The sequence below is a fragment of the Tachypleus tridentatus genome, chromosome 11 (assembly GCF_004210375.1).
Source record: "Tachypleus tridentatus isolate NWPU-2018 chromosome 11, ASM421037v1, whole genome shotgun sequence".
NCBI classification, from domain to species: Eukaryota; Metazoa; Arthropoda; class Merostomata; order Xiphosura; family Limulidae; genus Tachypleus; species Tachypleus tridentatus.
In genome coordinates this window covers 43,159,855-43,304,033 of record NC_134835.1, presented here as the reverse complement: position 1 = coordinate 43,304,033, position 144,179 = coordinate 43,159,855, and the positions used below count along the sequence as shown (strand labels likewise).

The window sequence follows — 144,179 nt, the reverse complement described above, 5'->3', positions numbered from 1 at the left end:
TAGAACATTCGTCTTTAGATAAATTTGGAAAAATCACAGGTAAGGTGTTTATAAAATCAGAAAACTGGAATTGCTATTGTTGGTGCTTTCATCACTACTATATTGTCCAAATGCCTTTTAGTCATTGAAGTATGCCCCTAGTTAATGCTCTAGTGATAAATTATTAAAGCAAAGACTGCAAGTTTCTGTTTGCTTTTGACACGAGTGTTATGAATATAATAATGGTTATATTACAGACATCCAATATTTTGGAGTCGTGTGCTTGCGGCTTATACTGAAAACGTTTACTGCGAAACGAAAAAAGCACTAGCCATTTTTCACTTCATCGAGCACTGTTCATATTGTTGAGAATTCGTCAACAGAAGTCATTTCAAATAAATATAGGTCATGAGTATGTCGCATCATGACTCGAAAAAAGTACATCACAACCTCTTGATAGGCTGCATGATAACGTGGATGAGTTTTCATGGCATATTTGGGGAAATATATTCATTTTCTCAATGTCATAATCCTGGCCACAGTTTGGTGTGACAGCAGATTCAACAGACACATTGAAATTGATTAATAATTGAAATAAGAATATTAAAGTAATTAACTATCAATGTTATTTTAGTGATAACTATGGAAATTTAATTTTATATACTACTTTTTTGGAAATAGGATTGTTCAAGAGACATCATGGTGCAGTGAAAGGGCGGTGTTGTAGGTTATGTTTTCCAGCTAAGACACTTGTATTTTATCCTTTTTTACCATAGGGAATGTTGATGTCAAATGTGAGCACTAAAATTAATGTCCCATATTTTCTGAATTAGGTGAGTATATGTTGTTGAGATTGTTAATTGATTATTATTTCATTTAATTGCAAAGTTCAGTGTTTTGAAATTTAAATCATGCTTTCAACAATGTACTACGGATAAAGAAGTGTCGTATGTAGAAAACATTAATACTTCTCTTTTGAGGCATTACATAACCGTGACATTGTATGTACTAAACATTAATAATTCTCTATTGAGGCATTACATAGCTGTGACATTAGACCTATCATCGCCCAAACAGTAAGTATATGTTACACAAATTTTGAGTCAACAGTTTATTATTTATTTATTTATTGCTCGTCAACCTTACATTGACTAAACGATTATAGCCAACATGATGCTAACAATATTTCAGCTTCTAATAATAATTAGATAATAGAGCAATGTTACTCCAACACAAGCAATTTTTTTTAAATGTTGGTCCATTATCTGATCGTTTAGATGGCTATACAGAAGAACAATATGAGTTCTGATGCAGACATTAAAAACGATGAGAATGGATAAAAAAGAATCAGAAGTTAGGAACACACAAAGGTTTATGTTAGACCTTAGAAACTGGCTAAAAAAATCTGTCAGCTCTCGAGAGAGAGCTTGTATGCGGCTTGAGTCTACTCTATGCATTGAGAGACCATCAAGGAGACTGCAAATATTGGTTCAGATTGTGAGAGTAGATTTTGTGGATGAACTGAAAACAGGCTGTGTATATATTATATATATAAAAGATTTAATTTTTTTCTAAGAGGGGCTTGTTGTGAGATATACGCACTGTTTTGTTTTAATTTTAATACGAAAGTATTTTTTATTTTATACTGTGCGAGCATTAAAGTAAGTTATTTTTAGAAGCGATAGTTATGGTTTGCTTATGAAACTGTTTACGAGTTATTTATTGCAATGTTCAATTGTTGTAAATTTATGTCATGTTACAAAAACTTCTGAATTTTTCTCGTTACTTTAAGTGAGTATTGCCACATCATAATGTCTCGTAGTTTGTAGAAAGTTCTAGGTCTTAGCCAACCAATATACACTGCTGGCCAAAATTGTAAGGCCAATGAACATAAAGAAAAAATATGGATTTTGCGTTATTAGACTCAACCACTTATTTGAGTAGAGCTTCGAAAGATGAAAATAAAAAAGGCAAAATAAAAATCAAAAACGTTTTTTGCATTTAATAGGAAAAATGTGAACACTATGAAATTAGCCGAAATACTAACTGGTCAAAAAGTTTAAGACCATACCAAAGAAAGTCCTAAACAGGGTAGGAAATGCCCAACAAGAGGTCTCAACAGTGAGTTGCACGGCCGTCATAGTGAATACCTTGAAACATTCGCTTTGGCATGGTCGATATAAGCGTTTGCAGAAGGTTCACTGGAATGTTATTCCAAGTGGTGAAGATGGCTTCACGAAGATTTTGCACTGTTTGAAGTTGACGTCCATTTCTATAGAGTTTCCTTGTCATCCATCCACAATAATTTTCAATGGGGTTCATTTCGAGAGAACACACTGGATGGTCTAAAAGAATCACGTTATTCGACACAAAAAAAGTCCTTTGTCCTGCGGGCATTGTGGATTGCAGCGTTCTCCTGCTGAAAGATCCAGTCATTTCCACACAAGCGAGGGCCTTCAGTCAACAAAGATGCTCTCTCCAACATGCCAATGTAGCAAGCTGCTGTTTGACGCCCCAATATAACCTGAAGCTCCATTGTTCCATGGGAGGATAAAACACCCCAATTTATGATGGAACCTCCTCCACTGTGTCGTGTAGAAAATGTCTCTGGTGGGATATCCTTATCGTGTCAGTAACGTTGGAATACTAATTTCATAGTATTCACATTTTCCCTATTAATCCTAAAAAAGTTTTTTATTTTTATTTTCCCTTTTCTTATTTACGTCTTTCGAAGCTCAACTCAAATAAGTGGTTGAGTCTAGCAACGCAAAATGCACATTTTTCTCTTTATGTTCATTGGCCTTAAAATTTTGGCCAGTAGTATATGTGCTAATTTTTCTGGCCAGCAGTGTATATTTATGCAACCAAATTAATAGAGAGAAGTAAGTTAGTGAAAGTTATATACGTTAATAAGAGATGTAATTAAACAGGTCCAGACTGTGTTTGTATATGTAGCCATAAAAAATATATAGTGGCAACTTTTAAAGTATAATAATCACATATCATATTGTAATAACAGAGTAGAGATAAATTATACATTTTGCCAGTTGGTTTATAAAGTAACTGAACCAGCCCGTGTGGACTCATGATGAAAAGAGACGTATATTTAAATCTCTGGATATAACATTGGTGATTAATTGTGTAATGAGCATGTGATATAAGTTTGAATTGCTTTTGATATATTATTTTAAAATAATCGGATTATTTCTGCTGTTCATCACGGACACCTACTGTAAAGAATCGCGTGGCCCTATAAAATCCTGATACCCTGTAATCCAGGGCTCTACTGTAGGGCCAACTAATATTCACTGTAATTCGAAAATGTCAAATGATCAAGATCTTAAACTTGTACATTATCTGTTGTTAATGACCTAGTCGATATGTTTAGTTACGTAATTGCATATGTATTTATGGTCAGGAGGTGACTGATGTTCGGAACATCGCTAACACTCTAGGTGAAAGCATTTGCCGGGTATCTAGCACTTCTGCTTGTTCCTCCACCTTCCTCGCCATCAAGACTCGGGCAGAGCGATCACCTCTTTCCTTTCGAACTGACTGTTTCTTTGACTATAATTGTCCCTTTACCCTGGAGGAACAAAAAATGGCCCTTCATCGGTCTGCCAGTACGTCTGTTGGACCTGATGATATTCATTATGACATGCTGCACCATCTATCTCCTGCTTCTCTTGATGTCCTTCTGATTGTTTTCAACCGGATCTGGCAGGACAATGTTTTTCCTGATGCCTGGCGCCAGGCTATTATTTTACCTTTCTCTAAGCCAGGGAAAGATCCCAAGATTCCTTCAAACTACCGTCCAATTGCTTTGACGAGCTGTCTCTGTAAAACATTAGAAAGGATGGTTAATGCTCGTCTTGTTTGGTTCCTTGAATCAAACAACCTCCTCTCGCCCACCCAGTGTGGGTTCCGCCGACAGCACTCCACCACAGACCACCTAATTCGTCTTGAAACATCCATCAGAGAAGCCTTTCTCAACCGCCAACACCTTGTATCAATATTCTTTGACATAGAGAAGGCTTACGACACAACATGGAGGTATGGCGTTTTGCGAGACCTCCATACATATGGGTTACGTGGCCATCTACCCATGTTTATTAAAATTTTTTATGGACAGGAGATTCCAAGTCGTGTGGGTTCGACACTTTCCCGTTCTTTTGTACAGGAACTTGGAGTCCCTCAAGGCTGTGTATTGAGTGTTACACTCTTCAGTATAAAGATAAATGCCATCACTGAACAACTCCCTCTCACTGTTGCGAATGGGCTGTATGTCGACGACTTTCACATCTCATGTCAGTCGTGAAACATGAGATATATTGAGCGGCAACTACAAACCGCCCTCAATTGTGTACGGAAGTGGACTATGGCGAACGGCTTTAATTTCTCTCTTTCCAAAACTGTATGCATGCACTTTTGCCGTCGACGGGGTATTCACCCTGATCCTGAACTTCATATCGGTGAAGTTTTGCTGCCAGTGGTCCCGAAGACCAAGTTCTTGGGGCTTGTCTTTGATCGTAAACTGACCTTTATACCACACTTAAAGCAGCTTCGGGTCAAATGCACAAGAGCACTGAACATCCTCCGTGTTCTCTCTTCTACCAGTTGGGGGGCAGATCGCTGTTCAATGTTAAAGGTATATCGTGCTCTTATTAGATCGAAACTCGATTATGGATCAATGGTCTATGGCTCTGCCAGACCCTCGGCCTTAAAGATGCTGGACCCCGTTCATCACCAAGGACTTCGACTCTGCACTGGGGCTTTCCGTACCTCTCCAGTTCAAAGTATATACATTGAATCTCACGAACCTTCTCTACACCTTCGCCGTTTGCAACTATCTTTACAATATTCTTCGAAACTTCATTCCTTACCAAAGCATCCCACCTGGAAATGTGTTTTCCTTCCTCGGTGGGCAGTACTTTTTCAGAACAGACGATCTGTCATTGCTCCGTTTGGCCTTCGCATCCGGGAGCAATTGGATGAATTGGGTCTGTCCTTGGATAACATTGCAGATTCCATAGGTCGGCCCATCCCACCATGGCTTATTACAGCCCCCAAATGTGACCTTTCTTTCAGTCACCTAAAAAAGGCAGATACTCCAGATTGGAAGTACCGTCTTTTATTCAATGAATATCTTTCAAACAATCATTCAGTTCCTATTTATACAGATGGTTCCAAATCAGGTAATTCAGTGGGCTCTGCTATGGTTTGCTATGGGTCAGTAGTTGCGCACAGAATCCCTTCTACAGCTTCTGTGTTCACTGCTGAACTGTATGCCATATCTCTTGCCCTGGATCATATTGCAGCTGAGCAGTACTCCAACTGCACTATTTATACCAGGGGTGTGCAACATTTTTCGTCGGTGGGCCATATAACCAACTTCATCAATCAAGCGGGGCCACTTAAAAAACAAGCTTATACGTGTACATGCACAATAAATTAAAAAAAATTCTCAAAATGCAAGCAATAATATTTTATATTTTTGCAGGAGTGATCATTTTAGTGCGACACTTGAAATTTAGAGTCCTTGCAGAGCTTGTCAATATCAGCTTTGACAGAAGTGGTTGCCACTCTTAACTGACTGGTCCAATGTTCATCAGTCAGCTGACTTCTACATTTGGTTTTGATGAGCTTCATTTTGGAGAAAAATTGCTCACAGCAGTAGGTGCTACCAAAAAGGGAGGCAATTCTTTGTGCATGACGGGACAAATTGGGAAACTTTTCACGTACACAGAGTTTGTAAAAGTCTAGCAAACTGTTTTCAGAGAATTTCCTTTTAGTGTCCATGTCAGCCTGCAGTTCAATGAGTTCCATTTGGCAATCATCAGGACTGTCTTCCACTGCCAAATCAAAAGGTTGAGCGAACAATTTCAATCTAATTTCAGTTTGTCTGAAATCTGGAAATCTGTTTGCAAACTCATCACGCAGCTTTTGTACACTGGTTCCATATTTGGTGCAATCCAGATTAGGAAATTCCAGTTTCCTGGTTACAAGACATGTAAAATGGGTCAATATGGCTCTTCTCAACTGAACCTGGAAAAGTTCCAATTTCTTCTCAAAAGCACAAATATGCTCAAACAACTTATTCACAAGTTGACTTTTCCCTTGTAGTTTTAAGTTTAAATCAGACAGATGCTGTATAATGTCTGTGAGGAATGCTAAGTCATTCAGCCAGTTCTCATTGCTCAAGAAGTCCACATTCTGACGTTTGCTCTCCATGAAGAACTTAATCTCCTCTCGCAGATTCCAGAATCTCTTCAAAGTAGCAGCTCTACTAAGCCAACGTACAGCAGAGAAGTACAAAACATCTGAATACTCACTGTCCAGCTCATCTAAAAAGTTTTAAATTGTCGATGATTTAATCCTCGTGTTCGAATATAATTTACGCATTGGACGACATTTTTCATGACTTCTGCAAAATCCAGAACTTTGGTGCACAAGCTCTCTTGGTGAATAATGCAATGGCTTACAACTACGTCTTGTGCTCCAATTGCAGTTAGAAATTTCTTGGTGAATCCATTTGTCCTGCCTGTCATGGAAGGAGCACCATCTGTTGTAACACCACATAATTTATAAGGATTCAGTTCAAACTTTTCTACAACCTTAAGCACTTGTTCACAAATATCCTGTCCTGTGGTTGTGGAGGAAAGGCTTGCCATATCTAAAACTCTTCGAAAACATCAAAGCCTGCAGTAACAGCTCTGATGAAAATGACAAGTTGGGATGTGTCTTTGATATCAGTGCTTTCATCCAAAGCCAGACTGAAAGCTTCACACGAATTCAATCTCTCTTTCAAAGTTTCTTTGATGTCCTCTGAAAGATCTTTTGTCCTGCGTGAGACAGTAAAGCGGGAAAGGCTAGTTTGCTCCACCAAATATTTTTTCTCTGGACATGCATATTCTGTGAATATTGTTAAACAATTTTAATAAATTCTCCATCACTGAAAGGCTTTCCCTTTTCTGCCATACATTCACAAAGCTTAAAACTCAGTTTTGTCACCAGTTTTGAATTTTTCTTGAAAGTGGTAAAACACCTTGTTGCTTTTCAATGGATGTTTTAAATGTTCAATTTTGTCCTTTCGTGCCTGACCAACAATTTCATCAAACTGGGAGGAGTGCTTAGTTGCGTAATGTCGCTTAATATTGTACTCTTTCATGACTGCAATTGTAGTTTGACAGACGAGGCAGACAACACCTTGATTATGTGGGACAACAAGATATTTTGTGCACCATTCACTGTTGAATAACCTTCCTCATCATCAATTTTTCGTTTCTTAACTGCTGACATTTTACTAGCCCTGAAATCAAAACAAAAATTATTCTCACGAAAATAGCAAAGTAGAAAAAAACATAGAATTTATTTACACATGGAACCTCTTATGGACAGAAACACATGTTTCTAAATTGGCATCCCGATCATAGCCTTCCGGTACTTAAATTAATTGAGAATAGCAAAATACAGTGTGACCTCGCCTATTCGCGGTTCGCCATTCGCGGCCCCGCATATTCGCGGGTTATGCGCAAACTGCGTTTTGTAGGTCACAGAGACTGAAAGGGCTTTTCGAGGAGATTTCTGTTGTATTTACTCAATCAAGCCGTTTTATCAATTGTCGTCTTCACCAAACAAGATTGGACTGCTATTGGGTGACTGCCTCAGCTTCCCCAACAACGCAAACGGCAAAGCACAGCCCGGTAACGCACGGTACAATTTAGTGAAATACATAACAGTATGCAATATTGCTACATTATTACTGCATCAATGAGTATAAGTATCATTAGTGTTTGGGAAGCATTTCATATAGTATATAATCGCATACATATACGTTTTAAAACTGCATCCAATATTCGCGGTTTTCGCTATTCGCGGGAGGGTAAAGAACGTAACCCCCGCGAATAACGAGGTCACACTGTACATAGAATCAGATGCATCTGAAAGCAAAAATTTTAATAAATTCAGTAAAGTCACAACAATATGCTAAATAATAATCAATTTACCTTCAATATCTTGTAGTAACTGTAAAAGGTAATAAAATTTTCACCAATAATGAATGACGGACAGCAGAGGTTAGGGAAAATTGTCGCCAGCGGGCGAAGGCGAGGTTCAGGACATGACGTTGAGTCGTAGACAATAGTGCTAGTGCACGTCACCTATTCATGCCCTAAGGAGGCCGACCAATCGAATTCGGCCTGCTCCTCTCTAGCAAAGATAATTTTAGAAGTTTGTCGAGTCGAAGCCTGGGAATCCCGTAGGATCGATGCTTTTAAAAATATTCCATTTGCGTTGGATTACAGATCAGGCCACATGGTTAGATTACAACAACTAGGGCCACACTAAATGGCTTGGCGGGCCGGGTTGTGGCCCGCGGGCCGCCTGTTGCACACCCCTGATTTATACTGATTCGCTTAGTTCTATACTTGCCTTGGAATCGCTACACGTTAGCTCACATCCTATTCTCGCTGATATTCGAAACCGACTGGCCCATTTCTCATTAGCAGCTACTTCAATCCAGTTTTTCTGGATATCAGGCCATGTTGGTATTCGCGGGAACGAGCTTGCAGACATGGCAGCTAAATATGTCTGCTTCAGCACCATCACTCCTATGCCTATTCCGTACATGGACTATGGTGTTGTCTTTAAGGCTCGGCTCCGTGCCAGCTGGCAGTCCACTTGGAATGAGCAACGTGACAACAAACTTTTTCAAATCAAACCCAAAATTGGACTTTGGCCATCTAGCTTCCGTAAAGTTCGGAAGGAGGAAGTTGTTCTCACTAGGCTACGCATTGGTCACAGTTTTTTAACTCATCATTTTCTTTTATCTGGAACTGATGCACCAATGTGTAGTTTGTGTAACACTCAAATCACTATCAGCCACGTTTTACTTTCTTTACATCATTACAATTCTCAACGACGGCAATATTTTAAACATATTTTTTCCCAGGGTCAATCTGTAACATTGGACAGAGTTATTGGTGATGGTGACTCTGTCCACCTTGATAATGTTTTTAATTTTTTAATGGCCATTAACCTTTTTAATCTCATTTAAGTGTTGCATATTTATTCATTACACCTTTTTAATTGTGGTTCCTTTTTTACAGTTTTAATCTCTCTCCTTCAACTTGACATTGGACAATGGCCAGAACATTAAATAACTCGACACCAGGACTGGAAAGGCCAACTTCAGGTGACTAACGCTCCTGTTTGAACTATCCGTTTGAACTACTCGTTAGTCATCCTGGCGAGTTGTTATTATACTTTTGCTGCATATCATTTCACACCTTTACTACTTAACTTTTTAGTACAGGCCATATTGACTCATAACCCGGAACCAGGACTGGAAAGACCAACTTCAGATGACTGACGGTGGTTTTTATACTTACCTGTTAGTCTTCCTGGCGGGTTATGATCATTACCATTCTGCTACAGGTAGTTCTTTACAACTTTGTTGACTGGATGTCAACATTGGTTTTTACGCCATTTTCTGTTTTAATTGCCGTTTTGCTTTTATCTTCAATTACTTTTACAAATTTTACTCCATTTACTTGACTTTTATCTTTTTACTGGACATTTGGCTACTCATTATTACGATTTTGCGGAGTGTCTTTTAAAACTTTTATTCTTTTACATTTTGATAATAGCTGCTATGACACATAACCCGGAACCAGGACTGGAAAGGCCAACTTCAGGTGATTTACGGTGGTTCTTGAACTTACCTGTTAGTCTTCCTGGCGGGTTATGATCATTAACATTTTGCTAGAGTAAATATTTTACAACTTTGAAGACTGGATGTCACCATTGGTTTTTACACCATTTTCTGTTTTAATTGCTGTTTTGTTTTTACCTTCATTTACTTTTACAAATTTTACTCCATTTACTTGACTTTATCTTTTTACTGGACATTTGGCTACTCATTATTACGATTTTGCGGAGTGTCTTTTAAAACTTTTATTCTTTTACATTTTGATAATAGCTGCTATGACACATAACCCAGAACCAGGACTGGAAAGGCCAACTTCAGGTGATTGACGGTGGTTCTTGAACTTACCTGTTAATCTTCCTGGCGGGTTATGATCATTACCTTTTTGCTAGAGTAAATACCTTACAACTTCTTATACTCTGCCTTCTATCTTAACATTGTAGACTAGGTGTCAACATTGGTTTTATACTTTTTTGTTTTACCTTCATTTCCATTTATGTCTATTACTACATTTATTTATTTATTTATTTATTTTACATTTTTACCGAATGTCTGGCGCAGATAGCCTCGCTGCTATGTGCCATAAAACACTAAATCAATCAATCAATCAATCAATCAAAGCATATGTATTTATATATATAAATATACACCTAAATAAAGGTGTTGAAGTATTTGCACTGAACAGTGGCTTCTACAAAAACTAATAAATACTTATTAATTGTATTCTAAATGATGCTCTAGAACAGCTGGGCGATTTAAATTAACGACCTTATTACTTCTCACATCTCAAAATCTGACAGTCATTTTCTAAGTACCTATTATATTGTTTTACTAACGTACTTCGTTTGGTAAAATGAAAGGATTTTAAAAATAAAGAGAAGAATAATTTTGATTGTTTGTAGTTATGCACAAAGTTACAAAAGGGGCTGTCTCTGTTGTGCTGACCATGAGTATCTAAACCTGATTTTTATCATTACAATCCTTCAGATTTACCGTTCTGCTTCTGCTACTGATAAAAGAAGACTTACAAGGAGAGGAAGAAGAAAACATTATATATAGAAAATCCTTAACTTATGTTAATTAATATGCTGTACTTTGATTATAAGCATCGCCTTCTTAACTTGGGCCAACGATTAATCAACATCTCAGGAGAAACGTACAAATTGCCTTTGGCCAACATTAGCCCTATCTTTATTACTGTCTATGCTGTAAGTTACGCAGTATTCATTTACTCGATAATGAGCCGACTTTGGGTCATCATAGCTTCATCAAAGCCAGTGATGTACCGACAAATCACTCATCAACCAACGTAGTCGCAATCTTGGTCTGATATCTAGGGTACTTGCGTAATAACGCTGTAGAACTTGTAATTGGGGAAATTAAACGTTTTTATATAATATATCTTTTGAAATTTTTTAAACAGAATAATCCGAGACCTGCTTAACAATAAAAGCCGTTACAACAAGATATTATTCGATAGTTAAAGCATATTTTCAAGTATTGCCTTATAGGGTTATTAGAACATTGCTTGTTTGCTCGATTTCGGTGAAAAGTTTAATTTATTACTTATTTTTTATTTCCTCTTTTATTTTCCGCTGTAATAGCGGCAAGTCTTCGGATCTACAACGCTAAAATCAGGGACTCGATTCCCTTCGGTGGGCTCAGCAGATAGCCCGATATGGCTTTGCTATAAGAAAAACACACAGACACACACACACACTTCCCCTTTTACTATAATGTTGCCTTCGTTGAGGAGAATAAATCGTTGTTATTAAGCTGAGTTTTAATTACTTAGTGTATTCTTGTTTATTGTAAATAATTATTAAATTTGCATATTAAGTATGTAACGACTAAAAAGTTTATAGGTTTTGATGTAATGTCCTTTGCTTACTTACAAATGACCTAATATGCTAACTTTCTTTTTTCGCTTCCGGTGGCGCAATCAACGGTAAATCTATAAACTTATAAGCTAAAAATTGGGTTTCGATACTACTGATGGGCACAATACAGATTGTGTATCTTTTCGATTTATCACAAACAATCTTTTATTTTTTCATTTCACCGAAATTACTGGTTTTGATGAAGAAAAGAAAAATCCACAAATAGATTAAAACTTATTATCATTATGTTGACTTTTTAAAGTACCCATTTTGCGATAAAATAAGATTCGGTTTGGTGAATCGTTTTAATAACTGTCACCAATAGTGAAATAATTTTGTAAAATTATTTTATTAGTTAATAGCAATACGAACCCAAAACCTATTATTTCATATATGAACAGAGATTGCAGTTGTCCTACTCTGAAATGATAACCTATAATTCCCATGGATCATTGCGCGAGGGAGTAGTTTATGTAATTTCTATGTTGACAGAATACACTTTACTGTAGTAATTAGTATGTTTGTGAATTGAAATAGAGGAATGTATGCGTTGTCTAAAGGGTCAAGTAAACTCTTAGGAAAGACGAGGCGGGGTAAGTTAGACAACTGTGATCTAGCTTTCGAATGAGATTCTAAAGTGTTTGAAACACGTATGTATATTATTTATTATTTGTTAATTAATCATCAAATTCATTAACATTAACAGGAGAAACGAAACCGATTACGTCACATCCAGTCGATAAAAAAACATCTACAGATAATACAGCAGCATTTACCCGACACCCCTATACTGATGGTGATCATGTATTTAAGAATACACGTGAGAAAAGTGGCGTCACTACTCTGAAAACGAAATTTTTTTCTGCATCATCAGTTCGCCAAAATTCTTTTCAATGCTACAGATGGTTTAAGTCAAAAATCTCCTTTTGTCACATTGTCTGTAGACAAGGCTTTAAATACAATAGTAAAGAATGGAAAACGATTCTTTTCTTGTTACCTTACAGGTAGCAGTAGAAAGGGATGTATCATAAGTACATTTTGGTTTAAGGTGCGTAGCATGGTGCTTACGAAATGTTGTTACTTTTTAAAAGGGACATGTAATAAACGTTTTAGAGGCAAATTATTCGGACACTCCATTTATAAACACGCTCAGAATAATGATTTAAAATTTATATTGGAAAACAAAGAAATATGGATCACTTATAATTCAATTTGCGAATTATAATCATGTATTTAATATATAAAAAACACCTACCATTTATTAGCGCAACTCAATAAATGATATAAATCCTTTTATAAAGCAGCAGCATCCTTTTTGCAATCAGCAACAACCAAGACATTAATATCATCTGCAAATTTAAATATTTATTGACTATTCCTTCACCTATATCATTGATGTAGATCAAAAAAGATCAAAGGTCCTAAGAGTGAGCCCTGAAGTACCCCACTTGTGACATTAGTCTAGTTTGACTGAACTCCATTTGTAACAACCCTCTGCCTTTTTTATCCAGCCACTCTTCTACCCAATTTGCTAACTTATTTCCCACATCTTTCGAGACTTTTCACAAGCCTTCTATGTATCACATTGTTAAATGCTTTCGAAAAACTCAAACATACCAAAACTACATTACCATTACCCTCACCTACATAAGCAGTAACATTTTTCTATGTTTGTATTTTATCCTATTTTACGTCTTAAATACCGTACATATGTTTTGAAATCAGAATGTAATGAAAAGAGGCAACTTCAAATTATATGGAATAGGTTTGTTTATATACACAGCAATATGTATATAGTATGGAGTTCATTGTTAACTATAATTGATACATATTTAGCTCCTATTAATACCCATATTGACGGAATTATCCAAGTTATTTTCCTCTTAAAACACACCACAATTCTGTATTACAGTTAAAATGAGTGAGGTTTGATAAAGTTACTTTTGTGTTTATTTAATACTTAAGTACTGGCCATACATAGGGGTAGAATGAATGAAGATAATTTGTCTTGATTAATTATCAAATCGCTTTCTCGTTCTCGCGACGACTTTAACTAAGGTCACTGTGCCCTATATTTTTACATATAAGGACATTGTATACTTGCAGCCACATGACCGCAGATACTTGAGCATTTTTAACAAGAATGTGACACAGAAATTAAACCTCACGCTGTTTCTCAAACATTGACAGCCTTTAAAATTTCCTATAACACGAATTTTAGGTGGAAACTCACATATCCAGAAATCTGCACTGAGCCTGCCATCCACAGGGGAAAGAGCAACAAACTTATAGTGTTAAAATCCCTCAGTTTACTGCTGAGCCACTGAAAGGCTCGGTCTGATTAAAGAATAATTTACATACGTTGAAGGTGTATATGTAAATAAAGGTTTTTGAAGTATTGAGTTTAGAGATTCAGGGCCTCATATATTCAAATTATTTCTTTTTTTAACATTCATTATATTTAAGTTTCTTTATATTCTTTACTTTTGAAACTATCGCAATTTTCGTCCATCGTGTCGACGTTAGTACCTCCTATTTCTTCTACTGGCCATCTGTTTACGTTTTTTCTCATTTTATACGTGTTAGAATATTAATGTACATCAGAACGTTACAGGTAAAATGTATATACATTTTTAGAAGAATATTATCTCTGACGTTTTACACATCGACAAGTAAAATGTAGCATGAAAAAATAACAATTTAAGGTGCCACAGAATATACAAATAACAATAATGATGATTATGGAACTATGCTTTGATCTAATTGTTATTAAGACACCTTGTAGAGCAAGTTCCATATGCCAGTTCGTTGTTTGGTTTGGTAAAAATGAGTCAGTTTTCATATATTTATTCTTTTGAAATAATACTTGTACTTTTAAAAATTCAAAATGTGTACAGAAGGCTTTCAAATTTCATTCCCTTGTTAAATGATGCTTCAAAATTAAACGACTTCATTTATGTTTTGTTTTGTTTTTTTGCATATCCAGAGATTTTACCCAAAAAAATTAATGTAGTCTTGACCTGTCAATGATGTAAAATAAAATCTCAAGAAGGATTTAATTTAAAAGTACAATTTAAAAATAAAATATCCTTGAATGTTAGCATTCTTCTTTAATTACACCACTGCACATTACTCTTGGTTACCTGAACAATGTAAACAAATCAGAATGTGTTTCTTTGTAAGGTTACCACAGCTGATATCAAAGTAATTATGACAAGAAAAATGGTTGGTCTGACATAATTTCAGTGCATGGTATCCTTGAAATAACTTATAATGCCATTCATTTTTTCCAAAAAGGCGTTTACTTTTGTAAAGACAAAAGTATCTTTCAAACTACACACTTAGTCATTTTTACTGATAAAATACATTTTGAAAGATAACCACAACCATAACACACCGACAGAAAATGTTTTAAATTATATGCACACAAAAAATATCCTCCACTGAATGTTCATATTATTTACAAAACAGAATGGACATCTGCAGATTTAGACATCTAAACAATTACCTTCATAACTTAGGCTTCAAAAAAATACTACTAAACACAAATAGAACCTGTTATTTCTTTCCCATAACCAAAAGACTGAAATAACTTACTTTCATTAAATGTTTCTCAAACCAAGACATCTTTTGAAATTTTCTACTTCAAATAAAAAAATTGCAGAAAGAAGTATAATAATAATAATAATAATAAACACTAATAAGATGAAGAAAAATATTCTCATATTGTGTCAAGTGTGATGATATTAACCAAGATCAACAAATATAAACATTAATTGGAGAAAGTCAGTGTCAAAATACAAAGAACAAAGGCAACATCATGTCACAGGGTACAGCAAGGATAAGATCAAGTAATGTACACTTTTTTTTTTCTGCACGTGATGACCATTCTGATAGGTTGGCTATCCTTGCTTCCTCGGCTGGTTTAGTAAGTCTTCATTGAAATTCGCCCTTTTCCTCCTAAGTAATAAATAAACAAAAATGCCAAAAATGTATTTTTTTTTTACAAAATTCCTACATCGATGAAAATTATTACAAAGAATTGATATTTTAAATATCTAACACAGGAACAGTCCATGAAGACATGATAAATAAAAAACCTTGACAGTAAACAAATTGTTAATACTACATTACCTACAAGGAAAAATAAAAAAGAGGAAGATTGTATGTGATTCTACAGTACTTTAGATTAGTGGGAAACTTCTTACACGTGAAAACAAAGAATAGGACTGTGTTAAAAAGGCAAACTATTTTAAGAAAAGAAAAAGGACTGAGTTTACCATAGGCATTTAATGAAGCTTTGTGGAACAGGTATCCCTAATTAAATCATTTGTTTGTTAAAGATGAAAAATGTCAAATATCAATGCTAAATCAGATAAATTAAATTTATTAGTTTTAACATTTGTTAGTACACGTCAAAATATCCACCTTACACCTGGGGCCATACGGACCCCTCGTATATTTAATGATCATAATGTTGAAGCTATGATTTAGATGTTGAAAAGTTAGCCTACTGTAGAAACCTTCAACAAATCGCATACAAGCCGTTGTAAGCAAAATGAGGTGTTTTATAACAGATGAAAATCTACGGGCAGTAAAATAAACAGTAATAAAATAAATACTCCCGATGAAAGAAAGTCCACTTTCCAAAAGCGTCTGGATTATTGATTTTTCTATTCTTTTAAACGTTAGGTTTAAAAAAAAACACAATTAGTCTACCTAGTCTGCAATCGTAAACCTAAACCAGAGAATTTCCTTTGTGCTCACAACTAATTATCTAAACATAGTGTATATGATACGTCTATAAAGTACCTGTTTAAAGTTTTAAACTTGTCATGCAGCTAAATATTTAACATACACGTACATTGGGCAGAAAATCATACTTACTTCAATGGTGTAACAGTAGTAGGAATCTCGGTTGATGTGCTTCTTGTATGTTTAATACCAGTAACGCTTCGCTCTTTAGCCATTTCATTAATTAAACCTTTCGTAATATAATTAAGAGTTTCTTTCAGTACAATATCATGCATAAATTTCTTTCTTGAGCGAAAGGAAAATTGTGAATTGTTTTTAGTGTGCTCTTCTGTGCTTCTTGTATGATTGATACCAGTAACGCTTCGCTCTTTAGCCATTTCATTAATTAAACGTTTCATAATATAATTAAGAGTTTCTTTCAGTATAATTTCATGCAGAAATTTCTTTCTTGAGCGAAAGGAAAATTGTGAATTGTTTTTAGTGTGCTCTTCTTTGTTGGCGTCTCCGTAATTAAACTTTTTGTAATGTTTATTATGAGTTGTGTTTAGAAATTTGTATATACTTTGATCTTTCACGGGGTATATCAATTTTCTTTAATTCAGGACTACTTCCGTACGAAGGCCGCTGGTCTAGTCTGTAATCGTGGTTATACTTTTCAGGATTATTACGATTAGATCGAATGAAATCACGATATTTTTTTGAAGCATTCATTATCCAATTGGCTAAATATTGATACATTTGTTTATTTTTATGCGTTACTGGAGGGATGCCATTCTGTTTATTGTACCCTTGATTTGCTCTTTTCAGTAGTTCGATTTTATCCCAAAAGTTTCTGGATTGTTCCATTATATCTGAAATTGTTTTTAGTGTGCTCTTCTTTGTCGGCGTCTCCGTAATTAAACTTTTTGTAATGTTTATTATGAGTTTTGTTTAGAAATTTGTATATACTTTGATCTTTCATGGGTATATCAATTTTCTTTAATTCAGAACTACTTCCGTAGGATGGCCGCTGATCTAGTCTGTAATCGTGGTTATACTGTTCAGGATTATTACGATTAGATCCAACGAAATCAAGATATTTTTTGAAGTATTCATTATCCAATTGCCTAAATATTGATACATTAGTTTATTTTTATGCGTTACTGCAGGGATGTCATTCTGCTTATTGTACCCTTGATTTGGTATTTTCGGTAGTTCGTTTTTATCAGTGGAAGAAGACTTGTCAGGATAAAGATTGTCATATATCTTCTGTCCTTCCACCACTGTGGCAACCAAAACCAGGCAAGCAAATCTAAGAATACGTTGCCAAAACATGGGTTTGTAATTCTGAAAATAAAGTGAACAAATAGATAAATATTAGTGATGATAATCACCTTTCTTTTCATAATAGTAATAAAAGATTTAATAAAAGGACAATGATGAGTGGAGTGTAATACGACAATAATATTCGAGTTTTTGTTTCTTATAATATAACACGAACCTTAAAGACTTGAGTGTATAATGTAGCACGTTGCAGAAGCTGGTGGTCGCTAGCACAGTGTTTAATAGATCACTAAATACATTACACTAACGTAAAGTGGCCTGAGTGTGGCATTGTCGTTACCATAGCAGATTATGGAATCGAGGATCTCGAGTTCGAGATATGATGCTGACAAACACGATCTGCGTTTTATGTTGTGGTGTGTTATAAAAGTATCAGCGAATAGTGCTATATATTTAAGGATAGCCACCCCAAGAATTCATATCCATTGGGACCATGAGATAAAGAAGCCAAAAACACGTTACTTCGTGCCACCCCATACGTGTAAGAGAAAACTAAATGTTTGTCAAAAGACTTGTTTAAACTAAGATTAAACCTGATGTAAGACATTAAAATGATATATATAACGGAGAGAAAATGAAACGTATCGATTATTTAAGAAAACACTGACAAGGTGTTGGAAGTGTTAAAACTTGTGTATAAATAAGGGAACAATTAATAATATATTACTCAAAGCTGTCCTCGTATGTTTGCTAACTAAAGTATTAGGTTTCGCGTGGATTATTAGGTTGATAACTATGTCGGCATTTAGTTTGATAGTTTGTTTTTGAATTTCGCACAAAGCTACTCGAGGGCTATCTGTGCTAGCTGCCCCTAATTTAGTAGTGTAAGACTAGAGGGAAGGCAGCTAGTCATCACCACCAACCGCCAACTCTTGGGCTACTCTTTTACCAACGAAAAGTGGGATTGACCGTCACATTATAACGCCCCCACAGCTGGGAGGGCGAGCATGTTTGGCGCGACTCGGGCGCGAACCCGCGACCCTCAGATTACGAAGCGCACGCCTTAACGCGCTAGGCCATGCCGGGCCCCGTCGGCATTTAGTAAACAGATTTTAACATAAAAGGAAAAACTATACACTTTTGTTGCTCATTCATGGGATGTGATACGTTTATAAAGGTAACCTTCACTCTGACTTGTCCTACAATTTTAAACTTAAAAACCAAAAACAAATAATAAAAACAAACCTCTTTAATTGATGGACTCTCTGTAGTAGCAAACAGCAAATATTTGATCAACTTCATGGCTCAAGTTTTAATTCGATACTTTCAGCCTCTTTCTTAACAACAGCATTAGGTTAATAATAATTACTAGGCAACATGACGTATAGACTATTGTTGGAAGGCATTGTTACTAAAACGCGCTCTCTCGCTTATGTATGCATTGTTATATTGGGAACACTTTGTTTTCTCTTTACACAGACTCTTTTATTAAAAACATGCGCGATCTTGCACATGCGTGTCTGTCTGTCGATTTGCTAGTACGATAACACTGAAGTTTTACAGTATTTGGTGTGACGGGGATTCGAAACCGCGACCCTGGGATTACGAGTCAAGTGCCTTACCAACCTGGCTATATCCCATGTGTGTGTGTATGTGTGGTGTTTTTTTTTTTTTTTCTCAAAGCCACATCTGGCTTTTGCTGAGTCTATCGAGCGGAATGAAAACCCTAATTTTAGCGTTGTAAATCCTAGACTTACCGCTATACCAGAAGGAGACATTAGAGAAGAAAAGCTTTGTTTATTATTAAGAACGAAGTTAAATCATGGTCTATCTGTGCTCTGTCAACTGCCGATATTAGAACCAAAATTTGTGTTGGAAAGACTGGGTATGTACAATTATACATATAATTAGTATAAAATTTGAAGTTCTCCAGTGACACAAGGGTATATCTACGGACTTACGATAAAGCTAGAAACCGTGTTTCGATACACGTGATGGGCAGAGTACAGATAAACCATGGTGTACCACTGTTCTAAGCTTCCAACAAACTAAAAACAACATTTCACTCTTTCGAGGGCGGTATATTGAATAAAATAAATGAAGATATAAATATATAAAGATCAATATGACCGTAATATTTATATGGGGCTGGGCGGTATACGTTAATTCTTCGTTTCTTATGTAAACCAAATTATTGACATATTCAATTTATAATGTTTGAAATTTTGTCGGTAAGTCATTTTGTTTGTGTTTTTATAGTAAAACCACAATGGATTATCTGCTGTGACAACCTAGAGGAATCCCGGATTATGGCGTTGTGTGTGTGTGTTTTTTTTTTTTCTTTCAGCAAAGCCACATGGAAATCGAACTCCTGCACCACTTTGAAGTTATAGAGATAATACGAGAATTAGTGTTACACTGTGTGAAGAGTAAAAGGACAGAAACTTTGTGTTAATAATAAAAATATCGGCTGTATTCCAATCTTCGTTTTCGTTCTTTATATTTACGCAACACAACATATATATTTTTGTAATGTTGGAAACTGCACCTTTACATAGGAGATCTTGTAATTTATATATTGAAGGAAGCGATTCTCTTTCTACGACAAAATTGAGACACTAATACCTTTTTATTCAGTTTCGATAAATATATTGTAAATATGGTTTATAATAAGACAGCCATTTCTCTGATAGACTGTAAGAGAGTGATTTGGTGTTCTATTGCGGAAATCACTTGGCTATCTGCGCGACTGTAGAGGAAGCGTTTATTGGCATTGTAAACTTTTACTGAAATGCTACGAGAGAAAATCATTTAGTCGCTGTGGACAGTAACCAGAGTAGAAAAAAATAAGCGGCATCTAACAGAAAAATTTTGTCTTCACACTTTGGGCCCAAAGCTACCCTCGTATGTTTGCTGGCGAAAGTATTAGGCCTCGCGCGGATTATTAGGTTTATGCACTTCGTCTTTTATGGGACGTTATACGTTTATAAAGGTAACCTTTACTCTTACTTGTTCTACGATTTTAAACTTAAAAAATGGAAACAAATAATGAAAACATACCTCAGTAACTAACGGACTCTTTATAGTAGCAAACAGCAAATATTTTTTTTCAAATTCGTAGCTCAAGTTTTAATTCGATATTTTCAGCCTCTCTCTTAACAATATTAAATTAATCATAATTGCTAGGCAACATGACGTATAGACTATTGATGAACGCACTGTTACTAAAACTCGCTGGCTCACCTAATATACATTGTTATATAGGGAATCACTTTGTTTTTCTTTCCATAGATTGTCTCATTAAAATCATTCGCAATGACGCGCGTGCGTGCGTGTCTGTCTGTTGATTTGCTTGTACGATAATTCAGAACTGACTGAATATTAGGTTTTAGACTAGTAGTGTGGCATGGTTTCATCAATGAATTATTATTGAGATAATTAAAACAGTAGAGACATTCAAATATAAACTAAACTTGTAAGTTACTGTTACAAAATACAGTAGCTTTCTGTTCTTATAATGTCGCAATTTTTTGTATATTTTAGTCCAAATATGTCTTTAATTTCCAATAAACACTAAACTACTGTACGTGAGAGGAAGCCAAACTATTTAAGTCACCCAGTAAGTTGCTATGACATCAGTGCATGACCAACAGACAGACAGACGCACATTCTGTGTTACAGTATTAGAGAAGGTTTTTTGTTGTTGTTTTTTTATTTCGCGCTACACGAGTGTTATCTGCACTAGCCGTCCCTAATTTAGAAGTGTAAAAGTAGAGAGAAGGCAGCGAGTCATCACTGCCCACCGCCAACTCTTGGGCTACTGTTTTACCAACGAATAGTATGACTAACCGTCACATTATAACGCCCCCACTGCTGAAAGGGCGAGCATGTTTGATGTGACAGGGATTCGAACCCGTGACCCTCGTATTACGAGTCGAGTGCCTTAACCACCTGGCTATACTCTATGTGTATGTTTTTCTATCTGTTGAGTCCACCGAAGAGAATCAAAACCCTGATTTTAGCGTTGTAAATCCTAGACTTACCGCAATACAAGAGGGGGGACATTAGAGAAGGAAAACTTTGTTTATTGTTAAGAACAAAGTTACGTCATGGGCTATCTGTGCTCTGCCCACTGCCGATATTATAATTCGAATTTGTGTTGGAAAGACTGGATATGTATAATTATATATATAATTAGTATAAAACTTGACGTTCCCCAGTGGCACATGGGTATATCTACGGTATTATGATAAAACTAGAAACCAGGTGTCGATATACGTGATGGGCATAGCACAGACAAACCATGGTGTACCACTGTTCTTAGCTCCAAACAAACTGAAAACAACATTTGACTATTTGTAGGTCAAAATATTGAATAAAATAAATAAAGATATAAATATATATGAAGATCAATATGACCGTAATATTCATATGGGGCTGAGTTGTATACGTTAATGTTCGTTTCTTATGTAAACCAAATCATTGACATATTCAGTTTAAAATGTTTGAAATTTTGTCAATTAGTCATTTTGTTTGTTTGTGTTTTTATAGTAAAACCACAATGGACTGTTTGCTATGACTACCTAGAGGAATACCGAATTATGGCGTTGTGTGTGTGTTGTTGTTTTTTTTATTTCAGCAAAACCACATCGAGCTATCTGCTGTGTCCACCGAGAGGAATCGAACTTCTGATTTTACCGTTCTAAATCCGTAAACTTATCGCTGTATCAGAGAGGGCCTGTGGCATTATAAGTTCATAGACTCACCGCTGTTAATTAGTTTGTTGCCAAGGTTAATTAACATTTATAATAACCGATTCATTAGGATGGTGTTACAAATGTACAACCAAATGATGAACATGTATTAAGGAAATTTTCTAGAGCATTCGTCTTTAGATAAATTTGGAAAAATCACAGGTAAGGTGTTTATAAAATCAGAAAACTGGAATTGCTATTGTTGGTGCTTTCATCACTACTATATTGTCCAAATGCCTTTTAGTCATTGAAGTATGCCCCTAGTTAATGCTCTAGTGATAAATTATTAAAGCAAAGACTGCAAGTTTCTGTTTGCCTTTGACACGAGTGTTATGAATATAATAATGGTTATATTACAGACATCCAATATTTTGGAGTCGTGTGCTTGCGGCTTATACTGAAAACGTTTACTGCGAAACGAAAAAGCACTAGCCATTTTTCACTTCATCGAGCACTGTTCATATTGTTGAGAATTCGTCAACAGAAGTCATTTCAAATAAATATAGGTCATGAGTATGTCGCATCATGACTCGAAAAAAGTACATCACAACCTCTTGATAGGCTGCATGATAACATGGATGAGTTTTCATGGCATATTTGGGGAAATATATTCATTTTCTCAATGTCATAATCCTGGCCACAGTTTGGTGTGACAGCAGATTCAACAGACACATTGAAATTGATTAATAATTGAAATAAGAATATTAAAGTAATTAACTATCAATGTTATTTTAGTGATAACTATGGAAATTTAATTTTATATACTACTTTTTGGAAATAGGATTGTTCAAGAGACTTCATGGTGCAGAGAAAGGGCGGTGTTGTAGGTTATGTTTTCCAGCTAAGACACTTGTATTTTTTCCTTTTTTACCAGAGGGAATGTTGATGTCAAATGTGAGCACTAAAATTAATGTCCCATATTTTCTGAATTAGGTGAGTATATGTTGTTGAGATTGTTAATTGATTATTATTTCATTTAATTGCAAAGTTCAGTGTTTTGAAATTTAAATCATGCTTTCAACAATGTACTACGGATAAAGAAGTGTCGTATGTAGAAAACATTAATACTTCTCTTTTGAGGCATTACATAACCGTGACATTGTATGTACTAAACATTAATAATTCTCTATTGAGGCATTACATAGCTGTGACATTAGACCTATCATCGCCCAAACAGTAAGTATATGTTACACAAATTTTGAGTCAACAGTTTATTATTTATTTATTTATTGCTCATCAACCTTACATTGACTAAACGATTATAGCCAACATGATGCTAACAATATTTCAGCTTCTAATAATAAATAGATAATAGAGCAATGTTACTCCAACACAAGCAATTTTTTTTAAATGTTGGTCCAATATCTGATCGTTTAGATGGCTATACAGAAGAACAATATGAGTTCTGATGCAGACATTAAAAACGATGAGAATGGATAAAAAGAATCAGAAGTTAGGAACACACAAAGGTTTATGTTAGACCTTAGAAACTGGCTAAAGAAAATCTGTCAGCTCTCGAGAGAGAGCTTGTATGCGGCTTGAGTCTACTCTATGCATTGAGAGACCATCAAGGAGACTGCAAATATTGGTTCAGATTGTGAGAATAGATTTTGTGGATGAACTGAAAACAGGCTGTGTATATATTATATATATAAAAGATTTAATTATTTTCTAAGAGGGGCTTGTTCTGAGATATACGCACTGTTTTGTTTTAATTTTAATACGAAAGTATTTTTTATTTTATACTGTGCGAGCATTAAAGTAAGTTATTTTTAGAAGCGATAGTTATGGTTTGCTTATGAAACTGTTTACGAGTTATTTATTGCAATGTTCAATTGTTGTAAATTTATGTCATGTTACTAAGACTTCTGAATTTTTCTCGTTACTTTAAGTGAGTATTGCCACATCATAATGTCTCGTAGTTTGTAGAAAGTTCTAGGTCTTAGCCAACCAATATACACTGCTGGCCAAAATTGTAAGGCCAATGAACATAAAGAAAAAATATGGATTTTGCGTTATTAGACTCAACCACTTATTTGAGTAGAGCTTCGAAAGATGAAAATAAAAAAGGCAAAATAAAAATCAAAAACGTTTTTTGCATTTAATAGAAAAAATGTGAACACTATGAAATTAGCCGAAATACTAACTGGTCAAAAGTTTAAGACCATACCAAAGAAAGTCCTAAACAGGGTAGGAAATGCCCAACAAGAGGTCTCAACAGTGAGTTGCACGGCCGTCATAGTGAATACCTTGAAACATTCGCTTTGGCATGGTCGATATAAGCGTTTGCAGAAGGTTCGCTGGAATGTTATTCCAAGTGGTGAAGATGGCTTCACGAAGATTATGCACTGTTTGAAGTTGACGTCCATTTCTATAGAGTTTCCTTGTCATCCATCCACAATCATTTTCAATGGGGTTCATTTCGAGAGAACACACTGGATGGTCTAAAAGAATCACGTTATTCGACACAAAAAAAGGTCCTTTGTCCTGCGGGCATTGTGGATTGCAGCGTTCTCCTGCTGAAAGATCCAGTCATTTTCACACAAGCGAGGGCCTTCAGTCAACAAAGATGCTCTCTCCAACATGCCAATGTAGCAAGCTGCTGTTTGACGCCCCAATATAACCTGAAGCTCCATTGTTCCATGGGAGGATAAAACACCCCAATTTATGATGGAACCTCCTCCACTGTGTCGTGTAGAAAATGTCTCTGGTGGGATATCCTTATCGTGTCAGTAACGTTGGAATACTAATTTCATATTATTCACATTTTCCCTATTAATCCTATAAAGTTTTTAATTTTTATTTTTATTTTTCTTATTTACGTCTTTCGAAGCTCAACTCAAATAAGTTGTTGAGTCTAACAACGCAAAATGCACATTTTTTTCTTTATGTTTATTGGCCTTAAAATTTTGGCCAGTAGTATATGTGCTAATTTTTCTGGCCAGCAGTGTATATTTATGCAACCAAATTAATAGAGAGAAGTAAGTTAGTGAAAGTTATATACGTTAATAAGAGATGTAATTAAATAGGTCCAGACTGTGTTTGTATATGTAGCCATAAAAAATATATAGTGGCAACTTTTAAAGTATAATAATCACATATCATATTGTAATAACAGAGTAGAGATAAATTATACATTTTGCCAGTTGGTTTATAAAGTAACTGAACCAGCCCGTGTGGACTCATGATGAAAAGAGACGTATATTTAAATCTCTGGATATAACATTGGTGATTAATTGTGTAATGAGCATGTGATATAAGTTTGAATTGCTTTTGATATATTATTTTAAAATAATCGGATTATTTCTGCTGTTCATCACAGACACCTACTGTAAAGAATCGCGTGGCCCTATAAAATCCTGATACCCTGTAATCCAGGGCTCTACTGCAGGGCCAACTAATATCCACTGTAATTCGAAAATGTCAAATGATCAAGATCTTAAACTTGTACATTATCTGTTGTTAATGACCTAGTCGATTTGTTTAGTTACGTAATTGCATATGTATTTATATGTATAAATATACACCTAAATAAAGGTGTTGAAGTATTTGCACTGAACAGTGGCTTCTACAAAAACTAATAAATACTTATTAATTGTATTCTAAATGATGCTCTAGAACAGCTGGGCGATATAAATTAACGACCTTATTACTTCTCACATCTCAAAATCTGACAGTCATTTTCTAAGTACCTTTTATATTGTTTTACTAACGTACTTCGTTTGGTAAAATGAAAGGATTTTAATAATAAAGAGAAGAATAATTTTGATTGTTTGTAGTTATGCACAAAGTTACAAAAGGGGCTGTCTCTGTTGTGCTGACCATGAGTATCTAAACCTGATTTTTAGCATTACAATCCTTCATATTTACCGTTCTGCTTCTGCTACTGGTAAAAGAAGACTTACAAGGAGAGGAAGAAGAAAACATTATATATAGAAAATCCTTAACTTATATTAATTAATATACTTGTACTTTGATTATGTATCTTTTCTGATTTCTTTAACCAGTGTTACCAGAACATTGAGCCAAGTTAAGAAGTCGATGCTTATATTGGGCCAACGATTAATCAACATCTCAGGAGAAACGTACAAATTGCCTTTGGCCAACATTAGCCCTATCTTTATTACTGTCTATGCTGTAAGTTACGCAGTATTCATTTACTCGATAATGAGCCGACTTTGGGTCATCATAGCTTCATCAAAGCCAGTGATGTACCGACAAATCACTCATCAACCAACGTAGTCGCAATCTTGGTCTGATATCTAGGGTAGTTGCGTAATAACGCTGTAGAACTTGTAATTGGGGAAGTTAAACGTTTTTATATAATATATCTTTTGAAATTTTTTAAACAGAATAATCCGAGACCTGCTTAACAATAAAAGCCGTTACAACAGGATATTATTCGATAGTTAAAGCATATTTTCAAGTATTGCCTTATAGGGTTATTAGAACATTGCTTGTTTGCTCGGTTTCGGTGAAAAGTTTAATTTATTACTTATTTTTTATTTCCTCTTTTATTCTCCGCTGTAATAGCGGCAAGTCTTCGGATCTACAACGCTAAAATCAGGGACTCGATTCCCTTCGGTGGGCTCAGCAGATAGCCCGATATGGCTTTGCTATAAGAAAAACACACAGACACACACACACTTCCCCTTTTACTATAATGTTGCCTTCGTTGAGGAGAATAAATCGTTGTTATTAAGCTGAGTTTTAATTACTTAGTGTATTCTTGTTTATTGTAAATAATTATTAAATTTGCATATTAAGTATGTAACGACTAAAAATTTATAGGTTTTGATGTAATGTCCTTTGCTTACTTACAAATGACCTAATATGCTTTCTTTTTTCGCTTCCGGTGGCGCAATCAACGGTAAATCTATAAACTTATAAGCTAAAAATTGGGTTTCGATATTACTGATGGGCACAATACAGATTGTGTATCTTTTCGATTTATCACAAACAATCTTTTATTTTTTCATTTCACCGAAATTACTGGTTTTGATGAAGAAAAGAAAAATCCACAAATAGATTAAAACTTATTATCATTATGTTGACTTTTTAAAGTACCCATTTTGCGATAAAATAAGATTCGGTTTGGTGAATCGTTTTAATAACTGTCACCAATAGTGAAATAATTTTGTAAAATTATTTTATTAGTTAATAGCAATACGAACCTAAAACCTATTATTTCATATATGAACAGAGATTGCAGTTGTCCTACTCTGAAATGATAACCTATAATTCCCATGGATCATTGCGCGAGGGAGTAGTTTATGTAATTTCTATGTTGACAGAATACACTTTACTGTAGTAATTAGTATGTTTGTGAATTGAAATAGAGGAATGTATGCGTTGTCTAAAGGGTCAAGTAAACTCTTAGGAAAGACGAGGCGGGGTAAGTTAGACAACTGTGATCTAGCTTTCGAATGAGATTCTAAAGTGTTTGAAACACGTATGTATATTATTTGTTAATTAATCATCAAATTCATTAATATTAACAATAATATCTTGATATGTTGACTTACACAGGGTATACTCAAAAGGTGGATAGTCTTGAAAGTCCGAGAGATATTCATTGTGCAAGCAAACGCTACGGAGACATCAACGGCCCAACTGATATGAGGTGGTGCAAACAGTTTTATTATTTTTAAAATGTAGTTTTACAAATCCATCTGTGGTGTTAGTGTAGTATAAGTTATCATCGTCTAATGACAGTATTATAAGTTACAAGCCTAGGCCTACCTATATTAGTGTATATATATGAAGTACATAAGCTTTGGCTTATCGTGCGATATCGAGGCATAATGAATCCTCTTCAGTCTTCATTATCGTGATACATGATACATTCTTAGCTACTGTTTGGGGTTTAAAGTTTAGTTTTATCCAAGATTATTTGTAATAAGCAAGTAACATTTGAAACCATGCATAAACAACATTAATTGATTAAGTTTAAAATTTATTTTTGAAACCTGATAAAGAAGTTTAATTTAATTTTTATAAATGGTGGTTAGAAATTAACTAGTTTCTTTCACTCTTCCTCAGTGTAACATTTTGTAGTATGAGGTGATTGTAGCTTAAATTCAAAATTAGGTTGTGAAACTAAACTACTGGACATACATAGGCTGTAGTTTGTCACATACTTACTGTTAAAATGATATTCAACAATATTCTAGTAATTATTAATCTGTTTTCACTGTAATATATCAATATAAATAATAGAAGGGCTCAGTTGTAAAGTGTATCTTTTAAGTATGTTGTGAGATTTTAATCATGGTTAAGATATAAGTATGTTTTTTTATTATTTGAATATTTCAACAGGCTTCATGGCATGTGTTAGCTTAAATGTCTTTGAAATTATATACAAACAGCATATTTAGTGCCTTAAATTTACATTACTCTGCTAATTGAATGAGGATATTAACAACTTTAGAACATAAGTTATATGGTTTCTTGTATTCACAAGTACATAAACTACTAAATATATAAATATTTAATTTTCAAGGAGATCAAGGGTTCTGTTTTTTGCAGTTATGATATATGGTTTCGTGTACAGATTCATGTTGTAATGAACTACAGAAATGGTAAAAAAATACTTTTGGGTGAGCAAACTGTTTATAAAGAATAAAAATTAGTAATTAAAATTAAGTTGGAAACTTAAATATGGTTAGAAATTGTTCAGAGATAAGTAGAGTAGAATGTATATGGTGTGACAGGTGACAAGATTGGTTTATATTTGAGATTTGTGGGTTTGATTGCAAGTTTGAGGAGGTTCAGAAGGATACAAAGCAGTATATTACTCTTTAGAGCTTGCTTATTTGAGGATAAATATGAGATAACTATGGTAATAACTGTGCTGTTATGGAAAAAAATAGCAGGTTATTAATAGAAGTGGGAAATGTGTGCAGAAAATGGGTAGAGTTAGTGCTTTAATTATCAGTGATGTCGAGAAAACCCACTTGTAGAGAAATATATATGCAAAAACGGCTCATTTGGGTTGAGAAAATATTTTATGTAGAAGGTCGAAACATTGTTCGCTCTTCTACGTGAAATATTTTTTCAACCCAAACGAGCCGTTTTTGCATATATAGTGCTTTAATTACTTTGTTTGGAAGGATAAAACAGGGGTACTAGGTTTTGTATGAAGTACAGTAATAAATCATTTGTGGCTGTAGAGGCAGGTTTAGTTAGCATTCAGGTATCAGTTTTAATATATTTGAACATTTGGGTACCTGCTTTACTGATAGTTATTTGTACTGAGGAACACAGAAATACTAGGGCTAAAATTTGCTCATCAGATGCCAAAGTACAAGACATTACATAGTGTAGTGATAGTTTTAGTTGCTGTCACCAAGGGACATTCTCTTTTTATAGGTGTGAATAATGATGAGAGTTATTGATTGGAACAATTGGTAAAAAGTATAAAGAACCCATTCACAGGTTTAGGGAGAGAAACAGATATGTGGCCCTTTCTGAAGTGCTTCCTCAGACTAGATGTAACTATGAATTACTTAGAAAGGATCCAATGATTAAATGAAAAATGTGAATGAGCATCATGTTGGTTGGCTAAACCTGTAGGATAGTTTTCAGGGTAAGAGTGAATTACATGCTAGAGTTGAGTTCCATGTAAGTAGGATAGGTAATAGGATATTTGGAGGTCTAATTGTGTTAATTGAAAGTATTTAAACTTAACTTGCTTAGTGATGAATGAATTTGGGTAATTGGGAATAAACAAATTAATAGAATAGCTAGTGCAACTAGGAGATGGGAAGTAGTAGGCTTAGTAGCACAAGATATATCTCATATTCATAGATGAAGTAATTTCAAGAATAAGCTTGGGTGCTATTATTTGAGTGTTAGGAGTATTTGAAAAAGTGAATGAATTCAAGGTTCAAGTTGAAATGGAAGACTATAATTTGTACCAAATGGTCAGTGAGCCAACCAGAGAAATTTTTTATTTTTTTTATTCTTGATTTTCAGAAATCCAATTTATAAGATTTATTATTAGTGAGATAATGAGTTAAAAGGTGATTTGGGACAGATAAGAGAAATTTTTGAAATAGATTGCTTTAATACTAGATGGCAATATTCTTGAAACAAATAAAATGATAAGAAGGAGGGTAAACCCTAATTGGATAAATTCCTTAAGTTTAAGAAATTTAGATTGATAGATTAGTATGAAAAATTTAAAAACTATAGAAAAGATAAAGATTTGGTGAAAAATAAACTAGGAGATTAAAATGATTTTACAAGAAACAACTAATTGATGATGGTGAAATTAACAATTAAGTGTGTTAAAGGTATTGTCTTAGGGATTAAGATTTTCTCTTTGAGTTTTGTAATTATCAACTTGGATTTGAGTTGTTCATTTTTTAAAGGACCTTAAAGACTGTGTGATTAATCCATCTGTTCAGCACAATTTACTTTTGACAATGTATGAACACACATTTTTGGTATAAGTTTGAATGGTTTATGCATTTATAATTTTAACCCATAACCTTGGAATATTAAGGACAATAAGTAAAACAAAGGATATTGTGATCACCATGCCTGATAAAGGAAAGAGAAAAGTAATTTTAAATAATATTACAGCAGTAAGGTTCTTGAAATTATAACTTGTACCACTATATTATTGTATAGCAGATAAAGATCCAACTGCATCTACAGTAACAAAACTAAGTAGGTATTTATTTGAAAAAAGTGCCAGTGAGACCTATCATACCTTATTATTGGATAATTATGAACAAGCAAACTTCTTATGCAATGGTTTAAAAGAATTTCTGTTCAATAATTATATATTGAAAGATAGTTTTGAGTTTGTTGATAATATTAAGAATAAAACTTAAATTATCATAATAATGAAGGTGGTTTTGATGGTTTACCTAAAGAAGTATTTGGTAAACTGTGTGAAATAGCAACAAAATAATGGAAAGATAAAGTAGATGGATATTGTGTGGGATGCAGTTTTGTCCTATAAAGTTCTGCCTCATTATAACCATCTTATCAATAAGGCACTTGTGCTAAATGAGCATAGATTCAACAGAATACTAAAGCTATCAATTGAACAAAATAACTGTTTATTCACAAAGAAAAAATAGATATAAAAGATTGATAAGATAAAATAAGGTACAATGATATCAGATGAAATATGAATACAAACTTTCTGATATTTGTAAAACAGAGCACAATCATGTTCAATTATTTACTTTAAAAGTCTGGTACTTTAATCTGCTTACACTACCCTGAATATGTTCATTAACATCTCTACCTCCTTCTGACATTGAGCAGTATCTTTCAGTGTAAAGAGTTCTTGGAACTTTTTACCTTTCCCACAAAGTTAAACCATTTTCTTTTTTATGCTGTCATTTTTGACCAGATGGATGGAATCCCCATTGAGTCCAGTGATAGTCAGTAGTTTTCTATGCTACTATGAATGCAAGTGGTTAGAAAAAGGTCCATGTGACTTGAAACTTGTTATTTACAAATGTTGTATCATTGACACCTTCTTGCTATTTCAACAGTCAAGTCACATTTCTAAACTTTTTTCTTACCTTAATTCCTGACATCCCAATATCAAGTTCACATCTCAACTTTATATTCTCATCTCTGGGCTTTGAACTTGATTTACTCCCCCCTTATTTTGTGACACAATGTAATGACTTTAGCCACTGAAGCCATGTATAAAAGAGCTAATCAGCAAGTGATACTAAATTTTGGGGAGACAAATTATATTTGATTCCATTATTATGAGGCAGTACTGTACTAACATATGTGTTTATTTGTTACCTTGAAAAGATCACTTTACAAAAATATTCTCATGGATTTAACTCATTAGTATGTAAAAGATAAGTGGATGATGCATTTACTGTATTTAAGAATGAAGAAACAAGTGGATAAGTTTCTTCATTATTTAAATAAATATAATGAAAATATTAAATTCACTGTGGAAAAATGAAAAAACTTGCTTAGTCATCTCTGGACACTGTGGTCATTAAAAAAAAGTTAAAAGTTTGGAAGTGGAACATACTATAAATCTACTTTTTTAGTTTATATTTCAACTCCAGTGAAAGAAGCTCAAAGAAAATCTTATAATAATTTTGGTACACAGAGTCAGTTAACATACAAGTACTAAAGAGTGATTTTCCAATGAAAATGACCACCAGCATAATCAACTAGTACATTGAAAAGCTTCCATCCTCAAACAAGAGGTGTAAAATGAACTAAAAATACTTAACACTACCATTAATGAGTAAGCATGACTCAGAAATCAACAAACAACTGAAATCTTTATCATGCAAAATTTATTCACAAGTAGGACTTTGAGTCATCGTAAAACCCACTGTCAGAATAAGTTCTTTTATGTTTAAAGATAGAATGGGTGAACCAAGTTGCTCGAATATTATCTACATGTATAAATACTCTAGAGTATGTATGTAGGATCTATTATAAGAAGACTAGCAGGTAGAATTGTGGGATACAATTTACCAAGGTATGTGGAAGTGTCAAACATTCTTAAGCATGTGATAGACTGTAGTGATAGCCCAGTAATTATCAAGAAATTTAAAATTATCAGAACTGTCAAAGCTGACTATTTTTAAAGAACCAGAGATACCTTTGTCGTAAAAAGCTTGAATATGGAATTAAATAGTCTAGTGCTGGTGAGCTTGTTTTGAAAGTGTAATTAAAAACATTAATATGAACCCAAACATTTTTATTTAAATTTATCCTTTCAGATTATATTTCTGATCCTTTTTTGTTGTTGTTGTGATGTGTTGAACATTGTTGATGTACACGTGCTCCACAAATGACAAACTTCTGACAGATATTACTCATTGCCACCCAATGAGCAGTTCCATAAAATGAAACTTTTTATCAAATTTCTCATTTTAGATGACACTTCTTCTGAGAATATGAATTTAAATAAGCAAAGTGTTTAATATTCAGAAAACTATTCTTTATTAACCACTGCATTATCAGTTATGCTTTCACTGTTCTTTAATAGCAGTTTTTTGATAATAAAACATATAATTAGACTTAGAACCAGTCAGTGAGATGGCAGCCTTGTGACTAATTGAGAAGCTTATCCAATGAAATTGCCTTGGTGCTTTGAATAATACTTCATTAAAATATATAACATATGATTTCACCTATAATGCATTCTTGGAGTATGGACCCCATGAATCATGTTGTAACAGGGCTCTAATGTATATTTCGATGTAAAGATTATTTATATATATTGATAATAAAGTAAGTTATTTAAATTTGAACCTAACACTGCAAAAGATCACTACATATGCACTTTGAACTAGCCATAGAAAAAGAGTCTAAAGGAGTTGTAATGGTTGCATTGTAAGTTATAAACCATTTAATTTTATTTCTTTATAGGAAAAGATTGTAGAGAGTCAAATGAAAGAAGCTTTACAAAATGATTTAGTGAAATATATCATAAATGAAATCCAACATGGATTCATGGAAGAAAAATCATGCTTTAATTGTCTGTTAACTTTTATTAAGGATGTTACATTTTATCTGGATGATGGAAAAGATGTGAACTTTAAATGATTTGTTTCTCCAAAATACTTGGAAGCATTATGTTATTTCATTTTAATTAATACTTAATTTTGTTTGTAGAATCATCAAAACATGATAATTTCAACTCATCAACTTGTCATTTAAGTCTAGAATCTAGATAGACTAGCCACCATGTTTGATTGTGGTGGTCTTGCTAAAGGAAAGGAGCACTTAAATCATGCTATGAGCATGACTAGAGTTTGTCCTGTTTGAAAGTATGTCATGATTACAAAGAAATATGCCATAACATGTACACAAGATCTTTTTTACACAGAACAGTCACATCCATGGCACAGTGGTTATATCTTTGGACTCGCACTGCTAGAAACCAGGTTTTGATACTTGTGGTGGTCAGAGTACCGACAGCCAAGTGTGTAGCTTTGTGCTTAATTCCAAATAATACACAGAACTAAAAACATCAATGAAGCTTCGAATAACTGTCCCTTATATTACTAAAATATTGATTACATTTTCTGAAAACTTAACATATTTCACTATTTTTCTAACACTCCTTAGTAGCTCTGTTAAAATGTATCAGTAAAAGTTCTTACTTATTCAACTTTATATAAACTCAAATGTTTAACAAGTCATAGTACTAAACATACTTTCAACAGTTTTTAATTTTATTATTAGTGTTGTTATATGGATGTGATGTCTTATCAATTTGTCACAAAGGTAATAATTGTTGGTTTAAAATGTTTAATTCAGTATCTTGTTATCAATCTTTGTGGTGTTTGTCACTTGGTACATTACTTTCTGTTTGAGTAACATCATTAGAAGATTAATAGAGATGAGATGTTTTAATTTGTAAATAATTTTTTGTTATGCCTGACAGTTTCTAATTATGTATCTTAAATTACTTTATAATGATATAAGTGTTGTATTGGTTCCTGTAAGATCTGATAAGGTATGTATGTAAGGTCAAAGTTTTTACTTTGATATTTGTAACATTTTAATATTTAAACCCCATAGATACAGTATTTTAATCATATTGTATTATTTTATAATTCATGTTTGCAGCTCTCCTAAGCCAGTTTTCCAACAAGTGAATGGCAGGAGATCTCACATTCAAAAGAGCAATCAAGAAAACATAACGCCACAGCATGAAGAAATAACTCGATACATTCATGATAGTAAGTATTCATACATTTTCTTGTATAGTTTTACTTTAGCTGAGGAACTGATCTATTCCAAGATCTGTATTAATTTGAGATATACATAGAACAGATCTTGTGCATTTATGATGTATGAAGAAGGAAATTGTTGTTAGTTTAATGATTCATCACATAGACCATTTATCAGTAATGAAATGTTAAATTTGCATTAAATGTAGTGAACATAGTTTAGTAGACCCACACTAGCTACAAATGTGCTTACTGATGAAATTACAAGTTATTTTAGTTGCAAGTATCTGCTTTATTTCTTTTTGGTACAAAACATTTTTGCAGCATTTTCATTTTTTTTTCTTCATAAAGTTAGATTATTTTTTAAAATAATAAAAAAAACATTAATTATATTGGGAAATTTAAAAACTTGTCGTTACTTGTTACATTGTATATTTGGAATTACTGACCTGGATGATATGGCTGAACATTTATTATTAAAAGATGCATTCTAATAATGATGATTGTACATCTTATTATGTATATTAATGTATTTTTTTTCTGCATATCAGTTTTTTTCTGAATGACTGGTTTTATCTTTTGCGAGGACATTAGGCTTTCTGAAATGTTTTTTTTTAATGGATCTTCCTTACTTATGTCCCCCTAGTCTGCCTCATGTATTTACTAATAAATGATTTGGTACAAGTCTGTTTATCTTTTGCAGTTTTGTACTAGTTCATCAGCCTTTTAAAAATATTTTCAGACTTCTTAACTCCAATTGTGTCACAGAATTTTGATTACCAGAATCACATGCATTTTTCAAAATTAATAACATGCAAAAGTCAAACAGTTCCCATTATGAAGCTCTACTAATGTTGTCAAACAGTTTTGTCCCATTATGAAGCTCCACTAATGTTGTCAAACAGTTTTGTCCCATTATGAAGCTCCACTAATGTTGTCAAACAGTTTTGTCTCATTGTGAAGCTCCCTTAATGTTTCCTGTACCATTTGTTTGATGAGTATTAATTTGTAATCATAGATATGATTGATGTGAAGTTTTTTGTGTGTAGCGTGAACAAATTAGAAATTCTGTAACTGTACCATAATGAACTGAAGAAGAATATAAAGTGATGAATGGTGTAATTTTGCATTATAACATTTTTAGAAGTACATTAATTTATGAAATAGTTGTCAAAGTAATACCTCAGAGTTGCAAACAATATTTTTATTTGACAGTTGTGACAACATTCAAGAACAGTGGGTTTGTTGGTCCATCAGGGTTGTCCCATCAACTAAACTAAACTTTAAAAAACAAATCCCACAAAGCTAGCCTTTATAGTAATATTATGAAATTTCTCCCTTAAAACTTTCTTAAATTTACAGTATCCACCACATTTGAAGGCAACCCATCCCAAAGGCCAAACACTCTGTTAAAAAAAAAAAAAAAACTATTATCTGAAGATGACTAATACCTGCCAAAATTTATATTTTGTCTTACCATTTTCACCATTAAGTACAAAAATTGTAAATCCCCTTAAAATGTTAAATGTCTTGATCAGCTTCCTTTAGCTGTTTTCTAGAAGAAACAACTTCAGAGAATTTAACTTGTCCTCATGTAACAGTCTTTTCATTCATTGTATTTTCTAGTTGCCCTCCTTTGAACCCTTTCTACTAATTCAATGCCCTTTTTTAAGATAAGAAACCTGATACTGAAAACAATACCCTAAGTGAAGCCTAACCAATATCCTAGACAATGAAATTATGGTCTTTTCAGACATTTAATATTTCTGTAGATACAACCTAAAATCCTATTTTTTGTCTTATTAATGGCAGCACGCTGCTTGGATGGCTAAAGAGATTGACCAACCAGAACACTAAGATCCTTTTTGTGTCTGTGTGTGTGTTTCAGGTTATTCCCAGCAAAACTATACTTTTCATTTAGATAGTTAACCCACATGAAGTACCTTACATTTATCATCATCAGAAGCCATCTCACATTTATTTGTTTGACCTACTGAATATTCTAAATCCTTTATAAACCAGCAGTATCTGTATTACAGCCAGCAACATCTAAGATCTTATTACCATCGGCAACTTTAAACAATATATTGAGCATTATTTCATCTATGTCAGTGGTGTAAATAATAAAAAAACAATGATTCTGACACAAAGCTCTGAGAAACTTCACCTTAATTCAATTTGACTGAACTCAATTTACAACAACCTGCTGCTTTCTTCCATTCAGCTATTTTTCAATCAAGGGGTCATATTATCCTCCACACCTATAATTTTCTTTACAAACCTTTCATGTAACAACTTGTCAGATGCTTTCTGAAAATCCATATGCTCCAAATCCACAACTTTACCCTCAGCAGTATAAACTGTAACTTCTTCAAAAAATGTAAAAAAGATCAGTAAGGCAAGATTTTTGTATGCTGAGCTATATTGACTATTCAACAAAATTTTATAATTTGTTAAATCTATTTACAAAACATATTTTATCAGACTTTCAGAAACTTTCCTAGTGATGATATAAAATTGATAGTCATATAATTATCTGGACATTATTTATTCCAAGTTCTACAATGAATCAACTTGTGCTTAGAAAGTAAAGAGCATTTATTTACATATTCAAGCTATTCATTTCAGTCCATTGATCAACAACAGAAATTAAAGTGAAATTGTTTACTAGCTAATAACTAATATTATTTTTTATATTTAACATATCACCATTAATATTTCATTAAAATATAAATAATGACTAAACTGTGCATTTATAAATAATGTGCAGGGAGAAATAATAAGTCATGTCAAAAGTAGTACATTGTTCACAGTATCATTACCTTCTGGATACCAAGTCCCTATTTGTATAATTCATTACATCTAATCTGCACATCCATCACTACATGTCATCTGTATATTTTAATACATCTATAAACTATTCACTTTATCTTTAATTCATTAAAACTGACATGCAGAGCCTCCACTGTTTGCAAATTGTTTCTGGTAATCCTTTTCTGCAATGCCTCGTTGTGAGTTCCTATGTTATTTTACTTTAATTTATGACTGTTCTTCTTATGGTACTTTCAGGTCAACTGATTTTCTGAAAGAGTAACTTAGGCAAGATAATTTGTGAGGTTATACTGAGTTATGCTACAGTTAGCTGAGTCTGTGCTAAGAAATGAATGGACTGAACATATGATGTGACATACAATTAGAACAATCTTTACTTGACACAACACAAGTCAACAATGTCTTAATACAAGTGCAGTTAATATCTTGGTGCTCTCCAACTTTTGAGTAAAGTCTGAATAATCTTTTTACCTTTGATTTTTGGAGGCCACTAGCTGCATTGTAGTTTGAAAATTGTGCCTCAGTGGTTGATAAGAACAGCACACTTAACTGCACTTATAATTGGCCATAAAAATACCATAAAATGGTTTTGAGTATGTTACTGTTTGTGCTGACTGAGCTTTACCTTGTTGCATGTTAAGGAGTACCCATATGAGATCCATGCTCTTATGGGAACTCTTACTTCATGACTTGATGTTGCTATTGGCAAAATGATTCAATTACCATGTAATGTACAAGATTAGAACAATCAACTAACCATACAATGTCTCACTGTGCAGCGAGACAATCTATCCATCTCACAGTGTTGATTATTATTATTAGTTTTTTAGCAAATAGGAAAAGTATTTTATATTATTTTCACACAAATACTTAATTATCCTCAGCAATGAACCATTATATCAGAGGATACAAATGTTTTCGAAATATAAATATTCTTACTTGTCAATGTCATTAAAGTTGGTAAACTGTGTGTTAAGAATGTGTGAATAAGCAACTGGTTCTAAGGACTCTGGGAGTCATATGGAATCCAATTCTTTAAAGAGTTGTCATGATTGGTAGCTTATATTCTCATCTGTGTCTAATTTTTAACTATTAACTTATTATTACAGCTTATTAGTAATTAATAACTGGACAGAACTAACCTACATATATATTTGCTACTTCACTGAAAACTAATAATAGACTAATATGATAAAAAAATAAAATCAGTATGATGATATTTTTGATGAAAGTTAATCTCGTAACCCTTTCTGAATTGATCATGGCTATTTATAGTTAGCAGTAAATATCTTTGCCAGAAGTTAAGTAAATAACCTTGTGCTGCCAGTAATTTAATTCCCAACTTCTGTTGCTTTGACTGATAGTTTATGGAGTCCATATCTATGTATCAAGCATTTCAGGATCTCTGTATAACCAATGATTACCCTGATCATATACTGTAATCATACAACTTAAGTTATTAGTACTATTTTATGCACATCACATAAGAATTAAGTAGCAACAAAATATTGGTCAACTTGCTAGACATCATAACACTTAGAACTTGACATACATAAATATTTAAATTACTAGAACAATTCATTACATTTTGAACTTTCTTGAAGTTGCAATTGATAAAGCTGGTGAACCACAATACACTTTCTCATTTCTTTGGCAGTAGTTCTGTTAGGCTTAAGATTCAGAAACCTGAATTGAAAAGTGCAGAATTATAGCCAAGGAGAACTGTCAAAATAGATTGGTTCTATGAATACAAATGACTGAAACATGATAAAAGTTGATCTTAAATTAAGTCTTATCGTACTACAAGATAAGCCATAAGTGCCTGTAATACAAATCCAACCAATGAAAATGCAAAAAAAACAAACTCAACCAGTACTAGAAGTGGTGGTACTGTGGAAAATAACACATGGTCTCAGAAATGCTATCAACAGCTAACTGTTTTTTGTTTTTCCAAATCAACAACAGTTTTTCTACCTCTTCCATTGTTTGTGATCTTTGTTTCATAAGCACTGCTACTCCTTTTGCAACATCAGCTCCTTTGATGACCTTTTTATTTTTCAGTATGGTACAGACTGTAGACTTTGCCATACTAAACTGTGTAACAAGGTCAGACTTGCGAACACCACTCTCATACTTCGCTATGAGATATTTTTTCACCTCTATTGTGGCTCTAACAACTTTTCTTTTTTGGTTTGTTGCTTTCATTATCCCTCTTTGACCTCATGGTGGCTAATTTAATCAGAATATTTAGGAAAACAAAAGAAAAATGAGAACATTCACAGCAGATTTTAGCAGGGGTGTGGACTGAGTGACACGTGCTGGTAAAATGTTTTGGGCAAGCTTGGCATGGGCCAAAAATGATTGAAGGGTCGTTTGGGTCATCAGTCGGGTTATTTCAGGAGTTCGGGCCACAACAGCTTAATTTGGGAACAGAGTTTATGTTCAACAACCGAGACATTTTTTTCTCAAACAATATGTTCGAAAAACAAATTGTTTGAGAAGTGAGATACCACTGTATTAATTTGACGTTTTAATGATGATTTTACAATTGAATATCTTGACTTGTTCTTGTGCCAATGCCTTACTCACAGCGCTTTTAAAACAGAATTTTCACATTAGGAGTTACCATTGTAAATTATACAAAGAAAATTCTGTATTCTGTTGTATTCCTTTATTAATGTTGGAGAAGTAAGGTAATTTTGCTGTTATAACATACTAACACAACAGGATTTAAAAGTTTTTCATGTACATTGTTTTTTCAAGAGGAGATAATAAATAATATTATGGTTTGAGTTCCAAAACATATTTGATATAAATATTAAAATAGTGACACACAAAAAAGCTGCTTATGAAGGACAAAATTTATGAGCAGAAAATTATAAAAAAAACTATTATTTGAAACAGAATATGATTTTGTGCATATGTGGTTTGAATTGTTTTCATAATATTTGTGTCATTCTCTTTTTGGTAAATTTAATGTTTTATTTATTTTTAAACTCTTATCATGTAGTTAGAAACCCAGGTAATTTATAATTATGGAGTATTGTTCCCTTTGTTCATGTTATTATCCTGTGTTTTCATTTGCATTATTTAATTAAATAAAAATTTAGTATACTGGTATTGTTAGTATAAAGAAAATAAAAAGTAGGCTTAACTTTCATTGACAATCAACAACAAAAAAATGACACAGGTATGTACTATATTTCTTGTTTATTGTGTATATTCTTTATTTTGTATTATAAAACTAACTAAAGTGTAAAAATTAGAAACTTTTATTAGGTTAGAGTAGGTGAAAATGAAATAAAATTAATTCTTTATGAGGTATGCTTGTGTGCTGCTTGTGTACTTATTTTAATATGGTGGTTTGAGCTACATTTTCACTGAGTGATTACATCTTGTGTGGTGAGACTATTAGTTAGGCATGGGTCAAAGGGCAATGGAATAATAAAATTTTATAAATAACTTTTTAATGGTGGTTTTCCAAGTGTCTTATTTTTGCATTGGAGAGATCTTTCTTTATTACCCTAACACTTTTTGATATTAGAACAAAACCATCCTTGATTTTCTACTCTGAAACTTTTCTGTAAAGTAGGTTTAGTGAATTAATATACCTTTGTGATAACTTTTATGGTTTAAAAAAATGTAAATGAATATTTAATATGAGACGTTTTCAAGTGAAGAGCAGATTTGGTATCAAAACTTTTTTTTATTTACAGGTGAAGGAATGGCTTAGTTTTAAACCTTTTTTTTAATGTTTAAAGGGTAGGTTTAGCACAAAACATTGTGGAGAATGGCTAATTTAAAATCATATTATTTTACTGTAGTTTTTTTTTTTGTGTGAGTGAAGAACAGTATATGAGTTGACTATGTTGTCCATTTGTTTTTATTTTCATAACTTGAATTATTTGTGTGATTTTAGCTGCTTAAAAAAGAATTACCTAATCCACCTTATTGAATTACCTTTATAATCATTACAGCTTGGAAACTAGTGAGTAGAGAATATGAAGTTGCCAAACAACCAGGTGCTGGAGGAAAAGGTAGTTAGTTATTTTTCATTATTTTTTTTGTCTGTCTTATATTCTATATGTTCATAGGATTTTAAGCTACTTGTTTTTTAAAATTATTTATGATTGTGAGTACTTTAATGTAAAACTAAATAATTCTAATATTTTTATAAAATTAGTATTGATGTGTATATAGTTTAACACAGAGTTATTTGAAAACAAGTATTTAAACATCACTGTGGGTGAAGTTCTTTGATAGTTGCTGTGTTTAAGCCAATATTTTAGTTTCAGAAATTTAACTTTTTTGCTTTCATTGAGTACTTGTTGCATTGCATGACATTTAAAAAAAAAAGCTCTTGAAATTAAGACTTCAATTTTTAAGGCTATTATTTTTACCTTTCATATTGGTTCCATTGCCATATTCTTAGCCTTACAAGCCTTTTGGGGATAAAACCACTTCTTCAAACTTACTCAAAACAACTTCTGTCATACTAACACCACTTGTGTTTTCTTTGGCAAAAATCTCATGAAATATTTATTACTATTTGCAGATCCTGCAGTAGTGTGACAAACTGATTGATCATTAGCATCTCTGTGACTTGTAGATGGAGTATAGACAAACACAATTACATATGCTTGTTGTTTTCCAACATCAGTCAATACACAAGTCAAGATTTTGTTGGACAGTGATTGAATCAACTCATTCTTATTTTACTTTCTTAGATAATTATTATAGGTTTTTTGGTTATTATTTAAAATGTTTTATTATTACAAGACCAGATATTTAACCACTGACAAGTGGTGATGTGAAATAGCTTGTTGTAAACCTCTTTCACTGGTCATCCTTAGGAAACTTCAGTGGCTGCAGTTATACCAGACCCATGTTGATTATAATCTTTTAAGTCAGTTTTTGGCCATTTAGCTTGTTCAGTCAAACCAAATATGCTTTTCTGCTTTCTACTAGGAGTTAATCTTTAAAAATAATCTTTGTTATAAGAAATTGGTTTCATCCATTCTTGGAAACAGTGGTAGGAAGTTGTAGCACTTGCATTTTTATTAGCTTTATTAGCAAAGGTGTTTTGACTCATCTAATAGTGAATTCTTCACTCTTTTAATATTTCAAACTACAAAAACTTGGGAAGAACACCACTTTTGGGTTTTTTCTGCTTTTCTTTTCTGATATTGAAAATTAGAGAAAAGGTGTTTTCTACTAGTTGTATTTTTTAACTCCACTTTTTAACTGCTATTTAAATTTGATAGTTTTAGTTGTAATGCTTGTTTAGTTATTTTGCAATATTTAGAGACTTGGAAAACTCTGTAAAAAATTATGTTCAAAACATTTTATAGAAATAAAGAACAGTCAGTTGAGTTCCAACCTAATTTATGTAACACACTTACCTAGTTTCCAGAACTCTTAGAAATTTTCTAGTTACTCTTTTATGAATTGTTTTCATATTGTGAACTTCAGTCCCCATCCCCACCCCAAATGAGAAATTTATACTGTATAAGAAGGTAAACTGAATGCTCCATTACACACCTGCCCCCACCCCATTCTACTATTGGCCACCTGTGGCAGACCTACATAACTAAATAATCATTACAAAAGAAATAAAAATGTTTTTTTTTGTACAGGTTTTTCTGTCCACCCATACTTTCCTCTCATACCATCCTACATTCTGTCACAATACAAGTTGCACAGTTTTGTGCAAATGTGTCACTATAGCACCATCATGGCATTACTGACGACCACAACAGTGATTTGTTTTGTTTTGTTTTTTCTCTTAATTCCTAGTTCACACCCATGTAGGAAGGTCCTGTTTTGAAAATTATGTCAGTTACTGGGCTTCATCAATTGTGTTTTGCTTGCTTTTGAGATCATGTGTGATCTCCAAGTATCATTAAAGTATTTACTTTTGCAATTTCTAATTGTTTTTCAAAGTGTATATTACAGAAATCAGTTTGCTGTCTTTATTTTGAACAGATAAGTGTGATATTACTTTTGACAATGCTATTAGGCTTTTGAAATTCATCACTTTTATGTTCTTTTGTACAGTGGTGTTGATGTTAACCATATGGAAGTTATTTTTTAAATTATCAATTTGTACTATGAGCTTTATTTAAATGTTTATGGTTTTCATTGTGACTTAAAATGGATGGATTTTCATTGATGTTTTGTGCTGTTTAAGTTTGAACCAGAATGTCAGCAGTATTTTTTTATTTTTTTTTTTTTTACAGTGCCTGGTGTGGTGTATTATCAAGACCACAGTTCAACCAGTCAGTTACCTAGTAAGTAATCTTTAGACTATAGTGGATAAAAGGTTCTCTTTAGAATTGTATGAAGTTCTGTAAAGTACTTTATTTTACACTGATGATATCATTGTACAAAGGAAGTTTCAAATTCTTTATTCTGGCAAAGGTACCTTACTTCTGTTCATATGCATAGCTATTCTCATTCAGTGCTGCCTCTATTTGCAAACATTTTTTCACATGCCATAAACCGTTCACTCTCATGCACCCCTCAATTCATATGGTTTAAGTGATTCTTGTACACAAGTTATCATGTAACAAACCTCCACCAATAGTTACACCACACACACAAGGATGTGGGCTCCCAGTTGTTGAGTTTTGGATTGTAGTTGACTTACTTCTTGTCTAACCCCTGCATGGATGTTAGCTTCCAGCAGTTGAATTTTGGATGCAGTTCAATTGCATGTAATGTCCATCACACTAGCCACTCTACATCTTGGGGCACATTCCTCCTTTTAACCACATTTTGTAATGGAGGTTGAAATTAATGTCTTATGGTTAAGATCACTGCTCAACCATTTTATTTGTCATTGGATCTGTCATACCTTTTCTACATCTGACCAAAGAGTGTACCTAGTATAGAAGTGGTGTGGTCTCCTACTTATAATTCTTTTTTTTAGAGGTTTCCCTTAATAGGGTGTCCTTCTTACACTTTTGAAGGATGCTTCTACTTTCTTCCTTGGCCTGGCATGGCCAAGTGTGTTAAGGAGTGCAACTTGTAGTCTGAGGGTTGGGGGTTTGCATCCCCGTCGTGCCAAACATGCTCGCCCTTTCAGCCGTGGGGGTGTTATAATGTGACGGTCAATCCCACTATTCGTTGGTAAAAGAGTAGCCCAAGAGTTGGCGGTGGTTGGTGATGACTAGCTGCCTTCCCTCTAGTCTCACACTGCTAAATTAGGGATGGCTAGCGCAGATAGCTCTCGTGTAATTTTGTGTGAAATTCAAAAACAAACAAACAAACTTTCTTCCCCACACTGGACTCTCCACCTATTCAATGTGGGATTCTAGCTATGTATTTGAATGGAAGTAAGGTGTCTTGTTGGAAATTATAATTTTCCTATACTGGAAATATTTTCAATAAGTACTTACTTCCATTCACATTTCACACTGTTCCTCCTCACTGTCCAATGGTGCTCAGGTTTCTGCCTAAACTTGAAATGATAATTAGGTATAATAGCATAGAGGAAGTGGCATGAACCATGTGAGTGTGGGACACAATTATTATTGGAGGTTTGTCGCATGATGATATGCATGTGAGAATCGGTGAAACCATGCAAATCGAGGTGTACACAGGAATGAAGGGCTACTGGCATGAAAAAAATCTTTGCTAATAGAGGGCAGCACAGAACAATAATAGCTATGTATGTGAGCAGAAGTAAATACCTGTCATAGATCTATTTTCATTACAGAAAAATTATAACTTTAACCCTTTTGCAGCATAGTTTAGATATATGCAAATAATTATATCCACCAACTGCAAAATTCAGATTTACCCCATGGTTATTAAAAAAAATTTTCCTTCTGTTGCAACGTGCAGGAATATTCCCCTGTACTTGAAACAGCTACCAAACTTGTGTGCATGTTACCATCTGTGTTCTACACTGAAATCTTGATGGTTATACGTCTCATTACAAAATTACCTTCCTTGCAGAGACACATAGAATCTATATAAAGACAGCTTATTTATATCTTGTATGTTGTTGTCAAAAATATTTGTTTTATATTTTGTAATGATTTTGGCATCTTATTGATTTAATTTTGCTTTTATTTATACCATTTACTGGAAAAGACTTTTCTTCTCATTTTCCCAATTTTCTACTTAAATTGTAATTTTTCACTATCCAATACATTTTTATAGGAATATTACTGTTAGATATAAATAATTTAGCTTTTTTTAATAATGAAAAAGTAATACAAAGGGTTAAATTCATACTTTTATTTTTTTGGTGGGTAATCGACACTTTTGGAGAATCAGTCTGAGAATTAATTCTGTCATAAAAGAGTTAAATGATTTTAGTTGAGTGGGATGATTGACTCAACTTGATGATTGTACAGTGCATCTTAAGAAGGTTGTTACGAAGTTGCCAACAATTTACAAAAATATAAACATAAAATAAAAGAAGAAATATAAAGGTAAATCATTGAAAATAAACATGTATTAATCTAAGTAAAATCTGCAGAAAGAAAAAAAAGCAAAAATAAGATAAGTATTATTCAAAACATTAACTCAATAATAATAGAATAGAATTACATCTAACTTTTAATATATTTTAATATAGCTATAGTGATCATACAATCTAAACTCTATCTGATATAACTTCAAGCTAGTTTTCATCAGAGTTATGTTTTGTGAACAGGTTTGTTACATGAAACTTGAGCACTTGAGTAATAGGTAAAAATACTGCAGATAAATATCTCAATGTGTTCTCTGGACATTTTTGGAAGAAATTGTTTAAAACTTTTAGGGTCAGGGTCTCCTTTTTTTTTCCTTGAAGCAGTGGAATTATTAAAAAAAATCTATCGATCATATAAAGATTACATTGCAATTTGCAGACTATTTATGTATTATTAACTATTTCAGTTAGTTGATTTTTTTTTTTTTTTTTCATTAATCAATTTAATCACAAATAATGCTGGATAACAATAAAAAAAACAATAGATGGTAATTACACAGCACAAACTTTAATTGTTTTCTGTATGCTTACTGTAAAACACACTATTAATTTTCTTTCTAGTTTCCCTTCAATTTATTAAGGTAATTTGTTTTTCAAGTTCACTAAAATTATAATGTTATTATGAAAGCTGATTGTATAGTTTGGAAGTAGTAATAACATATATCTCCATAAAACTGTGCTGTTTTTTCTATTTAGTATATAATGTTTACAGATGTATAGTTGATGTGTCAGAATATCTGTTTTTCATATCACTAAGTCAAAGCAACTGGTTAGAGCATCGCTCTGGAAATGAGTCAGTATTTTATGTTAAGAGATGTGGTTACTACAGAACATTTTTCAGTGTAATTATTTTATCATTGCTGATTGTTAAATCTGATGGGGTTGTGAAGCTCAAAATCTGATTTTGATACCTGTGGTGGGCAGAGCACAGCTAACTTGTGAAGCAGAGCAGTTATCAACAGAACAAACAAACAATTGATAGTGTCTATGATTTAGTGTGAGTTTACATTATTATATGTGAACATTTTGTAATTTGTGATATTTCTAACTGATTTTTTCTTTAAATTTAGAATTAACACCATTTCATATTAAAATTGTTACTTTAAAACTCACGTGAACTTTGTGTAGAGATACTGTACTTGCACCTGCTGTAATGATAAATTATTCAGGTTTTAAGTGGTTATCATTCTGTTTTTATAGCTAAAGCCAGAAGTCAAAAGCTGTAACTTCAGTGGACCATTTTTTATTTTAAGCAAAACCAGATAAATACAATGCTCATATTACAACTTGGATCTACATGATTTTATGAAAATAAGATGGTGGAATGATATGATATCAATTCTTTACATAGATATGTACCACTTTGTTTCTTTATTATGGCAATGTTTTGTTAATATGTATATAAACTGTTGCTTTAATATTTGATAAATACAATTGTATCTTAACAAAATGTAAGATGTGTGTGCTTTATTTTAAAAATAGTTGACAAATGGAATAAACTTAGAAATATCTATATTAGTGTAATAAAATTAATTATATTAACACATCATGTACATATTAAATTCATTAGAAATTATTTAAATGAATGTAAGAAAAGCTAAGTTTCTTTTTAATGAGAGTTGTTTGTCTTGTTGTAATATGACATATTTGTCAACAGTATTTTTACAAAATATAGTGATATGAATGTAAGATGAAACTCTTTACTTAAGTGAATTTACATGCTCTGTTATATTGAAAAGGTTGATGAAATACATCATCTGTTTTGCTGTTAAAAATTTAGTTTATATGAAAAACAACTTTGGATGAGTTTTAATCATCAGATAAAGTAACTTAGCAATATTTTTTTAAAGCTGACATTACATCTTGACATTTTACGTAAACATTGGAATGCTGGTATGTTTTCACATGCTTAGGTTGTTATTTTCCCTTCTGATAATATCCTTAAAATTCAAGAGGTAAATGTGCTTTTTTAATTACATTATCAGTGTGATGTAAAACTTATTTGTTAATGTTAGTTGTGACTTTTTTTATAATGAATAGTTTTTCTAATAATAAACATAACTTTATGTAAGTAAGAACTTAGGAGACCCTGTTATTGATAAAATAAATTATTCTGAAGCAGAACATCTTCATTCTTAACAATTTGAAATTTGTGTAGTAATTAGAATATCAGTACCTTAGTTACCTGAAGTGTTAAATTTTTTCCCAATTCTTATCCATAGAATCAAAACAAGAATGTCTCTAATTAATAATTTGGAAAAAACATAAAAAATTAATTTTTTATTGGAAATGTAGTTATTTTTTATCCTGCTGTGAAAAGCAACTTTAAAACAAAGTAACACAAATTTATTGAATAAGTAATATCTTAAAATTTTACTTTTAATTTCTGATTAAATATATGGATCAAAATTAATATTACACCTAATAATAAGAACAGATAATTAATGTTCAAACTACATTACTTAGAACCATGAGAGTGCATTGCATCATTTTAGTTTAAGTAAAATTTACTGAGGTATGTTTCATATGGCATTATAAACTGATTTTTTATCATGCCTTAGAAAACACCAGTAGAAAATAGTGCTAGGCCTTAATAACTGTTAAAATTTAGGAATCCTGTAAAATAATTCAGAAAAGAGTATATTTTTTGTTCAGTTTTATAAACATTTTATTTGTCTGACTTAAATGTTCAATTTGTGAATAAATTTGATAATGTGGTTGTTTTTTATTTTTTTAATATTTTAACAACATAAAAAATGTAAGACAAGTTTCTTCCATGTGTGATTCTTATTATACAATAAATGGTGTATATTAATATAGATATTTTCTATGAAATTATAACAAGAAATAATAGTGTTAATTCAATTTTGTTACTAACTGGCATTTTAGGTGAGAAATATCAAGTCCAAACATTGTTTTTTATGTCTTGTATTTAGATTTTCTATAAAAAACTGTTTTGTTCAAAAATTTAATTTGTTTCATTTAGGTATACAAAAGAATATTCATTGTTCTTAAATACACCTGTTTTATCTAGAACTTATTTCTAAGTTGATTAAAAATGACAATATATTAGGATTTTTGAAACAACTTTCAACACATTTTTGTGTAAAGGTATCTTTTATGTCAATTACTTAGTGTTCTGTGATATATCATTTTTATCATAATTTGTATATACTTTTTGTCATATGATTTAATGGTAAGCTATCTTTGTAACAGTTTGACACCTGTATAATGTAGTATGATATTTTGGAGTTTTTTAAGTGCTAATAAAGGTTGTGTTTTTTATACTTTGACAGAATTATTTCTTTTCCAGAATATGAGATATTTTGAGTTATATTTGGACAAGATGGTTTTTCCAAAGTATTATTCAGTCAATATAATAGCAGTTGATTGTAACAGCAATGACTTTTATTGTGAAAGATGCTCATATGTCAGAATTTGTTCTTGTAACTATGATGGTAAATTAAACTTTGGTAATGTATTTACAGTTTCTAGGTTTGAGCTGGTTTTATTTTATCATGACTACTATTGTAAATTTCAAGTTTTCTGTGGTGCTGGTTTTTATGCAGATATATTATTATATTCTATAAAGTGATCAAATAAAATTATAGCCTGGTGGTGAGGGTGCTTGGCTTGCAATTAGCTGGTTCTATTCCCTGTCACACCAAACATGTTCTTTCAGTCATGGAGGTATTATAATGTTTGGTCAATCCCACTATTTATTGATAAAAAGGTAGACAAAGAAATGGTAGTGAGTGGTGTTGACTGGTTGCCTGACCTCTAGTCTATTACTGCTAAATTAGGGATGGCTAGAGCAGATAATCCTGATGCAGCCTTATGTGAACAGCTTACCCTTTCAACCGTTGGAGCATTATAAAGTGACGGTCAATCTCATTATTCATTGGTAAAAGAGTAGCTCAATAGTGGTAGGTGTTGATGACTAGCTGCCTTCCCTCTAGTCTTGTACTGCTAAGTTATGAAGGGCTAGTGCAGATAGTCCTATTGTAGCTTTGCACAAAATTCAAAATCAAACAAACCTTTCTTATTTAATGTTTTTACGACAACTTTAGTCATTAATTTTTCTGTATACCCACTTAAAAAATCGTAACTTACAAACTCTCTTGTATATCACCTTCAGTTGATCTAGTCTGTATTGAGTAAGAATAGAATGAATAACAGATAAAGTATGAAGATTTATTGAAAAGAAGATTTAAAAGAGAGATTTAAATGATAGTCTGGATCTTCAGTATGGACCGCTCACTGCTTGATGCACTGGTGGAACTGTGACACGTCTAATGCTTCCCTGAGAATGTACTTTCTACAACAGTTGTAAAGGAGCTGGTAAAAATATATCATAACGGTTAATAATAATAAATATTCTTGATTCTTCTACAAGTGCAAATGTTTCAATCTTTCTGTGTGAGTCTGTTCCTTATGCCTGGTCACATCTTTAAAGCTACAAGTTTCAAACTCGTACAGATACAACTGTATGTGGGGACTAACATGGAGTATATGGTCATTTGAGCTGCAAATTGAAGTCAAAGTGACCAATATAGGAATATTTTGGCAAACAGGAAGACCAATTGGTCTCAAATAAAAACGTTTGTATTTTCTTAGGTAATGTGTGACCAAGAGGGCTATTATTCATGTTTTGTTTTGTGTGAGAATTTATCCTAATCATTCTATCTATGATGAGTTGTGTTAAAACAATTTAAAAACTTGGGTGCAGCCCACATTTGTTTCTCTGTTCATTCTATTTTTGCTCTTTTCCTCCCTGACTATATTCTACTCATACCTGCTTTTTCTTTCTGATAAATCGAGCTTTGCCATGACCTTCAACAAAATGCAAGGTCAAACTCTCAGGTTGTAGGACTTGACCTCGAATAGTCCTGTTTTTTCATAGCTAGTTTTACGTTGGCTGCTCTAGAGTTGGAGCTAAAAAAACAAAAATTCTTCTTCTTTGGTCTTGACAGCAAGACAGAATTACTGTATCCAAAGAAGCAAAACAGTAGATCAGTAAATTAGCATAATAACTAAATCATTCAAAGCCATCTTCATCCGAACAACGCCAGGTACACTACCTGTGCTAGTTGTGAATAAAAAGTTTACTGTAAAAAAAATTCTATGATAATCTGCCAAAGTGTATCGGTTGGATACTACTTGAAAACATTTACAATGATTTTGTATTTCTTAAGACATGTTTTACATATATATTTATCCTGAATCATTTGCAATTTCTTGTACTTACACATTGATATGGTAATGATTTTTGACAAGTTTACTCAGCTACTTGAAACCCACCTGAATGTCATCCAAAACTTACTGTTGCAGTAATTACTCTTTTAAAACTTTCATAATTTTGCCAAATACATTTACAGTCAGTCAGTACACTATTCATGAAAATACCAATGTAATATTCAAGTTAACACTATTATAATTAATTAGTATGCAGTCTTAAACGAATTTATGTATACTTCTAAGGTATTTCTTTACAAGATTCATTAAACAGAGCTTTCAATTACTTCTCTGGTTGAATGCGAGTTATAGGTATAAAGAATCTTATTAAAGGTACAGTGGCCTACTGACAATAAATGCATGCCATAATTATTGTGATTAAAGTTTCTGTAATCCATTTTTTGCATAAAAACAGGTTTTATTGTTAGCAATGCAAGAAGGCATGCTTGACTTTGCTATAGTAACAATTTTGGATGATGATCTTTCATTCATACTCACGTTCTTCATTTTGTGGATGACGATTTCATTCTTGATTGGCTTTAAGTATGATTTCAGAGCCAATTGCTGTCCTATATGCTCTGCTTTTCAAATTTCCATTTGCATATAGAACTTTAAATGTTTCTTTTAGCTTTATGTCATTTAATAATCTTACCTTTCTGATGGGGCCCGGCATGGTCAGGTAGTTAGCTCTCTAGACTTGTGATCTGAGGTTGCTGGTTTGAACCCCATCACACTAAACATGCTCGACCTTTCAACCATGGGAGTGTTATAAATATGACAGTCAATCACACTAATCGTTGGTGAAAGAGCAGCCCAAAAGTTTTTGGAAATGGTTGTATCAAAGTTCTACAGTCAGGAGTGAATGGTTAGGACAATGAATAGCTTGGTATTTGCAGAGAACCAGCATAAATATTTAACATGTCTTTGGAGCTATGGCTTCCAACTGTTGCAACATGACTCAGTATTAGCATATTAAGGCTATTTGTATAAATATACTTAATACTATCAAAAGATGTAAATGACTTGCATCTAATAACTCTTAGTTATAATATGAGCTGGTGAAAAACCTGATACCTTATTGAAGATATTTTATAAGAAACGCTATAAAAACGAAACCTGTTGGTGGTCTCACCTTTTAAATTTTCATTTTCAGGATGTGTGATAGAAATATATAATCATTTTATTGTATGAATATCGTACATAAACATTTCTGTAGTTTCATACCATACACCTATATTTTAATGAATTTTTAATACTAAGATAGCATATCTTTTCAGTTAGCAGTGGTATTTTCAACTTATGTAAATAATTCTGATTATTACAATCACTTAAAATTTGAGAAACATTACATGCAGGGATCGAAAGTGGAGACCAGAAAGTTACTACTTATAATGAAATGATGCATAACGGGAAATTGGTGGATAATGTCCCGTAAGAGTTTAAACATTGCATAAGTGACGCAAAACAATGAAATATGGTATTGAATAGTCACTATAAATAAATGTTGTATTTTACACATAGCAACCAAAACGCATAAAGTACACGTACTTATAACTTATTATGAGTTTAAGTGCCTTTAAACAGCGTTTATATTTGACAAACAATTCATTGAAAAACATTTTATGAGCATTTCGAAGTAGCCCTGTAGACTTTAAAACATTTTCCTTTTTAATGGAAAACATATTTGTAACATTTTAAAGCAATGACTCAAACAGAAAATTATTTTTAGTGTAAAAAAATCACAATATTAAAGAGCATTGGAGAATATTTTAGCATAACCATTAATTTATATGTTCTTATCTTGGGGAGGGTATGTGTTATCCTTCATAAAGGAAGATGGTGTCAGAACATTAGGACTAGGATGAGAATGGAGATCAAGCCCTAAGGTCGTTGAGATCATTGACATTTGCCGTCTGTATCTCTACAGAAGACTTAAGCTCAGGATTATCCTTCATTTGAGTATCAAAAGGACCAACTTTGGGTGTTTTTAAAATAAAGAGTCAAGGGTTGTGTGCTGTCATACTTACAGTTTTGTTTTTAAAATATCGCGATAATGTGCCAAAATATTTTTAACTATTCGTGTAACTTTAAAAAACTGATCGCAGAAGGGTGTCATGTTTCTGAATAATATCGATTGCAGCTGTAACATACTCAAATGTATTTCTTAGCATATGGACTGTCAAGCTTATCTGTTAAGTAGAATTATCATCACTATCATACATAGTCCCTTCTTCAAAAGTATGTTTATCTAATTCAGTAATATCTTCATTGCTTAGAGGAATACAACATGACTTTAGCAACTCTTCAACCTCATTTTCCCTTACTGCTTTGAAGCCAACTTCTGCAAGTTGCACTACTTCACCACGTATATGTGACGTGTCATTAAATCCTTAAAAGGAATGCACTATATCAGGAAATGCTTTCTTCCATGCACTGTTAATTAGGTGGTTTGAAATTACATTCCAGAAAGAACCAATCAATAAAGTACAGTAAGACATCCCTAACGTCTTCCATAATTCTAGGACTGTTGGTTTGATGTTGCCGTTCACTGATAAGTTTCTGGAATATTTTTCTGACACAATAGGCCTTGAAAATGTAATATTAGCCATAGCCATTGGCTGCAAAAATTATGCTATCCTTAATGGCATAAAGACAACTTTTATGTTCGGATACAACTGCTTAAAATCCATGTCGTGGGCACTAGCATAGTCTAACAGGAGAAGAACCTTCAAAGTAAGATTATTTTTCTCACACTACTTTTCTGGCAAGAAATAACTCACCAACCACTCACATAAAATCTGCCTCATTATCTTAGCCTTGCGATTGTATTTCAACATCATAGGGAGCGGGAATTTCTCAACGTTTTTCAGTGTTCGTAGATTTCCACTTTTGTACAAGAGCAGTGGTTTTAGTTTCTTGTTACCATTAGCATTGCCTCGCAAGGATGCTTAATTTGAACCAGGAAACTTGGTACAGTTTTCTCGTTGACACTACTGATGTATATTCTAGAAGGAACGCATTTCCAATACAAATTGGTTTCATCAAAAAAAGATTTCTCCAGAAACATTCTTGCATCATTCATGTCAAAACTGGTTAATTCTCCCTAAATGTTTATGTTTTTGATATTCTATCGTGCACTGAATCTGTAAAACCATCCAGAGGTAGCCTTGAATTGTTTTTATCTATCTTCTTCTTTTACCAACGTTTTTCTCAAGTCATCATAAAAGCTTCATGCTTTCTCTTGAATGAGGGCTAAGCTGGTTGGTGTGTTCTTGTTGTGAAAATCCTCATTTCATAACTCCAGAAATCATTTCACTTTATCTATGATAACTCTTCTTTATCGTGTAATTTTAATCTCCAATGTATTTAAAGCGTGGTTAGCTTTAATTTCTATTTAATCAGCTTTCTTCATTATCTCATGTACCCTTGTTGTAGAACGTTTCAAATGGCGCCCAATATCAACTACACGTTCATCATTTTTATTATGCTTTATTACTGCTATTTTAACATCAACGGTGATACTAATGCACTGTCAATAGCACTACGTTTACTACTTATTATTTAAGGGTTGCAACGATACTTTGCTATAAACACACCAATTACGATGAGCACTCACACCGACAACACAACGCGACAGAGCACGCGGGAATTAAACATCCTTGTTCCTTCCTAACTCCCACCCCCCAGTAGCACAACGGTATGTCTGAGGCTCACATCCAGTGGTGGGATTCAGGGGGTTCGCGCGAACCCGTTCTTAAAAATTTTTGAGCTTAGCGAACCCGTTGATGGCTTCAATTATACCGTCGAATTGTTGATGTCGTGGAAACTGATTGCGTCACACTTCATCACACATTTCGACAAGAAAGATTTAATGAGAAAATCACAGACCGTATTATTGACAAAGTTCGTCAAGTGAATGCAGTCAATAATCACAGTGCAGATGATAATAGAGTGAAACAGAAAAAAAACGGACAAATATGATGACAATCAATTGACTATTTGGAAATTTTTAAAATGAAATAAATAAAAGATTTTAAAGCACTTTTTCCATTATTTTCCTTTTCAAATGATGTATCAGTATAGACTTCCGGAAAAGTAAGAGAACCCGTTATTATTGAGGCCTTCCCTTGAGAGAACCCCTTCTTAAAATTTTTGAATCCCACCACTGCTCACATCCCTAGAAACTCGGTTTCGGTACCCGTGGTAGCCAGAGCACAAATTGTTTTGCTTACTTCCAAATAATCAATCCATCCTCGCCTTTATGTGACGTTACATTCAAAGCTTTATTAAACTACCTTTAGTTTATGTTTTACCAATTAGTATAGCATGAAAGTGTTAGCTAATAATTATTTTAATAGTATATAAGGGCCCGGCATGGCCAAGAGTGTTAAGGCGTTCGATTCATAATCCTAGGGTCGCGGGTTCGAATCACGGTCGCACCAAACATGCTCGCCCTTTCAGCCGTGGGGGCGTTATAATGTTACGGGCAATCCCACTATTCGTTGGTAAAAGAGTAGCCCAAGAGTTGGCGGTGGGTGATGATGACTAGCTGCCTTCCCTATTGTCTTATACTGCTAAATTAGGGACGGCTATCGCAGATAGCCCTTGAGTAACTTTGCGGGAAATTCAAAACAAACAAGCAAATGGTATATAAACCTAGGACCTACAACTCTTCTTATTATTGATGGTATTCTGTGTGATAACCCTAGTTATTAGCTATTCTAATGTAGTCAAATTTGTTACAGAAAACTTTTGCACGATACACGAATTAATGTTGTCTTATTCTTTGTATTATCAAAGTTCGTACGTTATGCGGAAACAACGATTTCTGAGGGTACGTTTGAGTGAATAAAGGCACAGAATTTGACTTACGTCCATCGGAACCGAATATGAATAATGCAGTTTGAATCCCCATTTGTAGTTGTGTCTTCTTGTATAATTGACATGTTAGGTTGGATATGTGACTGGACCCATTTTTTTGGTGGATTGTTGTAATGTCATCCAATTCCAACAAAGACAATATTTCCTCGTGTTATAGTGATATCATTACGCTAGTATTATAGTAGGTAAAATAAACATTGTTCTCGATTATCTGGATCTTTAACTTATAATTATTCTTTTATAGCTGTAATATGCAGTTATCATAAATTCTCTGGAAAAAAAACCCTTAAAGGACAAGTTTAATAAATTGCCAAAACAGACACTTAAATAGACATTTGCTTCGAGCAACATTGTGGATTCTGCACGTTCAGCTTTTAGTAGTTGTTTTTCCCCTTCAGTCACATGCTTTGACAGATGTTTTAAGAATAGTTCCTGTTTCGCCTCTTGAACCTAAATATATGTGAATAATCTTGTTTATAGTTCTAAAGTAGTTCCAACTTTAGCAACAATGAACTACTGTGTTGTTATTTTCGATGGCAAGCTACTTTTTTGTTAAAACGTGGTATATAAGTTATGACATGAAATTAATAACCAATTTAAAATTATACTCGTATACTTGCTGTTGTGAGCAATTTGATTTTCAAAAGTTGTTCAATAGGTAATATTCCCTGGTGAGCCATTGATAAGTTTATGGCATCTAGTTGTGAGCTTCAACTTCTCTGTCATCATGTTTGGAGCCTTTCACAGATTTCATCTCGGAATGTGGCTCCAAGAATATCTTACTGGGAAGAAGGATGTGACAGCTCTGCTAGAAGTGAATATACACACTTTAGAAGGATTTTTCTTATCAAAATTAGGTTTTTCTCCAGGTGCTCTAACTTCATCTATTGGTTAGGTTATGTTCTTTTTTTAACCTTAGAAACACTGCATATGAATTGAATTCATGGACTGAATGTTGAGGTTTCGAGATAACCCTAAATTTTAGGCTCCATTGGCTGGACTATGACCATTGAGGTGGTGTTTTTAGGCTAACTCAGTGGCAAATTCCACCAAAACTCACTTCATTTACAGTCTTATGAAATAAATACAAGACCAGATACTGTAGCTGTAAGCAAAGCAGAAACCTCCAAACATCAATAAGTGAAAAGAAAGTCGGATCTGGGTTGCAACACACAGAATAGCATCCAGAACTGGTTTGTCGCAGGCAAAGATAGTCAGAAAGGTTAAGAATTTTACTTTAAACAGCAAAATTCAGACTTTAGTATACAGAGTTGAAAAACCTGTGATTGGTAAGAAATAGTTGGTTATAATGGCCAGATTACAAAAATGTACTATCGCAAAATTTTCGTTAAAAGCAGAATATGAAAAACAAGAAAATATAACCTCTTTGTTTAAGCATTTTATTCACAGCTTAAGTGAACTTATGCCTAATCTGTCTATATATCATGATCCTTATTATCTACAGAAGGCTCAGTAAATGCATTTTGTGGTATTGTGCACAACCTACAGCTTTAACTCTGTTCTTTAAAATTGTCACAACTATGATGAACGCTCACAGCTATCCTTATGTGATCTATTTGATTTGTTTTTAATTTCGTGCAAAGCTCCACGAGGGCTATCTGCGCTAGCCGTCCCTAATTTAGCAGTATAAAACTAGAGGGAAGTCACCACCTACCACCAACTTTTGGGATACTCTTTTACCAACGAATAGTAGGATTGACCGTCACATTATAGTGCTCCCAAGGCTGAAAGTACGAGCATGTTTGATGTGACCGGGATTCGAACCCGCGACCCTCGTATTATGAGTCGAGTTCCGGGCCATGATATATTTAAGTAACACTGAGCTTACTTTATTGTTTTAGGATAAGTCCACAACATAAAGACACAAATATAGTGTGCTCACTTGTTTTTGGTGCTGGATTGTTACTTTTACTAGATTAAACTATTCTTTTAAATGATCAGGCTGAAACAATCTACCAGACTGTTTTAATTACTTTAAAACACATCAGATTTACTCAGAGTGACTAACATTACCCGCGTAACTGGTCATTCTCATTCAAACATACAGAAGACCATAATCTCAACACCTGGCCTATCATTGAAGGACATTGCTACATTCTTTCTTGCACAATATGTAGAATTACAGACATGCTCACCACGTGTTAACTCAGTAGAATAACAAGGAACATAGGCACCTAGAATGACATTAGTTTAATGACTTTCTTGATTGTATATCATGCAACTACCCTACATACTCTAGATAACTGATAAACTTAGAATAATACTATACTAACATAAGAAGGTAGAAAATGTGTGTTATATTTATGTACCGCAATTTTCCTTTCTCCTTTATTTCAGGTTTGTCCTCTAGCTGATAATTAATTTTAATTCTAAAAAATAGGCCTTCCAGTGGCACAGTGGTACGTCTGCAGTCTTATACCGCTAAGATCAGGTTTCGATACGCGTGATGGGTAGAGCACAGATAGCCCTTTATGTAGCTTATTACTTAATAGTAAACAACAATGTAAAAATAGTAAATTTTATATGTGTTCCCTGGTAAAAGAATAGTGTAATCATCTTTCACAGCTGTGAACACCGATAGTTACAAAGACAATATAACATCCTGATATTGTGCAGTCCATCTCTGGACTCCACTGAACATTTAAGGGAGGTACAAGTGAAAGACATCGATATAGTCATTGTTGACTTGCACTGAGTCTACTAATGGGTTTTCAGTGAATGGGCAGAGCTATTCCAATCCTTTTATGGTTTATATGTGTTACGTTTTATGTATGAGCCAAATTCTTTACACTAACTTTCAGGTCACTGTTGTCGATAAATTTCAACAATAAACAAGCAGTACACAATCAACTTGTTTTAAAGTAATATATTAAAACAAATAATATGTATATGCAAATAACTGCTAATCTGTTGATTATCGCAGTTGTATCTAGAGCTTCATAAAATTGTCTCATCTGCAAATTCCACACAGACTGGTTCAGTTACTTTAAAAAACAATCTGACAAGACAAATTATTTTTTCCTGTTCTGTTATTATAGTACAGTTTGTCATAATACCATTAAAAATCGCTATTATAACTGTTGGTTACCACAGTTGTATTGATAGCTTTAAATAATCGTTCCCTTTTTGTTAAAGTCCACATAAGCTGATTCAATTACAATGCAATCGACAATACAAATTATTTCTTCTATACTCTGTTATTACAACACAGCCTATGATAATTGTACTTTAGAAATTGCCACTATACTCTCTTTATGACTAAACTCATAATCAGGCAGTTTGAACCAAACTAACTAGAAATAAGTGTTACACATATATTTATACTCCAACAGATACCTAGAACGTTATGATATAATAATACTCATTTAAAACAACGAGAAAAACATAGAAGATTCTAGTAACATGACAGAATAATATAACAATTGTCAATTCATTTCAACTGAACCACACAATGCGTGATTTTTAAACTGTTACGTAAACAAGCTTGAGATAGACTATCTTTAGTTCTAAAGATAACTAATACTCACGTTCTATAACTGCCTAAATCATAACATTCACATTAAACTTAAATGGAGACAGTTTTAAATATATATATACTTAATAATGTGGGATAAAAGAAATGAAGGATTTGCTTTGTTTGTTATATGTTGTATTACTGATGTGTGAACTGCTTGTATTTTATTTAGCATCAAAATAGGCAAGAGTATCAGTTTAGAACGATGGATCAGCAAGTGGAAGAGAGCCAACAGTGTCTATATTTTACCGAGAAGCAGAGTGAGAAAGGCTATTGATTTCAACAAAGAGCTTGGTAGGTCTAGAAGAAATCAACAGAAAGTAAAGAGTTTTGTCCTTATAGCTCTGGAGAACTAATTGAACCAAATTCAGTACTAGCCATTAACTTGATAGAGCACAGTTTGGTGGTTGTCAAGCTAGCTCTAGCTCTCTCAAGGTTGTGTGGAGCTTGGTTCATATTTATTATAGTACAAAGGCAAGAATTCGAGTTTCTGATTGACACAGGAACAGCGGAACATTGGTGATACCATCATTTTGGCCAAAGGACACTGATTTTGTTTTCCAAATACATTAGACTAAATATGAATGGAGTGGTAAACTTCTAGCTGTGTTTAGATTATGTTACCCTTAGGATGAGAGTAGTTGTTTCTGATATCTGTAATGGTATTGGCATTCTTAAAATGGGTGTTCTGCAAAAATTCCAACTTTGCAAGTGGAACGGGAAAGCTAGCCTATGTTAGTCACATCAAGCTCAGGAATATTTTACTACATAAGTGTATGTAGCAGTGGGAATCATTACACCTCTGTGTACATATATGGTGTTTTATGCGAAATTCAAAAACAAACAAAAAACAAATACTTTTTTCCCTCGAAAACTTAGATCACGAAAAAGAATGTTTTCTCTATGAGTATCTATTCCATGGTATTTAATAACAGCATTAAATTTTCTGGGGTTTACTTTAATGGTTAACCGCAGCAAAGCAAAATTGTTTTATGCATATGCATTTTAAAATAATTTATGATAAAAATGCATTCGTAATATCTAACTGACTTGTTTAACACTGATATGTCATCATCATCTCTTGACTCTGTAATACAATCATTTCTACACCGAGGGTCGCGGGTTCGAAACCACCTCACACCAAATGCTTGCCCTTTCAGGCGTGGAGGGGTTAAAATGTTATGGTCAATCCTACTATTCGTTGGTAAAAGAGTAGTCCAAGAGTTGACAGTGGGTGGTAATGACTAACTAACTGCCTTCCTTCTAGTCTTACACTGCTACATTAGGAATGGTTAGCGTAGATAGCCCTCGTGTAACTTTGCACGAAATTCAAAAAGAAACAAACAAACAAACAAACCATTTCTACAAGGCCCGGCATGGCCCAGCTCGTTAAGGCATGCGACTTCTAATCTGAGGGTCGCGGGTTCGCATCCCCGTCGCGCTAAACATGCTCAGTCTTTCAGCCGTGGGGGCGTTATAATGCGACGGTCAATTCCACTATTCGTTGGTAAAAGAATAGCCCAAGAGTTGGCGGTGGGTGGTGATGATTAGCTGCCTTCCCTCTAGTCTTACACTGCTAAATTAGGAACAGCTAGCACAGATAGCCCTCGAGTAGCTTTGTGCGAAATTCAAAAAACAAAACAAACCATTTCTACAATTATTAACCGTCCTGCCTCTCCTTTTTACCTATTATAATTTACTTTAATTTCGTTATATCATTTATGGCTTAGTTACATTTATCAAAAAGTTGTTGATGTTATTCTTTTAATAACGTTATTCCAGAGGGATAATATTTAGATAATCAAAATAACAGGAAAGTAATTAACTTATATTCTCGAGAGTTGTTATTTATTAAATTTTAATCACTGTATTTTGTGCCAGTAGAGAACGCACAATTCTTAACATTTCGCGCGAATGTGTATGTGTGTTTTAAAGACCTTATTCTGGGTGATTTCTGCTTCTATTTTGGTTTCTTTATGATTAATGTTTGCGTAGGTTTAAATTTGAAAAAAAAAGAAAGATATTCTGATGGTATTACTTATTATGAAGTGCAAGTGATTTTCATCAGTGCCTTTGCGTTCACGTGTGTATCATAAATATAATTATATACGAAGAAAGTGCTATACTAATGTTAGCATGATAAATAACACACGGTGACATTGATATCGTATCACCTAGTCCTAAAATATGTAACTGCAGGTAGGAATTTTTACAAATTGAAATAACGATTCTAGATTAAAAATTATAAGCAACAAAACTACAGGAAATGAACTTATACATGTTGATGTCACTATGGAAATTAACTTTGTAGTTGTAATTGAAGCAGTTTATCATTAAAGTCTACGTTACTTCATCTCGTATGGAGTTTATATATTTTATAAAATATAGTAAAACGGGTAAAAAATACCAATTCCTAGAACAGAGATTTATTGCGCAAATATTAAATAGCACTCAAAAATAATATTTAACTTTAATTGAAGTAGTTTTTCGTTGATTTTGTAGTGCTTATTCATTTCCTTCATATTTCAAAATCACTAGCATATTTTAAATAAAATGTATATATTTTAATGCTTATATGAAATTGAAGGTTATGTCATTTGTCATGTTTGTGTTGGAACATTTTCTTAAAATTTATTATATAATTAATTCTTTAGGTCTACTTTGTTCTGGCAGATTGTTTTTATTTAAATATATGATGTTTTATATTGTATCTGTATTGTAGTATATAGTTACATAATTTTGATCAGAGCTCTAAAATGCTCATTGTTTTTGTCTCAGTATTGTTTATATTTAGTTGATGTTTTTTTTAATTTGGTGTTCAAATACCCAATGAAGCATTTAATATTTTTTGTAAATAATCACATAATATAGTATAGAATGATGATGGGTAATTATCTACTATTGCTAAGGTGTTTTAAACAAATTACAATTTTTGAGAAACAAAAATATTGTAGTGCTTGTTTGACATCACTAAAAAATTGATCTTATAGTTTAGGATTAAACTGATTTTGCTGAAACATTAAAATACAGATTTAAACTTTATGTACATGTAAATAAATAAGTGCAAAAAAATTGATTAAATTGGCCAGGTATGGCCAGGTAGTGTTATGGTGTTTGGCTTGAGATTTGTAGGTTTGAAATTGGAATCTCTGTCCAACCTGACATGCTTGCTCTTTCAGCCTTGGCAGAGTTATAGTTATATTCATTGGTAAAAGATGAGTGATGACTATCTGCTTTCCCTCCATTCTTTCACTGATAAATTAAGGATGGCTAGTACAGATAGCCCTTTTGTACATTTGTGTAAAATTCAAAACAAACTGATTTGATTTTCAAATGATTTATTTTTAAAATATTTAAATACATATATAAAGATGTTTTTGCTGGGACATTTGCTGCTGAACATTTCATCATTAGCTTTTGAAATGTTCTACAAAAAGAATAAAATCATTAGTTAGAAATAACACAAAAATACAAAAAAGAAGGTATAGGTTCATTTATAATTTAATTTAAAAATCACAAGTAAAGTGTAGTAGCAAAGTCTAAATTAACTAACATTATTCATCATTGCTTTAAATTTTATTTAAGAAATGCATAGTCTTTTGTGTTTTTTTTTTACATTATTGAAGTGAAAAGTAATTAAAATAATAAGATTTTGTATTTATACTTGTGCATGTATTGAAATGTTTAGAGGGGTCAAGTGGGCTGTTGCTATAGTTTTTCAAGTTATATTAATGTAAATTTAATTTTAATTCTAGCTTTTTAGTTTGTCTTATATAGAATACATTTTTTATTCCTGTGTATACTGTGGAAGTTTAAAATGCCTGCCACTGTAAGTTGACTTTTGAAGAGATTGAATGATTTGTTTTACATAACATGGTTAAAAGGTTAGTTGTGATTTTATGTATTATTTTCATATTATCTTTAACTCTTTGAAGTGAATATTTAGAGGTATTTGTTATTAATCCAAATAAGTTGCATTATTTGAAAAATGTTTGAGAATGTTAAAAGTTAACCCTTATGCTATGGGCTCAGTATAATATACAAGAGCTCATCTACATATTTGCACAATTTAAGTATTTGTACTATAACATTTGATACAGCATGTGTATCTTCATAAAATTTGATAGACTTTTAGTAAAGATTACGAGTATTTTGTATACAAAAAAATCATATTTTTTGGTGGAATATATTTACTAAAGATTTGTTTGTGAAAATAGTCTTTTTTTTTTAGTTAATAGTCTGAGTGCAGAATGATTTTATGTTATGATTGAAATTCTATTCTTCATCTCAAACATTATTTGCATTATCTTTAAATCTTCCAAATACATTTCAAATGTTTGTTTTCTATAAGACTACATATATATTTTGTTATTTTCTATACTCTAACTGTGGAGTTTGTTACTTACCCAATCTTGTACGCATCATAAAAAATTAGGATATAAATATTAATTTTGCATTTTTCATGTTAGAATGACTACATATTATAACATGTAAATACAAAGTGGCTTAACTCTTGTAACAATATATATTTATTATTTTTTATTATATTGACCTTCCAGTCATACCTAACTAACATTACATAACTTGCATTGACAAAGTGTAATGCAGTCATGTTATGAGCCCAATAATATAAAACTGACCTTTAGTCTTTCCTGCTTTGGCTGTGTTGTAGTGGACTAGTATTTTGTAATATGTAGTCACATTTCAATTATTATACATTATATATATGTATGTAGATTATTAATATTTAGAAATAAATTATTAAACTTATTTTTCTTAAAACATAGAACAATAAATAAAAAAGTAAAGCAAATAATTATATCTTTTCGCTACAACCTTTGTACTTAGTTTCTTCTGGACATAGCTTGCTAAGCCTTTTAAAATTTCACACATGGAAGATATCAAACAAATTTTTTTAAGGTTTTATGTATATGGTTGAATAACCAAAAAGATCATAAATAACTATACTAAAGTCATAGAATTCCACTATGATTTATTAAGCTTAGTAAGTAAGATGTATTTAGATTTGAAAAAATATGAAACTTTGAGCAGATTAAAGACACAACCTACCTCCTTGAAATCTTGGTTTGAAAGTACATGGTAGCCTTTTCACAACCATTTTATTCATGGAACATTTTCTAAGCTGTTAATTGGTTATTCACATGTCATATATTGAAGTAAGTGTGTATAAGGGACTGTCTTCAAAGATGGAAAGAGGTGAAAGGGCCCATTGTGTGATCCAGTACAGTAGCCACATCTAAGCAAAATAAAAAGATTAAAGGTTCTTGTTTTATAGTATAGCTTGCCAATACTAGTAATTTGAGTTCCTAATTTGTACAAAACTATAGACTTAGTAGTTTGATGTCACAAACATCTAATTTAGAAGTGCTGCATGCAGTGTACCACATGACTCACTAAAATCTATATTTAGATGTATTCTTTTAATATTTTCTTTTAAATTAATAAATTAACTTATATATAATATTAAAGTTTGAGTTATATTTTACAATTTGATTCCAAACTTAGTGATGTAAATTCACAAAATAGTGGTTCAATAAAATTTTGAATGCTAGTCAACAAATGTAATGACATGGCCTTTGAGCCTTGATCCATAGTGAGAGAGTTAAAGGTTCTTATGAAAGAAAAGCATCTAACTGATTTTTAGCAAATGGTTATTAAATTTATTCTCATTATAATCATGATAGTGATAGTTTGTATTAAGAGGTACTCAATAAGTGTTAAAATGCACAGTTTTTGAGTAATAAAAGACTTACTAAACAGTGGTAGAAGATTGAGATTTTCTAAGTGGTGCTTATGAAGTAAATCTGTTAGTATGACCTTGAATATTTAAAAATCTTAATGTTTTTTGGTATAAGTTCTTGATACTGATATAAATTATTGTTTTCTAATGTATTTTATATTTTATGAATTATTTTCAGAAAATTTCTATCCTGACAAAACACTGCTGGTGAATTGAATGAAATTGTTTACACTTTTTTACCCAAAGTGTTCCTTGACCTCTGGAATATCTTGCGCTTGGTTTAAAAAAAACATTATTAATCTGTGTTTAGTATCCAATTACCAAGCAAAGTTGCTCAGTAGTTTTTTTAATTTTTATGGATTTGAGTATCCAAAGAAGATCTGTTTAGAAAAACGTATTCTAATCATATATAATCATCGTGTTCACTCAACAAAAGTTTCTAGATGGCTGTTTAGTTCTAAACCTTCAGATAAGAAACAAGAAAACATGGTTAAAATTTTGAATGTAGCTGAGAAGAATGATGCAGCAAAGCACTTGTCAGAGATTATGTCAAAAGGTAGATACAGAAGAAGAGAAGGATTTTCAAAATTCAACAAAATTTATGAATTTGAATACTATATATTAAATCAAAAATGTGTCATGACAATGACATCCGTTTCTGGACATCTTCTAAATCTTGAATTTGTCGGTGCATATAGAAAATGGTGAGTACTTCAGATTTATGTATGTGTGTGATTATTTTCCAGTCTTATTGAAATTTCCATTTTATTTAATCATGTTGCATATTTTATACCTGAAGGAATGTTTATATTTGAACTTTACTCTTAAGTGATACAGTAGGTGGAAAACTTTTAACAAGTGTTTTTTCAAAACTAAATTCATTTAATTTATGATAAAATCTTAACACTAACATCTTTCTATATTTTAAGTACCAATATTTATTTCAGTTTGTTTTATAAGTTAGAAAAAGGAGCAGTTCAGAGCAAACTTTAAATACGGAGAGCTGCATTCCACAAGGGACACATATGTACATGTGTGTGTGTATATATTAGGGTGGTTCTTGACTTAGAAGTTTTGATTTACTGTAGTCTTACTCTCTGCTTTTGTTCCAATATATGACTTATTAGTACCAAATTTTATCTATACTGAGTAACATTTATGGGTTGCTCAAAATAGCTTGCATTATTTCTGCTTATTCTGAATATTCTAAATATTCCAAGATTGACTTGCAGAACTGAGCAGGCTTTAACTTTTGGCATTGCACACTAATAGGAAGAGTGGGGGATTATTGTTTCTGTAAAGACAATTTGCTTTGACCACTAAAATGGAGCATGTGTGCTGTTAGAACAAAGGTTAAAGATATTTTAGAACTTGTCCTGGTATGTGATTTCAAAGGCTGTATGAGGCTTTCCTTTGACTCAGATTCTGCAGCTTATGGTAAAATGTGTAATTTTCACTTAAATATAGCTTTCCCAATTCAATGCTGCCTTTTGTTTAGGAACTTTCTTTGCTTGTCACTAGTCTTGAGATTCCAACCTAAATTTACATGTTTCCATGTGATATGGTTGCACCTCCACTAATAGAAGTGTGACACAGTCTCCTGGTACAGCTAACTCCACCTATACTGATTTTCCAGTCATCATTTCTTGATTTTGACACTTGTGTAATGTTGTGTTTCTTGTTTGATATTAGCATTTGTTGTTGAAGTATTTACATAAAAACAGTGTCGTGGAAATATTAAATTTGGATTTTAGTTTTCAGAATATTCACATCTGGTTATTTTGTGGCCTTTTACCTCCCATTATGAATCCACATCTACAGTACTTTCCAATTTGTCTGGTGTCGTACAACAAGATGTTTACACTAACCCAACAACAATAATAGCATCAGGTTTTTCATTGTATCTTGAGTAACTGATGACTACTGTGTTATGAGAGAGGGAATTTTTCTTGTGATTTGGACCTTCTTTGAGACCTGACACAACTATGTCTTTTCCCATAAATGGTGTTCATGATGATGAATTTGACAGCCTTTTCTCCACCACCTTTTTTGCTAACTCTTCTACCAAAACTGTCTTGATGGTGACCATCCTCTTGACTTAGGGAATGTAAGGGCCATTGGCTCAGTTTTTGGATCTATCAGTTCCATTTGTGGTCGACTGTTTGGTGCTACATGTTTCACTGGAAGAAACTTGTTTTTCTCCTCTTCTTTCCTTGTCTCATGTTCTTATTCTAAGAGATCCTCTATCTCATCTCCATATGCCAGAGGTGGGTTAGACCTCTTTGCAAAGGATGCTGTCAAACAGGTTTCTCATTATTTTCAAGGATTTTATATCTGTCTCTTGTCCCCAAGAAAAGTGGAGATCTGTGTTATGCCATAGATCTTTCAAGCCTCAGCCACAAATGGATGACTGTATTCTTTTATTTCCACTGCCTGTTGACCTGTAATGCTAGAAACCAGGTTTTGATACTTATGGTGGGCATAGCACAGATAGCCCATTGTTTAGCTTTGTGCTTAATTACAAACAGACAAATCCACTCCAACAAGACTTACAACCATACTCTTCTTCATTTTCAGGAAGTAGCTTAATTTGGTTGTTTTGTCAAGCTGGAGAAGTTTCATCTGTTGGTGTATTCTTCAGTTGCTATAACAAAAGAGCTCAATCTTCTCTGCTTATTTTTGGGCCCTAGAAAGTTTTCACAAATCTATCCACTTTTATTCCTGCCTGGTAGGTTTTCTCTATTTTGTAGACATGGATTTCCATATAACCCCTTATACTGCTGGGATATGCTTGCATGCATCCTTTGCAGTGGACTCTACAGGATCAGTTGAACCTCTCTTAAGATCCCTTTTTCCTCCTTTCCAACATAACAATTTCACCTATTTCTCTCTCTTATCTGGATTTTCATCTTTTAACAAATGCTCCCATAAGGTGTTATGTTGCATGTCTAAACTCCAGAATTTTGGGTCAGTAGAACCTGGAGAAAATGACCTATTCATATGAACTTCTTGGAAGTATCTGTGGTTTGTAGGGGTTTGGATCCTTTTCTTTCTGTGGCACAAGGCTATTGGGTAACAAATTATACTGGCAATTATACACTGCAATATCCAGTAATTTTCAGGGTTGCAGTTATTTTAATCTCTGTTTCTAAACCCTATACCTCCTTTTCTGGGCCCATTTTTTCCATGCCTACTTTATGGCCTGTTATGTTTCTGGTGCCCTGAATCTTGCTGTGAATCATATCTCTAGGCAAGGCAAGATTTTTGTCATGGATTGGCCCCTCAATCCTCATGTTTTTTCAGCAGCTGAGCTTTCATTTGGGCACCCCTTGCATCAGTGTCTTTGTCAATTAAGCTACTTTTATTCCATTTTCTGTTCTTTATTCATCAGGTTTAGCAGTGAATGCTTTACATTGGGATTTTTTCAAACATCTTCCTTAATGTTTACCCCTGTTTGTCTTCTCCATTTGGTATACTCCTTGTTTAGTCCTACTAGGAGTACTTTAGTGGTTGGCTCAGTTAGTCTCCTCTACGTTGCCCTCCCCTCCTCTTTTTTTTTGTTTTTTTGTTCACCTTGGTAGTTTGTTCTTCCATTCACCCTAAGCAATTTACCTGATCCCTTGCAAAACAGTCAGGACTCTCTTCACACATGGTCTCTCTCCTTTCACATTCTTTTTGCTTATCCTACCTTATGATATATCAATGAAAGTGGATTTTTTTATCATTAGTCACTATATCATTTCTTTTTTCTTTTTTTTTTCCCTGTCTTTCTGAGTTCTTCATGTGGCTCTTTAACCAGAGCAGTTCACTAGGCAGTTCTTTATCACTTTCTGGTTTTCCCATTTCTGTGGGGTTATTACCTCTTTAGTCTCTAATATGCTCTTTCACTTTTTTTTTGTCTCCTACACCTTTCTAGCCCTCCTTTTCCTTGTACTATCTTTCCCTTTAAACCTTTTTCCTATTCCTTTTTGCCTGTGGTCATCATTTTTGTGACGTGTGCATAATGATTTTTTTTCCATCTCATTTCCTTGTTCTTATACCCTTTATTGTGGTTGTGCTTTTCTTTCCAAAATATCTGTGACACAGGAGGATGACAGTTGTTCACACTTTTATTTCTCCTTTCTGTTTATCATCTTTATTCTCCTATTCATTCTGATATTTTCTTTACTGTCAGTGTGTTCTACTGTTGTTTGGCCCATACTTCTCCTTTTCGTGGTTTCTAATTCTGTTTCTTCATTCTGTGGAATCCTTTTTCCACTTTTGTTCTTTCTCCAGTCATTCACACTGATTGACTTTGTCAGCTTTATGGTTTATTCTTTGTTAGATTGAGATAGATTGCTTTCATGTTTCTTTTTATCAAATTCATCACCTTGCTTACTCTCATTTTCCAGTGGAGGATGTAATTTGGTTGGTATGTGGACAACACCCCACACCAATGTTGCACCCTATCTATATTACCTAGACATTTCTTTATCTATGTATTATCTCAGTTTTATTTGTTTCTTACCTTGTTTTTACAGTTCCCTTTCATATCTTACAGGATTATGCTTAGTAATAAATGTTGCTTGCCATGGTATGGTATACTTAAATGAATTTCACACATTATTGAGCCATTCTTGTCTCTTATAACTTTAGGTATCCTCTTAAGGAAGGTCAAATCCAGACCATATCCATTCATAGACTGTCATGAGTAAAGCAAGCAGGGTTTTCCTTTCCATCTTTCATGCCTAGTTTAACACCTAGTTATGGTCTGCTTTTCAAAATAGTTTTTATGGCCATCTGTCATATTGTGTTGTGGTAATACACTCATTTAGACTCTTCAGTGCACTTTCACTGCATTTTTTCTTCTGGTGGGGCATGGAAGTCCTTACTATTTAACAGTTCCTGTTGGTATGGTGAACTATGGAGGCTAACTTTTCATTTTGACTGATTCCACTCAGTAGAGATTAAGTCATTGGTGTTCTGTGAGGGTAGTAAAGTTCACCCCTTGTAGCTGGCTTTCTGCCATCCCTCTGCTACCTGAATGTTGGGTTTCTGTATAATCTGGCATGGGATTGACATATGACCAGCCATCATATGTCTTCATTCAATTGGAGTTCAGGTGTTACATTCCTGTTCTGTCTGAGGTTTAAGGTGAAGATTGTGGGGACCCTCTTCTTGTTGGGGCTTAGAAACAAAATTTCTGGTGCCACCTGGTTTTGCGATGGAATATACCTGCTGCTTATGGTCTGATGTGCCCTAGCCACACTAAGCATATGGCACTTCTGAAAGCTTGTTGCAAATATTGGATTGTGCTTCTGTATTTTATCTGTAATTGTAAGACTCATCTAGGTAAAATTTTGCACTGGTCTCTTCACAACTTTAAAGTGCCTTTCACCTAGATGTCAGAAGTGGTTATATACCTTATTGGAAGTTAACATTTTCTATCACTAAAACTATTTTTTGATAGATACTTGCCTCTTTTCGCATTTTGTATCTACTTAATGTGCATTTTTTATTTTCTAGTTTTGAAGTAATGATTGAACACTCAATATTACTGAAAGTCAGCTACTGTGAGTTTGTGTTACATTCTTATTGTGGCTTAGAAGCAAAATTATTATGTCATAGTATGTATGTTTGAGATAGTTTGTGAATTAAATGAAGATATATAATTATGTATATAGTTTTGGTTTGAAGTCGTGAGGTAAGAATTTTTAAATGCTCATTATGTGGTAGACTTTAGCAGCTCAGATTTTCAAAAAATCACATGTATATATTGTTTTGAATGTCAGTCAAATGTCATTTTGCTGTTTCACATGTAAACAAAGACAAGTTGTAACATTCAAGGAAAAAGTACCTCTGAGTTAGCATTTTGCCAGTTGTCAAGGCAATTTAGAAAATTAATTATTTGTTGTCATCAGTTGTATTTTCTGGCTCACTTGACTTTTTTCAGTTTCTATTTAAACAGTAATTTATATTTTAGAAGTCTCTCTTGAATTTATGATCTAGGGCAAAATACTCTAGGTATTCTCTCCTTTTCTCTAAGCAACCTTTGGTGTACAGTTTGCTTCAGTGCCTAGTCTTATAGTGTACTTATACACTTTGAGTTTTAGTTACTTTCTGTTGCTTGATAGCATTGGAAATTTCAAAAGTTTTTCAATACAAAATTTTATTTTTTCATTTGCTTTAGGGAAAACAACCTGTAAGTTCATTCTTATAAACATTCTAATTTATCAGACTTCAGTTGACCCATTGAAAATGCTATGGCTTTAATTTTATTTTTAACAAATGTGAAAATTATTATTTTTAATGTAATCCAGCAGTTCAAGAGATCTTTTTAAATGTTAGTACAAGCATCTTTGTTGAATAAAATGATAAAACAGATTGAAAGTATAAACTTAAGTCTCAATATTTAGTTTTTTTAATTGTTGCCTCTCCTATAAGAATATTTAAATTCAGTATTCATGATAGATGTGTGAGCTGAGAACATTAGTGAGATGTGAATTGAGTTAATATTGTACAGTTTTACAGCTAATTGACTGATTAACTGAATATGTGACAACTAAAACTAATTTGAATACTTCATTAATTTCTCCATCACTGAACAAACTGAAGTCTGAAACGGTCTCAATGCTACACTGATTCTTATATTTACAGTGTTTTCTTGTTTCTAGATATTTTGCAAAATATTTCAATTATTAAAATTTACAGACATTTTAGGTGTTCTAAGACTGCTTTTATAAACTTTCTAAACATAGCATCACTGATATGTAAACAGATTGCTTTAATAAACAATTAAATTCAAATAATAATTGTATGTTCATGGAAATATATTTAAATAAGCATGTAAATGTAAGAACATTTGTTAGCAAGAAAAATACATAATTACATGTACGATATTAAGTTTAATAAATGCAATAATTTTCATAAAAATTAATATAATGATAAGAGTAAAGATATAAATTTCTGTTATATATGTTAGTACTTGACATTTTAATCAAGAAGTAATAAAGGCAGACACTTTTCTTGCTTTTTTGAAAACAATGCACTAGCTTGGAATGGTTGAAGCCAAGCACATGTGTATTAAAAAAGTATAATATATTTAACATCTTTACAAAGAAATTGGCTGGATTTATTTAAGTAAAATTTAGAAAGTAGTTTTTCAAAGTAATAAAGTAAAACACACACACAATTATTTGTATTAGAAGTGCATTAAAAACAAAGAATACTTACAGACAACTTATTTTACCCAAAATATAATGAACACAATATTATTTGTGTATTAATAATTTACAACTTATAAAACTGGCAATTATGATGTCAAAAACTAAACATTTTAATCTTCTACATACTAGAAGTATCATGGAAGGTGTATTGCAACTTCCTACCAAAAATGCATTTTGAGCAGTGGATATAATATAGGTATTCTTGGGAAGCATAGTTATAAAGCACATGCATGTAATGGAAATAAAGGAAAAATGATTATTTGCATGAGAGTTTTGGGATTCTGAATAAGTTTGAAGAGGTGGTTCATAGTTATGCAACAATAGTTTAGTATAATTTTTTCACATTTGGAGATTGTATAAGTCATTGTGAATATCAGTCAGATCTTTAACTGGGTAATATAAGTACGAACTTTACACAGTTTATTCTTTTCTTTTAAAGTTTTTCTTAAGATGATAAGTATTACACAGTGATAACAATGTTTATTGTTAAATGAACATATTAACATAGAAATAAAATGTTAGAAACTGTCTTTTATGAGCAAATGTAGAGGACCAGTTGGATTACAAGGTGCAATACTATATATTTTTTAATTTGGATTGACTCTGCAAGTCATTTCTTAGAGGTGTTGAATTTAAAGTGTAAGTTTTTATTGCTACTGCACTACCACAACTATAATCATATATATTTGTAGAAATTTTGCACTAATTGTTTTCGTTAGTTATCTTGGTTGAATATGTTTTGTCATAAAAGCAACAACAAATAAACATGTATTTCTCTGTTGCTACATGTTACAAAACGTATATATGATTTATTATTACGGGGTTACTTTTATTATAGATGTGTTAAAATGTGTAGTCTGTGTATTTATTTTTTGCAGTGTGTTAGAAATGGATATATTCAATTTTAGTTGTTTTTGTGATATAGTTTTATTAACATTTTATGTATCAGAAATAAACATGAGTTTTTTGCACTTTTTTAAGGAATGGTTGTAATCCATTAGCTTTGTTTGAGGCTCCAATTGCACGAGAATGTCCACAAGAGTATATTGACATCAAAGTAAGATGAAAGCTAAGATCTTTTTATGCAGTAAACTAGTAATGCAATTATATACAGGAATTTTTTGATGCCTACATTCACATAAAATAATTTACATTTTACTTTTCTACTTTACTGTTTTGTGTAATTTGAAAGATGCTCCCTTTGAGAGTTATAAGTGTATACATATATAAACACAATATTTAGAACTTTTAATGATTTAAAGGTGAACAAAATCAATAAATTAGTGAGTAATCCTTTTTGCTTTATACAAAAAATAAAGTAAAATGATTTTAAAAAGTGTCTCATTCATAAAATGATAAATACTGAAATATGGATTTTTTTCTTGCTTTTCTCTGTTGATTAGTACTAATTTTTTCTAAATGTGAAAAAGATGAAATGGATTTTGAGAAAATAATTTTTTCTGCATATCTATTAAAAATGTCTGAAATCAAAAGTTGGATATTTATTAAAGAATCCTCTACAGATTATTACATTAAACCTAAAACAATTTGTGTTATTTAGTTAAATTTTTTTCAAGATATATTTTAGTTTTCGACAAAAGCTGTATATATTTATAGACCTTTTTTTAAGTCAAAATACTGAGTATCCATAAATACTATACCACTGGCAGTTGAATTTATTTTGGAATGGCATTTACCATCTTTTACAAGATATATATACGTATATCAGTTTCAAACTTGTAATTTCTACCAAGCTATATATTCTTTCTAGATCTGGTATTCAAACTTTACTGGGCTCATTCTGTAGAAAAAAGCAATATAATATTTTTGTTTTAATTTAAATGATTTTATTGCTTATGTGTTGGGTAGTTTGTGAATTAAATGAAGATGTGTAACTATGTGTATAGTTTTGGTTTGAAGTCTTGAAGTATGCATTTTTAAATGCTCATTATGTGGTAGACTTTAGCAACTCAGATTTTCAGAAATTCACATGCACTGTCTTTTAGCAAAAGAATAAAAGATAAAGAAAAGATTTGTTGAACAGGCAAAAATGACAGTAAAGCTTGTTGATCTAGGCATAATGTAATATGAATTACATCTTTGAATGTTCACTGAAACTTAAGACTAAATGATGAAACTGACCTCAAGAAAACCTTCATGCTTAATTGGCACAGAAGGTTTTAAACAGAATGTTGTAATATTTACTCTTCTTTTAAATCATATTCAAACATTTAAGTTTGATTTATAGCTTTAGAATACTTCTGTTTATTATTTTTTCTTGTTCTTCCTTTTTTATTTCAGTGCTAATATTACGTGGTCAATAATTGAAATATTTATGTCAGTGAAATACTTTATCTTTGGCTTTTGTTGGAGGGAAGTGAAAATAATGTTGATAAAATGAATACGGTGCACATCAAGTCAGAGTTAAGCATGTCTTTTGTATTTAAATTCAGTTTCTAGTTTCAGATAAGTCGTGGCATATTGAAATGTGTGCTTTTTATTGTGTATCTGAAGATATACTGGCACTGAGAAAGTTCTATATATATAAAAGTGTCAGTGAAATAGTTACTAGCTGTGTTGAAGAGAAGAGACAATCCTAATGAGACCAGTACTCTATATTATTAATTAGAGCTGAGCAGTTAATGAAATTTGATAATTGTTTAATCATTGGTGTCAGCAATTGATTAATTTCACAAAGGACTTGAATAGTTAGAATAACAAAAAGTAATAACAATTTCAAAATAATTTTGATTAGTTAAATAATAATTTATTTTAATCATAATTTCACATAATTGATTATTTTATGACGTTAATCAATGTAATTGTTGCTCATGGATAACACTGGTCAACAAAATTTTTGTTGCATTTATATCAAACAATTGGTATTACATAATTTCTTGCCCTGATTTCAGATCTGAAGTTAGTTTTTTCCTCAGTGCTCTACTTTTTTTTGCAATCAAGGTATTTGAAAATCTCAAAATTTCGTCATCATCACATTGGCGTCAGTAGTCTATCATGAAAAATATGTGATAAAATATGTTATAAAACTCTTTAATATAGCTGGGCAATAAAAAAGAAAATGCAAGATAGTATAAATGTATTCAAGTTATTTATATTAATTCAATTTATTTATATAAAACTGATTAGTAGATAAGACATTTGCTACTATGAGGAGGGAAAGCTCAATTGCAGTCTACTCAGGCATGAATTTCCGCTTGTAGCTCTTGCGTTTGTGGACTGTCTCAGGGCATTCTCGTTTAATGCTCCAGCAGTAATCTGCCATCATATGTTTGTCCCATCTCCCTTGGTAGCGCTCTTCCATGGTCTTGAGGTCCTGATGGAACGCTTGCCTTGCTTTCGTCACTTATAGCTCCTGGGTTCTCAGGGAATCTATCAAGATGACTGTACAGGTAATGGAGTTTGACACTCATGTTACATCAAAATTCGCGAAAAGCTGACAACATATTCGTTACAAGGGTTTCATAGTTGTCAGCTTTTTTATTACCGAGAAAGTTTGCCATCACCGCCACAAATGAAAGCCATGCAGTCCTTTCCTTGTCGTTCATCTTTCTGGCAAATTCTTGATCACGCACAAGTGCACGAATCTGTGGTCCATCAAAAACACCTGTCTTGATCTTCTCGAAGGACAAACCAGGGAGCACAGAAAATATGTGTTGGAAGCATTCACCGTCAGTATTCAACGCCTTCATAAACTTTATATGCAAAAAGCGGCTCGTTTGGGTTGAGAAAATATTTTACACAAACTGTTTCATCAAGCCCAGCATGATATGGAGAGGAGGAAATATGATCTTTTCCTCAAATGACAGACAATTGGATCGTTGACAATATTTGGCATACCTGCCTTCAGAGTCTCAATGTATGGGCCACTCCTTCTGGTTCCAGTGCTTTTCTCGAGCTTCGGCTGTCCCACATGCAAAGATAGCAGGGTACTTTGTAAATCCTCTTTGTTGACCTAGGAGGAAAGTAACCATTTTGAGGTCCACACAAATTGTCCAGTTGTGCTCGTGGTATTTTAGTAGGTCAGTCACAGTCTTAATGACATTATATTCCTCTCGTAAATACACAGAGTGTCCAATTGGAACAGCTGCATAGACATTGTCATTATGAAGTAGAACGCACTTCAAACTTTGCTTAGAACAATCTAGAAATAATCGCCAGTCATTTGGATGGTATACTGGCATCCCTAATTCCTGGAGAAGACCTGAGATATTATGACAATAAACAAACATATTCTCCTCTGTAAAATATGGCACAAAAGCCTGCTCCCGATTTGAAGTATGACACTTTAGTTGTATGGCTCAGCTGATTCTTTTCTTGCATCCTGGAAGCTAACACTTCAGCTGCATTTTTGGAGAGACCCAAATCACGCACAAGGTCATTCAACTCTGGCTGGCTAAACTGTTGAGGAGTTAATGACTGTGGGGTCTCATAAGAAGGATCGCCAGATTCTGAAAGTATTTCTTGAGTTTCATCAGCAGTCTCTTGCTCTTGGTCACTACCCACATCTTCAGATGGAAGAAATCCTTTAAAAACTGGGATTGGGAGCTCATCAGAGTGCAGAGTAGGTCGGATTGCTGAGGGGATACTAGGATATGAGATTTTGTGTCTGTTTTTCTTGCCAATGCCCTTTGTATTGACCAGACAAAAATAGCAGTCAGTTGTGTGGTCCATCGGTTCTCGCCAGGTCATGGGAATTCCGAAGGTAAACCCTTACGTTTCCCTTTTGTCCAGTCACGCAGCATTTCCTCGCAGTTATGACACACAATATGTGGGGCCCATTTCTTGTCTTGGTCACCAAGAGCAAGTCAAAATGCACGCTTTATAAGCACGCCTCAGAAATGATGTTATATTACGCCTTTGGCGAATAAGCGTGAAGCATCCACAAATATAACAGAAAGCGTCCGCTTGTTCTCACATTGACGTCTCCTTGTAGCCATGATCAGATCTGAAACAAAATCTAAACAATTTTAATATCTCTGTTGATAACATAAACGTGTAAGTAATTAACACGTTTCCTCGCGATAAGGACCCACCGGTGTCCCACTATTGTCTTACCTTTAACTAAGTTGCAGGCAAGAGACAAGTGTAACGACAACCTCACGTTATCATAGCTCATGCAGCACTGAAGCTGACAGATGTACAAGAGCATCGCAGCAGTTGCCGGTTTGCCAATATAGGCATCGCAGGAAACGTGTTAATTTGACCACAAACGGCTAGAATGAAAAACTTAAAATTGCATTAAAACTAGAGCATGTAGAGCTGAACCGTTTTCATATTTGAATTTAGCAGGTCACAAAGGGTAAGAATAAGTAAAAAAATCTTATGCAACTGAGATTTCGAAAAAATTTGTTGACCTGTGTAATCGATTATACCAAGTTAATTTTTCATCTCTTTTATTTATCAGTTGTAGACTGTGAGAGAAATGCAATGATACTAGTCATGTTTTTATTTTATTGGTTAGTAACATAATTATGCTTGTGATTTTCTTTTGTATGCTTGATTTTATCTTTTGTAACACTAACCCTTTTTTCCTAATCACTTTTTTGTCTGCTGCAAGGTTTAAAATGCAGTTATGGTCTGTGCTATAGCTGCTTAAATTTATTGTTGTGGTATTGTAGCTAAAATGAAAATTGCATGCAGTTTCACAGTAATAGTTTTTTTAGTTTTTTGATATATGTTTCCATTTGTGATCAGAGGGAAAGCTTTTAATAATTAGTATACAATTTTCACCATCAGAGGACACTTGAAAGAGAGGTGAGAAGTTGCAACACTCTTATCATTTGGACTGATGGTGACAGAGAGGGAGAAAACATTGGTTTTGAGATAATAGAAGTTTGCAAGAATGGTGAGTTAAAATAACATTGTCATATATGCAGAGTTTTGTAAATTTTGAGTAGTTTGCAGAACTGACAATGATACACATTTTTTTTTAATAATGTTTAGTTTTAATTTTTTAACCATTTATGAAATAACTTTTATCTGGGAATCTTAAGTGAATCAATCACATAATAACATTTGTATTTGTAGATTAACTTTTGGAAGCATGAACATAACCATAATTTTTTATATGAATTTGTTATTTTACTTTTGTTTAGTTAAACCAAATATCCAAGTTTACCGAGCTCGTTTCTCAGAGATTACTCAGCAAGCAGTGAATCGAGCTTGTCAAAATCTTGTCCAACCAGACCAGTGCCAAAATGATGCTGTGTATGTTAGCAGAGAACTTGACCTTAGAATAGGTAAATAATAAAAATATAAACTCTCAGTAGAACATTTATAAAACAAATAATTTTATATTTTGAGAAACAAATCAAGCTAATCCTTAGTTATTCATAAGGTTGAGTATATTATATTATTATTTGGATATGCAAATTATGAAGTCATGTGGAATGACATGTATTGGAACTGTATTTGATATTATTTGGGGTTTTTTAAGGTAGTGTGATGGCATTAAAAGTTGATTACTATTATATCATGGCTCTTTCAAGCATACAATATTTATGCACTCAAATTATACAAATGAGTTCAGATTGAGGATTTTATGGTTTCCAGGATGGGAAAATTCTTTCTACACAGTAACATTGGTAAACAAAGGAATATTAATTAACTTGGGGTACCAGGACCATCCAAAATGAAACCTGTAACAATTTATATTTTGATTTTAGTAAGCAAAATGCAACATTTTGTAACATGAGGATAAATTTATCATTTATCTGACTATGGAGCTACGTTTATTGCACCTATTATGTAATCCTCAACGTAATCATGGGACTATTCATAGTGTTATTTTTGGTAGTGTATGCATATCTTGACATAATTTTATAGGATGTCAGTAGATATTACAAGGATTTCATACACAAAATATCAGGTTTTTAAATTTAATATTAAGATTTCTTTATTTAAAAATTTGCTCCTGAATTTTTTCTTTCACAGTGTTAACTACTCAATGTGCAAAGCAGTTTTAACCTTAAGGTTAAAAAATATCTTTTGTCATCTGAAAATTTTCAGATTTCATTTTCATAATGTGTAATATCCAAAGAAATATCAACTGTTTTCTGCAGTTAGTTGGTCAATATGACTGACCTCATGACTACCATAAAATGTTAGAAAATAAATATATATTGCCCTTTTTTATTTAAATGATGGCACCTTGTTACAGGAAACTACAAATATTTATTCTACATGGCTTTAATCATGTAGCAGTATACATATTTTTTGATAATTGTTAATTATTTTGTTTCATTGATCTTTAAACTGTGTGTAACTAATAATATTGCCACATGACAAAATATGATATCTGGTTGCCACAATCTTTCCATAACTACTGACGTGATTTTGAAGTGTGCTATGTTAAAATAAGGACTTCACTCAGAAAGTGTGCATGTGTCTATTACGAGTGTTTTACCATTTTTCTTTCTATAATAGGAGCAGCATTCACACGATTCCAAACACTAAGATTGAAGAAGGTTTTTCCTGAAGTGCTAAGTGACCAACTGATCAGTTATGGTAGCTGCCAGTTTCCCACACTGGGTTTTGTTGTGGAGAGATATAAGCAAGTCCAAGCTTTTATACCTGAACCTTTCTGGAAGATCAAAGGTAAAGTATTTGAATTACAGAAAAAGTGGTTGCATCCAAGTAATGAATTTTTGTTAGTGTTGTGATGTTTATTATTATTACAAGGTTAGTTTGTTTTTTTAATCTTTTGTCTTATAAAAGTTGTACATAAAATTATTTAACATAAGGTAAGCAAGGCCTCTTTTGTGATAGAATGTTTGGGAAAATGTTCATTGTGAAATTTTTCTTTGATGGCAGAATATCAAACCAGGAAAAAATATTTTGTTTAATTTATTAGCATAATTAATTGTAGGGTTTTAAAGTTCTTTCACTTATATTTCTAAATTGTTTTAAGCCCTCAAGTATTCTAAGCTCAGTAGGATCAGTTTTTATAGTTAACTAACTATATAATACTTACCAAATAACACACTGTAAAATGCAGCAGTTCATTAGAATGACCCTGTTTCTGTGTGACTACAATTTACAAAATGTATCTTCATAAACTTTTAGTAAACATTATAAATCTGTTTAAAGAAAAAAATGTTTTTTTCAGTAAATTATTTTTACTACGGGTTTGTCAATGAATTTACAAAGCCCTTACTGAGTTGGTCTGAGTGAAAGGGGCTTTTAATGTTAAAAATACTTCTTTTTGTCTTAGAGTTTTGATATTTCATTAACCTCTTAAATCTCCTGAATGAATCTCAAAGTTTTATTTTAAACTTTATATTCCAAAACACTTACTTTTATTCAAACTTTAGTTTTATCATGATGGAAGTTTCTCTTCTTTGGTATGAATCTTACCTCACTTGCTCTAGCCTTTATACTTCACTATATTTTCAATAGCAACTTAAATCTTGTGGGTTTCCCCACTTATGTTAATGTGCCCTGTTATTACTTCCTGTTTACTTTTCTTGATAACCGAATGTCATGACAGTTTTACGTGCTGACCGCAGGTTTCTCTTACATGTTGTATAATTTTGGTTATTTATACCTATGCTTTGGAATATTTTTTTTGTTTTGGAGCTGTCTTATTGGCTTTTGTGTTTATTATCTAATTTCTTTATTTTTCACAAAAACAAATTAAAAAATCAGAGACATTTCAAATATGAATTCTCACATTCATGTCTCTGACATAGAGTCTACTAGTGCTCATACTCTGCCACCACTGGAGTCCAGCATTGCCCAGGTGTTGGGGGGAGGGGGGTCCATTCTGCAAAGGACATCCAATCCCTAATGCACAGAGATGTGAAATCTTACACGAGGTCTGATGTTTCTTCTCTTGTCAGCTCAGAAGCTGGACTAGTGAGAATATGGACTTTATTTTTCAGGCTCCTTTATCTTCTCAGACAGCTAATCACAATCCTAGAATGGACATTCTGCCTCCTTCATCATTTATACAACTAATACATCAAGTCTGTAAATGTCTTGAGCATTTTTTCTTTAACTAACAATTCTTTCTTTCTTTGAGGAAAGTCATTTTCTGACTATCTAGTCCTTTCACCTACACTATACTTTGCTATGCATGCTTGGAGATTTACTGATCAATTATGAGAGGGTGCTGCAATGTCTTATCCACCCTATTTATCAGATCAGCATGCCTTAGATTTTCATCATTAGGAAGATCTATATTTCGATTCTCAGAGGCTAGATCCTCTTCTTCCCCTTTGAGGTTCTAAGAAGGCCTGATGCCATTATTCCTCTTAACTATACATAGTTTTTTTTAATTCATTTGTCCCTTTAAACAGTTTTGCATTTTTACCTTCTTTGTAACAATTGTCTGAGGCCTAACACAGCTCACCTGCTCAATTTTCAGTGGATCTTAGTCATTTATTGACTTCTACTTTGGTATCATAACCAGCTTCTGCTCTTGTGGTTGGTTTGTTACTGTTATCATTTGAAGAGGTATTATTTACTTAAGGCCATTTGACTTCCTTCTTTGGCCCTTAGAGATCTCAGTCAATTTTACAGGAAATTTAGATTCCTTGAAATCTCAGGTGACAATAACCTTTTGTCTGTCCTGGTTTTCTACTGGACAGTTTTCTGCATCTTCCATTCAGGTTTCCAGACCTCTTGCATAGGCTTCATCTTCTGTTGGAATGTGAGGAATTTCATCCTTATCAGCCAGACATCCTTTGCTCTTACAAAGTGCTGGCAATGGCATCATTGACAACTCTCTGAGGTATGGTCCTGTGGGGTTTCAACTTGTATTTTGTTTCAACACCTTTGCTACCAGTCAGTAGGTTATTTAGGTTCTTACAAGAAAAGTGATCCTTTATTTCATGTTTCATCCTCCATTGTTTCTCATAGTTATTGTTCTTCCCTTTTTCAAAGATTGTCTTCTAGTTTTCAAGCACAAGCCATTCAAGATCTTCTGCACAAAACCTACAGAATGTATCAACTCCTCTCTTGCAGATTTTTATATTGTAACATAAAATTGGGCAATTGGTGATCTGTCATCAACCTTTTTTTGTTTCATTTGCCTCCTTTGTTTACCATGGAGTTGTTTCTTTCCCTCTTGTGGCATTTTACACCTTGTCTATGAATTTCAAAGTTTGATATTGCAGATCCCTATCTTCATTTTGCAGTCATAAAATCTTCTTATTGTTATTTCTGTTTTGTGTATGAGAAACAGGTTTTTCAGTTTTATGCTCTATTCTTTAGCCTTGCACAGCTGGTACATCGTTTGCTCAATTGTCAGATTTTTGTGTTATCTTCACTCACTGGACATTCACACTCACCATTCGTTATATGGATAACTGGCTTCTTCTTGCTCCTTCCTGCCATATGGTTGAGCTTCACACTAAAGCTGTTTTATCCAAATCTGCAAGAACTAGGTTTCTCCTCAAAATGAAGAAGTCTGTTCTTACTCCCACATAATAACCTGTCCTTAAAGGGGTATTTTTCAATTTATGCCTCAGCTTGACCTTCTCCTCTATACCTTCAAGCCATTGAATGGGTTGTTATTCTTGTATTGTCATCTCCTTTGCCATTGGTGCATGCAGCTCTATATCTTGTGAGGTTGTTAGTATCCTTGAAATTTCTCAATCCTTTGTGTCTGTCCCATGTGTGTTTCCTTTAATGACCGTTACAGTACTAATGGAACATTGCATGCTAGTTTGTCTGTTGACACTATCAGCTTCCAGTCTGCTTAACTTTGGCTGGTAGCTGAACAGGGAAAACATGATAAGAAGTATCCCTTTCCTGTCCCACATCCAGAAATACATATTTTGACTGATGCATCTCTCCATGAATGGGAGGCTTTTATTAGGAGGTATGGAATTCAAGAGCCTCTGAACAGAAATGGAGTCTTCACTCCACATCAATATTTTAGAGCTTCTAGCAGGTCAGTGAGCTATATCTTGTGCTTTTGAATTTTTTCAAGGGAAGGTGGTAATGTTTCGTTTAGAGATTTCCACTGTTATCTTCTACATTTTTCCTTGCTTGTCATGTTCTAGGTTTATGAATTTAGCAACTGATCAGTTATCTTGCCTCAACAGAGTTCTTCCACTGAATGGATGCTTCATCCACAAGTCCTTCATCAGATCTACTCTCATTTTGGGAATCCTCAGATTGATGCTTTTGTCATTCACTTGGAATGCCCACTTCCTGTCCTTCTGGCCTACTGTACCACACCTGTTTTTGGTAATAGATGCTATCAGCCAAGATTGGACGAGTCTTCTTTACATGACCCCTCAAGTTTATCTGTTATTTAAGGTTATTCTGGTGGTGCCATATTGGCTGGGTCAACCTTGGTTTCCATTCATTCAGTATTTTTAACAGTGCCAACTTGTCATGCTTCTGTCTAACCATCCCTCTTACATCACTATTTGTAAGAAATTCTTTATCTGGCAATCACAATTCTCCAGCTTCATGCCTGGGTTTTATGCAGTCTACTGCACAATGTCAGGAATTGACTTATTGGATGGCATTTTTATTAATTCAGTCCATTTGACATTTTTTTGTTGGAAATTTATCAACAGAAATTGTATAATTATTGGTCTCTAAGACATGGTTTATTCCTTCTTGTCCCAGTATGTCACACATTTCTTGATTTCTGACATGACTATTCAACAAAGGTTTGCCAACTTCATCCATTTCTCTGTATAAGTCAGCTTTCTCAGCTACTTTTCATTTTTTGGTTCTATCCTTGCTTTTTAATTCTTAGACCTTAACATCCTTTCCAGGTTTGTAATTGGGATATCATGATGGTTCTCTATATTTTATCTAGTTCACCCTTAGAACCTTTAACATCATGTTCTATATATCAAATTTCTCTTAATACTTATATTTTCTTGTTGACTAGAGGACGTTGATGCTTAGATGTGTTTGCTATTCATATTCACAGGACTCTGTGCTATTCAACTTATGTTCTGTTGTACCCAGATAGGTCCTTTTTTCCCAAAACTTTAGTGACTAGAGAAAGGGATAAGGCTTTCTCTTATATTCTTCTTTCCTCCATTTTTCATTTTTATGAATACTCAGATGTAGGTCATCTTTTATGCCCAGTTCAGGCTCTTCACTGTTATGTTGTGTGCACTGAGGGGTTTCAGGGCTCATGTCACCACTTGTTAATTCACTGGGATCCTAGGATATCACCTGACTCACTCTCTGCCACTTTGACAGGTTGGATTCTTTAGTTGGTACACTTTGCTCATGCTGGGCTTTGATTGGAGGAACAGAGACTTTTTTGGGCTTCATCTCATCAAATTCACCATATCTCAATGTTTTTTTCAGCTTGATATCATTACCTGCTGGAGGAGATTATACAGACTGGTGTGTGGATCACATCTTATATATATATATATACCATTACTTAAATGATTTGGTGGGTGCTTTCTCAGAAGGTTTTTGGCTACCCTTTGTGGCTGTTCTCCATTCCCTGGCTGTTTTATAAAAGAGATGAGTGACTTCATTTCTTTTATGGTTATTTCTACTCTTTTTCATGGATCTTTTTGTCACTTTCATTTGGATCCCACTCTGTAGTGGATGTTGTCTGGTCAGGTGTGCTTATCTCCAAGTTTACTCTAGCAACCAGTTGATTGACAAATTTTTATTTTTTTATCTTGTAGTGATGAAATTTGTTGACATAGGGTGTTCCATAAGACCACTTTCTGCACATTCTTGGTGGTAAATAATTATAACACACAGACATACACAACTGGATTGCCACTCATAAACTATAATGATTAAAACTTAAGAGGATTTTGCCAACCCCTGCTAACCCCTAGATTGAATAAATCGAGGTTGGTTTGCAGTTCAAAGTAGGGAGTATAGTTCACCTGTTGAATTGTCTCCAGAGCATAATTCTTGGGACTCTCCAATTCAAGTATACCCCATTTTTCTAAATGGAGGATGGGAGTTCTTACCACTCAGTTTCCACTCACTAGAGTAGTTGACAGAGGTTTATTCCTACCAACTGATGCTTGAACTCATTCCACTCAAGGTGATGTTGGTGAAGCTGGATGCCCTGTTACCAATAACCCTGAATGTTTTTTTTCCAAATTTGTTGTAGAAGTAGCATGTGTGGGAGCTTCCTTATCACTCTGGTAAAGAGATGACTCATCACTATCTGGTTGACTTGAGCATGGCACTTCTCTTCATTTCAATGATCATGGAAAAGGGTATTTGACTCCACATAATTCAGCAAGTAGACTGTCATGTGCTGTTGGTTAAACTTAAGTTTGTTCCATATTCTTTTTTTAATTCCAGGGGCAGAACATGTTGCCTTGACTTTCTTGTTAGGATTGCTGTTCATAATACCCAGCTAGGTAATCTCTATTTCTTCAGGTTGAGTGAGAGACATGATGGGGCCCATAATTCCAAGTTCAGTTTGTTGCACATCTTCAGATTAACACAAGGGTTTGTCAACTTTTGTGTTTCTTGCCTTCTATTCATAATTCCAGTGGTTTGACATGCAACATTCTGTAACTTTTAGGTTAGCTTCCAATAATACCCACTACTGAACAAGACCAAATATAAAGCAGTTTTCCTGCACTAGCTGCTACACCTTAGATATTGATTTGAGTCCATGACCCAATAATTTCAGTGATGAGACAAGTGACCTCATTTGCGTGATTAGTGCTTGGATGAATACATGTTCATCTAACAGTGTTAAGATTTTGTCTCTGTGGCAGGTTGGCCTTCAGTGCCCAGGAATTAGATTTCTTCTTATCTAGGCAAAGATCATATCTGTTTCAGATATAGTGCATATTCCCCATTAATATGCTGCTACTATATCCTGTTTTTACATGCCTCTTTTCTGTGCAGATGCTTTTTGTGTGAATCTTACCCTGACTGGCCCCTCCATTTTGTCAGTATGGGACTCTGGCTAAAGTATAAGGGGAGGTAAGTGGGTTTCAAAAGTTAACATTTCCCAATACCAGAAATGTATTTCTGATTATACTTATTGACATTCAAACTCTTCTGTCCTTTTTTCTCACAAAATGGCTGTTTTTGTGTCTGCTAATATAAACTGTCTTGGAAAATGAGTGGGAAGGAAAATGGAGAGCTTACATATGGATCTGAGATAGTGGGCACATTGACATAGGTGGAGAGAATCAAGATGTAACTTGTTATGAGCAATACAGCATGGTATGAAGGCTGGAACAAGTGAGGTAAGATTCAAAACAATGCATGGATGTGTACAGAAGAGAAACTTTCATTAGTATAAAACTGAAATGATATTTAGTAATGGTATGGTGTGAAAGTGCATGACCAAGGAGGTAAGTCTCCATACCTAAAGATTTCTCAGAGCAAGAAGAAATTGATTATATATTTTTTGCATGCATATATTTCCTCTATTCTTAATTACCACCACAAAGTCATATGTGTGTTGAATATACATTTATCACTTTGTATGTCTCAATATCTTACTTGAAATAGTTTATGATCATGATTTAGAGTGAAAGAAGGAGGTGTTGGTTGTGTTTATAACTGTCAAAGATACAACTTTCTGAACTGATCAGTGTGAATGATGTAACTTATTACCAATAAGAAGACCTGGCATTGGTGATTAATAATTTATTTGCTTTAATCATGGCCATCAAAGAGATTTTTGAGAGATTGTGTTAGATGTTTGCACAGCACAGAAAGCCACGTATCTTGTGATATATATATATAACTGTATTGTATAAAACAGTTAAATGACATTCAAAATTTGTAATATAGCTATGGCAAACCAAAATACTGTTATAAAATAAAGTTACTACAAAATCTTAATGTGGTGAGTTGTTCTTTGATAGGAGGCATTCCATGAAGGCCTTTGCTTTTGTATCTTACTTCTTCTGGGTTCTAAACATCCACTTATATGGGGTGAAAGAGAGGATCCTTGTACTATCAGAGATTTAATTAATTTGTTTGATTATAGTATAAAATGAGCTATTTCTAAAGAGTATACATGTTTATGTAACATTTACATGTGAGCTGCAAAGATCAAAAATATATTTAAGGTGGGCATGATATCTGTTGGGTTAAAAAATTTGCTTGGTTATAGTGTAAAATGAACTAGGTCTAAAGACTACACGTGTATGTAACATCTACATGTAGGCTAAAAAGATCAAACAAATGTATTTGAGGTAGGTGTAGCACCTGTGAGAGATTGAAAAAATCTTTATCTTGTTTCCTATACATTCATTCAGAGAACTTTGAAATGTACAAGTCAAAAGGTTATGTGAGTATCTTATGGTCCAAACGTACATTTACAAAACTGTAATTGTATTATTGAAGATAAAGAGCAACAAAGTAGTAAATTTTCTAGCTTATTGGTCACATGACAATAAAAATGAAGTTTTAAGTATTTTTTAAAAGATTTATGTTGAAATAAAGGACTTAAAATTTAGATAGCATAAAACTTTGAATCATAACATACATTATAATTTTAACTTCTTTCACATACACTGATACTAAAGATGTTTAAATTTTGAATGTAACTCAGTGTATTGTACAGAAAAGTGTTTAAAGGAGTACCTGTGTTGAAAGGGTTAAGGGAGAAACACAAAAATGACAGTTTTTGGCATAATAAAATATAAAAAAATCTTTATTAAAAATTTTCAGACACCAAGTTTTGGTAACACAATTATCATCGTCAGGTCTAGTTACTGTCAATAATTGTAATAAACTTTGTCAGTTGGATTTTAGTGATGGTGTATAATTTATCTTTAATCAGTATCAAAATCAAACTCTTTGTTTTAGAAGTAGTTTTACTAAATTTGATTTAAAGTGTAATGTATATTTATTTATATTTATTTTATTACTGAGAACATCAAAGGAAAATTTTATTATCTAATATTTTTTGGGGAAAGGGAACATTCATCAAAATGTTAACCTTTAGTGATCTGTTCTAATTATATTTACATGTTGAGCAACTGAATAACTGCATATAGCAATAAAAAGTTAATATTACATTAAATTGAAAGTACATGATTATTAATAGTAGAGTTGCTAATTACTTTTTAAGAGTTAGATTTCAGAACAAATTTTGAGTAAAGGCCAAAATAATTTCGACCTGTGGTGTTTCTGTCTTTTTGTCAAATTACATGTTGATAGTTCTTTCTCCTATATAATTGGATTTCTTTTTTATTTGCTTCTTTATTTTATTTCTAAGTATATCTAAATTTCTCTTTCTGATCCCAAGTATTAGACTTAATTTCTGGATGACAGATGCTTTATTCCTCACCAGAGTGTTGTAAATAATTATTTTATCCATTTTGTTAGGTTGCTCAGACATACTACTTAAAGTTATTAAAGAATTTGTAATATAAGTTTGCCTTTTATTACATGTTCTATATGTGAACGTGAGGAAATTAAAACATTGAGTTTTTCTATGCTGAATTAGTACTCAGCTGTTTATAAGGCACACTTTCAATGTCAAAAGGAGTTTTTTATTTTAATGGTTTTTTTCAACTATTTGTTTGTATAACTACTCCTTTTGAAGATACTAATACCACATATTTTAGTTTTGTTTCATGGTTTTGAGAATGTACAAACTTTCTTGTTTTTATAGTTATTTGGAATTTTGATGCTACTGTAACAAAAAAAATGAAAACTAAGGTGATAAACAAGTTCATTTCATGTGGTTGTATAACCCTTTTTTGTTTCTTTATATGACTTAAACATTACTTGGATCAAAGAAATTTACATTTAAGGAAGCTGAACTACAATTTTTTTATCTTAAAGTATTTTGTATTTCAAGGATGTGGTATATAATAAATGTCTTCTCAGAGTGTAGAGTGATGGGTATCTAATTTAAGAAATTTCCATTATCTTAAATCAACATAAAATGAAGTAATATAATGAGTTAGGTAATGTTAGAATAAGTAAAGTAAGTATAAATGGTAAATTATCTTCAGAGAAGGGCACAGAAAGATATGATTATGTTTGTAACAAACACGTTTTCTCTCTCCTTTATTCAACATTCCAGGTAGGATTGAAATAGAAGTTTAGCACAAATAATATAAATGTGTTTTGTTAAATAGTATATTAACGTACAACTTAATGAGCTGTAATAACAAAGTGTTTACAGTAACTTGCCACTATTTTTTAGTTTGAACAAATAATAGAGCAGTTTCAGTTATGCCCAGTGATTGTATGTCTTCATTGCATGTACCTGTTAATTTAGTGATAAAATAACTTTCTCTCCAGGTAGTTAATCATATTCAGAATCAACTTACAATTTCCAAACAATACCAGGGTGATTTGTGCTAATTCTGCTAAATATTGCATTGATTTTTACGTGAACAATACCTTTAAATTTTATCGTTGTCACATTGAGCAAAATAAGATATAAATAACATTTAATAAACCAATTATGAAAATATTAGTAGAATTAGGTTCCTTAAGCCTTTAAGCCCTGTAACTTCATTATGTTGCAAATGAGATTTGATCTTAATTATTTTTCATTTATATTGAACTGTGAGGGTTAGTCAAGATTTTAACCTTCAACATCATAACTAATATGCTTTTATTTATATATAGACATTAAAATTTTTGATATAGTCCAGAGCTTTACATAGATTGTTGATTTCAAATTATGTTCAATAAAATAAATTTTGACTTATTTAAATTTAGTTAGAATGTTAGTTTACAATAACTTAAATTAAGAATTCATTAATGTTGTTTTCAGTGTCTCACCAGAAGGAAGATGTGGCAGTAGATTTTTCATGGAAAAGAGGGAGGTTGTTTGATCACACAGCTTGTCTAGTTTTGTACCAGATATGTCTTGAGGTAATGTCACTGTGTTTCGAATGTAGTTCTTAATAGTTCTTTACCATGTAATTAAATACTAATATGCTAAACCCACCATTACTAAGATTTTCCATATGACAAAAATAATTTTGTGTAACTGACAGTTACACTAAACTTGTTACAAAACTGTTGGAAATGTGCTATTTATCAATAACGTGCTAAATCTCTTACTTACAATAGTAATAAAAATAATTAAATTTATATATTTGCAAAAGAGGTTTGTATTTAACATGTCTTTCTCAAACAGAATATTTTTATGCTCACATAATATAGATGTGTTGAGGTTGGGAATTTTGGATTTTTAAGGTGAAGGAATCTGTTGTACTTAAATGGCATCAGAAAACAATGAAATGTGGATTAATTTGAGTCATTAAAACCATCCACAAAGAGACCTTCAACAGGTTGTACCCCAATTTTGGTAAGTAAACTGCTGTGTCTTGTGATGTGTAAATCCACAAACACAATGGCCAGTGAAAAAAAATGTTCACATACATTTCAGGCAATAGTATGCAACGTAATCAAGAATGATATCCATCTGTAAGCATGTAGCTTTCAAAATATATCTAGGCAAAGAAAATCAACTACACAAAACAGTACAAATAGCACTTGGCCAGGAAGAACTGGTAGCTTGGTGAAATTTGATGTAGAGTACGTTTTCTTCGCGATAAGTGTCGAGAAAGTAGAAAACTAATAATATGTGATAAACACACACCACACTGATATATTTCAATATATTTGAATTTCTATTGCTTAGGAGCTCAAAATTAACTGGCAGTAATTAACTTTTTTTTTGTTGAATTTGGGTCTTGGACTTCACAAAAAATAGTAGTTTTAATAGAAAATATAAGACACTCTATAAACTGGGGAACAAAACTTCATGTTTTGTGGAACAGTTTTATATTGTTTAGCCAAGCTAATTAGTTTGTTTCATTTGGACAGAATCCAACTGCAACAGTATTAGGGGTGAAAACTAAACCTAAAAGCAAATGGCGACCTTTACCATTGGACACTACGGTAAGAATAGTAATTGATATATCTTAAAATGTTATATTAGAAAATCTTATTCCATAGTTTTCTTTTTTTGACTTTGAAGGTGTGGAAGATGATGAAATATTTATGGCTTCACTCTAAAAAATGCTTCTGTAAATTTCTTAGTAAAACAAAGTCAAGTGCAACTTATATTGCAGTTTAAAGAAATATAAAAAAAATTGTGTTTATCACCGTGTATGCTAAAATGCATACTGTGTTGTAATATGATACCACAGAAATAAATTATGAGCTGAAAAAATATCACAATATTTTATAACTGCAGAAATTGCTTGAGCTCATATAACTCATTTTTTTCTTCAGTCATGGTGTCACTTACAATAAACATTTGGTTTGAGGATCTGAAAAATAATTTCTAAAATATACACTAGTAAATTTCTCCTGTATTGAAACATTTGCTGTGTGGTATGCTTTTTTCAACCAAAAACTGGATGTACTAAAGAGAATGAGATGTAATATTGGGTGAAATTAAAGTTTTCAGTTCATGAAGGAATATTCTTTTTTTTCTTACATGAATTGCATTGTAAATGTTAACTGAAAAGTAAATTAAAAAATATTAAATTTTAAGTTAAGGCTCTTATGTGCTCTTTGACTTTGATAGTAGTTTTTGTTTTCCATAAACTGTAGAACCAGATTTATAGATTGGAAGTTTTAACAAATTACTGAGAGATAATTTCCTGTCAACTGTTTATTGAATGTTCAAGTTTTAATATGAATCATGTGTCAGAAAATACAAAATACATATGTTTGCATTATAGGAATTGGAGAAAAGTGCATCCAGGAAACTAAAAATTACTGCCAAAGAAACTATGAAAATAGCAGAGAAACTTTACACAAAAGGCTTTATTAGTTACCCTAGAACAGAAACTAATACTTTTCCGAAAGACCTGAACCTAAGAAGTTTAGTGGAAATACAGGCAGAAGATCCAAACTGGGGAGGTGAAGTGCCAAAATCATTGTAAATTTTTGTGTAGACTAACACTGCGATCATATTTAGAAGGGCTGCCATTCTACTTTCAGCAAATGTCTAGGGATAGAATGAGTACTTATTCTGAAACAGCCAATGAATATGTTATTCATTATTAATGAGTTGTGCTGCTAACCTCTTTGATTTGTTGTTTATGATTCAAGTTGAGAACTTATTTTGTTTGTTTGTAAAAAAAAGGGGTTTACTTTTTACAGAGAGAACATACATCTTCAGTAAAATGTTATAACTGATGTGGCATGTAAATTGCAGCTATAATTTATTGGCAGGTCTGTTTTATGTATACTCTTGTGTCAACCATCAGCCATTCTGCTGTTTGTACTATCAGTCTAAACATGTTAACAGTCAGCTAGTCTGGATGACTACGTTCTGTGTATATTCATATTGTAAACTATCAGCCAATCTGTTATCTATGTTCAGTCTAAAAATGTCAACCATTTTTTATCCTGTCATTTCTGTATAAACAGATATCAGCTTTCACCCAGTCTTTAGTAGGTTATTCTCTTTCTATAAACATGGTGTCAGCATTCAGCCATTTTTCAGTCTATTATTTTGTTTATACATAAGATATCAGCTTTTAGCCAATCATTAGTCTGTTATTATGTTTATATGATGGTATCGTACTTCAGTTATTTTGTGTTTGCCTGTTGTTCTTGTGAATAATTTAGGACCAAAGAATTAAACAGATTGTCTTTGCTTACTTCTAGAAGAGCAAAAAGTCTTAGACGTTTTTGTATATTTTAAAATTAATTACATTACACCAAAAATTTGTAATATCTTTGTGTGTGTATATATATATACAAGTGTTATTGTATATATATATATATATACACAAGTGTTATTGTATATATATATATATATATATACAAGTGTTATTGTATATATATATATATATATATACAAGTGTTATTGGACCTGCATGTTTATGATATGTATGAAATGTTTCTCTACAAGCATAATAAAACTACTTTAAATTATGTAACAGATTATTCAAAAACTGTCATTTATCTTTTCATATAGTTGAAAAATTGAAAGTATTAGTATGTTGGACATAACCATATGACACTGCATTTTAACAACCATTAATATTTTGTGAATAAAAAGTTTTCTGATATCCAGTGTTGCAAACAATTTCATCATTATTTTCTGTTAATAAGGATTAAACCTGATTGTGGAATCTATGTTGTTTTTTTTATTATTATTATTGAGTGACATTTTGTGGGGGGGATTCATTCATATCTTGTAATATCAAGTCCATTTTGTTTTACTTCTGCCTGAAAGATATGTTTTATTTATCTTACATTTCTCTTGTTAGTATTACTTTAATTTGAATCTGTTATTTGTGTTATATAAAATGACTGTACTTGTGTATTCTGTATTTCCTTTCTAAGACAGTTTTAACTTCTAGCTTATTTTTATGTTTTCTTAAATGAATTCTGATTTTTGTCTTCATCCTCTATTGGTAATCCCTTTGTTATTTACTATTCCCTTTCTGCTGTATTCTTGTGCATTTCTACACACTAGAAATCACTTCTTCCTTATTTTGCATCCAACCATTTAGATGGAAGTCTGGTTTATTGGGTACCACGTCTTGCTTTTTATCTTCTAAAAACCCTGGTGTCAGATATTAGTTAGTCTATAGGTTGTTAACCTTTCTTTAAAGCATAGTATCAACAGTTGTTCATTTTGTTGCCTTCTGTCATTTGCATATAATCTAATTGGAAGCTTTTGTCTTGTTTTTATGTATATAGTATCAAATATTCACCAATCTGTTGTCTGTTATCTTCTCCTAAGGCATGGTATTAGTTTTTTTTGTGTGTTTTATATTAGTGGACAAACTTCAGATTAATTAACTTGTTGCATGTTATATGGTATTAAATTATTGTGTTAAAGGTCTAATGCACAAAACTATCTCGCATTATATGCTTCATATTGAATACAGTTGTATGCTAGTTTTTTAACGTTCATATATTTTTTGTTTCATCACGTCTTCTAACAATCAAGAATATTGATTGTTTAATTTCTGGTTCAATGTTTTTTTTGCTAGGATTTGCTGCTGGTATTCTTCAACAAGGACCCAACCCGCGTCAGGGATCAAAGAGCGACAATGCTCATCCTCCAATTCATCCAACTAAATACACTAACAGTTTAGAGGTTAGTGTTTTGAAATTAGAAGATAAATTCTATTTGCTGGAATTTTCTGTCATCCTTCTTGGTGTAAGAAACTAAAAGCTTAGTTTACCACCTTCTCAGTCTTTACATTTTTTTGTTGTTTTTGACCTGTTGAAACACATCCAGCAGGAAACTTAGACAAAGTGTCACCTTTTCATTTGGTTATCATGATTTATTTTCCAGTTTTAGTTTGCATGTAATTTATCTTTAAAGATTATCAAGATACACAATACAAGTTTTTACCATAAAGCAAGAAAGGGATAATTTAAGTACTTAAGTTTGTGGCAATTAGACATTAATTATTATAACAGAAAGTAGCTTATTTGATGAACTAAGCTTAATTTTTTTTTTCTTCTCTCACTAGATATGAATTACTAACTAGTTTTATCTTGATTTTTGGCTACTGATATATTACAGTTGTCAGGGAATTACTTAAAAAATACTATTTATGTTGTAGTTATCTAGAATTTTGGGGACTACCAGCTGAGTGGATAGTACATTACACTCTGTATCACTTTGTTATGCTTTGATAAACACTACACACAAATAAATTTCTCTATCTCTTATAAAACAATAAAATTTTTAGTTATGTATTTTCTTAATTCAAGAAATGTAGTGTTTGATGTGAAAATACTTAGTGTAAAGTAATTTTAGGATAGATCCCATTTGCATTTTTATGTATGGTGTGATGGTTTAGTGTAAGTACATCTTAAGACTTGTATTTTTATCTGTGCCTTATGGTTCAGTATTGTAAGTATATAAAGATTTGTGTACTTATCTCTGACTTATGAGTTCAGTGTAATTGGTTTAAAGGCTCCTACATTCTTATCTGTGTTTTGAGAGTTTTTTACTATAGTAATTTTAAAGGTTTGTTATTATCTGGGTTTGGCAAGTTTTAAGAGTATAGATGAATGAATTTTTAAACATAGGAAAATTTTCTCTCTACACTTTTTTCAAAGCAGTGAATTAGAAGGAATTTTGTAAGCATTGACACTTAATTATAAACTGAGCTGCCTTACAGTGACATGGATACAATTATTTGTCCAAGTGTGTAATATTTTCTAATGAAAATATAATGGTTTCTTGATGGGTACTTCAAATTCAATTAAATCAAGACACAAAATAAGCCACAACTCAGTCTGGTTTACAAGGTTTTGCAATTAAAATATATAAGAATGGAAACAAAGCATGAAAACATATTCTATCAAAATTATTAACTTATCTGATTGCAGTACATGTATTTATCTCATATAGAAATAGCATTCAGTAGCTCATGATATTTAATAGTAGATTACAGTAATAAGAGTTGAGTTGAGTTTATGGTAATGGGCACAGTTGAGTTTATGGTAATGGGGAATATATCTTTATTCAGTTTATTCCATATGAATGTATATTATTAAATTCTGAATCAAAGACACTTATGAAGTAAGCATTAAGAAATATTTTAAATAATATCTCTAACATAAGGTTTTCTAAAGTATGAGTACAGTAAACATTTTAGTCATCTGAAGTTTTGAACAAGCTCTGAATAAATTAAACAAAACAGATTAAGGTTTCACTATTTTCTCTTGAATTATAGCATAAGCTCATTAAAACTATCTCTTCAAAAAGGGAAATGATAGGCGAATCTACGAGTTCATTGTTCGTCATTTCTTGGCAGTTTTGTCACAGGATGCTCAAGGTTTGGAAACTACAGTGGATATTGAGATTGCTAGAGAGAAGGTATTTTTGCTGTTATGCACAATAATGAGAAGTAAAACATTTCATATGTGAAACTATTGAATGTATGTATTTGTGTAAATTTTATCAAAATCAAACGTGTTTGAAGAAGTATTTAGCAATGTTCTCATTTTTTATTATCTGAAACTTGTTAAAAATGAGTATTTTTTATAAAAGAAAGATAAAATTATGGCAAATTTAAAATGACATTCAACTGTTTTATTGCAATATCTAAGGAAAACACTTAATCATCAAGGAAAAAAATCAAACTTTTTAAAATTTAATAAATATGAAATATTAATTTAAAACTTTTACTTGATTAAAATAATTTTAAAATCTTTATGGGTCTTAGAAGAATCAGTGTGTAAGAAGTATAGCTTATTCTAAGAAAGAAAATAAGTAACTTTATGAATGAAGTAACCACACATCCTAAAGAAATAGTGAAAGTTATGGTCAAAGCAAAGGTAACTCAACCTAAAGAAATAATAAAAGCAGTGAATGGGGTCAGTATAACTCATGAAATATAAAAATGATAAAAGCTCTGGAACAGGTAAAGGTAACTCATTTTGAAGAGATGATAGAAATGATGGATGAAGTAGAAATAATTCATCCTAAATATAACAATTCAGAGTATATGTAATACTTAAAATTTGTTTAATGTTATTTTTCTAAACCATCTTTGACCACTTGCAACATATTTTATGTTATATAGTCTTGTTAAGCTTAACCAATCAATACCAATTTATCCATCTACTACGTTTTTGTATTATCTAGATCATGAGTTCACTCTTTGTAGATCCTCAATGGCATAGTGGTATATCTGCTAGAAACTGTATTTTGATACCCATGGTGGGCAGAGCACAGATAGCCTATTGTGTAGCTTTGTGCTTAATTCCAACTAAACAATTCACTCTTTGTAGTTGTACCTCATGATGCCAGGTTAACCTGGTGAAATGTTGTAACCACAGATATCCAACAATAAACAAGTTTTAAATTTCTATACATTATTTCACTACATGTTCAAATATAAATTGAAATAAACTTTAATTGCACTTTTTAGATAAAATTTGTAATGCTAAGTTTTGATTTGGCTTTAGACAGTTTGAAACATTTCAATTTTAACTACTGTAAATATAAAATTAGCAAGCTTAATTTTAATTTTACATTTGATTAGAAACTGTGGGATTTATCAATTAAAAATTACATCATGAGGGGAGACTTTTTTTATTTCAAATTAATTTTTTTTGTTCTTGATATGGAAAGTAATAAAAACAGCTAAGTAACATCATCATTAAATGACTTTACGGAAAAAATAATAAACAGGAGATATTTATTAATCTGTATGCTGCATAAAAATATGTATCTTATGAAAAATTATTTACTGTTGTTTCTCACCAGTTTAGTGCAAGTGGTCTTATTATCACTGCAAGAAATTACTTAGAAGTTTATCCATATGACAAATGGAATGCAAAGGTAAGCTTAACATTGATGTTAATAAGAAATATTGCCAGATGTTCAAATGAAAACAAGTCTTAGTAAATTAGTTTAAAATACCAACAGAGTGTAGCTATGTTTTATTTTTTTTTAATGGTGACTTGCCTGTTGTTAAGATTTGTTTTTACCAGTTAGTTGTTGTGCTCTTGTATGATGTTTTAAAATGTATGTTACTGGTAGTTTTAACAGCAACAAAAAAAAAAAATGATCATAAGGATAAATGTTTTGTAATGTATCAAATTAATTAATTCATAATATTTTTTAATTTCTCTTTTCTGACATATTTAAAAATATAGTAAAATTATTTTATATATGATTTTAAAAAACAAACATCTGACAGAGAAAGTAGTGTTAACTTTCATCTCGGGAGAAGGAAGATCTACACCAGTAGATATTGTGCTGTGTGACCTATAGCATGTGCTAACTTTACTTATGTACATACATCCATTTGCAGGAGTGTATGTCTTGGCTATGTATAATGCTCCTTGGAAGATATCATAAGTTGTTTAGATCACTTAACAAAGTATTGTGGCTGTTGTATATTTTTTGACAGGATGAAATGCTTTCACAGAAATTTTTGAAAAATACTTAGGCTTCTTGATATACATTGCTTTACTTCTACAGCTATGTATTGCTGTTAAAAATTTCAAAACAGTGTTCTCATCACTTGTGTGTGACTAAGGAATCTGATGAATGTTTCTATAATAGAAACAATAAAAATATTGTTTTATGATATAAGGGGTTGCATTTTAATTTATCCAAAATTCTGTTATTTACATGGAATTCAAGAGTTTGAAATGTGAAAATGTTGTTTTTTGACAGCTACTTACCTAAGGTTTAAATTTGTGTACAAAAATAAATGTAGATTGTAAAATATTGTTTCTGTTAAGATTAAAGTGTATTAACTGCTTTCAACGTTTTTAGTAGCTTATATATGTACAAATGTTAGTTTTTTATTGACAGGTTATCCCAAATTTTACACAAGGAGAAATGTTTCAGCCTTCATCCATAGAGGTAAAACATAAAACTTTCGTGTTTGATTATGCCTTTTCTTTCTGCAAATCAGAATAACAGATGTTTTTTTTCTTTTTTTATATAAAAGCTAAAAATAATACTACTTGATACAAGTACTTGTAGAAAATACACACAGTAATCCATAGTAAAAGTTTACTTGGAAGGTAAAAGTGCAGTTTTAATCTACTCTTGCATGACAGTACCACAAGACAGAATTTTCAAATGCACTACTAATTATGCGAATCAAATATTTATTTTCAAAAGTTTTGTTTTATTTAGTCATGTGTGAAGAAGTTTTGTTTGTATGTCAGCAAAGCTTAGGCTTCATCAGACTATTTTTATGAGATATTTATATTAACTCTTCCACTGCAGCATGTTGTAGGGTCTTTTGCATAGTATCTGTTTGTATGTAGAGATTGTACTGTGTAATGTGTGGCATATTCTAACTTTTTTTTTTATATATCCTCCCACAAAAAGTATTTTCCTTGGTCATGCATATATTATACTCCCAGAGAGAATCAACAGGTTTTTTGTGTAATTTTGATCACATGACAAAATATTGCAACTGTTGTATGTTATTCATAAGAAGCTTTTGAAAAATGTGCTAAGGCTTGTATGACATATAATGCTTTACATCTGGAGCTGCTTATTACTGTTTGTCTCATGACTACACATTCTTTCACTTATAAAAGACGATCTCCCTATCATCCAAAAAATATCAAAGCAGTGAATGTCCAGAAAGTGTGGGACTCTTGGTGTCACCTTGCATGATTCTCTTCACACACTTCTTTATCATACCTCTGTACACATTCATCGTGGGGCATGTCAGTGTGTCCCATAGAATTTTGTAGGTGATTTTGGTTCCCTTAACTTCTCAACTGTAGCTGTTTCACTTCTGCTATTCCCTGTCTACTCTCTTCCTTGTTACTGGGGTTTGTTGGATAGGGATATTTTTCTATCCAAGGTTCAACTTCCTTCTTTCCTTCTATGATTCAGTCTTGCTGAGTCCCTTTCTTTGGACTGAAGGTATTCTTAATTTGATTGAGGCTGTCTACTATTAATCCTTCCTTTTGACACTGTCTCCATCTATACCCTCCACCATACCTAATCTTAATCCCTAGTTTCTCATATTTTGATTTGCAGCACCCTCTTTTACCTGACAGCAGACTAGTAAAGCTTGTCAGTAATGTTTCCTTTGGGTCATGGTTGAGCTTCTATGATCAAACCTTTCTGTCCACACAGGGGTTTTTATACATTTTATTCAGACACTCTCTCCAGTTTTGTCACCTTTCTCCTTTCAGCCCTCATTTTGTGTCTTTTTCTCTTTCCACTCCCATCTGTGTCCAGTGACTCTTCAAAGCTGTTTTTATCACCATTTCAAACAATTTCTCATTCCCACTGAATATCTTATTCACTTGGAGGGTCATTTGATTTTCAGGTTGGATCAACCTTCTCCCATCTGCTTGTGAGCTGTGGATCTTGCAGTCACTAGTATTTGTGTTAATTTAGTATTTGGTAACTGTTGCTTCATGGATACTGCTTATCTCTTTGGGTCACACACGTATGCACGTCCTGTTAGTCCTTTCACGACCAGAAGGGTTGATGCCTCATGGGAATTTCTGATCTAATCAGTTCTTCTGTCCCTTCCTCCTTTCTAGTATTTGTATATGTAGCTGGACTGACTCAATAGCACCATCTATGTTTCATTACCTTCACTCACACCAGTCCTACTCCTTTTCACCTGTCCTTCTCTCTCTTGTGAGGGAGTATCCCTTAATGTCAATCGTACATCTGGCTCTTAAACCTTGAACAAGTCCTCTTTCTATATCCATATACTGAAATTTGAGCAGCTATCTCCATCCCTTTTTATTCAGTTGGTTAGGTACTCAAGTTTGTAAGGTTTTGGAAGTCTTTCATTGACATACATACTATAATCACACCATATCCAGGTATTCACTAAGAAACACATTGACATATATACTATAATCAAATGCATTTTACTCCACTATTTTCTTGTTAGCAGAGAGAACAGCAAATTACTTTCTTTTCCCCTAGATTTATTAAATCAGCATACTTTGGCTAATCACTGCCAGGTAGAAGCCTATTTAGATTCATAATGGATTATTTTTTATTGTCAGTGTCTTCTTGGCTCTAAGTTGGAAGTTTTGGCCCATAGTATTTTCTGACCCAAGCTCTTCCTTACGCTTTCTGTAGAGCTGCTCAAGTTTTTCTTATCATCTGCATTCCATGAGCTGGTGCACACATTATTATATGGATGATTGGCTCCATCTCATCAATTACCAAAATAGCACTCTCAGATTATCTTTTCAGAAGCCACAAAAATGCAGTATCTTGTCTGTTTGGGTGTGTTTTTTAATATTCACTTACATCGTGCTCAACGAACCTTTCTTGGGCTTCAATCCATGGAAAGAGCCATCAGGCTTTTGCTTCTGCCTCCTACTGCATGGATATTTCTCTCGCTCTCTTTTGGGGATGTGGGCATTTCTCAAGCCTCTCATTCCTTTAGAACAAACACATATGAGGTCTCTTCAGTGGTCATTGTACAACCAATGAATCATACATTCCAATCCTTTGAATCATCCTACCACATTACCCAGGAACAACATCGTCAGTTGTAAGTGGTGGCTGGGTTGATGCAACACTACTATTGGGGTACCATTCTACCACCTCCTCCCTGGGAACCATCTGTTCATAGATGTGTGTCTTCAGGGATGGGGAGCTTATTTTAAAGGCCAGTAGTTCCAGGATACTTAGACAAAAGATGGATCTATCCTCCATATCATCATTTTTTATCTTCTTGCAGTACATTGGGCAGTGATTCAAGGTCTATCTCTTTTGAAGAGAAACATTGTTATGATACATTTAGACAATACCATGGTTGTGTATCAGATTTCTCATCAAGGAAGCACACATTCTTGAGACCTTTGTTTTTGTACCTTGTATTTTCTATATTGGATCCATTTCCCATCATATCATTCTTTTAGTATCTCATGTTCCAGGATAGATGAATTTAATTGCAAATCATTGTCTTAACCGAACAGAATGGATACTACATCACAAGGTTTTCAGTGGGTTTGCTCTCATTTTATGTCTCTAACAGTCAATGCTTTTGTGACTTATTGAAACTCTCCGTTGAAGTTGTTTTGTTCTCCAGTACCTCTCCCAAGCACTGGCAGTAGATTTGTTTAATCAGGACAGGACAGGTTTACATCCTTGTACATTTTCCCCCATTCAGCCTCTTGTTTTGACTATGGTTCGTTCTATTCCCTGTCAGATTCTTTTTGTTACATCTTACTGCCCAGCTCAAGCATGGTTTCTGCTTCTTCAGTATCTGCAGGAATGTTCACCTCTATTTATTCCACATTGAAAAACAAAACCTCTGTTGAGACAACCTTGATCAGATGTTCTACACCCAGATGATTGGAAACTCAGTCTTCATGCTTGAAAGTTATGTGGTCCTTTGTCTGACATAAGGGTTTAACTTCTAATATTTCTTTGAACTTAAATAAATCTTTCTCTAAGCCAAACAAGATTGTTTTTCAATGGGAATGGAATATTTATAATCAGTGATGTATTCAAAGGAAGTTAAACCCTCTTCATTTAAAAGTGTCTGTCATATCCCACTTTCTAACTGTGGTATTAGAGAAGGTGCTTGCTCTGTTTATTGTGGCTTTATATAAGGCATCCTTGTCCACTGTTTTTAGGTTTTCGAAATATCAGAAGGTTTTTGAATCCCCAGTTCTATCAGATCTACCAAAATCCTTTCATGTTCTTCAGCACAAACAAACTTTTCAATTACCAAATTGGGATTTTACAGATTGTTTACATGCATTGGCTCATCCTCCTTTTGATCCCTTAGCTTTGGATTCTCTGTTTCACCTTTCTTGTAAATCATGTTTTTTGTTGTTGTTGGTCTGTGGACATTGTCAATCAAAGTTGTTGGATCTACATAAGTAGGACTTTTATCATTCCACATTTGTCCTGCTTTATCCATATAGGCCTTTTTTTTTCAAGACTGTGGCAGCCAGGAAAGAGGAAAGATCCTTCTGACCAATCCATTTACTAGCCATTTCTCACCTTTATAACTACTCCAATCTCAAGCATGTGTGTTATGTCTTGTCAGAGCCTTCAAGTGTTATGTGGCTTGTACTTACTCATTTCAAGGTACTAAGAAGTGATTATTAATTAATTGGGATCTTTCTACTTCCCATGACTTATCTCCCATTACCCTCATAAGGTGGCTTTATAAGTTGCTTCACTTGTACTTTAATGGAATATTGTTACAGGAGAGGAATCTTTTGTGTGTCACATCTCACCATATTTGTCTTATCTCTTATGTCATTAGCTGCCTGGTTGAATTGCCCTCTGCAGATATAATGTGGGCAGGTATGTGAACTGCTAATACTTTCCTATCTGATTACTTACATGATCTGGCAATTTTCTCTTCTGAGTGTTTTCAACTACCCTCTGTAGCTATTTTGACCACATCTTTTAAACTTTAACCAGAGGTGAGTATATTCTTCAATCATATGATAGTATATACTCTTTTATTTCCAGGATCCCATTATTTTTGCATTAGATCCCACTCTGTAGTGAGTGTTGCCCAGGCAAATAAGCTTTCTCATCTCAATTCCACACTAGCAACCACTTTCACTATAATTACTATGAGTTGCAACAGGCTCTGTTAAATTAGGATGATGCATAAGACCATATAGGCATCTACCAGATAGTATTATCTTATCATGGACTGCCACTTGTGGACAGTCATGAGTAGAACTAGAGGGGACCCTGTTTGTCCCTACTGATGCTCAGATTGAATAAATTGGAATTGGTTGCTGTTAAAAATGTAAAAAACTTGGTTCACCTATTGCACATTTCCTAGAGTATGATTTATCAGTACTCTCAAATGCATTTTAACCCCTCAGTAGAGCTCAGGAGTTCTTATTACCTCTAGTTACCAGTCACTGAGATGGTTAGAGGCTTTTTTTCCAGTGTTTGAGTATATTCTTTTATTCTTGGAAAAGAGGATGAAGATGGGGGCCATTCTGCTAGGATCTCTGGATATTTTCCCCAGATCTCAGTAGAAGTGGCACCAGACTCTGAGGGAATCATACTCGTAATTATGGTTCAGATTTGACATTAGTTTATCCATTTGGGGAGTACATGAACTTTCTTTTTGATCAATGTTGATTTAGCATATTGTTCTTGAAAGGTTGTCCACTATTTCCTCATAATTACAAATGTAGATGTTGAGCAGAGGTTCCCCATCTTATTCATAATTACAAGAGCAAGTGGAATACTCCTTGTTCATGTGGTTGGGGAGTGAGGATGAATGTTCATAATTCTAGACTGGATGAATTCTGTTCCTGTGGTTAATTATGGTATATGTGATTGTATCATTGCAAGCCTGGGGTATTCTTGAACTTCTTCAGGTGGAAGAAAAAGTTTATCACTTGGATGTTACTTACTTTCTCATCATGATTCTGATGGTGCAACATGCATCACTCTATGGCTGCAGATTGGGATTCAATCAGCTATCTGGTTGTGGCTGGTCTACACTGATGATTATTCATATTCTATTCCACCTTAATGTCGGAACCAAGTTTTAGGTGAAGAGCATGCCTGTTATGGATGTAGTGCAGCTCTCTCCACTCTTATACCATTTTTATCTTGGTACACTTCTGTTTTGTGCAGATGCATTCTGTATGGACCATGCCTGCACCAGCCTCTCCATCTTCTCAAAGTGGGATTCTAGCTATAGTGTTAGCAGATGGTAAGTATGTTTTGGATGTTAACATTTTCCTCAAATGAAAATGTATTTCCAATAATACTTATCTCCATTCCTGTCACACTTTCTCACTTTGAGCTGGTTATATCTTGAAAGAGTAATTACATTATCTGAATGAGGTGCTTACATACAATACCTAGATAGAGGGCACATTGAAGTTTTTGGAGAAACTTGCAAACTATAATTTGCCTAAGACATCCAAGAGGGTTATGAAAGGCTGGAGGAAATATTCTCAATGAGTAGATGAGCAAAGAGTGGAAACCCTAAATATCAAGAAATAGGTATTGTGTCAGCAGAGGTAAGTATTATTTTCATTTGAGGAAAATGTTAACTTTTGGCCAACCATGTTCTGTCCATGGATGGTCTCTTCTCTCACAGTTTACACTGAGATTGATTTTTCTGGAGACTCCACTTGTTACTTTGCCAATGTTCTTACTTTCATGCTTCATCTGTTCTGATAATCTGTTCTCCATCCTTCAGCCATGGCTATCACTGCCTTCTGGCTGATCTGATCTTATACTTCCCATAATGGTAACCTGAAAGAGAGATATCTCTTCAAACATTCTGGAAATACAGTGTTTGTTGTACCAAAATACAGGAGTCATGTATAATGTTTCTTCTGGCTGATTATTATTATTTTTTTAATTTAGTGTGTTGTTTGGAATGGAAGTGCATTTACAGATGGTAGATGGTAAATTTAGTTTGTTGTTTTGAATGGAAACTTATTTGCAGATGTTGTGTGATAAATCTAATGTGTTGTTTTGAATGGAAGTGTATTTACAAATGGTAGACTGTAAATCCAGTATGTTGTTTTGAATGGAAGTGTATTTACAGATGGTAAATGGAGAAACATCCCCTCCAGCATTACTTACGGAAGCAGACTTAATTGCTTTAATGGAAAAACATGGAATAGGTAAGACAAAACAGTCATTAACATTTCTGTCAACGTGTTATTTTGTTGTTTTTTCTAAGTCATTAACATTTCTGTCAACGTGTTATTTTGTTTTTTTTTCTAACCCAAGCAATATTGTTATCAACATTATATATGTTGTTGTTTTTTAAGACAGTGATAATATAGACTGAGATTAAATGATAATTGTCTGTGTATTACATGAGAGAGGAAATAAAGCTTTTAGTTCATGTAATGTCCAGTTAATATACACTAACATGTGTTGACTAAAGTAATTATTTGGATATTTAAATGACATTATATTAATTTTGTGAATGCTGCCAATTGGAAATAAATAACTATGGAAATAATGAGATGAAATGACAACTAACCTTGCATTATTGCTGTCGTCTCTTCAAAATTTGTGCTAGACAAGACAGGATACACATGCCAATGTATTTACCTCAGATTGAGATAATCAGTGAGTACTTGTTGTGAAAATGCTTTGCTTCAGAATAGCAGTGATTTAATACACTGCAGAGTAAGGGTAGATATTGATATAGACATTTATGCCCAAAAGAGACATGAATACCATTTTAATTAAGTGCTAGTAATAAAGTAATTTTATCTCTACAGTATTTTTACTCACTACCAATTCACATACTGCTAATTAACATATATTACTGTTTACTATCTTAAAAATGAACTAAGTGTAACAAGGTGTTTACATTCAATAACTATGAACTAAAGTACTTTAAGTCTGTGTTGATCAAATATCAGTTTTCACGTTTACTTGTTTATGTTATCTAAGTGTTTAATTACTAGTTAAATAATTATTTTTTATACATTGGAGAGCAAAAGTATTATGTGCAACAATCCATTTAATGGGAAATTCATTATACTGAAAAAAACAAACAAAAGACAGATTTCTAGAACATAAGAGTCTTTAAGACTTATTTGTTAGTGTTAGCTTTTAGCTAATGATCATATTATTAAGTGGGATAATATTGAAGTAATTGGATGTGAATCATACACACACAAAACAAAGTAAGAAAGCTTTCTATGCCCAACTGAGTAGCAATACATTCAGTCATTACAGTACAGGAATAGCACAATGTGATACATATGAAAATATCCAAATAGTAAAAATCACAATAGGGTGAGTGAAAGGTACGTTTTTAAACAATAAGACCAAGTTCTACTCTGGTATTCCTCTGAAAAGGTGTATAATTATATTAGCTACTAATCATGACAGTGGGCTATGAACTTATTACAAATTAAAGCTTGTTTTAATATTGCCACTTGAATGACAAAATTTTTGTTTATTTAACCCTGCATCCAGTGGCCAGGCACCAGATTTGAGCTGTGTGGCAGATGTTTATATGTAACATCATTCTGGAAAGAACTAAAACCCTATATTTAGCATTTTATGGCTGAACTAAAATTCGACACAAACTTTTATCTAAAAATTCTTAGATTTAGTGATGCTATTACAAGTTTTTAACTTCCATAGTACACATTAGTAAACTTAGTCTTTTTGGTGGGCATCTGTCTTAGAAGATGTATGTGTGGTGTTGCTTTACCTTATTAGCCAAACATAGTTTGTTGTGTTCTTGGCTATTTTTTCACATTTTTGTTCTTGTTTTCAGAGTGGATACAAAGGCCTTGGCATCAGTGGGATAATTCTCATCACCTTGATCAACGGTACTTTACTGATTTCAGTGCAGGTTACTTACAGTAATGCTGGACTGATGGTTTTGTAGGTTCTAGCTGAAACCTAGACTTCAGTTGATGAAAATGCCATCTATCTGTTTATAAAACTTGTTCTCCAATTTTCCATCTCTGTTTTACTTTTTTGAATGTCATTGACTGACATAGCAGTACAAGTCTACCTTTTATCTGAATACATTTCTTGGCTGGGCTTGTTGGATATCGTTGTCAGATGAAAATAATTTTATATCAGATTTCTTACAAATGTAATTTCTAATCATGTTCAAAAGACCACTTAGATCTTAATACAGTCATGCAGAACACAGCTAATCAACTGTTTTTGTCGAGATCACTGAAACTTATTGCCTTTGGTTGAGCTTCTTCATTTGGAAAGTTTGATGTAACTCTGGATTTGATACCAAAGAACTGCCAAATTGAATAGACATTGTTCCTGTGCCCTGTTGGAATATTACAACAATGGCTTGAACATTTTGCTTTCATGTGCAAGTTCTTGGATGATCTGCTTTGTGTTTTTTTGGTGTCACAAAATTCAAGGGATCCTCATATGTAATGCTAGACATTTCATCTTCATTACTGTTCAGTCTTCCTTTAATTTGCTCTGTAGCTGTCTCTCACCTGCTTTTTGTACAGTTTTGACCTCTGGGTCTAAACAGTTGTATCTACACTGACATCAAGGGCATTTACCAGAAGTATTGGACAAACAAACTTTGCACTTAGAAGCCATTTTCTTCTTTTTATGTATAAACATTGCTTTATTGATACAAGATCAGCACACTTACTGAATATCAATAGTGGGTCAACATCTCTTTTGTGGCCATCTGTATATTCTGTTATCAATTGCCTACTTTTTGTCCAATCAGGTTTTGGTAAACGTTTCAGTCAATAAACAAATTATTTGAACAGCTAGGTTTTACAAAATACCAGGTGCCTGATCCATGGAAGCACTGTTAAAATTTTCCAAAACCCATTAAATTAATGTTACAATTGTAAAACGTTTATGGATTTTATATATGTCATAAAATTTTTGAAATTTTTTTTCTGTGAAAAAGATGAATTATTTTTGGAAAAGATAATAATTTAATGTAGTTTAGAGCAATTTGTGACTAGCATACATTGATTTATTAACATTAGGTTTAATACTTTTATTGTTAGAACTGGACGATTTGGTAAATTTACTGATCAGTTATATGAATGGAATAATTAGTCTTCAAGCTTATGTTTAACATTCAACTAGTTGATTATTCTTGCAAGATTAATCTTCTTATTAGCAACTTTGTCTAATATAATACACACTGGTTGACTTTAGTATTACATTTTAATTGTAAACTACTGTACAAGAGAATATTTAATGTAAGCAACATTACATGAAATTTATTATAAGCTGAAAATTTAATTAATATCATTCCTTTAGCTTATCCATACAAATTTTCACAATACCACTCTATAAAACTACTGAATTTTTGTTGATGAAAAACAAAATTATTATTTTGTGGCATTGATTATAAGTCTGAAAAATACTGAACATAACATTTTCAGATTTTATTGGATATTACAAAGTGAAAGAAAACTATTTTATTTTCACAAAGGTATGGGATATTTAGCTTTAGTACAGCACTCTTATTGAATAAACTAATTCATCATTAAACATAATTATCTGTACATTGATGCAATAAAACTAGTAATATTTTTTACATAGAGAGTAATAGATATTACATAATTTAGTGCAAACAAATCCATTTCAGTCTGAGAAAAAGAAAGACAGTACAACATTTCCTATTTGTCAAGAAACCGTGTGATTTTGGATCTCTTGCTGAGGTTAAATAATTTGTAATATGAAATCTAGATTTATTAAGAAATATTAAAAACATGGAAATGCAAAAATCTTTATTAACATTTTGGAATCTTTTCTCACTCCATTATCAGCATGAAAAACGTAAGAAATAATTTTATAAGTAGAAGAACATCATAAAATTTTAAATGAAAACATTGTTGATATTAGTGAAGGTCTGGAAAATAACAGTTTAAAATGGTTGATACACTTACTGGAAGAAGTAGAAGAAATGTGTGTGCTGAGAAATCAAGTGAACCAGTTTACTGTATTAGGTTGTGTTTATGAGATGGCTTAGTATGGCCATAGTTTTTTTTTTCTTTGTCAGTGCTTCCTATCTAGGTAAAGCTAGTCATAATTAAACAGGAATCCTGTTTATGTAAATAAGTTGATAGGATTTTTGAAACTGTGTATGAGTGAATTTTCCCACGAAATTTGATGTTTGGAGTACAAGTTGATGAGTAGAACGCAATATCATTATTTTTATTTTTGACTTTAGAAAATCTTACTAAGTTTGTGTTTGGGTAAAAAAAATACATCTATTATTTCATATTTGTTCTTCATAAATTTTCACATTTCTTCATCAGACAGTGCCAAATTTGATGCAGTGATATGTGATGACGTGAGGAAGGTCATGAAGGGATTGGACCTTTCTCATCTTCTGTGCATATAAATCTCAACGTGTGTATGTGTGTGTTTATATATATATAAATATATTTTTTTTTTTGAAATATATATATATAGCATTCCACTATATATATATATATATATATATATATATATATATGTTCCTTATACATTGGACCTTTAATTTATATCGTGTTAATAGAATTCTTGAAAACAGAATGTCTTTCTTTCCTGTATTGGTACTTTTATGTATTTTTATTACACATGTAATTTTAATATGTCAAGAAGAAAAAAAATAGAATCACATTTTGTTATCCTTTCTTACAAAGGAGTTTTTATTTCACCCATCTAATGGATAGGAACTCCAAATAATATATTCTAAAACAAGTAATACTATATTAAAATATTGTATTTGGCTGCATTTAATAGTATTGTATTTTAAGCATTTGATGTGACTGCATTCTCGTTATTTAATTTCTGTTGTGTATGTTGGTGCATATAAGATTTAAGATTAGAAATTAATAACCTTACAAGACCAAAATTGTTGTTTTTCTTTACTTGGACACTTGGTGTTTTGCCTCACTACTCCAGTAGCATTCCACTAAGTTAAGACTTATGTTTTATAAGGTTATTTATTTCCAGCATTGTGATGGTATTCTGGAAAATATGCATACATGAGAACATACACATACATGTAATTCAAGTATTGGGTAGAATTTTTCTAAATGTTTTTTTTTTTAATTCATGCAACAAGTGGTAAAAATGTAATATAAAAACCTTTCTTTCTTTTTTAAGTTAGGAATAAGGTCATATTTTAATGCTACTAACTGATTGTTAAAAAAAGGTTCACCAGTAAGCAACAATAAAAGTATTTTGCTCTAGATACAATTTTTTTAACTTGGGTAGTAAGAATAATGTTCTTTCATAGTTTCAAATTAGTATCTTAAAATTGCATATTTGTTCAATAAAATATTTTTAAAAAGTGTTTTAACTCGTGTAAATCTTTTAGCTAAAGTGTTTGTTCCTAGTTGACAGTTACATTGTAAAAACGTACTACTTAGTTTTTTTACATTACTTTCTTCTTGTGGTAAAACAACATTTCATTTACCAGGTACAGATGCTACACATGCTGAACATATTGAAACCATCAAGTCCAGGTTTTATGTTGGTTTAAATCCAGAGGGTAGGTTTATTCCTGGAGAGCTTGGCATGGGATTAGTGGAAGGTGGGTTTTATATTAAACTATTAGTTTGCGTGAGTGTGTGGAAAACATAATAAATAAGAGTATTCAGAATTGGTTTGACCATACTACAGAAATTCATGTTGTCCTTTTCTTTTTTTCATAACTATATTTTCATGCAAAGGTAACAAATTATCCAAATTAACATCTTTAAGTTTCAAAGTAAGAAGAATTGTGTAATTCTTCATGGTATTTATCAGCTACAGTGTTATCATATCTTGGATTTCAGTTTATACAGTGTCCTATAATGCAGCTGTGCTTTTATGTAAAGTGTAGATTTATTGGGAAATTTTCTTATAGATTTTAAATTTTTTTACAGTAATTCAATGATGTTTCTACAGAATACAGTGTATTAGAATAATTTAAAAGCTAATGTGAAGTTTGAAAATATTGATGGAAATAGAGGATGTTGAGTAATTGTTTTTTTCATCTTATTAAGAAAATATTTCTTGTGAAAACTCAGAACATGTATCGGATCAAGGTATTTAAAATATTAATACTAAGAATTACATTCTAGTTTTGATAAACTCTTTGTAAGTTAGGTAATTTAAATATCACTTCAAAATACAAACACACCTGAGAATTTAATCATATACACAATCTCGGCTCTTAAATTTAGGCATAACATTGCCTACAAAATGCTAAACTGTTAAACAAGTCTTAGACCTTTCTGAGAAAGTAAGAAAGCTTTCACATAGTAAAATTTAAAATGACAATCATTGCTAAGCTGTTGCAGCAACCATATATATATATGAAATGTGAATGTAAAGCTTTTGAAATCTTATTAATTCATTGCATCTATATGTTGTTTCATATTTGTGTGATGCCAATACTTGTAGTGGAATCTTAAAATGTTTGTTTAGTGTAATAATTTATTTGAAAATAACCAAAATATTTATTTCTAAAAATCAGTGTAATAATCATATAAAAAGTAACACAGTATTTTGTGAAGTTCAAGCTTTAGGTAACCATGTAATTGTTAGATTTATATAGTTGATTGGAAATCTAAGATCTTGTGTATGTATTATTCATTACATGTAACTGCTGAAGATTTTTTAATATAAATATATTTTTGTTATAAAGGTTATGATTTAATGGGATTTGAAATGTCCAAACCACATTTGAGAGCTGAACTTGAGGCAGATTTGAAAAGGTAAGTGATATCAAATATAATTTTGACTTAATTGTTAAAATTAAAACTTAGCATCCCATTCGAAAAGTGGATTATTAACACACTGCCGTTGGGTCACGAGATTGCTTGTGTTTCATATAGATCATTTTGGTGTCTTATTTATTAAAATTTTGAGTTTGAAAGGAGTCAGATGCATTTTATTCATGACTCAACTAATTTTTTTATTATTTAGTTGAAACTTACTGAGTATGTATATGAATAAAACTAGTAAATTTTAAAGTATGGTATCTTGTATAACATTTTCTTATATGGAGTGGAACCACACAAAAGTTACATATGTATTGTATTTTGTTTTTTCTATGGGCAGTACAAACTTATAGGCTGTGGTAGGAAATTTCTTTTTCCTGTATGTAAGATGAACGCAAGAATATGTTGCTTCCTGTTACTAGTCTTCCCTGGGGATCCTTATGTGGGACTGTCCTTGTACCTTCAGATGATGGACCAGATTTTTCCTCTCTAATTCCAGTGAGCTCTCTTTCTCCTTGGCAGTAATCCATTCTCTTGCTATGTAGAGGAGGAACTGCTTATATTTTACTTTTTCTGTTGATACAGGGCTTTGTAGGTTATACATGAATTGAAAAAGCTGCAGTTTTTTCGATAAAGTACAAACCTTTGTCCAATTCACTAGAAGTATGAGAAGTACTGATTTGCATGATCATGGCTTTAAATGTGGGCATTGTATTAGAAAACACACACAGGTTTTTTTTTATTATTATTTCCTTCTTCTTTTTTTTTTGCAGTATTAACAGATAACTCATGGATGGGTGAAACCATTCTCATTTCTCTCTGTTTTCCATATGAAAATAAGAACATCAGAACATCACCTTTTCTATGGAAAACTGTTTCACCTTTTTCATTATTGAATCCTCAGCCTCGGTGGCAACCCTCTATATACTTTGATTTTTCTGCAGACTCTTGTTTTATGTTCTAGGAAAAGGTTTGCAATGGAAGTACTGTTGAAATAATTTTACTGGTATACATTGGTGTCGCAGTTCAAGATTGGGAGCAAGAACTGAAAGAATACTTTTCTCCAATTTTTTCCCTCACCAATATAAACTTCCATGTTGCAAATACAACCTGTGTCACTCTCACACACTATTGTCACCAGAAGGCCATATTTTACAGTTTTTGTAGATTTATAGTTTTATTTCAGAATCTTGGATGTCCTCTTTATGGAATCGTGTCCTCTTCCAATGACAGCTGTTGTTTTGGTTTGTATAATGTCCTGAACTTATTGAGGAACTAATTCAGTACTAGTTGAATTTTGAAGAGTCTGTTTGAAAACACATCCAGAATGTTTAAATTTATTCTTTCCACTTGTGTTTCCTTGTCTGTCCCATTAGTAGAGTAAGGCCTAGAAATTTCCTTATGTCTCTAGTTTTAACTTTACATTGGTGAAGTCCTTCAGATAACATTTTATATTTTTCTGCAGTTTGATTATAGTAGGTACACATTTTCTGACAAAACATAAAAACAAGTTTGGATGAAGTTATAGTGACCCCTGACTTTCCTTTAAACATTTCCAAGTTTGGTGGAATATCTATTTCTGACCAATTATCCAAGAGGAAACAAATCACTAGCAGGAACATTTGTAGAACCATCATCACTTTCTGATTCAGAATATGTTGAGAGTACAACAACTTTACATATCTTTGTACGTTTAACAACATCACTGTAGTTAGAGTCAGTCAGAATGATCCACATCAGAATCTTTACTTTCCCTTTGAAGGTCTGAGAAATTATCATCAGTTTGGTAATAGTCTCATCTTCACTGAACATGTTACATTTTATTTGAGAAACCATTTATAAAAATATGGGTATTATTGTAAGTAAAATTCAGAGAAATAATAACTGTCCAGAACAAAGTAAAACACGTCTGACTCCTATGTTCTGCAAGAAGCAAGAGTAAAATCTCGACCCATTTGTAATGTGTTAATATTTTAATTTTCATTTCATGAAGTATATCTGGTAAAGTGTAATTTTTACATGTAATCTCTTGATAGTTTTTATGGGATTTGTTTTTAAAATGTTAGTGTTGTATGCTTTGGATATTTTTTGTCTTTCTTTTACTGTATTGACAAATTTCTAGTGGTATTAGAAATAGGTGTATAGTGGTAGACATAATTGATAAATGAATGAATGTCAGAAATATTTCAAGAATGTTTTTAGACTTCAGTTCCACATCTTTTTCATTTCAGAATTTGTGAAGGAACAAAAGATCCACAAGGTAAAACAATTAACAGAAACGTTTTTCATGTTGAAATCATTAGTAAATGAATATAAGTTGTAAAATTTAAGCATACTTAAAAATGGAAACAGTGTCTGTCATAAAACTGTAGCTGTATTATTTCATGTTAACTGCAAGCTGAATACCTATAATATGATGAGAAATGATTAATTTTTTCTTTTCAAAATTATGTACAAGTGTTATGAACATGTTTTATAAAAATGAATTATATTCTAGTAATGAGCTATGTATGGAAAATGACTATACTATTTCTAGTATTTCATGAAACATTTTTTTAATGTATATTTAGTCATCTCTTTAATGTATTACAGGGTCATTGTTTTGATTTCTGTACATTTTAAAGCTGTTTTATAGGTAGGTTGACTATGTGAAAAAAACTGATTCTCAAAGATATATTTCTACTTGGTCAACTGTATGACCCTGCAAATTATTAAATGTGATAGTAGAGACAGTGAATTGAATTTTATTAGGAATTTCAAGGGTTCAGGGTTGTCTTGGTTTTGGTTTTGTTATCCTTCTGAGATGAAGAAGCACATTTAAATAAGGGAATTTTCAAAATTTAAACATGCTTCAGGTAAAACCTGTAGGTATTATAGACTTGTAACCAAAGGTTAAAATTGAACAAAATTTGGTGATGTTGCATTAGTGTATCTAGTTTACAAGAAAACAAATGTAATGGGAATTTTAATTGTGAGTATGATTTTTTTTTCAACAACACCAAGCATGGGGTACACATATACCTAATTGGAGTTTATTACTCATTATCATCTCAGCCAACATACCCTCAAATATAATTATGTGCCTGAAGAAGTCCATCATCTGTTTAATATGTATATATATGACTGAAATAATTTAAAAAACCAACAAAAATACTTGTTGTGGTAGAAAGCACACACATTTCATGCAAGCTGTTGCACAGCAAAGATAACATCATTACAAATGAACAGAATGTCAACTTTTCATCTTTATATAGTAAATTATTAGAAGATTAGTGTATGCACATATCTGTTGAGCTTACCTAAAATAATTTCTTTATATGGTGTGATTTGTATGATAAAATAAATCTTTTTTACTCCAGTTTTTTTAGCTCCAGTTGTGAAGCCAAGTTCCTTAAATGTTCCTTTGTTTAGTGAATTATTAAGGGTGCTGCTTTATTTATTTACTGAGTAAGTTTTAGATATATTAGGGAAAGTAAAACTGTTAGAGTTAGATTGTTGGTTGTAAAATCTTTATATTATTTTGTTGTTATTTTACTCAATTTTGTGTACTAATGTAGTTTTCTGCATTCATACTGATTGTTAGGATATTGTAGAAATACAACCTTTTTTAGAAACTATATGATTTGATTAATTTTAATGTAATCACTTTGACCAAAGGTGTTGGGAACACAATTTGTTCTAGCATTTAAAACTTGTGCATCTTTTAAATCATGTGATGCTTATATACTGTAAATTTTTTATTTTTAATATTTTCCATGTAGTGGTATTACAAGAACAGGTTCAGAAATACAGAGCAGTTTTTGTTGAAGCTATGGACAAGGTGAAGTTGTTTATTATATTGAATTGTTTGGCAATTTAAGGTTAAAGGTTTATATTTTAGAAATGTGAAGATTTCTTATTTCCAGAGTATGTATGTCTTTCCAAAATAAAATAGCCTTCTGATGGTAATGGATGAAACTTTTAGGTATGAATATTTGGATCTGAATCATACATGTTTTAAGCTTTTCCGTTTCACTCATTTGATTTGTAGTTGCTCAGGCCACATTGTTGTGGCCTACTTGTAAATGTAAACCTTTGAATTTTTTCCACAAGTTTTGCTTTAAAGTTTCTCCTATAGTTCTCATTCTTACCAGTAAACAAAAACGTTACCCTAATTTCAATTTTAATTACATTAAAATATATATTTTGGTTCATAGAAGGGAATTTTCCATGGATCTGAATGCTCCTGCTTTATTCTGTTATCTTGAAGATCATTTTGGAGAATTCCTATCTTCTTTTATCTAGCACAGTGTACAGTCGCTGACTTTATTGATTACTAGATTGACCTTAGTGCTTAAGATAAAATTTGACATAGACTCCTAACCTTTATGATATCTTTTATGGAATTACTAGTCAATAGGAGATCAACAAGAATCTTCTAATCATATTCAACTGCTTTTTGCTTTTGTAATTTTGAATATATTTGGAATTCTTGAAAAAGCTCAAGAACTAGATTATAAATGAGCTGTAGTTTTCTTGGTTTGAACAAATTATAAAGGTGTTTATTACAAGTATATAAGCTTCAACGTAGCATAATAGTTTTAACCATTTATTTTGTGGTATGACTGATTTAATCATGTAAGGAAATTTTATGTGTAGTTAGGAAGCTATTTTAGTTAATGTAAATCTGTGCTGAAATATGTAGGCTCTCAATTGTAATAAATTAGGATTTAGTACCTGGAGATATGGGCATAAGCCTACTTTCAGCCATCTTGTAACCTGTTTGTAAATAACAACTCAAAATAATACATTGGTTTTTGTGAAAAATGCAGTTATGAGATAATTTGTTATGTATGTACTATACTTCAATACTTTTAATGTAAGTTAAGTTGATGGTTGAAAAATTGCATGGATAGTTCTAATCTTTAAAGAGTGTGCATAGGTTACTTCTGTATGAAAATAATTAAATAATTAATGAAAGTTATGAAATTCCAATGAATGTATTTTAAAGTCATAATTGACAATTAACACAAATAAAAACACAAATGAGTCTAAAACATGGTAACGTTTAGAAATTAAAGAAATTATTTTAAACATTTCTTCTTGTTTTTAAATAATTTGCAACATGTATATTAACTAATCTGCAGTGCATCTGTTTAGCATGATTTTTATAATATAATTGCTTTGTAATAGTAGAAATGCTCCACCACAGACAGCTGTTTGCACTAATAATTACAAAAATTTATAAAAAGTTAACATTTTCTGAAAAAGGATTTTTCTTTATTTGGAAATACTGCAGTGGAAAAGTGTTTGGATTGTACTCTTTATTCTTATGCAGCTTATTGCATCAAAATGATTCAATGCACAGAGCTTAAAACTTTCATAAATTTTACAGATATAAACTGTAATGCTTTTATATATTAAAAGTGGTGCTGTTTATTGAAAAGGTAGTAGTTTTTAAGAACTCCAGATTTAATTACTACATTTAAATGTTACATTAACAAAGATATGATCAAAACCTTTACATACAGTCCTAGTGAAAGGCATGTTTTTGTTTTGAGGAGGTTACACTTATTTAAAATTGTATTCCATTATAAAGAAATGGTTGTTGCATGTACCACAGTTTTTACAAATGTCTCAATCTTGAATACCCCAAGTGTGATGAAATATTTTATGGATTTTTGTTTGTGGTACCATTCTATAGATGGCACAGGAGTTTTGGTTACATACATTGATACTGATATACTCACTATGCCCATTGTAGTAAAATTATTATTGCTTTAACTAGGCAAACAGGTTGGATGAGGCATTGGCTCAGTATATTGGAGAACCCCAAGAGTTTGTTCCTGATCGTAAGTATTAAAGGGCACATCAATACTTTTTTTTCAAATAATTTTTGTTATCTTTTTCTGTTTGTTTAATTTATCATTCAACTTTGTAATTTTCTAATCAGTTTATTCCCATGAAAGTTGGTGTTTGAATGTCCAGTGTTGACATTAGGAAGCAGAGTTATCTTAATATTAGCTACTAAGTTCACTCAAACCCATTTTATGTTACTAAAACTATCTAATTATTATAAATCATGTAATGGGATCAGTAACAGGTATTACCACTAATGCCATGGGTAAGTCGGAGTGTGCATGTCATGATCTTTTACAGAGATACATTTAAAATTTAGTTAAAATTATTTGTTATCAATATATGCAAATAAACTTGGCATGAAAGTATAGTTAAAAATCAAATTTCAATATTATATATATATTAACTTTTTCATTTTATAAGGAAATATTTAAATCTTTAACTTCTCAGGTATGAGAATCAGGTCCACCCTCCTCTTTAATTTATTAACCACCCTTCTCTGAAGTGAGGATTTTAATACAAATCTCTCATTATAATAAAAGATATTACTAAAACAAAGTCTAATTGTTTAGCCTTTGATGCTATTTCTTTACGGTCATAAACAAGAAAATCAGTTTCACTTGCTTCACCCACCCATCATATGCTCTTTTATAAATTGCCAGTAATTCTTTTTCCCCTGTAGTGGCATAATGGGATGTCTGTGGACTTACAGCACTAGAAACTAGGTTTTAATAACCATGGTTGGCAGAGCACAGATAAATTGTGTAGCTTTGTGCTTAACTTTGAACAAAGACAAAAAAATCTTCCTTCTATTTTATGCTATAGCATTTATAATATACAGAAAGGCAAAGTTTAAATCTATCAAATAGTGTAAAATGTGTTGTTTTTAGTATAGAACGTTGTCATGTTCATATTCAGTTTGAAAGTTTATTTCATGTTGTTCAGGTCGACTGACAAAGGGAATTAATTCAAGCCTCTTTTGTCCTTATAAAAGCCAGCTAAATTGTAATAATTGTGGGATGTTGTTAGCTTTGTGCATAAATATATAGATATTTAATCTCAATATTTAAACCACTGGGAAATTATAGGAATATAACTAAACAATTACAACTGAAGAAAAGACTTTTCAAGATCTTCTGTAAATGTAATTCTACAAAAATACGTATTCTGAGGAAAAAAGTTAGGACACCCTCACATTTATTCCCACTTAAAATGGCTCAACTCACACAGGTGTATCACACTAGGTGGACATGATTAGAAGATCGTTACTCAGCATTTTGAATGAAGCTTGCCCTATTTAAACCTCAGACATTTAGTTTGGTGTGTTCCTGACTGTTGAAGTGAGAGTGAGCACCATGGTGAGAGCAAATGTACTGTCTGAGGCCTTCAGAAATAAAAATTGTAGCAGCTTATGAGTCTGGTGAGGGATTTGAAAAGATCCCAAATGATTTTGAAATCAGCCATTCCACTGTCTGGAAAATAGTCAACAAGTGGAGGGCTTTCAAAACAACTCCCAGGTTTGGTTGTCTAAGCAAGTTTACTTCGGGAGCAGATTGCAAAATGCTAAAAGAGGTCTCCAAACACCCAAGCATGTGATAATGGAACCTACAGCAGGCTCTGGCTACTGTTGATGTGAAAGTGCATGCCTCTACAATCAGAAAGAGACTGCACAAGTTTAACTTGCATGGGAGGTATGCAAGGAGGAAATCTTTGCTCTCTAAGAGGAACATCAAGGCCAGACTGAAGTTTGCCAGAGAGAATGTAGACAAAGACCAGGACTTCTGGAATAATGTTCTTTGGACAGATGAGTCCAAAATTGAATTATTTGGACACCAGAACAGAGGACACGTTTGGCATAAACCAAATACAGCATTCCAGGAAAAGCATCTCATACCAACTGTGAAGCATGGAGGTGGAAGTGTCATGGTTTGGGGCTGCTTTGCTGCAACAGGACCTGGACAGCTTACAATCATAGAATCCACCATGAATTCTACTGTGTATCAGAGGGTGCTTGAGGATTATTTGAGACCATCTGTAAGAAAATTGAAGCTGAAGTGGAACCAAACCCTGCAACACGACAATGATCCAAAACATACCAGTAAATCCACCAAGGACTGGCTGAAAACTAAGAAATGGAAAGTCCTGGAATGGCTGGGTCAAAGCCCAGATCTTAATCCCATTGTGATGCTGTGGGGTGACTTGAAACAGGCTGAATATGCAAGAAACCCCTCAAACATCTCACAGCTGAAAGAATTCTGCATTGAGGAGTGGGGCAAACTTTCTTCAGACTGATGTCAGAGACTGGTAGATGGCTACAAGAAGCGTCTCACTGCAGTTATTTCAGCCAAAGGGAATAACACTAGGTAGGGTGTCCTAACCTTTTCCTCAGTTAGAATATGCATTTTTGTAGAATTACATGTACAGAAGATCTTGAAAAGTCTTTCCTTCAGTTTTAATTATTTAGTTATATTCCTATAATCTCTCAGTATTTTAAATATTGAAATTAAATATCTATGTGTCCAAAAATGTTACAAAAATACACAGGCTTTCATAGGGTGTCCGAACTTTTTCACATGACTGTGAGGCCTGTTTTTCATATATATTATTTACTTATAGTTATAAAAGTAACTAAAATGTAAAAATTAGGAACCTGTTAGGTAAGATAATGAAAAATAGATGAGTAAATTATTCACAAGATATGCTCACAAACAGTTCATGTTTTACATTATTCAGTGCAGTAAAATGAGGTAATTATTTACAGAGTAATTTGCATCTTGTGTGGCAAGATTATTAGACATGGTTTAAGGAACAATAAAATTAATATAAACAGTAGCAGCACCTTACAAGCCTTAAGGTATTTAGGACAAACACTTATAATTTTCTTTTATAATTTGTAGTTATTTTAGAAAGTGATAAAGGTAACTTAATATTTTTACTGGTAGTGACAAAGCCAGTCAAATTATGTTTATATAGAGTTAGATTAGAGAAAATAACAAAGTGTAAAGTTCTACTGAAAAAGTTTGATATTTAGTTAGGAAGTTTTAAATGCTACACAAATAAAGTTTGGAAATTTTTAAAAAGTATTTTGTAACTTAAATATTACTTTTCACTTATACCAGTCCACATCTTAATTCAGTATATTCACAGACAGATGTGAAGTAAAAATACTTAATTTCAAAATCTAATTTTCTTTTTGTACAAAAGATTTGTAATATTTACTGAACATTTAATATCATGGAAACTGATGGTTACAAAGTTAGTCAAGTTGTCCAGTCCTTTATGGAAATAGTTAATAAGTAACTTGCATAGAATATATACCAGAGTTTTGGCATTGGACATGGTAATTGGTAATTCTAAGTTTTTTTGAATTTGTGAACTTTAGTCATAATCTAGTTTTTGTCAACTCTAACTCTTCATCTGAAAATTTCTTTTTTATGGTCCATTTTGTACTTGTTCTTACAGTATTAACTAGGTTTGTTCAAAGTAAACTGTTTGCATACTGATGACTTTAATTTAACTGGATATTATTGATCAAAACAATAACATTAATAATGGCCTGTTAAATATGAAAATAAATATGAATTATCTTATTACGATATAATTCTTTTTGTAACTTATTTACAAGAATAATCATATTTTGCCAATCGTAATACTGATAATTTTTTACTGAGAAAAACTTTGTTTCTTAAGAATTTTTACTATTGGGTCATCTTTGAAGCAAAATGTTTTTTTATTAATGTTAACAAAAACATACCTCACACATTGTTATCTTGTCTTTTGTAGCTATAGAAGATAGTGGCTTGCATCCTGTTATGAAGTGTCCAAGGTGTGGCAGTGCTGATATTGTAATAAGAAACAGGAAGAATGGCCAAGGGTAGAAGATTTTTATTTTGATGCTAATTATAAAAGTTCTGTATTTTGACTAGTACAGTATTAAATTCGAAAAGGGAACGATCATGGCCTAGTGGTTAGCATTCCAAATACAGATCCTAGGATATATAATGATTTGTGTCCTGTTGTTGCTAAAAAAATAAAACAGTCCTTTGCACTTTAGAGCCTTGGGGATGTTGTGAGGATGACAGTGAAATCCAGCTATTTAATTAGAGTAGTTTAAGAGTTTATGGTGGGGGATGTTGACTGCCTACTTTCACTATCTATCAGTATGGAGGGCTACCACAGATAGCTCGTGTGTAGTTTGGTGTGGATGTCTCATATAAAACAAACCAATCATAAAACGTGGGTATTTTGTGTCATTAAATATGTTAAACCTAAAAAATGTGGTGCAGCTTTTGTTCAGTCATTTTTGTTTTGTTACATAGTTATGGTCTGCCAATAAGCAATAGCTTTCATTCAAATAGCCTAAAACTTGTGGCAAAATAAGTAAGGAAAAAGTAATTAATAAAAAATATTCATAATTGATATAAATTTTTTGAGACAGAATGTAAAATATAATGCTACAGATTTCATTTTAAGTACAAATGAGTTATCAACAGCTTAACATTATGTGAAACATCTGGAGAAAACTTCTTGAACGTGTGCACTTGGCTTAATAAAATTTATGATTACATTGCTGATTTACAAATTTTACAAACACATATATTAATTTTTAAGACTCTACAGAACAGTTAACTAAAATTTCTACCTAAATTTAATAGCATGAAACTTGCTTATAAAACATGAATTTATTGATAAAAGAACTAGAAGTCTTTCATTTGTTGAATAATTGTGAATTTGTTACTGCATTATATACATTTTTCTTGTTATTAAACACTTTTAAGAAGGAGTTTTTTAAAATATGTTATTTCAGTTTTCATGCATGGTTTTCTGTAGGATTTTTCTGTCTTGTATGGGATTTCCCCAGTGTCGTAGTGCTCTTTGGCTTCCTGGATTTGTTGAAAACATTGTGGTAGAAAACTCCTTGTGTTCAGAAGTAAGTCACTTGTAATTAGTATCATAAATCCTTTAAAATAGTTATTTGTGTCAATGCTTGTTATAAAATAATCTGTCTAATTTGATTTCAGCTTAAAATATTTTAGAATCAACTTGAAATTTACTGGGACAAAAACTGGGGATAAAATAATATACAGTTTTAAACATTAACACTGTTTTACTGAAATCCACTTAATGTCATTAGTAATTTGAGAATATTAAGGATGTCTATTCTACTATTATTTCATTCTGTTGTATTGGCAATTAATAATGCAAACTGTCTGCATTAAAACTATCAAAAGGATAAAATTGTAATGAAATTGTGAACATTATTTGATTTCCTGTTGAATGCACATTGAAGATAGTTCATTTCATACTATGTTATTTATTTTTGATGGTTCAAAATTTTTAATTCATTGTTATCCATTATATTAATATATAGTCATGAAAGTGTGAGGCCCCTAAAAGTGCAGGATCTTAGTCCGTGGCCTTGTGAACCTCATATTAATCCAGACCTGGATGTAGTATAACAACCAACCATTTCTCTACCACATTTTTATAGGGTTTACCTTAGACAGGCTATCCTAAAAAGTCTGAATGGTTATTTTCTTTATCTATTTTTCTTGCTGTTGTTTTATTTACATATTTCTATTTAAATGATGCCCCTCTATTTTATATACATATGTTTGATTTTTGATTTTGTTTTATCTTAAAATAACCTTTAGGTTAGAATTATGTGAAGGGTGTAATAGTTTTGATATAATTTTCTGTAGCCTCTGATTCTTTGCTTAGCTGCTCTTTTTTGATTAAAGTGATAACATTTTAGTAAGTCAGATTTATGTCTTTGTTTTCTTAACAATTTAGTGTCATCCTAAACGTGTTCAGAAACTACATTTTAGAGTGAAGAGAGGATCTTTATCACCTTTCTATCCAGATGAGTAAGTGCAAACTATATTTCTGCATGTTGATTAACATCTAATGTTAATTAGTAACACTTTGTGTTATCATCTTTCTACCTTGGTACAGTTTTTTTTCATCTTTTCAGTTTCAGCTTGTTCATTAACAAAGTTTTATGTATCAAAAAGTATTATGAATACTTTGATTTCATCAGTTAATGAGATATTTTTGTCTTTTAAAAGAGAATTTGTTGTTTTGTTTTTGAAAATTAAGTATTTTATGATACTGGGTACAATATTGGACTATTGACAAAAATTTAAAACTGTATGTGATGTTTCTGGTAGAAAAGGAATTAAAAAAATGAATTTTAATGTAGATTCTGTTTAAAAAAACATTAAAACTTTTACCATGGCAATGAAATAAGTTTAGTTATAATTTGAAGTTTCAGTCAGGTTTGGCAGGCCCTGCATAGCCAAGTGGTTAGGGTGCTTGACTCGGAATTTGAGTGTCATGGGTTTAAACCCCTATCACATCAAATGTGCTCATCCTTTAAGCCATGGGGCATTATAATGTGATGGTCAATCCCACTATTCATTGGTAAAAGAATAACCCAAGAGTTGGAGGTGGGTGGTGATGAATAGCTGCTTTCCCTCTAATATTACACTGCAAAATTAGGGATGGCTAGCTCAGATAGCCCTGATGTAGCTTTGTGCAAAATTCAAAACAAAAAATTTGGTAAATTTCATGTGGAATTTAGCTGTACGTAAACATCTAAATGCTCATTTCAGTTATAATAACTGTCTTAGAGTTTGCTGCGTTACCAGATTTCTTATTACAGTGTATACTAATAAATTATGTTGTTTTGTTGAAAGGTTTTCTGGCTGTTTAGGTGGTTGTGATACTAGACTTATGGAGACTCTAGGTGTCAGACCTCTCTCTAACCCAAACACAGGTGAGATTAAGTGTTTGATGTTTATTAAGTCCAGTGTAACCTGTCATTTCTTTGTAACACTAGACCTATGGAAATTTTAGTTGTTGGAACTCACTCTAAATCTATACATTACTGAGATTAAGTGTTTAACGTTTAGTAAGCCTTAGTAAAACCAGTTTTTTGTGATACTGTACTTATGAAGAGGTAATTTGGATCTTGGACCTCTCTCTCTCTCTCTAACCCAAAAATATTAATCTCGGTAAAACCTACCATTGTTTTGAAACACTGAACTAATGCTGAATTAAATGTCACCCTTCTATAACACAAACATAGGAGATGTTTAGCATTTTGTTTTTAGTAAAACCTACAGTATTTTTCTTTTTACTTCTGTAGATTTATCATAAAGATTTTATTGTATTAATACACCCTCACTGATATTATTTTAAAGAGAACAACATTGTGAACAAGTTTTTAAAGAGGGTATTTTTATTATTTTTAACTTTTATTTCAGATGACATTTTTTAAAAACTTCAAGACAGGAGGGATCAAAATTTTACTTAGTCTTTCTGTTGGCAGCTTTATCTGTCTTGATTGAAATGTTACCTTTACAATGAAGTATCTGTTTTTTGATAAACTGAAAACTACTATTTCTTTGGGTTATTGTTTGTTGTGTACTGCTGCTAAACAAGGTTTTTACTCAATACCAGCACTTATCAGGTTTGTTTGGTCACAATAAAGCCTCAAAATTGGAGGGCAGTCTTAGTTACCAACATATTCTGCTGTTTTGCACTTAGTAATTAGTTGTATATTGTTAACACGCCTTTACATTCTTTAGTTTACTCTTTGTTTGTTTTTTTTATTAATAAGTTGATGTAAGACTAATAGACCTGTAACTACTGGGATAGTTTTTTCCCCAGTATTTCAAAAGAGGAGTAACACAAACCAATTTCCAATCTTCTCTGTCCTGTCCACTGTGTGAGGACCTTGAAAAAATAGTAGCAAGTGGTTCACATATCCAATCCTTAATTTCTTTCAAATCCTTGGGTCCATAACATTTGTTTTTCTTTAAACTTTCTAATTTTTCTTAACAAACTTGAAATTAATAGGATTATCTTGTTCAAACTTGTTTTCATCTTGCAGTTGTTCAAGTTAAGAAACAGTAGAATTTAATAACCCAAGAATCCCATAATTATTAGATATTAGCCTTCTTGTGTCATCTATCAAAGGCTTTACTCCTGTCCTGATGTTTTATTTACCCTTAATGTAATTAAAGAAATCCTCACTATCTATTTTTATATTTCCATCCAACCTTTTCTCATACATCCTTTTTTGATGTTCTAATCTCTTGTCATGCTGGTTAATTTAAATTTTTTATGCTTTTCTTTTAATTAAACCTATTACATCCTTTGTTAGCAAATCTAATTTTTTAATTGCAATCTCTCTTCTTTTTTTCCATCTGTAAGAGACAATCTAAAATGGTTAAAAACTCTATTTTTAAACTTTTACCACACTTGATCAGAGTCTTGAATTAATTCAGATGTCCAGTTCATAGCACATAAGTGAATAAGTATCATTTGCATTATATTTAGAATCTAATGAGCAAAGTGAAAGGTCATTCCAGACTGGAACTCATGGTTACAGTTCAAGAAGAAATGATTCATACTGTAGTACCACTGGTGACAGTGGATTTGAGTCAGTGGGAGCTGGAAGCCTTAGTGCAGATGTTAGACCCTTATATTCTCAAAACTCTACTACTACAAATGCTCAACCTCAGAGACTAGTCTCTTCATTTCAAAACAGTGTCGTTGGTCTATCTTCTCAAAGGACATCAGTTTCAAGAGCTGTTCTTAGGTATGGTAATGACTTTTACCTTTTAAATCATCATCGTGCTGTATATGTATTTTATACACAAGTTTTTAAGTAGTGTGTTTGCTTTACTGTATATTCTAATAATAATTTTATACATTAATAGCACCAGTAAATTATATGCATTTGTGTAGTTTTCAGCTAATGGTATATACTAATAACGTACAGCTCATGCTGTGAATAAAGACTGACTTTTACATTATGAACATTTTCTGTATATCTAGAATGTTCCTGTATTATAAAAGCAGTGTTGATTTAAGTTAAATATCATTTAATCCTCTAATTTTTACATAAGTAGTTGTGACATTTGTTTTCTGTTCACAGACAACTAAACCAGTCAAATGTACTGGACCAACTTGGTCAACAAGACATTGTCTGTAAATGTGGTGAAACAGCATTACTATTGACAGTCAAGAAAAATGGACCAAATATGGGTATGTGCTCAGATTCTGTTAGCTAGTTATGCTGTATAAACTTGTCGTTAAATGAAAAGTTTCTATGGAATGTATTTTAAAGTAATTTTTTATGCCACTGTCATAGTGAATGCTTAGATATAGCAAAATTTTATTCATCAAAAAATGATAATAAATATGTCACGACAGATAACTGCTAATAACTGATGAACATAGAAGGGTTGAACAAAATAGTGGAAGCATGTCACCTTTTTTCTTTTCATTCCAAGTTTTGGTGTCTATAAGAAGGGAAAATAAAATATTGCAGATTTGAAGTACATTATTCAACGTTCTTGCATTGTCTTTATGTAAGCAGTTTTTTGTTTTCTCCAGAGAAAGGTTATAAGATTGACAGTCTTTTAGGGTATTTCAGATGTGCAAAGAAGCATGGGTTTTAAAAATGCTATGCTAAAAAGATAGGTCAGATTTCTAAAGAGGCATGAATTGTAAAAATGCTGTATTGAAATTGTATGTCAGTTTTCCAAAAAGGCATGAGTTGTAAAAATTCCAAACTGAAAAAAAATGTCAGATTTCCAGAGAGACACATTGTGAAACCTTGCTAGACTCTCAGTGATATATACTGTTAAATAATTAACTTATCCCAAGGAACAGTGTAAAAAATTATGTCAGCATAGATGTTAAAAGTAAAATAACATCAGAAAAATGTAACTGTGGTAAAAAAATTAATTTGAACAAATCAAGATTAAGAATTATTAACATGAGTAATGTGGTGAAAACAACTGACACAGCATCTGAAGTGTTCACAGATGTCACTTATAGTCTCTAACAAACTATCATAGCAACTCAGGGGAACTCCACATGGGTTACAATAGTATATCTACCATTCAGAAACCTCTACACAAAAAATGCAAAAAACCTAAGTAAAGTTGCGTCAAGGAAATAAAAATTTGACCAAAGGTCAATGAAAATATGTGGTTTGGTCAGATAGTCCCTCTTTTACATTTTTCTAATCAAATAAATATATTTATGCGTAGCAGAAACCAAAAAATGAAAACTTTACAACCTAGAATGGGTCTGTGATAATATGGACAGCTTTTTATTGGAATAGTTCAGAAAGTTAAGATAACAGCAAGTGCTTATTTAACTTATTGGAGACCAAATGCCTCCTGTGGTGTATTCTGTGTTTCCAAATGGAGCTGATTTATTTCATCAAGATAATACACCAAATAATACTGTTGAATTTGTTAAATTGGTTCAAGGAACACGAGGAAGAGTTTTAATACCAAACTTTATCACCATGTTTACCAAATTTAAATGTTATTGAGCTTTTATGGTGAAGTTTGAAACTAATTTTTGAGGCTGTTTTCCACCATGGGTATCATTTCAACAGTGAAGAAGCTTTGATCTATCAACATATAAAAGTATCATTGTCTAATTCACAACACCTTGTTTCATTTACTTGACATCATATTAATTCCTTCAGCATGGACTTGGTACCTGGGACTGACCTAATAACCATTTTGTGCTTATTATAGTTTTCATGCTATTACTTTTAAATTACTAAGCATATGTTCACAAAACTTGACAGATTATCAGTAAAATATCATATTTTTTATTAAGTTTAAGGTTTGTTAATCAGTGTTTTTCGATGCCTTTTTTATTTTTGCATGTTACCTATCTGACCTGCAAAGTAATTATCATTTTAATTTTTTCACATCAGAAATTTTTCAAATTTCATGTGCAAAATCCTTATAATTTCCAGATAGTTTTTTCAAATGTTTCTTAAGAAAAACTTTATTTTCACTAACAAATCTCTGTTTGGCTTCAGTCAATTTGACTAATCTCATAACCTCTGTATAGAATTAGGAAATACATATAGATTATGCCTTTTTCATTCTAGATTCACGACATATTATAAAACAAAAACATAAATGTTTAGACTAAATAACTTAAAATTTGTAACATTATTCATTTATATAAATTTATTACTTTTATTATATTGACCTTTCAGCTTTGTCTGGCTAACAATACAGAAGTTACAATGATGCAGTACATGTTACTGTATTCAATACTATAAAACTGATCTTTAGTTTTCACGAAGTGACCTATATTGATTGTTTTAGTTGGTTAGTATTTGGTAAAATACATTCACATTTCAATTACTATAAACTATATGTTTATAGATTGTTACTATTTACAAACAAGTTCTTTAACTTATTTTTCTTAAAACATAAAACAGTAAAGAAAGAAGTGAAGCAAACAATTATCCTTCGAGGTAGAACCTTTGTACTTTGTTGCTTGTTTTAGCTTGCTAAGCCTTAAGAATTTTGCAATGGAGGATGTGAAACAAAATATTTTTTTTAGGTTTTATATATACATTTGAATAACCAAAAACCCATAAATTACTTCATTAATACCATAGAATTTCATTAAAATTTATCAAGTTTAATAATTAGCTTTATCTGTTTCAAATAAAATACAAAATCATGAACACACTAAAGACTCAACTTACTAGCAGGAAGGTTTATGTGGAAAGAAAGAGAGGGCACTATTACATTTGAGAATGGCTGAAAAAATCACCAAGGGGACTTTCTGAGCTTCTGATTAATTATTTACATGTCATATATAGAAGTAAGTGCATGTAAGGGACTGTTTCCAAAAATGGAAAGAGGTGAGGAGAAGCCATTTATTTCATTCACTAAATATAGTGATAGCATAGTAAATAGAGAGGATAAAAGATTTTTATTTTATATCCTATCTTGTCAGTATTGGTGATTTCAGTTCTTACTTTGTAAAAAACTGTAAGACTTTGTACTTTGATATCACAAATATCTAATTTGAACCAGTACTGCCTTCAACATACCACATAACTCATAAAAATCAAAGTTTAGGTGTGTTTGTTTAATATTTACTTTTAAATTTAGAAATTAAATAATGTGCAATATGAAAACTTAAATTATAATCTACAGTTTGATACCAAACTTACAGTGATAAATTAGTAAAATAGCAGTACAATAAGTGTAATGTTATGAACTGGCATTTTCATAATTTTATCTATTCTTCTATGCTGCTTTATAAACATCAATGTTGTCAGTGCAACTTTTCAAGTGGGTAGAAATAGTATCAGTGAAGTATACAATTTCAAATTGAATGGTTTGTCAGATGAAGGAGGTTTTTTTATCATTATCTCTAGTGACATAAATTTTGAAAACTACATTTTGATCCATGTGATAGGCACAGTACAGATAATCCGTTGTGTATCTTTGTGTAAAACAATTAACAAACACATTTTGTACTAGAATTCTAAACAAAAAAGTGTTTTAACCATCTCACCATGGACATTCTTTACTGTAAATGTGACTTAGACTGAAAATTTAGTCAAACTAGTTTTTGTTTATGTCATATGAATTAGTATAACATAAACTCGTAACTAATAATCCATATTTTAGTAGTATATAAGTTTCAAGTTCTGAATTTTATGAGAAATTATTTTAAAAATCCAGAATTTACTCTCATATGAGAAATTTAACTTTTTTTTTCTTGGCAATCCTTCTTCTCTAATTTATTGACCACCTCTCTAATAGATACAAAATTTAACACAAATAAATCACTATAAAATCAACATTGCTGAGACAAAATGTAAGTTTTATAACCTTCAATCTTGTTTGGTTACAGAGCTATCAAATAAAAGATCAGAGCCCTCTTGCCACACCCACATGCCACATCCTGTCTTTCAGGATTTGTTAATAGTTCTTTCATATGTTTAATGTTATATTACTCTTAATCACTAGAATGTATTAGTTTTATTTCTGTCAAAAGACATATTGTATTACATTGTGTTATGAACAGAAAATTATTTATTTCTCTTTTAGTACAAGTTTATTTCCAATGAGAAAGGTGGAAGCTTGGAAGAATTTATTATAGCTCTTGTTGCATAGTTAAAAAGCTAGGAAAAATTGTCATAGTTAGAGGAAATTGCCTGCATTTTGCTTATTAGTATTCATTTTCTTTGGTGGATTATTTAATTAAATAAAAATTATTTTGTTCACTACTACCATTAATATAAAAAAGTAGGGTTAAGTACCATTCACAGTGAACAACAAAAAAAGAACAATCAATGATGTCGAGAAACCCACTTGTTGAGAAATTTATATGCAAAAACGGCTCGTTTGGGTCGAGAAAATATTTTACATAGAAGGTCGAAACGTTGTTCGCTCTTCTATGTAAAATATTTTCTCAACCCAAACAAGCCGTTTTTGCATATAAAAAAAAAAAGAACACATTGATTAAAAATTTTATTTCTTGTTTTTCGTGTGTATTTTTATTTGTTACTATAAAAGTAACTGAAATGTAAAAATAGGAATCCCTCTAAGTTAGTTAAGGTTAGATTAGATAAAATTGATAAAAACAATTTTGTGAGGCACATGGGGAGCAGCTTGGAGTAGTTTGCGATTGATATTATTCAGCAGCGTAATGTAAGGTCCATGTTCCTCAAGTGATTTATAACTTATAATGGCACTAAATGTTCTACTACAGTAGTAGTTAGACATGGTTCAAAGAGCAAGAAAACAGTAAAACTTAAGTGTATACTGTTACTAGTTTAAAGCTACTTTGGGCAAATAAACAGTTTCATGTTACAATTTGAAGTAATTCTCAAAAATAAAAAGGGTAATTTAGGTTGTTTTTTATTTTTTTATAGTTACAATATCAATCAAATTGACTAGCCTCGTATAGAGTTAAGATAGATTAAATAACACAAAATATAAAGTTTTTACTGAAAACACTTGAAATGTGTTTAAAATGTTTTGGAGATTGTGTAAATGAAATTTGAGGTTTTTGAGGTGAAGAAAAGTAATAGTCTTAATCTTAGCATGAAAATAACTTTGCACTCATACTAGTAAAAAAAAAAAGTCATGATATATTCATGGACAAATCTTTTATTTTAGTTCATTAAAAGCACTTTGTTAAAAAAATCTGATTTTTCTCTGTGTAAAAGGCAATGTTTACCAAAAGTCTGCTAAATTTTTTAAGATACTCATACCATATTAAAAGCTAGTAATATCAAAACTGTAACAATTTGAAATAAGTACAGAGTGGTTATGTGATCAGTTAATTTGACTGATCCCATGTAGAGAGAGGTAAATAATAGTTCTGTTCCTTCAATGGTTGATCAGATGTTAAAGGGTAGGTGTTACAATAGGTATAAATTGGTTTTTCACTATACTCTTATGAGAAGATTTTTTTTTCTAGGTGCCATATCATCTTGTGAGAATGGATTATCTTGCTGTTGGTTTGTTTACTGATGAATTAGTGAGCAAATGAATGTAGATAAATGATTTGTGGATATGAGGAGATAAATTAACATGAATAATTGTGCCAAAGAGATACAATACAGAATTTTTTTTTAGGACCCGACCTTTTGAGAACTTAATTTTTAGAATTTGGAAATTAAGAAAATGAAGCTAGAGGCTAAAAATTCTATAATTTCTAACCCCATGTGCAGGACAGTCAAGTAGAAAGTTGTTCTTATGCAAGTTTAAACTTTGTGGTAGATACAAATGTTCATGTCTTCAAGGTGACATGATCAGATGTGATGATGTTATTGTAACAACATCTATTTATAGTATAATATATGCTGTTAAAGTAAAAGTTAGTTCTAATAGGAATCTTTCTAAGTTATTATATAGGGAAACATATGCTAAACATTCAGGTGAAGCCAAATCTGGCATACAGTTTACCCCTTGTTACTGAGTTATACTGTTTGATTGGAATTCCACTCCTCATTAGTAACTCTGGATGAAGACAAGGAAAAGAAACCATCCTTCTTACAGTTGTAAAGTTTGTTGTACATGTTACTCACGAAAATGAACTTACATAGAACGTGAAAAATGTGTAACATTAACAAATGGTGAATTGAAAAAATAGATAGGGCTTCATGTTTTTAGTATCCCAAACAGCTTGTTTGCTGAATAATTTTGAAGAATGAATTAATAGCATCAGTACTGGATATTTTTTAAATGTTACATGACTGTGGCAATCAACAACAGGTAAACACTTAGACTATATTTATATGCTAGTGTTTTTTCTTCTTTGCCAAAAAGTGAAATTCAGTGATGAAAAAATGATGTAGAGATCTAATCAGGTTTTCCATTCACTGCTACCACTGTAACTGTTTCTCCACACCCGCAGCTCCAGTACTGTTTGGAGGAGTGAAGTAAATAGAGTAGACCTTATATTGTAATGCAATGTAACCATTCTTTAACTGATGATACATCAAATTCAAACTATATTTGTTATTTCTTTGGCTCATTATTTAAACTTGGGCAGTCTGTTCTTTAGGATACTGCTAAAATTTAATTTTCTATTCTGATTAATTTTGAATTTTGAACTTACTGTTCATGTTATTTATATCACAAATCTTTATATTACTGTGTCATGTTTTGCTTCATTAATTTGTAATATGTCAAAAAACTTCCAACATAACATGGTTTAGTGATCCATTATGTATGCTTCAGACGTGTATAAAAAGATTGTTAAATATGTGACTTTATCTACTATACTTTAGATACTTATAAAATGAACATTTCTAAAATATCTGATTGTTTCATTTTGTACATCTCAAATGTTTGTAAGAAAGATTGAAGTATTTGAATCATCATGTTATACATTTCAAATAGCTGTGTAAAACAAATATTTGTTTCTGTAATTTGAATTAGGTGGTTTATCTTTAAACCAAATTTATTATTATATCTTGTTTTTTCCAGGAAGACAGTTTTATAGGTGTGGTAAAAGAGAAAATGAATGCAACTTCTTTTTGTGGGCAGATGATGGTGCAACCCCGATGTCTTCTGACCAAGATCTCATAAGGTTTAAACATAACTTGTTTTGCTGTATTATTCTTTTCTTATGTTTTATGTTTTGTTATTTCTTATTATCAACTGAGTTATTTTTATAGCTCTTTATTTTGTTTGGATGAAATATTTATTGAAGTTCTAAAGCCTTGAAATTATACATATTGTTTCAGTTTGTTTTCTTTGGGCTATGAAAAGAAGTGACAAATAGGGATATGAGAATTAAGAGATAAAAGAGTATACTGTAAGGTATCTGTGTTGATTATGTTATTAATATATACTTCTCTCTCATAGCTTATGGTAAACAGAACATAAAGCTTCTTTATATTAGTTCTTTCTGTTTTGTGAGTTTCGTTTGAAGAAAATAATTGGGTATTGACGACCAGAAAGAAAAATGGCCAATGGTCTCAGTTGAGTAGGCTTAATTAGAACTAAAGAAGATATTTTTCATCAATTTGATCATCATCTGATTAGCAGTTCATTTAAAGTATTCTAACAAAAATGAGCAGTTTGTTAAAAGTAACCATTGTATGTGTGACAGATTTGTTTCTTTCTGTGTAGTACTAAATCTTGTATAACAGTTCACATTTATCTATCTTTTGTAGGTCATCAAATGGCAACAATTTGAATTACGAGGCATTGAATCACCAAGATGTGCACTGTCAGTGTGGTGGTGTTGCAAAACTGTAAGCATTCTCATGTATTATGTGTTTAATTTTATCTTAAAGGATTTTTAGTTCTGCTTATACACATAAACTAAGTTTTAATTTTATTTATAAGTAATTTAATATTTTCTTCAAAAAAAGAAATGCAAAAGGGGTATTTTTGTTATTTTAAAGAGAAATATATGTAATAACGTTACAAGTTCAGAGTATGTGATGTTACACGTGTTAAGGCACTGATTGTCAGACCAAAATGACAATAAAAGTTGTGCACTTTGAAAACGGAGGAAAACATCGGATTTTTCGCCAAAATGCATTCGTGTCCAATAAATTTGTTTGAGAGATCTGCATGTTCTGCAAGTGCAACATGTGCAAAATCCCTATAAAAGTGATGAGTTCTCGGTTTCCATAGCTCAGTGTTAAGCCACCAACACGCAATACAGTTACGCCAAGACTGACTGAAGCACAATGCAACAACACCATTGGTTGCTTGGAAGCAGGCGAATCTCGATCAGATGTTGCTAGAGCAACTATGTCCACCCAAGCACCATCACAAGGCTATGGAATTGTCACCAACAACATGGATGAACTTGTGACCATCCACGATCTGGCAGACCTCGTGTGACCACGCCCGCACAATATCGCTACATCCGGTTACGTCACCTTCGGGATAGGACCACCACTGCAACGTCTACTGCCTCAACCCTACCAGGGCTGCGTAGGATTTATGATCAGACCTTACCCAATTGTCGACGAGATTCTTAGGCCCCATGTGCAACCCATCATGGTGAACGTCAACGACGTTTTTCAACATGACAACGCCCGTCCTCACACTGTCTTCTTGAGACACCACAACATCAATGTTCTTCCCTGGCCCTCCAAATTACCAGGTTTAAACCCCATCAAACATCTTTGGGACGAGTTGGACTGACTTCTGCGACGGCGACAACCTCAACCGCAGACTCTACCTCGGCTTGCAACAGCTTTGCAGGCTGAGTGGACAGCCATTCCACAGGATGTGATTCATCATCTCATCGCTTCCATGGGCAGGAGATGCCAAGCAATTATTGATGTTCACAGGGGGCATACTCATTATTGACGTTGAGTGATGTTAAATTTCAACTAGTGAGCGTGGACTTAGTCTTTGCAGACTTTGGATGTTCAGCAGTGAATGTGCAAAGTTTCACACGTCATACAGAACTACCCGGAATAAACTTGTTAACAATATGTCTCAAATTTTGCCTTTTGCATTTCTTTTTTTTGAAGAGTATATTTTCAAACAGTTTTATTCCTCTTTCATATTATGAATCATAATTTCTTAAAACATTTAAACATTTTGTGAAGTTTATATATATAAAAGCCATTATACATTTAATATTTTTCATTATGATCAGTGAACTGGGTGTAGCATTTTTTTAATCTATAAATAGTTTCAGAATAATCAAAGACCAGTAATATTTTAATTAGACACTGATTAATAAAAAGTGTAAATGAACATTATATTGTTTGTCGTGAGATGTTATACTGCAGAGCATAGCACAGTAATCATAAGTAAAATAGTTTATTTTTTATTTTATTTTTATTAATGTCACAGAAACTTAATAAAAGGTGATTGTTTCATTTCAGTTTAACAGTCCAGAAGGAAGGACCAAACAAAGGACGTCAGTTTTACGTGTGTGCCAAACCCCAAGGACAACAGTGTCAGTTCTTCCAGTGGGCAGATGGAGTTCTTGCTGGTTCATCTTTCTCAGCCAGTCGAGGTTGGTATTAGTCTGTTTTGTCATTGACTTTGCTGAAGTCAGAAAAAAAAGAGTAAACTTTAAACTCTAAGCTTAGTGTCACAAAGTAAGTGACTGGTAAAGTAATAAAGGTGTTTATATTTTTAATTTTATTTTACAGCTTGCTAGAATTAATTATTTAGCAGTTTGCTGTGTTAACATCTTGCAAGGTCAGAAATAATTCAGGCTATTCTGATATTTTTATATTTTAAAGTTTCTGAAGTGTTATATATAAATGCATACACACAACTTTCAAAGGATAAGAATAGTGATAAATACAATTTATCTAAACATATTTGCAATATTATGTTTATGGGTTTGCAGTAGTGTTTTATTAAAATCTAGAACCATTTCACCTGTGGCCTTATCTGTATGATACCAATGCTCTGATTATGAGATTATCACTATTTTTACCTAGCAGAATTGTTAGTGTTATCCTTTTCTGACTTGAAAAAAATACTTAAAATGAACAGAGTTTTAAAATTAAATGAAATTGATATTTGTTTTGTGATTACACATTCAGAAATTGTTTGGACGGAGCTACTACCTTTAAAATTGTACTGTTTTCTGTTACAGAGAAAGTAGCTTTAGTCCTAAACATAGTTTTGTGTATGTTAAGGGAAAGTAAACTTATTTTAAAACAATGTATACACAAACAAATTTTGCCAATTCGGTCCAGTGCAGGAAATTATGTATTACTTCATAAATTCCTATACCAGATTGTTTTGTAAATTCATCAACAGTGTGTTATCAACAGGTATATTATAACATGACAGTAAGAATTAATAAGTTTTATTACCAAGTTCAGATACTAACCACGTTCTCTAATTTGAGTTCTGATAGTAAAATATACATAAAAAAAAGAAAGGGTTTTGTTGCATATAACATAAGTTATGTAGGTACAGCAGTATATTACTAAGACTAAAGGATGCATGTAGGTGATGTTACACAAGGTTATCATTGTATTTTTAAATAGTGGATTTAGTATTTTCATAAGTTGGATTTAGAAGATACTAAAGTTTGATGTTTTTCACTAAATTTGTTGATTTTTATTTTGTATGTGTAGGTGGGGGTCGAGGGCGAGGTGTCAGAAGACCCCCGACAGTACCTTCTGTAGGGAAAAACATGAAGCAAGGGACAAAAAGAAAGAGAAAGTGTGGTATATGTGGACAGGAAGGTAAATTTCTCATCCTAGTTCTAGTAGAGCTTAATTTTTTTCTGTTATAAAGTTTGTATTCTGTGAGGATTGTTGAAGATTCTTTAACCTTATAACAGTATCTGGGTCACAGTGCATACGTTGTGGCCTTTTATGTAGTTACATTCAAAATTTAATTAAGCAACTTTATTATCAGTGTATATTAATAATTGTGACATCAAAATATGTTTTTTATTTATATTTTATCCAGATTTTAACTTCTCAATTTCAAAAGGAAGTATGTAAAAAATTCTCGGTCTTCATGTACGTGTGTCACGTTATGTCTCTGAACACTATACTACCCTTTTAGACTTTCTACCATTATATGGTTTTCTGAATGTCCAGTATACTGTTGATATTAAGAGACCAACTGTAAATTTAGAACCTCCAATTAAAATATCAATAAAGTATAAACCTTTGAGGACATGCCATTTCCTCCATATCATTCTGTGTTTCACAAAATGTCAGTAATTTTCTCTGACATAACTGTTCCATTATTTATCACCAATAGAGAGAACTGTTTTTTCTTTAAAATATTCCTTATTCTGTTATCTTATTTTGGTGGCTTTAAGAAGACATTTAATCACAGCTTCATTGTTTATGTGATGATTTGAAAGCCAGTTAAATGTAGTAGTTTTGAGACATTCTTGTAAATGGTCTCAAATGCATATTTGAAAAGGACATTAATGAATTTGTGGAAGGTCAACACAGTATGAAACAATTAATGCTCATATGGAATACTCTCACATACGAATTAGTGAAAAAGACTTCAACACTAATATAAACTCAGAATTTCTTATTTTTTATGAATACTTTTTATTTTTTGAGCAAAGTAACTGAAATGTAAAAATGAGAAACTCCTTAGGTTAGACAACAAAAAGTAGGAAAAAATTCACAGGACCGGACCAGCTCAAGCTCACTATGATTGTAACTCGGTTACTGTAAGTTCTCCCAGTGTTGTAGTTAGAAAGAGCCCAAAGACATTATTAAGTAATATAATTAAAAACAAACTGACATGTGAAAGGGTTAGAAAGCTGAGGCTACTTCAAGAAGTAGCTGTAAGTGTCTGTTACAAGTTGCAGTCATTTTATATAGAAAGGGATTAATTTTATTTTGTATGTTTAATTTTTTTCTTTCTCTGTTTATTGATTGTTTCAATAAATTTATTGTGAGGGTAGATCAACTAAGAGATAAAATAAATTTTTACTAAAAACAATATATTCATCAGACATTCTAAAGGCTATGGAGATGAAATATAAAAACTATAATATGAAAGAAATGTTTTTATTCTTACTGTGAAAACCACCTTTAGTGTGGTTGAAATAATATTTTTTTCAGACAAAATATAGCTTAGTTAGCTCAATGAATTATAATGGAATTCAATAGTATCAGTATAGTTAATTATGTTTTTTTTTGGTTATTTCAATTATATATATACAAAATCTTAACAAATTTATTTCGTTTCACAACCTCCATGTGCAAAGTTTGAAAAAGTCTTAGCAACCTAAAGCAGCAAATGATTACAAACGTTGACCTATACTTATTTATTTACAGTTCTATGTTTTAAGAAAAATAAGTTTAGAACTTATTTGGAAATAGTAATAGTGTATATAGATATACACTGCTGGCAAAAATCGTAAGGCCAATGAACATGAAAAAGAAATATGCATTTTGCATTGTTAGACCCAATCACTTATTTGAGTAGAGCTTCGAAAGATGAACATAAGAAAAGGGAAAATAAAAATAAAAAACTTTTTTAGCATTTAATAGGGAAAATGTGAACACTATGAAATTAGCCTAAATATTATCTGGTCAAAAGTTTAAGACCATACCAAAAAAAAGTCCTACACAAGGTAGGAAATGCTCAACAAGAGGTTTCAGTAGTGAGTTGCACGGCCATCATTGCGAATAATTTCAAACATTTGCTTTGGCATGGCCAATATAAGCATTTGCAAAAGGCTGGCTGGAATGTTATTCCAAGTGGTGAAGATGGCTTCACAAAGATCATGCACTGTTTGGAATTGACGTCTATTTCTATAGACTTCCCTTGCCATCCACCCCCAAACATTTTCCATGGGGTTCAGTTCGGACGAACATGCTGGATAGTCCAAAAGAATCACGTTATTCGCCATGAAAAAGTACTTTGTCTTCTAAGCATTGTGGATTGCAGCATTGTCCTGCTGAAAGATCCAGTCATTTCCACACAAGCGAGAGCCTTCAGTCAATAAGGATGCTTTCTCCAACATGCCAATGTAGCCAGCTGCTGTTTGACACCCCTGTATAACCCAAAGTTCCATTGTTCTGTGGAAGGAGAAAACACCCCAGATCGTGATGGAACCTCCTCCACTGTGTCATGTAGAAAACGTCTCCAGTGGGATATCCTTATCATGCCAGTAACATTGGAAGCCATCTGAACCATCCAGGTTAAATTTTTTCTCATCAGAGAACAAAACCTTCCACTTTTCTATGTCCCATGTTTGGTGCTTCTCAGCAAAGTTTAATTGAGCTGTTTTGTGGTGTGGAAGGAGGCGTGGCCTTTGAAGATGTTTACAATGTTTAAAGCCTTTTTCTCGTAGATACCGTCTTATTGTTTTTGAGCTGCATTCTGTGTCTGTAAGGGCCTTAATCTGGTTTGACAATCAGCTAGTGTCAATCCTCCTCCTTCTTGGGTCGACCATGTGAAATTCTCATTCCATATCCCTCAAGGTCTTTTAAGAAATTTGCAACAGCAGTTTTACTACGCCTAATCTCACCAGCGATGGTACGTTGAGAGAGACCTTGCTTTTGCAGCTCGACAATTCTGCCACGTTCAAACTCTGTCAACTTTTTAGCATTTGCCTTGTTTTTACCCAATGTAACACAGGAGATGTCAGTGGGAGATGTTGACAACGCTAATGTTTGAACAAAAATGACTAAATTTTGTTATGTGTTTACCAATTAATGCTTTGTTTCAGTATGGTCTTAAACTTTTAACCAGCTACTAAGTATTAAGGCTAATTTCATGGTGTTCACATTTTCTCTATTAAATGCTAAAAAGTTTTTTTATTTTCTCTTCTTATTTTCATCTTTCTCAAATAAGTGGTTGAGTCTAACAATGCAAAATGCATATTTTTTCTTTATGATAATTGACCTTAAGATTTTGGCCAGCAGAGTATAATGTATAATAATTGAAATGTGATAGTATTTTACTAAATACTGGTCTATGAAAGCACAGCTAAGAAAGGTCATTTATAAAGACTAAAGGTCAGTTTTTTGTTATTGGGTATGGTTAGACTAGTGAGTGAACACTGTGTCAATACAACTTCTAGGCATGAGGGAAGGTCAATATAATAAAAATAATAAGTATATATAAATGTGTAATATTATGAAATTAAGTTATTAAAATAAACACTTGTGTTTTAATTTTACAATTTAAAGTCATTCTAAAATGAAAAAGTATACTTTATTTTCCTGATTTTTTATGATGGTTACAAGGTCAGTCAAAATGACAGACCTCATAGAGTTAAGATAGAGAAAATAACAAAAAAAATGTAAAGTTTTACTGAAAACAAATGTTTGATATGTATTTAGGAGGTTTTAGAGATTACATAAATAATATTTGAGATTTTTGAAACAAAGAATACTTTTTTTAATCATAACATGAAAATCACTTCACACTCAGACTAGTAAAGAAGGTGACTCTATTTTCACAAACAAATTATTCTTAAAAATACTTCATTAAAAAAAACCCTAATTTTTTATGTACAAAAGGTTTGTAGTCTTTACTGAAGTATACCAAATTTTGTGAAGGTACATGTACTGCATCAAATGTTATAGTATAAATACTTAAGGAGTTCTAAAATTACTAAGTTTAACATTTTATTTAGTCAAATTGAAATATGGTGTATTTGTTGTTTTTTTGCATGTATAAGATATAACACATAGCTGTGATTTTAGTTACTAAGGTGTAGTTTAAAAGGCTCATTTAGTGGTCTAAAATTAACATGAAATATCACAGTAATGTAACTTATAAATCTGTGGTACAATACAAACAAATACTGAGCTGATTACATTAACCTTAGATTATTGTTCTTTATCAGTGTGGTCAATGTGTTGCATGTCGAGATAAAAAAAAACTTAATAAGCCATTGTTACTGTTACTCATTGCACTTTCATGATGAATAAAACATGAATACAGTGGCTGGTCAGTTTGACAGCCAAACCAATAGAAATATAGGAGTATATATACTCTTAAAAAGTAACATTTTCTTTGAAAGTGTAGTGTTTTCTCTTTTTTAAATACTTATATAATTGATTCTGCAAATTACTACATCAGGTACTTCATATTGTGATTCCTGGACATTTTAAGTTATAGGAAGGAAATATTTGTAGATATTATGATCTGTGGTGACCTCTTAGAAGTACTGTTGCAGTTGTATGTTTATAACTTATAAAATTAGCAACTCTTGGTAGCAATTAGACAACTATTTATGAAAAATATGATATTGAATTTAAAAACAAACTTTAATGTCATTTACTACTTACAAGAATTCTTTGTAACATGGTTTTGGTTTACCTTAATCATTGCTTTTCCTGATAAATATTTGCATTTTTGTATTTATATATATTAGTTTTAACTTGTTTATTTTATTGTGTTTGTATCATTTCTGTATTTCAATATCTGTGCATATGTAATTTTTGTTTTTGTTATTTTCAGGTCATACACGTAAATCTTGTCCAACGAATAGCTAGTATGAGACTGACCATTTCAGTATGCCCATTACAACATTATGTGCTAATAACTTAAAATTTGAATATTTTTGGACTGATTTTTATAATAAGCCTTTCTAGTGGCATAATAGGAATATTAATTTTCATATTTGACATACTAAGCTTTGGAAGCAATCACAACAATTGAAGTTTACTAGGTTTGAACTGTGTTTAAAAAACGTTTCAGTTATGGTATGACCCCTTCAGTTACTTCTACCATTTGTTGTGGTGGCTAAAGATGTGCTTCAGTAATCTCCATTCATTCAGTTTCAGGGGTTTTCAACAAATAACAAACTGATAGAAATCTGAAGAGTGATGTTGATAAAGAAACTTTTAAATTTTAGATTGATGATGGTAAAAGAAATCTCCAGTGATATAAGGAAAATAGAAAACAAACTATTTCCATGATACAAGTATAGCAGGTAGTCTTAGTGTTACATTATCTGGTAAAAAATTATTTAAAGCATCTTTTTTAATGTGTGGTTAGAAAATAAAAGTTGTTTGAAAGGGTTAATACATTTTCAACTGTGCTCAAAATTTTCATTTAAACTATCAAGAATTATAAATAGTAACTGATTTTAAGTTTAGGTTTATGTTATCATTGGCAAACAGTTGGAAGTAATTCAATTGGAAAATTTGCTGTTCATCATCTTTGGCTGAAAAGGGAAGAAAAGAACTGTAATACAGCCCAACAAAATTTCTTAACCATTCAACTGAGTAACTTCTTTTCTCAGAGTAAAGTCAGAGAAAAGGTAAAATCACATATTCTTTAGTTGGCCATAAGATCAGACTTTTGTTGGTATCAACAAAAAATGTAACTCCTTTGCTTAACTTAAACATTTGCAATGTTTTTTCTACATTTGTGTGGTTGATTTTTTTTTAACAATATCATTTTGGGACATTGCTTATGTTTGGTAACTGAACTGTTATCCTGTATAGTCCATTGTATATAACTTTTTGACATAAATGTTTTTGTAATTTAGGTTTTCTTGGAGTATTTTTCATTTTGAACATATTGGCACGAATGTATAGATTGTCAGAATAAAATATTGCAGTGTGGATGAAAACATATTACAGTTGTCAAGTGCTAATTCTTTAAGTGGGGCTAGGTAACATTTAAATAAATAATGGAAAGGTTTTTGATTCAGATAATTTTAATAAGGCTTCTAATCAGTGGATATGATTTTTTTATAATCCTGTTTTTGTTTTTTCAGTGATCACAATATTTAGTCATTTAGTTGTTGTTTTTTATTATTACAAGAGGAATTGCAGATTTCTTTTGTTCAGTTGTCATTATTAGAATGGATTATTTGCTGCATAATATCCATTCATTAGAAGAGCCTGAGGTGTACCTGATGCATTGTGTGCTCACCTACAATTGTTAATGTTTGTTTGTTTTTTGAATTTCTCGCAAAGCTACTCGAGGGCTATCTGCGCTAGCCGTCCCTAATTTAGCAGTGTAAGACTAGAGGGAAGGCAACTAGTCATCACCACCCACTGCCAACTCTTGGGCTACTCTTTTACCAACAAATAGTGGGATTGACTGTCACATTGTAATGCCCCCACGGCTGAGAGG

General features: G+C 32.2%; 2 protein-coding genes across 3 annotated transcripts; both read left to right on the top strand.

Moving 5' to 3' along the window:
- The first annotated feature begins 27,566 nt into the window (after positions 1-27,566).
- Positions 27,567-49,631, top strand: LOC143232048 (MAPK regulated corepressor interacting protein 2-like). Its single transcript, XM_076467063.1, has 6 exons — positions 27,567-27,732; positions 27,867-27,960; positions 34,926-35,038; positions 41,839-41,898; positions 44,101-44,151; positions 47,547-49,631. Exons 1-6 carry the CDS (start codon positions 27,681-27,683, stop codon positions 47,570-47,572), a joined length of 396 nt encoding a protein of 131 aa, XP_076323178.1. The 5' UTR covers positions 27,567-27,680; the 3' UTR covers positions 47,573-49,631.
- A 12,270-nt stretch (positions 49,632-61,901) lies between these two features.
- Positions 61,902-143,670, top strand: Top3alpha (topoisomerase 3-alpha). 2 transcript variants are annotated; one of them, XM_076467062.1, is made up of 31 exons: positions 62,066-62,196; positions 63,775-63,881; positions 65,937-66,462; positions 73,945-74,020; positions 78,721-78,829; positions 79,080-79,223; positions 80,410-80,580; positions 90,659-90,759; positions 91,720-91,794; positions 92,586-92,766; positions 94,860-94,966; positions 96,596-96,706; positions 98,102-98,176; positions 99,161-99,211; positions 105,855-105,933; positions 111,207-111,320; positions 112,419-112,488; positions 114,726-114,754; positions 116,256-116,314; positions 118,262-118,325; positions 122,116-122,206; positions 123,163-123,262; positions 124,126-124,199; positions 125,031-125,110; positions 126,679-126,940; positions 127,280-127,389; positions 134,133-134,235; positions 134,825-134,905; positions 136,508-136,641; positions 137,726-137,836; positions 142,551-143,670. In XM_076467062.1, the coding sequence occupies exons 3-31, from the start codon at positions 65,975-65,977 to the stop codon at positions 142,583-142,585; spliced, it is 3,285 nt and encodes a 1,094-aa protein (XP_076323177.1). In that variant the 5' UTR covers positions 62,066-62,196; positions 63,775-63,881; positions 65,937-65,974; the 3' UTR covers positions 142,586-143,670. The 2 variants fall into 2 exon arrangements, with proteins under 2 accessions (XP_076323176.1, XP_076323177.1); XM_076467061.1 differs by lacking the exon at positions 63,775-63,881 and having other exon boundaries at positions 61,902-62,196.
- The last annotated feature ends 509 nt before the right edge of the window (positions 143,671-144,179 follow it).

Bases quoted from the DNA above. Each gene is read 5' to 3' on its own strand.
- LOC143232048 (XM_076467063.1), top strand. From the start codon at position 27,681: ATGTATGCGTTGTCTAAAGGGTCAAGTAAACTCTTAGGAAAGACGAGG. The intron at 27,961-34,925 runs GTGGTGCAAACA...TCATGTTTGCAG, and splicing joins AACGGCCCAACTGATATGAG to CTCTCCTAAGCCAGTTTTCC. The intron at 41,899-44,100 runs GTAGTTAGTTAT...TTTTTTTTACAG, and splicing joins ACCAGGTGCTGGAGGAAAAG to TGCCTGGTGTGGTGTATTAT.
- Top3alpha (XM_076467061.1), top strand. From the start codon at position 65,975: ATGAAATTGTTTACACTTTTTTACCCAAAGTGTTCCTTGACCTCTGGA. The intron at 112,489-114,725 runs GTAAGTGATATC...TTTTCATTTCAG, and splicing joins CTTGAGGCAGATTTGAAAAG to AATTTGTGAAGGAACAAAAG. The intron at 118,326-122,115 runs GTAAGTATTAAA...TGTCTTTTGTAG, and splicing joins CCAAGAGTTTGTTCCTGATC to CTATAGAAGATAGTGGCTTG.